Source organism: Sabethes cyaneus, chromosome 3 (genome assembly GCF_943734655.1).
Source record: "Sabethes cyaneus chromosome 3, idSabCyanKW18_F2, whole genome shotgun sequence".
NCBI lineage: Eukaryota > Metazoa > Arthropoda > Insecta > Diptera > Culicidae > Sabethes > Sabethes cyaneus.
Window position 1 is genome coordinate 146,588,650 of NC_071355.1, and position 121,896 is coordinate 146,710,545.

Sequence of the window (121,896 nt, forward strand, 5' to 3'; positions counted from 1 at the left end):
AATGCAATGGACGTTTTGAGCGAAGAAGATCGACAGCTGCCACAGGTGGGTTAAATACGTTACATAGTAAAATTTATTTCAATTCTTGTAAAGCAATTTTTTCATAAAAACACTAAGTAGCCCTTACTATATACCTCAGAGGGATAATTCGGACTTTTTTCTAGGTTGAAAATGTACTTCCTTTATTACGACGTGGCATTGGTATTCATCACGGTGGCCTGCTTCCTATTTTGAAGGAAACTATCGAGATATTGTTTGGCGAGGGACTAATTAAGGCGCTTTTTGCTACGGAAACTTTTGCGATGGGATTGAATATGCCAGCTAGAACGGTACTATTCACAGGACCACGAAAATTCGATGGTAAAGACTTTCGTTGGGTAACCTCCGGTGAGTATATCCAGATGTCTGGGCGAGCAGGTCGGAGAGGTTTGGACGATAAAGGTATCGTTATATTGATGATTGACGAAGCTGTTTCTCCAGCGGTTGGCAAAGAAATTGTCCAGGGCAAACCTGATCCAATAAATTCTGCGTTTCATTTAACGTATAATATGGTGCTGAATTTACTGCGCGTTGAGGAAATCAACCCAGAGTATATGTTGGAAAGATCGTTCTTCCAGTTCCAAAATCAGTCATCTATCCCGGAAATTTACAAAAAAGTTCAACAGAAACAGAAAGAGCTAGATAAAGTATACATAAAAGACGAGCAGTCGATTGTGTCCTATCATCACGTTCGTGAGCAGCTGGATACTCTAGGGAAACAGTTCAGGGAATATATCACTAGACCCACCTATCTGGTTCCATTTTTGCAGCCGGGAAGGATGATTAAAATTCAGTCAGATGCCGGGGAGTTCGAGTGGGGTATCATTGTAAACTTCAAGAAAGAAACAGCCGATGCTAAAGCAAATCCGCTTAAATCAGAAACAAAAGTAGTTATTGATGTATTGCTGCACGTTGACGATGGATTCGAAAAAGAGGGGGTCCCCAAACCTTGTTCGGAAGGAAAACGTGGTTCGGTGGAAGTCGTTCCAGTCTTGCATACGCTTGTTCATCGGATAAGTTCTCTTCGGGTTTATTACCCGAATGATTTGCGCCCATCGGACAATCGACGATCGGTTCTCAAAACAATTAACGAAGTCAAGAAACGATTTCCCCAAGGACCTCCCCTGTTACATCCAATCAATGACATGCACATCAAGGAGAAGGATTTCGAAACTATAGTAGATATGATAGACAAATTTGAAAAACGCCTTTATTCACATCCATTACACGAATCGCCCGAGTTGGATAAACTGTATTTAAAATACATGGATAAACTTGAGCTAGAACGTCAGCTGAAGCAGGAGAAAAATGCCTTTCGTGAAGCAAAAAGTCTGCTTCACATGGATGAACTGAAGCATCGAAAGCGGGTTTTGCGTCGTTTGGGCTACTGCACGGCCGCAGACGTCATCGAGTTCAAAGGTCGTGTTGCGTGCGAACTTAGCTGCGCCGATGAACTGTTGTTAACGGAAATGATATTTAATGGTACCTTTACAAATCTTACCACCGCACAGGCGTGCTCTTTGCTTTCTTGTTTTGTTTGCGATGAGAAAAGCTCGGAAGTTCCAGCCGCTACGGAGGAGCTTTCGGGCCCGTTACGACAGATGCAGGACCTTGCTCGGAGGATAGCAAAAGTTTCGAATGAATGTAAAGTAGAGCTGGATGAGGAACGGTACGTCGAGTCTTTTAAGCCATTCCTCATGGATGTGGTACTGGCGTGGTGCAAAGGATCTTCGTTCCTGCAGATTTGTAAAATGACAGAAATTTTCGAGGGATCTATTATTCGCTGTATGCGGCGTCTGGAAGAGCTGCTACGACAAATGGTGCAAGCATCGAAAACCATCGGCAACACCGACCTGGAAAACAAGTTCTCCGAAGCGATACGGTTGCTGAAACGAGACATCGTGTTTGCTGCTTCATTGTATCTATAAATATTTTACCTCGATAATTTAACTCTTTAGCAATAGTATGAAATACTGAAGATTTCAATAATTAAATCAGTTATTGTGGAATCGTATTTTTTGTACCAACATCTATGATATCCAAAAAGGCCCTTGATACTAGTATATAGACAGAACTAGGCAAACTTTGATGTTTCGTTTGTCGAAGCTTAAAGACGTTTGTTTATCGTTGCTCTGAGGTTTTGACTGTTTTGGCAAGATACTTAGTCATTTTGTACCAAGTTTGCTCATAACGTACCGTGTAACTTGCTTAGTGACTTTATTTTGTGAAGTATTCGAGATTCGTGATTGCTTTGGCTGATTATTTCGCTAATAACGCAACTGAAATTTTGCTTTATCTACGATAGCACCAAGCTATACGCTCCACAATATATACTGTTCGATAACAAAGCAAACCGATCAAACGAAATGGATAAAAAACAGTGTGGAGAATCTTGAGCCACTACGTTGTTGTTTTTGCGAGGCGTTTCTAGTGCTGTGGAATTAATGATCGTGGATTGAAAGAATCTTCTGCTGCTGGGAAAATATTACTAATTTGTTCAACATGCCGGGCTGAGCTTAAAGGTCGCAGTATTAGCTCTTATATAGTGCAAACAACACAATGCCAGCCGCAAGTCCCCGCTATGCCTAATCTTGCTGCACAATTTCAACAATTGTGCGGTGTTGTCGAAGCATTAAGCAATAAAATCGACGATTTTACTTCTAAACCTAAGCCACTTGCTCTTACTCCATCCTTGTGTGATGCTCCAATCTGGCCTACACGTAGTGCTAAACGTCGTCGAGATGAACGTGACCCACCCATTCATGTGGCTTCTGAGTGCGGAACAAAAGACATCAGTCTAAGTGATCTCTCTGTCCCTTCAATTCTGCCAGCTGCAGCACCGAACAAATTTTGGCTTTATTTGTCTTGCTTAAATCCGCTTGCAACGAACAGTGACGTACAAAAAATTGTCTCTCTTTGCTTGGATGTATCAGATGCTATAGAAGTTATACGGCTTGTACCGAAGGATAAAGATGTTAGCAGCTTGTAGTTTATTTCGTATAAAGTTGGTTTAAACCCTGCGCTGAAAGAGTTGGCACTGGATCCCTCTTCATGGCCTGCAGGATTGATGTTTCGCGAGTTTATTAACCAGCCAAAAAACTCACCCCGTCAGCCAAGGACGGACCAAATGTTTTAAATTCACTGCGTACTTCTGTGGACGGTGGAAACCTTCGGGTTTCCGCCAGAGGCGAGTATTTGTCTGACAGTTTTATTCTTCCTGCATTGAATGATACCGTATTGCAGCATGACGTCACCTATGAAAATGGAATCCGGATAGCCTATCAGAACGTGCGCGGCCTACGGACAAAAATCGACGAGCTCTTCTTGTCAACCTGTGAGTGCAATCTAGACATCATCATCTTAACGGAAACCGGCCTAAGCCGGTTCGGTCATCTAAATGACCGAATTAACTCGTTGCAACTTTTTGGTTCTTCATTCAACGTTTTTCGTTGCGATCGTAATCCCTGCAACAGCGGCAAATCCAGCTTTGGTGGAGTGTTGATTGCGGTTGCGCAGTGCCACCCTAGCGCAATTATCGAGACGGTGAATGGGAAAAATCTGGAGCAAATTTCTGTGAAGGCTACTGTTAGAGGAACGACTATTCTGCTGTGCGGCGTGTATATACCACCAAATCGGAGCCAAAATATCGATGTCGTTGAGATACATATGTCTACCGTTAGCGAGCTGCTTAGTAAATGTGCAGATAAGGACGTTTTGCTGATTTGTGGTGATTTAATTTAATTTTAATTTCGGTGGCTGCTTCTGCTCATCTCCCAGTAGCCGGTGCGGCGTTGAGAGACGGTATGGATTTTTTCAACTTAAATCAAATCAATTTCCAAACAAATCACTTAGGACGCACGCTGGATTTGGTGTTCTGTTCTCCCGACCACCGATCGTTGGTTGAAGGCAACATCACTCCGCTCCTCCCTGTCGATCCTCACCATCCGCCTCTTACCATAACAGTACCTACTGCCCGCAATAACAGCGCTGCTTTTACTCGTGTAGGTAACGATAACGAGAAAAGATCGTTAAATTATCGTAAGATTGATTTCGTTGCTTTGAGGGATTACATATCGAGCTATGATTGGGGAATCTTGCACGATTACTCTGATGTTAGCGACATGGCTGCGACCTTCTGCGACATCATCGAGCAGTGGTTAAATTTGAATCTGCCTTTTTTGAAGCGTCGCAATTCACCTGCGTGGAGTACCGTTCGTTTGCGTGAACTAAAGCGGCTAAAGAACAATTCTCAGCGCAAATATCGTCGGTTGAAAACCACTGCAACGAGGCAGAGCTTCAAACGTCATAGTGATGATAACCGTCGCCTGAATAGTGCACTGTATAAATCTTACGTTTCACGCGTACAGACCGACCTTCGTAAGAACCCAAAAATTTTTTGGAACTTCGTCAATTCCAAAAGGAAATGCTCTTCGGTACCTTTAAATGTCTGTTTGGATGGTACTGAGGCGATATCAGAATCGGATTCGTGCGAACTTTTTGCACAATTTTTTGCTTCTGTTTTTGCCGATCGAATTGCTTCCGACTCAGAAACCGAGATTGCAGCAGCGGATGTGCCAGCCAGTTTAGTTGACTTGACTGTTTTTGAAGTAACCACCGACATGTTTTTGGCAGCTGCAAAGAAACTAAAACGATCATACTCGGCGGGTCCCGATGGAATACCTGCTGTCGTTTTTAATAAATGTGCTAATGCGCTGGCAGACCCACTGTGTCTAATTTTCAACAAGTCATTTGCACAAGGAAAATTCCCCGAAATATGGAAGCAGTCTTTTATGTTTCCGGTGTTTAAATCTGGGGACCGGCAGAACGTCAGGAATTACCGTGGCATCACTAGCCTATCGGCTGGCTCTAAACTATTTGAGATTATAGTTAGCGGCGTCATTCTTTCCCGGACGAAGAAGTACATCTCTACTTCCCAACATGGATTCGTGCCGGGTCGCTCTGTATGTACCAATTTACTGGAGTTTACTTCATCGTGTATCTCGAAAATGGAACAGAAAGCACAAATTGATGTCATTTACACTGATCTAAAAGCCGCCTTCGATCGTATCGATCATGGTATACTTCTGCGTAAAATTTCGCGACTTGGAGCTTCTTGCCGATTCGCTGAATGGTTAAGTTCATACCTACGTGGAAGAATCTTACGCGTTAAAGTCGGTGAATGTATATCTTCGCAGTTTGCCAATAGTTCGGGAGTGCCGCAAGGAAGTAACATGGGCCCCTTGTTATTCATCCTGTACTTCAACGACGTCACGCTGTTACTACCTTCTGGCTGCAAATTGGTATACGCTGATGATCTAAAATTGTATTTAGGAGTTCGAAACATGGAAGATTGTCGTCGTCTGCAAACTTTGATAAATGATTTCGTTGGCTGGTGTCGGAGGAACCGGCTCGTGATCAGCATTGCCAAATGTGAAGTTATAACGTTTCACCGTATTTTAAACCCAATATTGTTTGACTATCATGTGGACGGACTGAAGCTAAAGAGAGTCGACTCTGTAACTGATCTCGGTGTTGTCCTTGACTCTAAGCTCACTTTTTACTTACACCATGCCACCCTGATATCGAAAGCCGCACGTCAACTTGGTTTTATCTCAAAAATTTCCCGTGACTTTAAGGATCCACACTGCCTGAAAGCTCTTTATTGCTCTTTGGTTCGCCCAATTCTGGAAAACTGCAATTTGGTTTGGTTCCCTCACCAGTTGTCTTGGAATTTGCGGATTGAACGTATCCAGAAAAGATTTGTCCAACTTGCGCTACGTGAGCTTCCTTGGCGCGATCCTGTTAATCTACCACCGTATCCAGACCGTTGCCGCCTACTGGGTATCGATACGCTCGAGCGCCGTCGGAAACTGCATCAGGCTATTTTTATTGCGAAACTGATGAATGGTGACATTGACTCGCCGATGCTTTTGTCTCGCATAAATTTCCGTGCTTCACAACGTGCCCTTCGCTCTACTGGCCTGTTACAAACCAATTATCATCGTACGTTGTTTGGTTATCAAGAACCCATTACCGCCTGCATTAGGACTTTTGAATTGACTGACGAAATTTTCGATTTTAATGAAACTACACAGCAATTTGTGACGAAACTTAAGAGATCTAGTATTATATGAATTTGACGCTAATCCATTTATTAAGAACATTGTTCAGATAAATTATTGTAATAATAAATTGTATGTTTGTCGACTGTTGGGATTTACTTGTTGGATTTTTTTCCTTCGGCTTGATCAGTCTCAAAAATGTCAAAAACGAGCTTGGTCTCTACATCCGACAGTTTCGATGATTTATTTCATCTTTTCTATTCCTCTGAAAAAGATGAAATAAATCATCGAAACTGTCGGATGTAGAGACCAAGCTCGTTTTTGACATTTTTGAGACTGATCAAGCCGAAGGAAAAAAAATCCAACATGTAATAATAAAAAAAAATAAATAAATCTTGGTTCATGTGATCGCGCCTTTTCTCAATATTTCCATAAAACGTTTTCATTCAGGGCTTTGATCTTTTTCTTTTCTGTTACTTACACTCCAAGTTAAACTGTCATACTGTAGAGAGTTACAGAAATATGTCTATCTACAGTAATAGCTATAACAGTTGTGTGTTTTATTTAAAAGAAAATTTACAGTCTAATAATCATGGCACATTACATTTTCTTCAGGCTTCCAACACTCCTCCAGAAACTGCAGTAATGCCCATCGAATTACGGAAATGTTCCAACTTAGGTTTTGGTAGCGTTTTGGTCAATCCATCGGCTACCTGTTCTTCTGTATTCACGTAAACTAAGGAAATAATGCCACGATCAAGAGCATCTCTGATGTAGTGATGTCTTATGTCAATGTGTTTCGTTCGTGGATTATATCCTCCATTCTTTGCGATTGCAATGCAACTTTGATTATCTCATCTAATCTCGATTGATTTTGCAGGTCCAAAAAGACAAGTGATATTGTGCAACCAAGAAGCTTCTTGTACAGCAGCTGACAATGTCATACAATTGCAATTGTTGGTTGTTTCTTACAAGACCACGAAATTGCTCCTCCAGAAGCCAAGAATACGTATCCGTCCGTAGACTTTCTATTATCAGCATCCGAACCCCAATCAGCATCACAATAACCGATAACATCCAAATTAGCATCTTGATCGTATTTCAACTTGTGTGTCGAAGTTCCTCTAAGATAACGGAAAACATGCTTCACGGCAATCCAACGCTTTTGTCCTGGATTGTTGTTGAATCGACTAAGTGTGTTAACTGCAAACAGTACATCGCGTCGGGTGCTTTGAGAAGTTTGAGCTAAATACATCAAACAACCTACTGCCTCCTAATAAGGAACACGCTTCATCACTTCAACTTCTTCGTCAGTTTTTGGTGACATGTCGTTTGTTAACATTTCACTATTATTAATCGGTATTTTCACAGGTTTACATTCGCTCATATTGAACCGCTTTAATACAGACTTGAGGTACGCCTCCTGGTCCAGAGTGTAACCGTCTTTCGTTTTTTCTATTCGGATCCCAACACAATTTTTGGCCATTCCAAAGTCTTTCATTTGAAAGTTGTCACAAAAATGCTTCTTTAGCTGTAGCTTTGTCGCCGAATTGTTGCTGAAGATCATTAGATCATCTAAGTAGATTGCCACAAGGATGATGTTTCCATCTCTGTTGTTCAGATACACGCAAGGGTCATATTGAGTAGAAGTCAATCCGAACTTTTTCAACGCAGAATTGAGCTTCTGATTCCAGATTCTGCTCGATTGTTTCAATCCGTACAGAATATATATTTAATGCTTATGTTACAGAATTTTCTTTCAAATTAATTGATTTATTTATTTAACCAAGTCTTCATGTCACACAAGTAACTTTTATAATGGTTTTCAAAAGTTTGCGTACAATACGATTTCTGCTAATTAGTTTGCTGTTGAAAAGAATGTTTTACAGGATTTTTAAAGACTGCATAGCTTCTGGCACTCTGGCATCGAGCCTACTTTTCCCTCTGCAAGACGCTTCGTTCAAGAAGCATACGCCGCAGAAAGCTGACGTTGTACAAAGCGTTAATCAGACCTATTCTTCAGCTGGCGAATTTCTCACCAGATCTCTTCGAGATCGGGAGCCGACACGCAGTTATCGTTTGCAGGCACTCCGAGGTTAACTTCCGTTGCGTCTCCTAATGCTATATCACCGTTGAGGTGCTCATCGAAATAATGCTTCCTGTCGACCACCTCTCACTCGTTTGTGATTAAATCCCCTCCCTCATCCCTACACCTGTCAGGTTTAGGTGTGTAGCCTTTATGAGTTTGGTTCACCTTCTCGTAAATCTTATGCGTGTCATTAGCCCGGATTAGTTGTTCCAGCTCCTCGCGATCTCTGTCCATCTTCTGGCGCTTTTTCCTCCTCAGGATCATGGTCAACTCATTTCGCGCTCGTCGATAGTTGGCCAAATTCTCTCTCGTGGGTATGCTTAGATAGTTTTTCCAAGCTCTGTTTTTCCTTTCTATCGCCTGTGCATTCCTCGTCAAACCAATCATTTCGTGCACTCGAGGTTTCCACTCCTAGCGCCGCGGTTGCGGCCTCGTTGACGGCCGAGCGTATCATACTCCATCATACTCAATTTTTGAGGGTCGAAGTATCTAGCTCTGCAGAAGAAGGCAGAGCTTCATCCAATACGCGCGCGTAGTTTTCAGCAGCTGGCGGATTGTTTAGCTGCCGAACGTTTAACCGAGAACGGCGGCTTTGTCGCGAGGTATAAACCGTCGATAGTTTTAAGCGCACCTGTACTGCTAGTAGGTAATGATCCGAGTCGATATCTGCACACAGTAGGGAGCGTACGTTAGTGATATTCGAGAAAAACCGGCCCTCGATGAGAATGTGGTCTATTTGATTCGAAGTTCGTCGGCCAGCCCAACAAGCACCAACTCGTATATCAATGTACGAAAATTATCGTTATTGACTTTTAATAAATTCAGGATCGTAAATATAGCCCAATAAAATGCACACAAGTTTATATTCTGTCATATTTAACGAAAGAAAGTTATTGACCTGCGATTTCAAGTACAGAATTGTATAGCATTGAGAAAACTAATCGCCTTGAGTCGGATCTTATCGCATACAAAGACTTATAAAGTTGAATTGTTATCGTATATTTTGTAGTACGTATATGGCCTCCAAATTAGTACGCATATGCTAGTTTTGTGGATCAGATACGATTTTTCAGGGTATATATAGGTACGTATAACTCATTTGTTGCTTTGATATGCATATGAAAATGTTTACTGGGAGGTGATCTCCAGGTGGCTTTGTGGATATCTTTGTGGGAAAAGAAAGTGCTTCTGATCACCAAGTCTCGGGAAGCTGCAAAGTTGATGCATTGCTGGTCGTTGTCGTTCGTGTCGATATGCAGGCTATGGGGCCCGATCACCGGTCTATGCATTGCTTCCCTGCCGACCTGGCCGTTCATATCCCCGATGGCGATCTTGATGTCATGAGCAGCTGTCGTACGTTCCCTCCAGCTGTGCATAGAACGCTTCCTTCTTGTCGTTGGGTCTACCTTCGTGTGGACAACATACGTTTATGATGATGTAGTTGAAGAAACAGACTTTTATCCTCAACACGCACATCCTCTCGCTGATCGCTTTCCAGTCCATCACGCGATCCTGCATTTTGCCCAACACTTCGGAGCCCGTTCCCATCAGCTCGTTGGTCGCTCCACCGCACTGGAAAAATTTGACTTTATCACCACGGATCCTCCACACCTTCTCGCCTTTGCGACAGATCTCCTGCAATGCTATGATGTCAAACTTTCGGGGTCAAACTTTAGCGATTTGCAGTTCCAGGTACCAAGTCTCCATCCCATGTCCTTATTTCGTCTCCTTTGTCCATGCCGAATGTTCCGAGTAACGGCGAGCTGCATAGTTGAGAATTTTCAAAGACTATGAGAGATACAAGACGATGTCGGTTATATTTATATTCAAAGGCGCACTCATCAAAAATATACTTGTGCTACAGTTTAGGCTTGGTGTATTGTTATTCTGCAATGATTTTTTTTAAATGTAAGCCAAAATAATTCTCGGTGGTGGGGGGTTGGTGGTCAAGGCCCCCAGGGCCACCCCCTGGCTACCTGGCGGTTGCGCATCCGTATGGAGCCCGTATTACCAGAATGGTGTCAGTCAAATAGAATCGGTGCAACGGAAATTCATCCGCCTTGCCCTCCGTAGGTGACCATGGAATGGTCCGCTCCGGTTACCAAGCTACGACCAGCGCTGCAGATTAATCAACTTGTACACCCTACAAACACGTCGAGACTTAACTAGAGCCGTCTTCGTATCAGATATTCTGACATCCCGGATTGACTGTCCTTGGATTCTAGAAAGACTTGACATCTTAACTCGGCCTCGCCTAACGCGAATAATTCTTTCTTGCATATACCGCACCGGCGAACTAATTACCGTACTTTCGGTACTATAACCGGCCTACATAGGAACTTCAACCGTTTTGTGTCCTACTTCGACTTTGACATCAGTCGCAACGTGCTGAAAAACTTATTTAGAGCTCTAGCCATTAGTTCTTAAGTAGTCAGTAGGATAGAAAAATCTGTTGACTTTTAATTAATAAACAATAAACAATAAAACTATGGTTTGAGGAAAATAAGCGAGTACTTCGCGACATGGCAGAACTTTACTCCAGTTGGCTGAACATAGTAGCAACAAACTAGCAACCACATGCGCTGGCAGTGGAAAAAATGAGGTGCATGGGATTACCAACCTGGGCGACACAGTGGCTCTAGTGATACCTTACGGAACGCTCCGTTTTTGTCAGCATCAATGGCATTAGTTTGGCTTGCTTCGAGGTGCCATCCGGCGTGCCATGGGGTAGCCATCTAGGGCCTTTCATATTTGTACTTTTTGTTAACGAGCTGTGTAGTCGTTTCTAAGCTTATGTACGTCGAAGACTTAAAGTTATTTCATGAAATTAAGACCGAACTTGACGGTTGCACTCCCCAGGGTAACATTGATCATCTTTCGCGATGGAGTACTCTAAATGGCATGCAAGTTAACGGCACGGTCTTTTTGTCATCTACGCGATCCCGATTACGAAACGATTGCACTATTCAGCAGTTCAATAAGCACTTGAGCGTATTCATAAGAACCTGAGAATAAGAACATCTCTACGATCAAGGTTAGTCAAGATAGGTTTTCTGATGTTCAAATTTGTTTATCACCCCCGCTGGGTTACCCTTGACGATCACCGAAATTTTCAAAGTGGAAACTGTTGAATGTGATAAACAACGTCTATGGTTACTAACCAATCGCTTCGCGCACTTCTGTTCTACAAACTGTGAAAACTAGATCACCTATTTTAACTCACTTTGTCTACGATAACAGTTAATAGATTACGTAAGTATGATGCTGTGCATAGAGGCCGTCCAAAAAATTTGCTGAGATATGCTGTACGTTTTCTACGCTGGAACGATGCAAAATGATTAACCTTCATTCGTTAGTTGCTAGAAAGAAATTACTGCAAAGACTTTTGTTTTTGGACTATTCAACGGAGATGTTGATTGCAGCTCTCGTTTAAGTCAGGTAAACATCTATGTCCCCCGAAGGTAACTCCGTACCATTTCCTTCTGTGGCAGCCTTCTCATCGCACCAACTACGGGTACAATAGACCTTTTGAACTATGTACTGCCGCGTTTTCAATGAAACCAGTGACGTCTACGATTTCGATATTAGCAAATTCGTTTATAGGCGTAGGATACAACCATGAGGAGGGCTCCGGTGTCCCAAGGTTACCGAGTCTGCTTTAACAAGCGAGTGGTCGTGGGTTCAAATATTAGTAGAATCAGGCCATTCGATGTTAAGTTACTTTAGTAGGGGACATAATGCATAATGTGGCACAGGTAGGCAATACGCCTCAGTTCGTTTATTCCTAAACTAGCACAAATTAAAATGCAAAACTAATGAGAAATCTTAAAATTCGATGAAAATAGCCTACTGTGCAAGTTTGACAGTTGTCACTGGCTGTCAGCCCAAAAGAAAAATAAATTTGTTTTTTAACAGCTTAATTAAATACAAATTTCCTCATAACTCGAGAACTAATCAAGCAAATGGAACAAAATATGACATGTGGGTGTTTTTGGAGACCAGAATGTTTTCTATGGTGAATTGAAACCTCTCCCCGCTTCAGGAGGGGGGGCTCCTATACAAATGAAATACAAATTTCCTCATAACTCGAGAACTAATTAATCAAATGGAACCATATTTGGCATGTGCGTGTTTTTGGAGGCATGAATTTCACAGATTCTCGGAATTCCTCGGATGGAGGCATCCGAGATTCACGATTTATGTACAACACAGTTTAACACACAGTTTAACACAGTTTGTCGTGTCAGCTAGTACTAAATAAATAAAATAAAAATAAAATAGTTTGCCAGAATCTACATTTTTCGCATTAAGCATTTATTCTTCCCCAACAGAAAAAGTAAGCCGACTGCTATACATCGTTAGAAAAAGGAAAAATAAAATAAATTTGTGAAGCCAATTTGTGAGCCATTCGTTTCTCTCAATATTCGTGAACATGCGGTTTGCCAATGTTCGGTTCAATTCCCCAACCTCTGGCTCTGGAACCAAAACGTTAAAGAAATATTAGTTTAGTGTGCCAAAATTTACGATTTTTAGATTTTATTGGATAAATAAAATTTCTTATTCAGGAATTCAATTATTGCGGATGACTCATAGTCATGATTTAATGAATTTATTTTCACTAACGTATGGATTATGTAACGAATAACTATTAATTATTGTTCAGGCTGTGTTTTTCAAACCAGGTTCTTGAAACTATGTTATTTTCTCAATATAACATTAAATTTGTTCTTTTACAGCCTCCCTATTTTGCGCCTGTATTTATTGCTATTTATAAACAGAACAAACCAAAAATGAAAACCATAATCTATAAGCTTTTCATTTCTTCAACAGTCAGATAGTCCCTCGAAGTTCGAACATCATTCCACAAGGCGCCGTTTTTACGCGACCTGTCAGCGTTGACTTTGCTCGTCCTGTCAGTTGCACTGATGCTCGATGTTTCGTTTCGGGCTTCGAACATGGTCATACATATATTCGAAAGTCGGGAAGGGCCGCCACTGGTGGACATGCGCCTTCGGTCATACCACTCTCTCGCGTGCTTTCTCGAAGGGGGTACCCGTACCCCCCGGGAGGACTAGCTCATGCACAGCGGCTGTGGCATCAATTCTCTCATGCTCTCTGTGTGTGTACACACTAGACAGTATAATAGTGCACATAGTATTTCCAAATTTCTCGTATCCTGATGTCACACTCCGTACTTCAAGCTATACAGTATCGGAGAGCCGCCGTCGTTGTCGCTGTCGTCAGGAAGCGGAGTCGGGAAATGGGCAAAGAGGACACAGGACTCGCCATACACTCTTCGAGGCGCGATAGACGGAAAGGTTGAATAATAGGATGGAACTCTGCGTTCGTAGTGCAACTTTTGTAGGAGAAAATTTTCTTCGTACTTAAGGATAAAGAAAACGGTATTGAAATTTGCTTTTTTCGAAGCTAAATTCATTGATAGGTAGGGTTATAGTTCAATCTACGGTTGGCGCAGTGCTTGAGACTGTCTATATCTCTATTTGCTGATGGACGAAAATTGAAAAAGTGCAGTATTGGCAGATGAATTCGGGCGCGGAGCTGAGTGAAAAAATTTCGTAAAAAGAAGTAAAAATTTTTTGGACGCGAGTGAAAAAAAAGGAATCAAGAAACAAACATCAGGAAGAGGAAGAAATTATCGTAGTAGTCTTTTGGTGATTCGCGGCGTGAGAGATCTTAGCCGTACACGAGTAAATGCAGTTTTGGCCTTGAAGTGTGACCTGTTCCAGAGTTTGGGACGTCGATCGGATGTACGAGCGTATGGCGAATATTCATCAACATGCAATGTACCTTTTCGTCTCTCGGCGACATACTAGAAATTAGTTCTTAAAGAACATTGAACGTCGATTCGCTGGAACAAAAAATAGTGGTTGGGTTAAAAAATATTCGGAACGAAATGTAGTGTGCAGTGTCAGTTGAAATAAAGACAAGTTGCTAAGGTCCGTCCTTAAAGTTACACAAAGTGGTCCATCTTTTTGGGAGGCTAGAACAAGTACCCACAGCGAACAGCTTTGTTATGTATAGTACATTTTTCGACTGCAGTGAGCTTTCTTAGGCGTGTAGCATTGGTTTTAAAAGGAATATCGTGCGGTTTAGTATAAGGTGTAAGCCATGTATAAGGGGAAAAATAAACGAAAAATGTAAGCATTTGGATCGCGGTTTAAATAAGACAACTAGAATAATTGATTCAAATATTAATTACAATTGATTTAACTCCTATGAAGAAGTTTGAGAAAGACGTGGTGTTAGAATAATTGAATTTTCTTTTTAACAAGAAAAGGGTAGTAAAAACCTCACCCCCTTGCTGGTGTGCAATTTTGGTGTAAAATTTTCGGTACGACACGCGTTGGTCCACTGTGTTGGTGTCTGTGTGTGCAGCAGCGCTCTCCAGGTCCCTAGTGTTGGTGTTCACAAAAAAGCTCTTCGTGTACCACCCAAAACCGCGCCATTGGATACCACCCTTGTTGCCGAAGCCGCCGTGTATAGGAAAAGCGGCAGTTGCAGCAGTGCTCGTACGCGCCTATCAAGGGAGGTGCAAAAATGTCAGTACTACTTTACCCGTTTCCACCGTGCTGGTTGGCATAATTTATATTTAAATCGAATATTTTATTGATATACAACCCGAAAAGAGCGCGAAAGGCAGTGAAAGCTTTGGCCAAGCTAGCCGGGCAGTGATTTTTCGCCCATTCCACCCACCAGTGACATCCAGTGGCCAGTGATACCTATTTTCATTTATTCTGAAGAATAGCAAACTGTGCAGCAAGTGCAGAAAGCGTGGAATATACACCCATAAAACAAGAAGATAAATAAATCATAAAACTCGAGCCAAGAAGACAAAATTTCATAGCTGCGGCGAAAAACAGCATATCGAATTTCCATCGTGAGAAAACAACAAAAATGATGGATCATCCAAGAAAACGACGCACAAGGCGTCGTTTATTGACCGGGATAATGGCGTTTGTCTTTCTCATAGCGATTCAGCTGGCGGCTGGCGATCCGGACGAGGATATTCCACACAACGAGTAAGTATCCATGCTAAGAGGCATTTGTTTGTTCCACTGGAAAATGTATTTCTTGCTTTGCGTTGTATTCAATAAAATCGATTTATCTATTATACGTGAGGTGAGTTATCCTCGGAAAGGTGATGGCAAATGTGTAGACGGATTGGCAAAACTGAAATTCTGGCAATGTAATTTTACGAAACTTTGCAGGAACAGTTTTCGTGGCTCATGGCATATACGAGAGGTGTATGTTATGTGTATATATGCCATCCTATTTTTGGGATTTTGATTCCTATAAAATTTATAAACCGTCACACTACTGAACAAAACCGCTTTACCTTATGTGAATACTACAGCTATCTGTATACAGGAGTTCATGGTCGACACTTATTCTAAAAATAATCTGCTTAGTTTAGTACCAGCTTTTCGACTGAGTTTTTAAAGGATTTAAGATATCTTGTATATGTATTTCAAAAAGGATGCCAATACAAGACGTTGGCTCTGCCCTTTGACTGCTGACTTTCACAGAAGGTGTGTTTCCAGTATGGTTCCATTTTAACCCAATTTTAAATTTATTTTGGATTAATATTGCGGAGTTTCCACCTATTTAGAGTCCCACGCGAAAATTATTAGCGTGGTTATTTTCTGCGTTTACCACGCATGTTTGCTATTTAGCAATTTGAACTACAGTGGTAACCCGATTTTGTCACTCCCCGATTTTATCACTCCCCGATTTTGTCACCCCCGATTTTGTCACGTTTTTGACCCGATTTTGTCACCCCCGATTTTGTCACGTTTTTTGCCCGATTTTGTCACGTTTTTGATTTATCAAAAGCTTAGTTTGAAAATCATTTTGAAACATGTCAAATGTGTTAAAACACTGTGAAAAGAACTGTGTTAATTATCGTGGAGTTTTCACAAAAGTTGTTTCTTATCTCCACAACTATAATAGCTAGAAGGTCACTTTCTTTGACAAAGTTCTTTATAATCATCTTCTCAAAAATTTTGTAGAACATTGTTTTGCTCTATCTCTTACTGCTTGAAAAATAAATTTTCTATCTTACTTTTAGGGGGGTTAATCAAAGAATCGTTCATACCAAAAGAAAGAGCTTTTTACGCTATGAAATTTCTATGAACATAGTTAACCACTATAATCAACCATTTCGGCGCAATTAAAAAACGCGTGTTTTCATACCTGAGGGACTGCTGTGAACAGGTGACAAATGTCCACAGAGAGGTAGATGGAAGTGCGAAATGTCCTAAAAGTGATCAGAATGAAATATATGTAGTTCGTTCTAAGTTATCTGCAAAAAAATAAAAATTGAAAAACTACCCGATTTTGTCACTGTTCCGTTTTTGTCACCCCTAAATTCATCATGGGGGTGACAAAATCGGGTCATTACTGTATCAGTTTTTCGTTATTGCCTCCCCACTGCACCCCTCCTTGCTTGACAAGCATATTTTCAATGTATTTAGTAAGTACAGGATAATTATTATTAAAAAAAGAATTTGCGTAGGACTCGTTAAATTGCTGCCAGGTGTAATATGCTGTCGGTTTTATGTGTATTTTGCATCAGTTTAGTAGTCAATGAAGTTCTAATTTTGTGTTAATCTTGTACTCTATGTTTACTTCAATTTAGTTTTTTTTTGCGTTTTTTCACCTTTATCGGCTTTGGTGTAACCTGTCTTTATAAGGGGTGAACACGAAATTATTGCAACACAGTAAATTTACTACCGCTTCGTTATGCTGGCCAAAATGCACCGAAATAGCCTCATACCATTCCAACACGCTTTAAGAAAAGTGGCACGAAACTAAATCCGACCAAAATAGTGGTTTTTCTAGTGCTGCTCCAAAAGTGGCAAAAGATGTTTTTAAAGACACGCAGTCTTGTGAATTTCACTACTGATGGTACGTTTCGTGACGAAAATTCCATTTCGCTTGCCAATGCTAAATGAGATATTCGATGCAAATTTTGACATTTTCTTCTTTGTGAAACGATCATTCACTTTGAAGTTAGCTTTTCGGGTGTAAAACTCAGGTGTTCAGGGATTTGTTGAACGTCAGCTTTGACCCGTGTTTCGTCATCCATTACACAGCAACTGTGTTTGGATAACATCTCCGTAAAAGAGCGTTTTAGCTCGGGTTTTGGTAACAGTTTGCTAGCGTTCATTGCGATTTGGAAAGTTTTGATCCTTTATGCATGTAACATGACATAAGGTGGGTTTTGTCTTGACTTTTTGGACGTAGCTTTGCGAAACGCCGTCCTACTTGGCAACATCACGGGTTGAAACATTGGGATTTAGCCAGACATTAGCGTCGACCTTTCCTTTTGCTTCCTGCATACTTCTCCTGATTTCAGCTATCAGCTTCCAGCTCTTGGTTTGTGATAAAATGTCAATCAACCCTGAAACTTTTTCAATATTCTTGAAATGATTGAATTACATATCTTCACCTCTCGTCACCTGGTTGGTAAATGGTTGGATAATGCGCAAAACAGACCCCATAGTGGTCCTTAGCCTCTTATCCAGCAACTTCTATCCCTACATTCACGTGGTACAGGCCGCAATACGAGCAACCTTAGCGGATATCGGTTAACCAACCCCGGTGGAAACTAAGGTCATATACCAACAGAGAAGGAGGCACAGTGTTGTCTCGACACTGTAAGATGGCAACCCCATCACGAGACTTGGTAGCGTAGGCCCTAGTAGGATATCTATCTAAATCCAAAATTCTAAAAGAAATCACGAAAATTCTACTCGGAACAAAATGGAAACTTGGCACTTGGAACTGCAGAAGCGAAGCCCAATTTTATCAAAGCGGTGGGGCGATCAACGAACGGGGAAAGGGTTTTGTAGTGATGGACAAAATGCAGGATCGCGTAATGAACTGGAAAGCAATCTGTACGTTTACACAACGTTAACATTCACGTATCGATATCGATCGATTGTTGGAAAACGGTTGGAAAACGGCACTATTATGTTGAGACAGAAGCTTTTTGAAGACACCAGTCAGTACGAGGCAACGCGTTCTATGCGTTGTTGGACGCAACGTACGATAGCTGCTCACCACGGAACATCAAGATCGTCATCGGGGATATGAACGCCCAGGTCGGCAGGTAAGCAATGTATAGACCGGTGATTGGGCTCCATAGCCTTCACAACGAACACGAACGGCAACGGCCAGCGATGCATCAACTTTGCAGCGTCTCGAGGCTTGGTGATCAGAAGCAGTTTCTTTCCCCGCAAAGATACCCACAACCGGGGGGCCCGGTAGCCGCAAGGTTACCGAGTCTGCTTTGACAAGTGAGTGGTCGTGGGTTCGAATCTTAGTAGAATCAAGCCATTCGATGTCAAAGTGACTTTAGCATGGGTTTATTCTCAGGCCCCTCCAATTTACCCTTCCTTCGTGCTGAATTCTATATTTACCCACTGAAGCCTCCTGACAGTGCAAATGTCCCTCCTATAGTTAAGTGTACTGGTCAGAGGTACGAATGAGTCCTCGCCAGGGACGGCTGTAATATGGGATAGTGCTGGCAGCGAGGAATAAGTGGGTAAAGTAGATCAAGCTTTGAAGGAAGGGTAAACCCCAATACACACAAGCACGCATAAATTTAATAAGCATATCGCTCACTCAATAGCGATTATAGCAAAAAGAAATGCAGTGCAGGTCATACAGCAAACACCCGGGCGATATTACAATAGATCAACTATACTGGTCGCAGTAATGAGTCCACACATGGAAAAAAAAGATACCCACAAAGCCACCTGCAGATCACCTGACCAACGAACCTTCAACCAAATCGACCATATTCTCATCGGGGTCCGGTTTTTCTCGAACATCACCAACGTATGCGCGCTCAAAACTATCGACGCTTGATACCTCGCAACAAAGCCCCCCTCCTCGGTTAAACATTCGGCAATTAGACAACCCGCAAGTTCCCAAAAACTACGCGCGCGTACTGGATGAATCTCTGCCTTCCTTGTGGTGCTAATTACTTCGACCCTCGAAAACGGACGGACTATGATACGCTCGGTCGTCAACCGCGGTGCTAGGTGAGAAAACCTCGAACGCAAGAACCTTGAACGGGAACGCCAACAAGCAATAAAGAGGAAAAAACAGCTTGGTAAAACTATCTAAGCATATCCACGAGAGAGTATTTGGTCAAGTATCGACGAGCGCGGAATGAGGTGACCACGATTCTGAGGATGAAAAAGCGCCAGAAGGAGGACAGACTTCGTTAGGAGCTGGAAAAACTATTCCGGGCTAACGACACGCGCAAGTTTTACGAGAAGGTGAATCAAACTCGTAAGGGCTACACACTTAAACCTAATATGCATAGAGATGGGGGAGGGGATTTAATCGCAAACGAGCGCGAAGTGGTTGACAGGTGGAAGCAGTTCTCTGAAGAGCATCTCAACAGCGATATAACAGAAGGAGACGCACCGGAAATTAACCTAGGAGTGCCTACAAACGACAATAGCGTGCCAGCTCTCAATCTCGAAGAGATCCGGTGAGAAATCGGTCAGCTGAACAATAATAGAGTCGCCGGAAAGGACCGACTCCTGGCAGAACCCTACAAAAATGGTCAAGCATCACTTGCAACGACACTTCACTGGATAATTTCAAGGAATTGGGAGGAGGAGAAACTACCGGAGGAGTGGATGGAAGGTGTAGTCTGTCCCATCTACAAGAAGGGCGATCGGCTAGGTTGCTGTAACTACCGCGGCATTACACTGATCAACGCCGCCTATAAGGGGCTCTCCCAGATTTTGATGCGTCGTCTATCCCTAATAGCAAGAGAATACGTAGGGCTTTATGAGTATCATGCGAGCTTTATGAGGGCCTGTGCTACTACGGATCAAATTTTTACTTTCCGACAAATCCTTCAGAAATGTCGAGAGGACAACGTGCCCAGGCACCATATTTTCGTGGATTTCAGAGCAGCATACGATACCGTTGAACGCGAACAGCTATGGCAGATACTGCACGAGTACGGTTTTCCGGACAAACTAACGCGTCTAATCAAAGCTGCCCTGGGGCGAGTGACATGCTACGTGCGCGTTTCGGGGATACTAGCGAGTTTTTTGGAATCGCGCAGTGGGTTGCGGCAAGGGGATGGACTGTCTTGTATGATATTCAATATCACTATTGAAGGTGTGATCCGGCGAGCGTGAATCGAAACGAGACAAATGATTTTGTGCAAGAGTAGCCAACTCCTACCCTTCACAGATGACCTCGACATCATTACTAGAAACCGAAAGCTAGACAGAGAAAATGATCTACGCCAGACTAAATCTATCAATCAATCAATTAATGCGTCGAGAACCAAAAATATGGTAGGAAGAGGCTCCAGAGAAAGCGACGTTTGCCTCCCACGGACGGTGACTGTTGACGGTGATTAACTGGAAGTGGACTTGAGACAGCAACTTTGCTTACGGAAGACATACGTGCACTTGCCGTATTTGAAGGAAAGGTGTTGCGGACAATTTTTGGCAGAGTACAAACGAATAGAGGGGAGTGGCGTAGGCGTATGAACCATGAGTTACAGGCACTGCTTGTAGAAATTCCCATAGTACACCTGGCGAAAGTTGGGAGACTGCGGTGAGCCGGCCACGTCGCAAGGATGCAGAGTGCAGAGAAATGCGTTCTCGGCAAGTTGACGAAGTCGAAGCTGATTTGCGTGTGTCGAGACGCGCATCGAATTGGCGACGAGTAGACCAGGACCGAGCACAATGGAGACGAATTTTTGATTCGGCAAGAGTCACTCCGGCTCTCGGCTGATTTGCTTGCTTCACCTTTGTGCCAAATTCGGTTAGTTCCTACCCAGTAAGGACTGCATCGAAAAGTCTTTAGCAACATCTATCCGTGAATAAAAATGAAATACGATTATCATTCCAATTTGTGCTTTCGGTTTATTTAAGATCAGTCTGACTTGAAACAATAGTATAGCTTCCATTAGTCAAAATATAAGGTTCTAAGGAATGAGTGCACTTTTGTTGAAATGCCTTCCAGCAAATTCTACACACTAGCTTGTGTGTATTTCCTTGGTGCTGCTGTCAAAGTTTTCTTGAATTCCTTCATGCTTTGGGAAACTGTTCCTTTCCTCCTGAGGATCCTCTTCACAATGGACCAGTAACGTTCAATTGGTCGAAGCTCTGGAAAATTTGGTGGATTGATGTTTTTTTCGACGAATTGGATATTATTGTCTAAAAGGTACTGTAGTACAGGCCTAGCGCAATGTGCAGATACCAAATTTGAGCCAAAAGAGAGAGAGAGACTGATACTGTTTGTAGAGGCGCCACAATCTTTTTTCCAAGTATTCATCTTTGTAAATTTGAGTATTTATTGCACCTTTTGTGGAAAAAATACCTGAACGCAGACCACAAGAACAAATAACTTGCCATATTCTAGTTCTGTCCAATTTTTTCCAGCGCAATCGTTCTGCCGGTATCGTTCACCTCGTCATCCGCCGATTTCATGTAGAATTTTGATCCTGGAAGCGCGTAAGTTTTGTCATCGATCAAGATGCACATGTTGCTGTTGAACAGTATCTGTTTATAGTTTCCGTGCCCTTGTTTTGGCTCGAGATTATTGCTCTCTGGATTTCTTAGGTGCCTTGCGCTTCTTGTGTGTCTTTAAAGAGTTTCTGATCTTGATTCTCTGAATCATCCCAATGTTTGTTTCGAGTAGTTTAGTCAAATCACGCGTTGATACCCATCGGTGTCATTTGATATGCGTTACTACTACAGAATCCACCAGGGGCTAACTGGAACTAGGTTTTCTTCCGGACCATTTTTGAGTAAAATCATTTTAAAAGTTGCTAATTGCTTTTCGATACAGTCCTTAGAAAAAAAAGTTATGGTCAGTTGTAAGTGTTGACCATAAATTTCATGATCGTGTTCGCAAGCCGTTCGTGAGCTTCGTCTGGCCTAAAATTGATTGTTTGCAATGTTGCAAATTCTCATCACGATGAAGACTCATCACCTGCTCGTCAGCGATTTGAATTTTATCAACTGGCAACTCTATCGTATCCTGATTGCTCGCGATAAATCGCCGACGCAAAAACTAGTGTGAGCAAAATATGAATTGATTACGCTCGCAAATACTCGCTCGGTATCTCTGTCTCACACTCATCGCTAATCATCGTTAATCGCAGTCATCCAACCAAGAATGTATTTTGCGATGAAACGTAAACAAGCATATTTTTTGGCAAATTACAAAAAAAAAATATTGCTCGTTCAAATATAAAACGTTATTCGTATCACATATAATAATTATGAACTTGTCAAACGTTAACATATACTTGCGACGCCATACACAACCAGTAACTTCAAGCGGCACACGGACAAACAAAATAGTTTCAAGATTTAGTTTCAATGAAATGCAAACCTGGTGCAATATTATTATTATCAATTGGTTCCTCGAAGGTTCGAAGCTATGAAAAATAATACATCTTCTTCTAGTGTGACTAACGATGAAGGCTGATAATAAAAATACCGTCGGCCACTGTTCAAAATTTGATCCTGTCAACATGTCTGATAAATCGCTTATATCTTGTAAACATGTGCAAATGTTGCTGGTGCTTGTCATTGTCACGAAAAAAAGATTTATGCTGCACTTAACGTGAATGTTGAAAATTTATGAATAACATTTTAAAATAATTTTATGAGATTAAAAGTCTTCTGGGTGTAGAAGAACGTTGGTGTTTTGAAGTGCATTTATGTATTATGTCGCAAAAATGTATATTCCAAGTACAGTGGACCCCCGTTCGTTTGAACGATTCCTCATGCAAACTAACGGGGTTAGTTTTTAATTTGAACAACCGGTAACCCTAAATATACTGGAGCTTGTGTGAACTGGCTGCCCTACATTTTGTTATTGTTTTGGTGGTTTGAATCAGTTGGCAGTTGCAAGCAGCGAATATTTCATTATCCGACCGGATTTCTATCATAATCGTTGGGAAAACGCAAAGTGAAACAGATTAAGCCTGCTAGATTAGTACAAACAAATCGTGTTTATGCATTGTCTGCATAAGCAAATGATGTCATATTGAGAATGACATTTGAACCATTTTTAATTTGCACGTCGTGCAAACCAACAGGGTTCAAATTAAAAAGTGTTCAGATTAAAAACGGTCAAACGAACGGGGGTCCACGGTATCTCAGGCAGGCTTGGCATGCACTTTGCGCTTCGATATTGCTCTTTTGATTACTGCATCTCAGTCAAGCAAAATTTGAAAAAGTGATGTATGGGGCGTTTGTAGAATTTGTTATTATCTACAATATTGATGAAGTAAGCGTTACTGTGCGTTTTGTATTTATGACGCTATAAGGCTGCTACCCTCTTGGTAGCAAAAACAGCGCTCTTTTTGCTACCAACGGCATTGCTGCGCTACAGCGCCGTAAATACTAAAAATAGAACTTCACTTTCTTCAGCAATATTATGGATAATTACTAGCTCTCCATATGCCCCATACACCACTTTTTCAAATTCTGCTTGGCTGAGGAGCAGTAATCAAAAGAGCAAAATCAAAGCGAAAAGTGTATGCCAAGCCTGATCTCAGGTGAAAAACCAACATAAGTGTTAGGTACACACTTAACAAAAAGCACCGAATTCGGTAAAATTTTACTGAATTCTAAACAGCTGAACGTTCGGTAAAAATTTCGATGGTGCCAATCGACGTTTACAGATCATTAGTAATGTTTGGTGCAATAAAAAATTTTACCGAACGTTCAGCTGTTTAGATTTCGGTAAATTTTACCGAATCGTTTAAGTGTGTACAAGTTTTTTTGACGGTATAATTCAATATCCGAAAGCGCTTTTGCCTGTTTTCCAAAATTGATAAATCATCGCGATGAGCCAAATACGAGCTATTCGTGTTTGATTGCACCACTAGCGATCAAATCATGCATGAAAAAGAGTGAGTGGTAATTCACTTTTCTCTCACTCTCATTAAATAATTCTCAGCTAGAAAATCATTGCCAGAGAATTTGACATTATGGAATCACCTTTGAGTGTGTTTCGAACCGAATCAGTACTTTTATCGATGAATAGCAACATTGATTGTTTGATTCGAAAATCCATGATTCTATACGAATTTTTTTTAAACGAACACGAACAATAACCGATGACGTCACCCGAATTTCCATTAGTAATTCTATTGAATTCTATTCTATTCTATTGAATTCATTACTTTTAACTTACATGGAAAGTTAAAACTAAGTTCATATTCGTTTGTTGGCCTATAAAAGTGTAAACAAACATAGATGGAGATTTTCCAGCACCTGAAAATGGGACGTGGGCTATGCACGAATTTCTACATTGGCCATATGATTTATTTAGGTGACCGGACGAGAGCCATCAATACCGTAGCCATATGGAGAATTGCCATACGTACGAATGCCATTATGTATGTTTACCATAATGGACGAGAGCCGTAATGTACGTAGAAAAATAGAAGAATAATAGAAATGCAGCGGTCCCATATTGCTGCCTTGCGGGACTCCAGAAGCGTTCGTACATAGTAAAAAAAGGCGTAATCCAGCTTCACACGTAGTATCCGGCTGTGTGCTTCGCCATTATATTTATTGTTGAAATGCACAGCCTTGGAAAAACCTGCGCAGTAGTATCGCATGGTCAATTTGATCGAAAACCGGTTTTAAGTCCTTGTAAACTACATCAACCATGGCAATGCACAATGGGAAAAAAACTAGTTCGTAATCCCAAGAATTAGAAGCCGCTGGTTTGGAATCTTACAAGATACCTATTCTTATGTAAAAAAATGCAGAAAATCGATTGGTGATGGTTTCATCCTGCGCAGACTTCGGAAAATGGCCCGTTTTGCCCTAATTTGGATTACGAGCTCGTTTTTGCCCATTGTGCAATGGCAAGGCAAATGGCAAGCTGTCAAATACTATGACAAAGAAAATTGGACTCTGAACATTAAACATGGACCCAGCCAACGAAATAAGGATTTGAAATGGAAGCTTGGTAATTGAAACTGCGAATCGCTGAACTTTGTGGATTGTGTTCGAGCACCAAATCCCTATAGGTTTTGGCAACGGATGGTCCAGATGCTCTAAAACGGTGGAAAATTCAACAAGCTGTGAACGGATTTTGAAGTGTTGGGCAGAATGCACGTTCGTCTGATGAATTGGAAGGCGATCAACAGAAAAATGTGTCTTTTGAGAATTGAACACCGTTTCTTTAATCACTGCATTATCGATGTATCTGGCCCATATGAAAGCGCACACACGGCGACAAGGAAGATGCATTCTGCGCACCGTTGGAGCTGCTTTTCTCGGACATTTATTTGCTTATTTCAAAAATTCCTAATAAGTTCAAGAGGAAAAACAGTCCAAGTTCAAAACTATCTAAGGTTTGTTATAAGTATCGATGAGTAGGAGACGATTTGAAGAATTCTTTGGGAGGGTGAACCAATCTCGTCAGCGCAATATGCCACACCGAAACCAGACCTTTGGAGTAAAGACGAAAAGGCCACCTGATCACAAGCGTAGAAAAGTAGAAAAAAGTTCGTTGATGAGCATCTCAATAATGACATAATGGGTCGAGCCGGAAAGAAAACTAACTTGAGTTGAGAGTGCTCACAAACGATAGTAGCCTTCGCAGACTCGCAGCAGAATTCTACAAAATTGGTAAGAAACTTTTAGTAACAGTGGATCATAATTTAGTGGATCATCTCTTCTACGATCGGTTTGGTATAGAAATACCAGAAATTTAGCTCTATTCAGGATCCCCAAGTTGTACAAACTCAGATCATATCCAAAAATTCGAGTATCTAAGGTACGTCGGGTATATTACAAATTTCTACTTTCAATTTACGCATGTCAATATTTTCATTCAAAACTACTTGATATCTAATTTTGTATACGTTAAGTGCACTTTTGAGTACTTTCAATCATGTTTGGGTTTATTGACTACGCAAAAGGACTCAGAAAGCTGTAAGTTAGAGAAAAGAATTGGCCATAATTCACAGTATATTTACTTTTTCTGTAAAAAATAATGACAGCAGAATGAAAAATATTTGCTGCAAATAATAATTTTTGTTTGCGGTATTTATTTTACAGTATTCTACTTAATTTTTTTGTAGCGGGCCCCGATTGCTGTAAACACAGTTTACGAAACCTAATTTTTTTTGTTAACTTTTATCTTAGTGTTATGGTTATTTTTTGTGCCAACTCATACAAAACTGATTGGTTGGGTTTCTATAGTCATTATGGTATAAATGAATAAAGTAAAAACCATTCATTGTAAGTGTAAGTGTAAGTGAAGTGAAATATGCTATACACTAAAGATAAAAAAATGCTTTAAGATTCGTTCTTGCAAGTAACACAATCATCCCCGCAAGTAATATGTAATTCAGTTTTTCCAAGAGTTGAGAAGGAAAACTACTGAAACCTGTGAGTGCTGATTTGATAAGAATCAACCAGAAGCAGCCAGAAAGGTCCGTGCACTTTCACCGCGTTCGGATGGCAAATGGAGGGCCTTTGGGAGAGGGTACTTGTCTGTCTAAAGGCTTGAGTACGAGAGGACTACTAACGCTAGTAGTGCAAGCAAACCGCAACCGAGAGCACTTCTGTTTGGGACACTCCTCGCCGCTTGAGATTGAGTGGTGTAAAAAGGGCCACCAATGCTGGTCTAAAGATAACGGGAAAGGGGGAGATTGGTCGGCCGCTAGTACACATGAAGCAGATGTGTCAGTCAGTGGTACGGCGATGGTAAAAGTGTGGAATAATGAGTTTGAAGTAGATGGATAATGAATTCGGTCTAGTCGTGGAAAGTGTTTTTGCAGTAAACGTTTTACACTACGCTTTTTGTGAGAAGGGCATCTTTGATGCTTATGTGAACTGTTAACTGTATAATTTATAGGACATTTGCTTAGGGTAAAATTGATGCTCTGAGAAAAAGTAATGGCTTGGTTAATTAGTTAAAATGCTAAAAAGTAAAGTAATGGTATTTGTACTCACAAAAGTTATCTTTTATCGCTAATTTTAATTTTTTTTTGTATTTTCCATTTGTATCAGTAGTGTTTGCGAATGAAGGTTTTAATCAATGCTTGTATGAAACTTGGAGGAAACTTAGTATTATGAAGTAGCATTATACAAAGTCAAATTGAAGGAAAAAATACTGAATTGTTTAACTGAAATATATATAAGTCGCATAGATCAGAGATACCCGACTCACAAAGAAAACTGGTGACCAGTTGGTCTACTACAATGAAATTAACTTTTTTAAGCGTTTTAAAACCTTCCTTCTTTTCTCACTATTTTTTTTCTTCGATCAAAATATAACAATAAGAACAAAACAAACGATCTTCGGTCAGATTAGCCAACTTCTAGCCTTCGCTGACAACCTCGACTTCGTTACCAGAAACCTTGGGACGGCGGAGGCAATCTTCGTCAGGCTAAAAACGGAGGCTAGATGGATAGGGTTACAAATCAATGCGTCGAAATCCAAATATATAGTAGGAAGAGGTTTCAGAGAAAGCAACCTTTGCCTCACACGGACAGTGACTATTGCGGGCGATGAACTGAAAGTGGTTGACGAGTTCGTATATTTTGGATCTCTGGTCACCACCGACAATAATACGAGTATGGAGATCCAACGACGCATTCAAGCTGGAAATCTAGCCTGCTTTTTTCTCCGCAAGACGCTTCGATGAAGGAGCATACGCCGCCGCACAAAGCTGACGATGTACAAAACGCTAATCAGACCGGTAGTCCTCTACGGACTTGAGACAGTAACTTTGCTTACGTAAGACATACGTGCACTTGCCGTATTTGAACGAAAGGTATTGCGGACTATTTTTGGCGGAGTACAAACGAATTGCGGAGAGTGGCGTAGGTGTATGAACCACGAGTTACTGGCACTACTTGGAGAGATTCCGATCGTGTCAGGTGTACGTTGGGAGACTACGGTGGGTCGGTCTTGTTACAAGGATGCCGGAAGACAGTGCAGTGTGCAGTGAAATATTTTCAAGAAACCTACCAGAACCTGGAATAAAAGGACTCAATGTGCTGAATGGCTCAACCCGGACTGAGTACAGTGGAGAGGAATGCTGCTAGAGGTAAGAAGTATCCGGCTCCCGGGCTCTATGCTGCTAGAAGTAAGAAGGTACGCCACTGGTTGGTCTAACAAACCAGCTGTTCCCCACTCTAATCTGAACTGGACGCAACTGTTATAGTCAATAGTGTAGTCGAGTAGTACTGAAATGTGAACACATTTCGGTTATTTCTTTCAATCCTTGTACGATCTTGAAATAATCGATGTCAGGAGGTCAACTCTTCTTTCTAATAATACCAATTTAATGTTGAAACAAGCACCAGTTCATTTCGCCCGCTGCTCCACTAACAGAGTCAGAAAGGGGGTGAATTTTTATTTCTTTTCCCAACCAGTTATTTATCGTCGAAATACCCTATCGAGTACGGTTCTTTAGATACACGCGTGCCATATATGTATACGACGGTTTTTGATAAATACGTAACACTTGCATTGCACATAATCGTGCGGGTTCGGATAGTGTTTTAGATAGGTATCATTTTTATCTGTCCTTGAAGGAAACCGGATGGGAAAAGCTTAGCGGTGATTTGTAATCTATAATGGAGCTGTCTATCTTCGGTTCACAACATTCTCTGCATGTACCGTTGATTTATAAGCATCGCTGGCGTAGGAAGCGAACATGAAATATAGAAAGGATTTTGTCAAAAATGTCCAAAAAAAATTGAGCGGTTGATTTTTTATTATGTCATTTTCATATATTTTTTTCTTTAATCAACGAAATAAGTACTAATTGAGATTTTTTGACTTTATTACAGAGTTCGTAACTGGGCTATACGTTTTGGTGTTGATCTATGGGAGTTTGGTCGACAATTCACCAAAGTCAACGACATCAAAAGTGTGAGTATATTGAGAAAATAATTGCATCCTGCTTATAGTAGTTTCTTTCGATAAATAAATTTACCATTTAACCCCACTGAGAAAAACACAACAATCGATAGGAACCAAATCTAATTTACCAACCTTTCTATTCCAAACGGGTGACATTCATTGTATCCGGTTTTCAGAAGAAGAAAGTACGGCCACTGTTATTTAAATAGGCCATCCCGTTTTCAAGGGTTCAATGCAGTCACGTTGGCCTGGCGAACGGGTTCCAATTTCGGAATTTGTTTGTATATCCTTATTAAAACAAGGCCGTGTGCGCTCACGGAACGGTCCAAGGAGCGCTTTTTGCCTAGAGCCGCAAAGGAGCGTTTTGTTGAATCTTACCTGTCGTCCTCTCGATTCCACCCACTGAAACCTATACTATTCAACGTCATTGGTTCGATGATACAGCCCTAGTACATGTTCATCAGATCGGCTTCCGCAGTTTTATGTGTGTCCTTCACAGGCCGCAAAGTTGTGGCGGAAAGGAACATAAAAGCGAAAAGTTTTCTTTTTCCTTACATCTGCACCTAAGCATGAGGCCCGTTATAGGCTGCAGCACATAAAGTCTGACTGCTACGAGCGAAACGAGTAAATGATGGGAAAGGATTTTCACGGCAAGCAATCGATTTTTTGTCTTGCGAAAGTTACCGCGGGGTATTGCTTCAGTTACTGTGTCTCTTGCTGTAACCTTCTATCGCTACTCCGTCGCTGGATAGCTTACCTTGGTTGATACGTGTAAGATTTTGCACTGGAAATGTAGCGCACATATGTTATCTTTCTTAGGTTGACCATTTTCTGGATTGTGCGAATTTTCACAGCATATTAACGGACTTTAAAAATAATTCGAAACAGCGCGCTTTCGCAGGAAGAATAATATAATTTGATAACCGAAGTTGATTTAATATTCAATGCCATACCAGCCTCGTGTTTTTGTCTTGATGTTTATAATAAGTGAAATTAAATTAAATTAATATAATAGTAAAGTAAGGCATTAAATTAATTTTTTATAACGGTAGTTTTTACAATCGACCGAGGTGACTGTAGAAAAGAGTAATGAAACGAAAGTGTTTATAGTATTCAAATCCGGCAGAACAAAGGGATGAAATCAGAGATCTCCACTGCTGACGGTTACCCGACATGGCTTTTACCTGTCGCCAGGACAGGTTCCCCTACTAGCACGGTTGTTACAAAGTAGTTGTGATAACCGAATTATGACTAATTTCAGTCGTAATCCGGTTGCTTCAACTAAATGGACCTAAAGTGTGCTACTTGGGTCTCGACTACAGCCCGGATGTCGTTGGCTAAGCTCCGTCGCCATGAGCCTCTGGGTCTACCTCTTTTACGCTGTTTTTGTGGATTCCAGTCGAGTGCTTCTCTGCAAACCTCGTTCGCTCCTTTCCTCAAGGTGTGTCCGATCCACTTCCACCTACGTTCACGAATTTCTGTGGCTATCGGCCGTTGATGACACCGACGATGAAGTTCCTCGTTGGATAACCAGTTATCAGGCCACTAGGCACGAATGATGTATCGCAGGCACCGGTTAATGAATACCAGCAGTTTTGGCGTTGTCTCTGCTGAGACGCACGACGCACCACGTTTCGCAGCATACAGCATTACGGATTTAACGCTTGAATTAAAGATTCAGGTTTTCGTACGTAGAGTGATCTGGTTTGAGCGCCAAATGTTTCGCAAACCTGCAAAGCCACCCCTGGCCTTCCTGATCCGTGTGGCTATATCAGTCTTGGTACCACCATCGAGCGTTGTCTAGCTACCAAGATATTGAAAGGCGTCTACCTGCTCAACTTGTTACCTGCTACTGTGAAGTTGGTGGAATTGTCAGTGTTCACTACTATAGACTTAGTTTTTGCTACATTGACTTTGAGACCTGCTGCCTGGGAGTTCTCGGAGAGGTCATCTAACTTGCCCTGCATATCGTTTCGGCGTTGTGTGAGCAAGACAATGTCGTCGGCTAGGTCGAGGTCATTTAGCTGCTCCATCGTTAAAGGATTCCAAGGCAATCTTCGATTTGGTCTACTGTCAATTGCTCCAACTAATATCTCATCCATAACGATGAGAAACAGAAGCGGTGATAAAATGCAGCCCTGTTTCACGCCAGCAGTAACCCTTATCGGGTCGGACAAGACGCCGTCGTGCGGCCGGTTAAGGCCCAAACTCAGCGAGGTTAAGGCGCCGAACAAAGTCGCATTCGACTTTGCGCGACTCCGAATAGCCATTACGATGGGAGCGGGAACTCTTATCCCTACCTCCACGCGGTACCGGCCGGGACGCAACTGGGCCTAGGGTCAACCAAATACCAGTCTTTGGTTGCACCCTCAGTTGTGTGCTAACAGGGAAAGGGGGGCACTTTGTGCCTGAGGGTAGCGTGGCGTAGTGGTGTAAAGAGGCGAGCGGGGCTCAACTCCTATAAGCCAGCTGCGGGCGCCGTAGTGTTTGCGGTTAGCGTGGCGCAGTGGTGTAAAGAGGCGAGCGGAGCTCAATTCCTATAAGCCAGCTGCGGACGTAGTAGCGTCCTGTTAGAGCTCAGGACTTTAAGCAAAAAAGCCAGGTCAGGAGTGCCATGGGCACATTAGGATCGGTTCCAGGAAGATCCTAATTACGGTGTACTGGACGGGCGGGAATAATCGTTTGGATTTGGCGCTACAGGGCTGACGGCTGTGCTATTCTACTACCTTATGTAAGGAAGGGTGATACCTTCCCGAAACGGCGAGTAGGCTAATGGTACAGCTGCCTTCCGTCCCGTTAAAACCGTGGCTGGTCTCTAGGTACGTTCAAAGCTCGTCACTCACGTCAAAGTGCGGTGGTGTAGGCTCAGATGATACATTCCTGACTAACGCCGATCGGATGCTGACATCCCTGCCCCCATGAAGGGTAGGGGGGAGTGTCCCTAGCCATGGCCTCCCTGCTTGCATAGATCACCATGGGATCGTTAAGGCGACTACACAATTACGAGTGGAGATAGCGGCCTAGAGTTGGGACCCTTTCGAATGGAAAAATTTTTAAATTTCAAAGAGGGATCGAATACGGGTGCTACTAGTGGCAAAGATGATATCTTTGCCAAAAGTAGTAAGTTGGCTAGGTCACCAACAGCAAAGACAGGTAGCCCCCCGTTATCGGGGGCGCGACCCAAGAAGGGAAGCCCGCCGAAGTCGGGGGCACAGCCCATACAGGGAAGCCCCCCGAAAACGGGAGCGATACCGAAGAGGAAGTTGACACCACCTAGGACTAACACCCCAGTTAGAACGCCGGTGGCCATCGCTGCCAGCTCAGCCAAGAAGGCGAGCGACAGCGGTAGGCAAATGTCAACGGAGGGCATGGTGCACCCTCCTGAGGGCGAAGACGGGCTTCCTCCAGCCAGTAGCAAGCTGGAGGAAGCCAAAAAGTTGGTGGACGAGTTGTACTCGTTCATCAACTCTAGGTCAAATGTCCACCTCGACATTAAAAAGCTGGCGGTGAGCCTCCGCTCTACCGTCATAGCTGCCGAGGTGGAGAGGCAAGAGCTTCTGCAGCGATGCGAAATCGCCGAAGCTCAGGTCATAGCCGCTAAGGCTGTGGCCATGCCTAGTCAGGCGCGTACGCCGCTTGCCAAGCGCAAGGCGGCTACGCCCGACCATGGACCAACGCTGGTGGCCAAGAGGCAGCGGACTTCGGCTCGCGCCTCTACCAGCGAACGTGCGGGGGCGCTTCCGGGACCGGGGAAGAGGATTGGCAGGTGGTTAGGCGTAAACCGCCTAAACCGCCGAGGCCGAAACCGAGCGAGGCTGCGGCTGCAAAGCCAAAGCCAAGGCGCGTCCATAAGGGCGACGCCTTAGTAGTGAAGCTGACAGGCAAGCTGTCGTATGCTGATCTACTGCGAAAGGTCCGTGTGGACCCCAAGTTGCAGGAGCTTGGGGCCAACGTTGTAAAGACCCGCCGAACCCAGGCAGGGGATATGCTTTTCGAACTTAGAAAGGACCCAACGGTCCAGAGTTCGAATTACCAGAAACTGGTTGAGCAGTCCCTGGGAGAAGCGGGCCAGGTCAAGGCGCTGTCGCAGCGTGTTCTGGTCGAGTGTAAAAACCTCGACGAGATTACGACGACAGTTGACCTGAGTGAGGCTATGCGGGATCAGCTTAAGGTTGATGTGGCACCCGCAGACATCCGCTTGCGGAAGGCATATGGAGATATGCAAACCGCGACCTTAAACGTGCCAGAGGCAATCGCCAACAAGATGTTGGCGTCTGGCAAGATTAAGGTAGGATGGTCAGTATGTACACTGACGGTGAAACGGCGCATAGAACGCTGTTTCAAGTGTATGGGCTTCGGCCATCGGGCGGCCAAGTGTAAGGCCCCCGATCGGTCCAAGCTGTGCAGGCGGTGCGGTGAAGAGGGCCACTTCGCCAGGGGATGTAGCAAACCCCCCAGGTGCTTGCTCTGCACAGCCGTAGAGGGAAATAAGCATGCCACAGGCGGCCCACTGTGTGCAGCTTATAGACGCGCCTTGCAACGATAATGGTGCAGGTTATACAGATTAATCTAAACCACTGTGAAACGGCACAGGAGTTGCTTTGGCAAACGGCAGCCGAAACGGGGTGCGATATTGCCATTATCGCGGATCCCTACCGGGTCCCCCGTGGAGGCACAAACTGGGTTATCGACAAGGGTCGGATGGCAGCGATCGCCGTGATGGGTAGATACCCGATCCAGGAGGTGGTGTCGTCCGACCAAGAGGGGTTCGTGATCGCGGTAGTCGATGGCGTCTGCATCTGTAGCTGCTACGCTCCACCTAGGTGGTCGCCGGAGCAGTTTGACCGGATGCTAGACGTGCTCACCGACGAACTCACGGGCCGCAAGCCCGTTGTCATTGGAGGAGACTTCAATGCTTGGGCTGTCGAATGGGGTAGCAGGTGCACTACTCCGAGGGGACAAAGCCTGTTGGAAGCTCTGTCCAAGCTAGATGTAAGTCTGGCTAACGTGGGATCCGTCAGTACCTTTTGTAGGGGGGTACAACAATCGATCATCGACATCACCTTCTGCAGCCCAACGTTGCTTGACAACATGGGCTGGAGGGTGTCAGATGAGTACACGCATAGTGACCACCAAGCTATACGGTACACGATTGAACGACGGGCGCTACGGCCACGCGGGGCGAAGTCGACAGGGAGGAGGTGGAAAGTGAAGGCCTTCGACAAAGACCTGTTCGTTGAAGCACTCAGTGCAGAGAGCACCCGCTCGAACCTGAGTGCTCGGGAGCTGACCAACGTCCTAGTACGGGCATGTGATACCACTATGCCTAGGACGGGGCAGCCAATGAACGGTCGTCGCTCGGTATACTGGTGGAGTGATACCATTGCCCAGCTCCGTTCCAGGTGCCACAGAGCGAGAAGGCTAGCGCAGAGGGCCCGGACCGATGCAGATGCTGAAGCTCGGGGAGTTGATCTTAGAGCGGCAAGGTCGGCGCTTAAGAAAGAGGTTAGGCGTAGCAAGAAATCCTGCTTCCAGGAGCTATGTCGCGATGCGGATTCAAACCCCTGGGGCGGTGCATACCAGGTGGTAATGAAAAAGATGAAGGGTACATCTGCGCCGCCGGAAACCTGCCCCCAAAAGCTGAAAGTCATCGTGGAAGGGCTCTTTCCGCAACACGATCCAGTTTGGTGGCCTCCGACCCCGTACGGTCAATCGAATGATGTCCTCACTCCGGTCACGAATGAGGAACTCATCGTAATTGCCAGAGGTTTGAAATCGAAGAAAGCGCCCGGTCCTGACGGGATTCCGAACGAGGCACTCAAAGCGGCGATCCAAGCGTATCCCGATATGTTTAGAGAGACGCTTCAGAGTTGCCTAGAGGTATGCGAATTTCCAGACAAATGGAAAGTCCAAAGATTGGTACTGCTGCCAAAGCCGGGGAAACCGCCTGGTGATCCCTCGTCGTACAGGCCAATTTGCCTATTGGACACGCTAGGCAAATTGCTAGAGCGGGTAATCCTAAACAGGCTGACGCCTGTAGTGGAAAGTGATGTCGGACTGGCAAACACGCAGTTTGGCTTCCGTAAGGGGAAGTCCACTGTAGATGCCATAAAGTCCGTAGTGGAGAGGGCCGAGAAGCCTATGAAACGGAAAAGGCGAGGCGACAGGTATTGTGCTATAGTCACAATCGATGTCAAAAACGCCTTTAACAGCGCTAACTGGGGTGCAATTGCGTTAGCGCTGCATAGGATGAGGGTACCGGATCATCTATGCAGGTTGCTTAAGAGTTACTTCGAGAACCGGACGCTAGTGTACGACACGGCGGATGGGGCGAAGAGGTACAAAGTGACAGCGGGTGTTCCACAGGGTTCGATTCTCGGCCCCACGCTTTGGAATGCCATGTACGATGGGGTGCTGAGGCTTGAACTACCCACTGGGGTCGATATTACTGGCTTCGCCGATGATATCGTCCTTACGGTGGTAGGCGAGTTTCTAGAAGAGGTGGAAATGCTGGCATCAGACCCCATAAGCATAATAGAGGGTTGGATGGCGGGCGTCAATCTACGATTGGCCCACCATAAGACGGAAGCTGTGATGGTCAGCAACCGAAAGTCGGCCATAGAGGCAAAAATAATCGTGGGGGGACAGGTGATTGTCTCCAAACGAAGTGTGAAGTACCTGGGTGTCATGACAGACAACAGGCTGAACTTCACCAGTCATGTGGATTATGCTTGTGGTAAAGCGTCAACGGCGGTCACTGCTCTGTCTAAGATCATGCCGAACGGCTACGGTCCTAGCAGCAGTAAGAGACGCCTGATGGCCAGCGTTGCCATGTCGGTGCTACGATACGGTGCACCGGCGTGGGCCCCGGCTTTGGAAAGTAAGCGCAATCAGGCATGCCTGAACAAGGTGTTCAGGCTGTTAGCATTGCGCGTTGCGTGCGGCTGCCGTACCATATCGTTGGATGCGATTGGGGTCATTGCAGCCATGATTCCAATATGCATACTCCTAGGTGAGGATATCGAGTGCCATAGGCAGAGGAACGTCAGGGGCGCTAGGGACAGAGTTAGGCTGGACTCTATTAGGCGTTGGCAGGCGGAATGGGATCGCACCGACCATGGTAGGTGGACCCATAGGCTGATCCAGAACATATCGTCCTGGATCGGCAGAGGTCATGGTGAGGTAAACTTTTTCCTTACCCAGTTTCTGTCGGGTCATGGATGCTTTAAAAAGTATCTACATACGCGCGGGCGGGCAGATTCACCCTTTTGCCCCGTTTGCACGGTAGCCGAGGAAACGGCGGAGCATGTGATTTTTCACTGCCCGCGGTTTACGTCCACTCGGCAGGTGATGCTTGCGGTCGTTGGAGAAGACACCAACGCCGACAACATCGTGCAGAGAATGTGCGCTGAGCAGCGTGCATGGGGTGCCGTCGATAGGGCGGTAACAGCGGTGATAACGGAGTTGCAACGGCTAGAACGTTTGCAACGACAGGGCCGACATAGCTTGCTAGGGTCAGTAACGGGCTGATTGGGCGGCCCAGGCCCTAGGTGAAGGGTAGTGGCGGTATGAAATGGCAAGGGTGTTGTGTGTACCCACACACGCAACGGACAAGTCGGAGTGCTTCGGCACGTCCTCCCTCCTGAAGTAAAACCTAACGGTAGTTCCGGGAGGGGTTCAGGAACGGGCAGCAGGAGAGTTTTTAGTAGGTAGGCGCATGTTGGCACCATGTGAATCCTATTCGGCACCGTGAAGGTGCTGTCTATGAAGATTTTCTCCCTGCATAAACAATACAAAAAAAAAAAAAGACGCCGTCGTGCAAAACCTTGCACGAGAACGCCTCGTACTGAGCCTCGATGAGATGGACTAGCTTATCTGGAACTCCTGAACGCCCAAGTGCGCCCCAGATATTTTCGTGGTTGAGTCGGTCGAAGGACTTTTGAAGTCAGCGAACACCACCAGAAGAGAGTCCTGGAATTCGTTGATCTGCTCCAATATAATGCGGTCTACACTTGATCGGTCAGCACGGAATCCAGCTTGCTGCCGCCGGAGAGTAGCGTCGATCTTCTCCTGGATCCGGTTGAGGATTACCTTACAGAGTACTTTGAGAGTAATACAGAGCAACGTGATGCCACGCCAGTTACCGCATTTAGTTAGGTCTCCTTTCTTAGGGACTTTGACCAATATGCCCTGCATCCAGTCCACTGGAAAAGTTGCGGTTTCCCATATATTGCTGAAAAGCTGATGCATCATCTGGGCTGACAAAGATGGGTCAGCTTTGAGCATTTCGGCTGAAATACGATCTATCCCTGGCGCTCTATTGGATTTCATACTCTTGATGGCTGCTACAATTTCATCCAGCGATGGCGCCTCCGAGTTCACGCGATTAATTCGACGAACTGTAGGCATCATACGCTGCTGGTTTTGTTGGTCTCTGACATTTGAAACTCGGAAGAGTTGTTCAAAATGTTCAGTCCATCGCTTAAGCTGTTCTGTACGGTCAGTCAGTAGCTGACCAGCTCTGTTCTTTAGGGGCATCTTTGCATTCATCCTGGCACCACTAAGGCGGCGACAAATATCGTACAACAAACGGATATCACCATTGGCGGCAGCGGTTTCCCCTTGTTCGACCAGGGAGTTATTCCAGGCTCTCTTGTCCCGCCTACAAGCACGTTTAACAGCCCTCTCCAGTTCGACGTATCGTTGACGGGCAGCTGTCTTAGCCGATCTGGTCCGCGCTCGCTCAATGCCGGCTTTCGCCTCTCTCCGCTCATCGATCTTCCTCCAAGTTTCACCGAAATCCACTCCGTTCCGCGCGCTTTGTCGAGGGTTTCATCACTGATTGTGATGAAGGCGTTCTTGATGCCGGTCTATTGCTCTTCGACGGTTCCACCAGGTGGCAGCTCCGAGGCTCGAGATTCAAGTTGTTCGACAAAGGCCCTTTTCACCTCAGGAATCTCCAATCGGCGGACGTCGTAGCGGCACCCAACGTCGTGGCAACACCCAACGATCCACCAATGACCATGTTGTTATTACCACAGAATTCTGTAAACAGCTCCCCGTTTTCGTTCATCTCTCCTAGGCCATGGCGTCCCATGACGCGTTCAAGGTCCGCGTTGGTTGAGCCAATCTTCGCGTTGTTTGAGCCAATCTTCGCGTTGAAGTCGCCCGTGTGGATTTGGATGTCCCCCTTCGGGATTTTCTCAACCACGCTGTTCAGCTGACTGTAAAAACTCTCTTTCTCCTGCAGGTCGGCAGCATCTGTTGGCGCATAGCACTGGATTGCTGTAAGGTTCCTAACCCGTGTTCTGAATCTGGCAACGATTATTGGCTCATTTACCGGTTCCCACTTCATCAGGGCCTCATCTGCCCCTGGGCTAAGTAGGTATCCAACTCCTCTTTCTCGAGTAGCATTTTCACCTCGTATGCCAGAGTAGAGCAAGACTTGCCCGGATGATGTCCTGTGTTCGCCAGTACCCGGCCAGCGGACCTCGCTCAGCCCCAGGATTTCAAGCTTCAGGCGGCTAGCTTCCCTTGCAAGTTGAGCCAGCTTGCCCTGCTGGGCAAGGGTCAGTACATTCCATGTTCCGATTCGTGTTCGTGTTTTCATGCTAAAGGTCGTTGCTATTAATCCAGAGAGATTTCTTCTTTCATTTTCGGTGACTTTTTTGTGTTCCGGTACAGTAGGCTGTTAACCTAAGGTCCTTATTCCACTCATGGGGCTGCCATCTTAATGTGGGCGGGAGCCACTGTGCCCCCTTTCCTGTTAGCATACGACAACCGAAGTTGCGTATCCCAGCCGATACCTCGTGGAGGTAAAAATAGGAGTTAATGAACAGAGGTTATGGAATGCACATGTTCACCCTTTGCCAGCCGTTTGACTGACACGGTACTGTCAAATGAATGTGAATTGAGTCAAAGTTATTGTGCCATCCCTGAGCTTGGAACAACGGAGGTAATAATTTTCATTTTCAGGTTCAATATGTCAATGGAAATGCTTTGAAAAGTTTATGACTTGTGTGAGTAAATATCTATTAAGGTAACCAATCTGGTATTGCGATTTTGAATAATTCATATATATTAAAAAACCCTAATGCATTTTTATTTTTTCGGTTTTCACACCATTGCACTATGGGCAAAAATGAGAGAAAAACGGATACAATCAAGATACGAACTGCAGGTTAATCAAATATACGTGTTCCTAAGTAAAATTTTTCGGAGAATCGCGTGGTGCCGACCCCTCTCATGTTTATCATCGGGAAGTGCCCCATTTTGGTCATTTTCCCCTATTTTTAATATTTTTCACCCTTATTAGACTGTTCCAAGCAAGGCTTTGAGAAAACAAAAGTTAAAAACCTAATAATTTTGAGTAAAAAAGTCCGCAGAATAGAATAGGGCTTATCTCATTTAGTTTAGAGCACATTATTTTTTTTGGTTGAGCTCCTGTTGTCAAACCGATTTTACCAAACGGGAATTCAAACCAAAAAAAATAATGTGCTCTAAACTAAATGAGATAAGCCCTATTCGATTCTGCGGACTTTTTTACTCAAAATTATTAGATTGTTGCGGTTTGTTTTCTCAAAACCTTGCTTGGAATAATCCAATAAGGGTGAAAAATGTTAAAAATAGGGGAATATGTGCAAAATGGGGCACTTCCCGATAACAAACAGGAAAGGGGTGGGCACCACGCGATCCTCAAGAAAATTTTACATAAGATCACCTTTATTTCATAAGACTGCAGGCTGTACCTTAATTGCCGTTTTTTCTCTCGTTTTTGCCCATGGTGCATTGTGATAAATAATGTTCAGAAAAATAACTTTCTTCAAACACCTACTGAATTTAACCTCTCAAATTTTACTACAACATGAATGTGGATGATTACACTAATTATCACCTGACACTGGCATTCAAAACAATAAAAAACAGGATTAACTGAACATTGCATACCACGGCAAGCATTTTTAAACTCTAATATTTTTTGCCAGAATCACGACAGTAGAATTGGATAATGACACCTGTCCGATAGGACAAGGCAAACCGGCAATAAAAAAACATATAAGAAAAATATTTCTTAGATCGGATCGTAACCCTTTGAGTAAATGAGACGATAATAAGAAAACTCAACTTTCCACTGTCAGTCTAATTAGACGGATGATGCCCTCGGTGGAAGGGTCCTTCTGACTGCGAAATGATTCGAGAAAGTAAGGCAATAAAGAATACCTTTGAACGCGTACTGCCAATAGGATATGGTGGCATGAAAACGTTCGCTGCGCTGCCTAATGGGTGGGAAAATATCTTTCGTTGGCCATTCCTTCAGCCACCGGCTGTGATCCTAACCCTTTTTCATCCATGGACAGATGCTGGGATACTCACAACTGCGTTCATGATTGTAATTAACAGAAATTTTCGCTTCGTCTTTCCACCCTACGGTAGGTAGACAGCAAAGGGAACGGAGACAGGAGTGGAATGGTAATTTCCTTAAACACAACGCCTGTTGAGGAAAAGTTAGTTTTGAAAATGTTAACCTGAACAGTTATTATTGTTCATGAAATAGAGAAATTTTATTGAAAACACCAAAGAATCAATTTCACATGCGGGCAGTAACTGCTTGATTTGTGTGGGAAAAGCTTCACTTGTACTCCAGTCCTTTTGTCAGTGCGGTAAAATGCTTTTGGAACGCAAATCACGTATTGCCTTCAGAACAATCGTTGTCGTCGCCATCTCTACTTTCGTTGGTTGAAACATTTTTTTTTCTGTGGTGAGGGACCAAATTTCCTTGAGACTCAAAGCACGCTGCCGCAAGCGAAAATGTTGAATTGTTTTAGGAGCCAACGACGGCAACGATGGCCGTATCATTAATCTACGGCTTGTGGGATAAAATATTCAATAAATATTCTTCTGTTGGGTGTTGTATCTGGAATATTTTATGCACTTTCGTAACCTGTTAGGCAGTAGTAATTGAGTTTGCTGGGTGGGTCTGTTTTTCGTGCTACTGTGGTCGGCACAATAGAGATGATTTTTTTTTCTGGTTGAAGGTAAGTTAATGTCATCGGATTTTCTGATCAATTAGTCTGAAATATGTGAGACGTGCTGCGGAGAAGCAATTGATTTTCCTGTATATACGTTTTCTTGATCGAGGCATTCCATGGCAAATAACTACGAAATATTGTATTTTCGAATCAACCCTTCTTGGCTGAAAATTGACATAGGGTAAATGATTTTGAAATGGACCTAGTCGAATTCTGATCTTGAATGGACCTATTTTTAAATACGAATTTTAGGATATAATTATCAAGTCTTTGTACTGTATTTAGCTTTTATGTTTATCTTTAATCATTTCTGAACGTAAATATACTAAAATTAAATTAAAATTATAGCCAAAACCACTTTATTGCCGCTTATTTAAAAGTAGCTGTTTTTCAGCGTTTTGGCAGTCACCATAGAGTATTTTCAAACTGTTACTACCCGGAACCCTTCTGGTTTAAAATAAAACAATACTCTTAAAATGATGCTAAAATATGTGTAATTTCAATTTAGGTATTTAAAAGTTCAGTAAAACCAGTAAAATCTTCAAATTCCTTAAAAATGTTAACCCCCTTTTTTGATCTTGAATGGACCTAGTATTGATTTTAGAATGGACCTAGTTTTGCGCTCCGAGACATCACTGGCGGTAGCTATCATTGCCTACCACTAACGAACACGCCGTTGTATATTCCATAAAACTGCTTGTTGTCACTATGGTATCTCCGTTTATAATTAATCTATAAGCACGGGATATTGAAAGTAGGCTTGATTTATAGCCTAAATGAAAACTTAATTATATTAATAAAACTAACTATCACTCATCCTTTTTCGTAGTTGCTTCATAGTATTTGTACATTGTAGCCTCTAGTTTTGAAACTAAAAAGTCTTCCTAATTAGCTAACATATGTCATTTTATGCTTAAAACAATATAAACTTAATTTATTCTCAGTATTGTACAAAAATTTTAACCATCATTGATTAAAAGATAAGATGGATCGAAAGATAAGAGGGATACTAACTGCCTTTTCTGTTAAGGGGGCATAGTACCTTTTTAATTTTTTAAAACCTAAATTTTTTTATTGATTATTTCGAAAGATTAACATTTTGACCATATGTGTTTGAAGTCGTTTGCATGAATTCCAAATATTGACAAAGTTACAGCTATTTGTATCGCGCACGTCTGGAGCGATTAAACAACGAGTAAAAACTTCAACGTCGTTTTTCTCGAAACCAGGTTTTGAAAGTCGGTACCATAAATATCTCAAGAACGGCTCAAGCAATTCTTATGATTCTTTTTTTGTTTGAAAGCCAACAAAATTATCTAGTGTTTGACCCATCCTTTTCTTGATATTGTAATTTTTGAATTTTTTAGAAATGTTTAAAGTCAATTTTTGCGCTTAAAAACCATACTTTTATGTTTCAATGTCCGCCATTTTGTTATGTGTTCGAGTTCTAAAAAAGGATGGATCAAACACGAGATAATTTAATGTTCTTTCATGTCGTTTAGGAAACTGTAATATTGGAACTTCGAATTGAGTTACGAAGCTAATATTCCAAACTCTATTTAAAGTGGTTATCCCTGCTTAACTATCTACAGGCAACATCGTAAAAATGGTTGGAATCAAAATTTTTTTCATGGACAAATAACGTCCTGTATTTTTCATATAAATACAGCAAAAAGTTTTGCTGTAAGTTTAAGTTTTGACAAAACTCAGATGAGAAATAGTTTAAACACGTTAATCAAGCATATACCAAAGCTTCAAAACACCTTTAGCGCGCTGACCGAAAACCCTAAGGCCAATAAAATTCAACCGGATCCTGTAGTCACAAAATCAGACTCGTCTGAGTAAAAAGAAGCAGCCACTTCTGATGGTTAAGAACGCCAACTTCCTCACCCTCGTGAAACTTTGTGATGCCCAACCGCCCTACAAAATTACCCGGTTTTGCAATAAAATCATCTGTGCGTCAATGGAGGATTTAGAAATTAGGTAAAGGCCTGGATAATGATATGGTGCAAAAAATATAAAATTTGGATCAATATCTGGACCATTTTCGAACTGGATATGCCTAAAAAAAATAATATTGTATTTGATAATTTTCTAGTTTAGTTAAAATAATTATGAGGCTCAGAATAAAGTAAAATTAGGCCATTACAAGTATTTTATAAAGTTTTTGTCCTTCCTGTATTGGGCCTCTAAAGGGGGGGGGACAAAGTGAATTTTTTAATCGAGCAAAAAACAAGGGTTTATTTAAAGTTTAAGCGTGAAAACCAAATCTGTTCTTGCTTCTAATATATACGTTATTATTTTCCATGCAAAAATGTACGAAAAGAAGACAAAAACGAGAGAATTTTTTTGGACGATTTTCGGAAACTCCGAATTTGAATTTCCATTTCTGTTTCGTGCTAGAAGTGTTAAGTACACTCATTTTTCGAGTTTTTCAGGCTGTAGAGCCCACGGACAATTGATTTTATACTCATATCCTCCAAATTTTTTTAGCCCCCCGATTTTTCAAGCCAATTTTCAAAGGGGGGGGTGACAAAAACTTAAAAAATATTTTGTAAAGGCCTTATATTCCGCCGATAAGCAAGCAGGTTGACTTCACATCACCTTTTGGTCGATTGACAGATAGATTAAAAATCAGTTTAGTAAAATATTCAAAATCATGCAACCCGACTAACGTTGTACTACGTCATCCGTGGTCGTATCTTATACACAACCCCTCTGATTTTTTTCTTGGGGGATGTAAAGTTTTCTTTAAGCACCTCTCCCCTCTGACTTGTGACAAAATTAATACCTCCTTGTCCACCGAAATTTAGTGACCCTGAGATCTAAAATATTCATTTTTGAAACTTCCTATTTTCTATCTGGTACAGTTCTTCATCGACTATCATTTAAAATTAAAACCTAGTATACCTTTAAACCTAGTAGAATTACCAAGTCTGATTTTTTCAAGCACCATTTACAGTATGATTTCGAATTTGACAACAAATGCGTGTCGCCTATGTTGCCAAAATTGAAACCGTGGCAAAATCTAGACCATTTTTCAACTGAAAAATTGCATATAAATGTGTCAAAAATTGAATAATTACCACTAATTAACTAATTTTTCACGATTGCAACGATTTTATATTCAAAATGTTCGACAGGGGCTGTCGCAAACCTTTGGATGCTTTGCAGTAAGACGTAGTCCTGCGTCAGTAAAAGTCTGACCTTTCGAAATATGTAGTCACTAAATAAAAACTCGAACCCCACTGTACTTGATAAACTACGTTTAATACAAGTTATATTACATATTTTTAGTGAATGGTTTAAATTTTTGAAACTAATAGGCGACATAATTTTTTTATGACGTGGAAATCGTTTCAACCATATCTGAACAACAGGTAATAATAAATTCCCAATATGCAAATGTCACACACAGATACATACACAACGCATATCAAGTCTCTGAAACATTGTTCAATTGTTGGGCTGACATAAAAACAAGACCCTCGGTGACTGTGACTGATTTCAAATTTTTCAACCGACTTTCATACCTTTCTAACAGAGTATAAGAAAGGTAAAAGCTGTTCAATCTTGTGTCCTATTAATAAATAACAATAGTATAGTTGTACTATTAAAACAAAATTCTTTGTTATTATTTTGTTCATTTACATGGAAGAAACTATGACAATCCTAATTTAGGTCCATTTCAAAATCAAAAATAGGTCCAATTCAAGATCATGTTGGGTCCATTCAAGATCAAAAAAAGGCTTTGGCAAAAAACGATATATTTAATAAAAATTTCATCAATTATACATTTTTAAAGTACTGATAATGTAGAAAAAAGGTGGCACTTTCCAACAAATAGTAACATCACCACATATTATTTATAAATGACGAGTAAATTGAGCAGGAGTGCGAGTGGTGGTGTTAAAAAGCGCTAAATAGGTCCATTCAAGATCAATTACCCTACTTATTTACTGTGACCAAATGGGTTATTTCACGCTATATCATGTCAAACGACCAAAATTTGCAAAAAAACAAAACAACTTTAGATTTCAAATTCTCATGTTGTCCAACTACTTGTCCAAATCAGCAAAGTTGTACACAATACTTCGCATTTTTTTAAAATTGTTTTTTCAATTTTTCTATGATATTCTACGATTTCTATGATAATCAGTCACATCTAAGTTGAATGGTCAGTTTTGTGATGGACTGCAATAGTGTGAGATGCATTAGTAAAGTCGCATGGAACACCTCGATTCTACAGTTCTTCAAGATACCGAAAAATGCGATGAAATTTAATTCGGCACTTTGTTTAACTTACTTACTTACTTAAGTGGCTTGCCGTTCTTAGACAAAGCCTGTTAAACAAGGTTTCTCCAGTTAACGCGGTTGTGGGCTACCGCTTTCCAATTCGTCGGACACCGAGTACTTTTCGCTAGATCTCGCTCCCTCAAGTCTAACCATCTTGCTTGCTGCGCTTCTGGTCGTCTTGTTCCTACCGGATTTGAGGTAAACACAATCTTTGCAGGGTAGTTGTCCGACATTTTTGCAACATGCCCTGCCTATCCGTCCAGCTTTAGCCACGTTTTGGATACTGGGTTCGCCATAGAGCTGTGCGAGTTCATGGTTCATCCTCCGCCTTCATACTCCGTTCTCCTGTACACCGCCGAAATTGGTCTTTTTGCTCGTCTTTCAAAAACTCCGAGCACTCGCAGGTCCTCCTCAAGCATTGTCCATGTTTCATGCCCGTAGAGAACAACCGGTCTAATTAGCGTCTTGTACTGTGTACACTTTATACGGGGGCTTGGTCTGCTGTCTGTGAAGCCCGTAGTAAGCACGACTTCCGCTGATAATACGCCTCCGAATCTCACGGCTGGTATCGTTGTCCTCCGTTACCAGTAGGCCAGGTAGACAAATTCGTCGACTACCTCAAACTTATTGCAGTCGATCTTTATGCTACTGCCCCCTCGGTTTCGCGGGCCAGCATGTACTTTGTTTTAGACTATTTACCTTTAACCCAATCTTTTCTGTTTCGCGCTTTAGTCTGGAGTACTGTTCAGCCACCGCCACAGATGTTCTGTCGATAATATCTATGCTATCGACAAAGCAGACAAATTGACTAGATTTGTTGAAGATCGTACCTCGTGTGTTGAAATCCACTCGGTTCATAACACGGTTCTTGTAGCGCAATGTTGAACAGCAGGCATGAGAGACCATCAGCTTGACGAAGCCTTCTGTGTGGTTCCCATGAACTTGACAATCCATGTGATATCCGAACACAGCACTGTGTACCATCCATCGTAAATTGAATCAATTTGATGAGCTTCCAGGGAAAGTTGTTCTCATCCATGATTTTCCGTAGCTCTTTCCGGTCGATGTTATCACATGCGAATTTGAAGTCAACGAACAAATGGTGTGTGGATATTCTGTATTCACGGCCCTTTTGGAGGATCTGCCGCAGTGTAAATATTTGATCCGTTGTAGACCGACCTTTGACGCAGCTGCCTTGATGAGTACCCACGAATCTGTTCGCAATTGGTGATGTTCGGCGGAAAATGATTTGGGACAGCACTTTGTAGGCGGCATTGAGAATGATGATCGCACGATAGTTCTCACAGTCCAACTTGTCGCCCTTTTTGTAGATCGGGCAGAAAAATCCAGCTTTCCACTCCTCCGGCAGCTGTTCTGTATCCCAAATTCTAACAATTAGCCGGTGCATTCAAACGGCTAGCTTTTCTGGTCCCATTTTAATAAGCTCCGCTCCGATTTCGTCTTTTCCAGCAGATTTATAGTTTCTTAGCTGCATGATGACCTCCTTAATTTGACCTATCGTTGGGTCTGGTATCGTCGAAATCGTTTTCCTCGCCGCCGTGCGTTGAACTTTCTTGTTCTGAACTTCAAAAGTGGCAAATGTCAGCAGAGACTATACAATTCAGTTCAGATACGTCCCAGCGTAAATCTGGCACAAAAGAGGTTGATGAACTTGGGCGTTATAATCTTGTCAGATTTTTGTAAGAAGATGGGTAGGATGCCGTCCGCACCTATAGACTTTATTAGTTTAATATGATGACTCATTTTGCTGCTGCCTGTCAACGTCGCGTCCAGCGGTCACAGTCGAACCACCCAAGCTGCAATGTGAGTGTTATTGTACTCTTTTGGTGGTCTCCAAGACCAATTTTGGTTCTTAATGCCATCATAAGAGCGTAATAAAACCCAAAATGTTACTTGGGCAGGGAAATGCGTATTCATAAGAACTTTCAAAGTTTGCCTAATAGTAACCTTGAGATTACTATTCTCGTTTTTCAATTGCCCTATACTAATGTTATGGTCCATGGCTAACGCTTTTGGGAGTCGCGCAGCTTCGGATGGATGCTCTCACAAAACTTGATCCTGCAATTCCTTTTGGCCTTGCGAGGCCCTGCGTTGTATTTGGTTAGTGATGCTCTGTAGACCTCCCAATTGGACGTGATTTCAACCCTTTGAATAAACACCTTGACCTTCTCAGCTATAGAAGTGCTGCACAGATTGAAGTCTAGGACCTCATCTCTGATAGCATTAACAAAAGTGAGGACGTTCCCTACATCGAATACATTGACATTGTTTGAAGTTAAGTATTCAAGTAGGTGCTCACCCCTATTCTTTACATTCGTACCGTGTGGTGGGTGTTTACATCGCAGCCGATCAAGAACGGTACCTTGATGGCCTTGCAGTACCGCACGAACACTGCAACCTCGGATGGCGGTATATAATTCTTGTCACTAATGTTCCAAAGCTCGTAAGCGAGCGAGTGCCAGAAACATATCATCCAACGCTTACTTCACTGACGCAAGCGTAAGCCCAGCGATTGTTCGGCTTACGCTGGGCATCCTTTCTGCTACAGACATACCCGCCAGCACTCAGCCTCGTAGCGTCGTTCTGCGCTGCTCGCTTACGAAACCAACAGCGCGAGCTTGAATAGGATGTATGGCTGCAGATTTTGTTTTACTTTTTTATTTGTTCTTCATCTTACCTGCCGCTACTCGCATAATAGTCCCATTTTCTATAGAATTTCTTATATAAATGGGACTGTTATGCGAGTAGCGTCAGTTACGTTCTCCGTTAACACGCGAGCAACAGTGTGGGCACTCGTGAGCTTTAGATATCAACTGCTCGGGTCGCAATGATGAGCGAGAGCGACGACCGTCGGCTGACAGCTAAATACACACTCGCAAAAACTCGTCGCTGGGCATAAAACAATTTGAAAGGTAGTCCGAGAGAGATGCTCTTGCTAGTATGTTCGCTTGAACGAGAACGCGTGTGTGAGATAATTATACCAAACGAGTGCGGGTTTGGCAAAACTCCGCTTGCCAGCCGGGAAACTTCGACCAGGTCCTGATACCCCGTAGTCATTGGCACTTCCAGTTTGCGGTGACGACAATGTGTTGTATGCATGCTGTAATGGAAGAAATTTTTATTTCTTTAAATAACAGAATTGCGGTCTTTGATATGAAGAGCTTTGAACTGCGTGTTACAGTAAATTAACTTAACGTAGTTACAAAGGCCGAGCATTCTCCTGAAGGAAGGCAGCTGCTAGCTGCTAGTTTACGAACTTCAGACCAAGGACACTGGAAGCGCCTTTGGCATAAAGACTGCCCGCTATGTTTGAGATTTGGCGTCCTCGGCAGAGTCGTTAGACTAAGAGGCTCGTCGATGGCGGCCAGTAGCGTAAACGCTTTGTTGATTAGCCTGCTTCCCAACATCTGAGGGCTTCAGTGGTTGCAGTCGACAGGAGACTGAAATACGACCGGCCCTTTTCGATGAATTCTGCGTTGTGTTATTAGTGGTTAGTGGTTGATGCAGAGCTCCTTTACAGAAAATCTTGCAAACAATCTTGCGACCTTTGCAACCATTACCGACTTGCCAGGAACAGGTGGTTGCGGAACTCTCTCGGGAGGTTGCTCCACGCGTACCTTTGCTGCTACAGGTGCAGACTCCCCTAATCGACAGTAGCCGCTCCTCTCGCTTGCGAGTATTGCCGAACATGTAATTCTGCAAGAAACTCTGTTTGACAATTTAATTGACGGATAGATGGGGGTCTTACTCCAACGCCAGTTTGACGATGTGTTCTGTCACGTTGCAAAGAAGTACACGACAGTATAGACAAGCCGTCGTTCTGATTTTGGGGCAGACGGAGGATCCTCTCGCTCTAGATATCCGCGCTACTTGGAAAATATCCCATAAACACCTCGGGAGGTCAGCACAAACGAGAAGCAGATAGCCGTGAGCCTTGAACTGGTAACTTCTGAAATTTGGTCCTATGGCTGGGGAATTCTGCTCCGAAATGCAGTTCTAGATTTCGTTGCGTATAGCGGTTAGCTAATGCGCGGTAAGTATTATAGTGGATGGGCATCTACCATCTCTCTATATGAAGCCCCTTTATGGGTTTTGGAACTAGGACCTTTTGCGCTTGTGTTTGGCGACACAGTTTCCAGTGACCATTGGCGCTTGCTCTGCTCGAAAACAAGCACAGTCGTTCTTGCTGGTGGACAGAACGTAGGCCCAGTATCCTGGCTTCTTCCCATATGTATCCCTTCCTTATTGAGATACAGCTTATGTCGTATTTTTTGTGCACTGGAGAGCCACTTGAGGGCAACACGAGACGACGTTGGTGTCCCATTGTCGTCTGGTAGCGTCATCGGATCAGGAAGATTGTTCGTACGGCACTCCACCTTCCCATTTGGTGAACTCAGGATCAGCGACGAGACGGAAGGTTCTCCATACAGCGAGTCGCTGTCGAGGTTTAAGCTATCCTTCAGCACCTGCTCCTTCGTTCGACTGATTGTCCTCTGACTCCAGTTTTTCTGACGTTGTAAGGCTGCCGGTGTTTCAAGTTTTTATTTTTTTTATACTAAGAGATTCATAAGAAGCCCCATGAGTGGCAGGGGATGATGCGGCAAGGGCAGATTACTGTTAAGGTAGCCCTAGTTACAACAGCTTACTTCTGACGCTAGTGTATAAGAACGATTTAATATACACTAGTGCGAGAACTACGCTACTATTACTAAATTATTAAAGCTACTATCTTTAATGATCCATTGGCTCCCACTGTAGCTTGGTTCAATACTCGGACCCCTAGCTTGGTCAAAAATAAGAACTACGAACCTAGTAAGTGCTGCTTCAATGACTCTAGTCTTATCTTATCGTATTATCTTCTCCTTCACGCATTATTCCGCCCTGTGGTACCATGAAAACCTTCATTTCATTATTTTCTTCTACCATTTCTTGCGCTTATTGGAAAGACTATCATTATAGTTTTTTTTTATATATCTGACTTCATAGCTAAGTGATTACACAAAAAACATGAGGTTGACATTTTGTGAAAAGTGATACAGGCCGGACTCGATTATCCGGGGATTCGATTAACCGGGGATTCCATTATCCGGGGATTCGATTATCCGGGTTTTTAGACTCGATTATCCGGGTGAAAAACAAATTTTTTTTTCGCTGATTTATTTTAAACCCAAATGTTATAGTCTTCTTGCTACATGATGATTCCAACTAGACAAGCATTGATTCACCTTCCTAAAGCTACAGAATTCCTTTCTTATATCCCTTTTATCGGCGAACAAAACAAAAATAAATCATGCCATGATGAAATCAATTTTTTTACTTAAAAATCATCACCATCATCATTATTATCATCATCATCATCATCATCATCATCATCGTAATCATCAGTAAAAAAAATGCAAAAAAGGTATTTTATGACTTTAGGGAAGATTGATCAATATTAAAAAAAACATTTATAATACCTAAATATTGAAAAACATAACATACAAAAAATAATATTGTACCAAAAAAAATCATCAGTGGACAAAATCGTAAGAAAGGATTTTTCTGTCTTTTGGGAAGATAGATCAATAATAAATAAAACATTTCTGATACCTAAAAGTCAAAAAACTTGACATACCAACAAAATTTTGTTCCAAAAATAATGATTCGATTATCCGGGTGTTTCGATTATCCGGGCTGAAAATAAAAATGAGCACCCGGATAATCGAGTCCGGGCTGTAACACAAAATATTTTAGCTTGCCATATTATTTTTTGCTATATTATGCTAGTACATATATATTCAGAGACCCGGCATTTATTATTGCATTCTGTCACTTTCGACTTTATAAGTGTGCGTTCTCCTTCTACCGGAGTTTTTAGAAAATCAACTACAAAAGTGTTGAAAGGAGAAAACCTCTACAACAACCATTCTTATAGCACAACAGCAAAGATTTACAAATAACTTTAAAAAGAACTAATTTGATTTACCCTTTATATATCTACAAAATGAAACAACTGTCACTCAATCTAATTTAAAAATCAATAACATCAGCTACAAGATATGTTCCTCATAGACTAACAAACTGAACCTTTTATCATTCTAGAGGATATAAAGGATATAATGCGTTCGACATATATGTACGTGCTTTGCTCGGCAGTCCCAAAGTACGAGGCAACTAAGTCCCGTCAAATGGGAAGTAAATGATTAATCGTTATTGTGGGTTGTGTGGAAAAGAACGTTTTAGGTAGGTAGAATGGCGTAATCGACGCGGCACCATTTCCTGAAAGCCCAGTCAAATGCCGTCCCCAGGCAGATCGTTCGTTTGTTCGGTCGGCCGTTCGTTAACAATGGTCAAAAAAGGAATTCAAGCCAGTTCGGTTGGCACAAGTCAGCCCCCAACGGGCGGGATGACCAATCGACACAATAACACAAATTCCAGATGGATGCCGGTCCGTCTCCTGGGCTGTCTCCCGTCCGAGAGGCGAGGCCAGCATTGCTGTTGCTGGCCTGATGTTGTCGAGAGTTCGTGCGTCCGCTCGATGCGATGGTGTGCAATTGTCACTGTTCTATCATCTTCTCCTCGAGGGAGAACATCAAGCCGGGGCTAAGGAGCAGCTTTGTGGTGACATATACACGCAGTTTTGTGCTGTGGAGTGCCCAAAATTCGTTCGTTTATTTGTGACTCCGCTTTGTTCAGTGTTTTAATATCATTTGATAGCAATTATGTTTTATTGGGAATGAATCAGAGAAATATTAAGTAGTGTCGCTGGTCACTTTGCTTAGGTTGTCGACAAAAACTACTATTTTGTTGTGTAACTTTATGTAAATGGAACATAGAAACATTACGAGAGATCCTGGAACATAACACGAATGGTATTTATTGTGTTTGCCTATAATATATGCGTTAGACATATAAAGCAAAACACTTTGAAAAACAATTAGGTCATTCTGAAACGGAATTTCACATAAGTTATTTTTTTTACTATTTTCAAAACTAAGTGTCATCCTGTAGCGATGCTCGACGTGAAACGACTGAGTGATGGTAAACGCGTCGTGTGATATCAGATATGGGCTAATTATCGAGAGAAATAGAACAACAGTTCTCATTGCATTGGTCGCTTGGGCCTCCTCCTGGTGAATGGCACTGACAACAATGGCCATAATGAGATGTATGTCCGATAATACCGACAACGTACGTATCTGATGGCACACGTTACAGCATTGGAGTGACTCGTTTCCTTCATTAGGATTGGTTTGGGTGTCTATGGGCATTTTATGCGCTTATTTTAAAGTTTTACACTAAATATTATATTGAAATAGTATGTGAATCGTAGTAAATACTTGTAATCAGTATAGCTAATTAATAAATATTACAACCAACTTAAAACCGTAATATTTATTGAACTCCATTTTAAGTTTTAAAGGTAACGATTTTATCGACAACACATTTCATCTACATTGCGCATATCACTTACCGAACTGATAGATATGAAATGATTCTGAATGAGTAATTAGATTAATCTGTCATTTGACACTAATTTGTTTCATAATTCTGTTCGCACGCACGAGTGAACGACCGTTCGTGCGATCGCTAAACCTCTGTCAGCTGAAATTTTCCGACTGGTGCGAATTGATATATAAAAGCGAGGATATGCTCGCACCATGTGGGTGCGGAAATTGGTCCACTGACTAGACCATCGGTACGCTTCGTCAAGTGATTGAAGCTTGGCCGTCAAATGTTTGATAGTAGCTGTCCTAGTCATGTTAAAGCATCGAATAATTGCTAGCGTTGTTGTTTTTCTTTCGTTCACAGAAATACAAGGAGTACGACGTGGACGTAAACCGGAAGGACGGAATCCTGCTGCTTCGTGAATTGGCAGCAGAGGTGAAGAATTTTATGGACTTTAAAATGAATGCCGTCATGGTAAGTACACGCATCGAAGTCGGTGCGATAATGATGATTGTGCTATTTTACTGAATTTAACCTTGCCGGTGTGTTTGGAGCGTGGAAAACCATTTGCAACTCGATACGGTCGGTGTCGGGCGGGAGTTGCCACGTTTTATGGCAGAAGGTGCGGTGTGTTTGGTTTGGCTTACTGTTTGGCTCGTTGGATCAGGCTTATTTGCGGGAGGATTTGTGAAGCAAACATTAGGGTGATTTCTTTATCGTCGGATTTCTTTATCGAGGTATTAAAATGCTGTACGTTGATGAGCGGCTTGTGTAAAACACTTCAATTGAATATATAAAGAACCAAAGATTACTTCTCGTTTATAGTTTACAGATTGTTTCGTCGAAATTTTACTTCAATGAGTGTAAAGTTCTATACCGGATTCGTTGTAGTTAGAATTAGATTATTGGAGTAATTTCTCTAAATGATGAAAAAATGTTTTGTCGGAAGATCACTGCGACCATTATTTTGATTTATTGTTGTAATGCTTTGCATACGGGGGAATTTTGTATTCAAAGCAAATGTAAAATTTTACAGAGGTAAGGAAAAAATATTGATAAGGTCGCTATAAATAAGTTCTGCAACAAGTATTTGTTGATGCAGAGTGGGTTTTTATTAATAATACAAGATTTGAAAGTTAGACCAACCATTTTCAAGTTGAATTCACATCCTAGGCCATTGAGCTACTTAGGTCACATTGGTTGTGACATTTTTCCAAACAGAAGGTTACCTTCTGTAAGCGGAAGGAGTGCTAAAATAATGTAATAATTATCCATCAAAACATATCCCATAATCAGAGTTTGTCATCTGTTTTCTATCTGTTTCACTTACTCACAATCTACGATTGTTTTTGATTCTTTGCGGTTCCCTATCAACAAGTTACATTGTACCTTGCGTCTCCATATTTGTCTTGCATATTGACGGGATTGGAGAATCTATAGTCATATCTCCATAATTTTTTGATTCATCGGAATATATCCAGAATAAATCATCGGTTAGATGATTGCATGTTTATGTGCGGATATTGTGAGATAATGCCATCAAAAAATTTGGTTTCTTGGATTCACACGATGCGCGTGTCCGGTGGCACCATCACCCGCTGAATGCAACAGATTTTATCCACGAATATGAATCACTCTTCCGACTGGGTAGAAGTTAACAACTGGAAATATATTCACTTACCTAATATTCCTGACTGCTGCATGGGAAGCCAAGCAAAGCAGAACCGACGTTGCTTGCTAGAGGTATGCCGTGAAGCATGCGAAAAAAAAACGTGTAACGTGGTAAGCATAAAAAACAGGATCCTCACTAGACACCTTGTTTCACTGGTTGACAATATATGCCGTGCTCCACCAACACTATTACGATACTATTTCCTGGTGGGGGAGCGAAGAATTTTCTTTCCAATAGCGTAAACCGGGACTGACATTAGGGCGCAGTTTAATAATGGAGACTTTTCTCCACACCTACTTTTATTGAGTATGCTTTTAATGTTTATTACATATTTAAATGATTCATGTTTTTTTTAATAAGTTCTGCCTTGTTGAGAAAAACCCTAAAACACAAAAGAGAACTTTTTTAGATACTTTTTACTACTCATCGTATTATCATCGTAAACTGAGAGTAACCAAACTAAAAATCTTTTGTATGCCCGAAAAAAATACACGTTAAATTTTGTAATTTGGGTGCAGCTTCTCCTGTACGGAAACCGACTTTTTCTTCATGTCTTCCTCAGATTTGACCTCGTCGGAATGCTTCCGTAGTGCTTGCTTCATAATACCACAGTATTTTTCGATGGGCCTTAGTTCCGGTGCGTGGGTGGAGGGCGGTGGGTGACTGGGTCCTTGACTTTGGGTATGAAAGTGACCTCGTTGACTTCGTACCATCCTTTAAATAGTGACACGAAGCTATATTCGGTCAGAAGATCATAGGGCACTCGTGTTGCTTTAACAGAGATAGCAGTCGCTTCTGTAGACACCCCTTGAGGTAAATCTACCGGTTTACAGTCCCGGTAGTCACAAACGGCGCACTCCGTTTGCCACATGAGCAAATCGCTTGCCAAATCATGTAAGGCTTTTTTCTAATTCCCGTCGTAATAAGTAAAGCCATTCTTCAGTTGTTGGATGGCTTTAATGAATACTCTAAAAGTTCTTGTGCTGATTTGACTAAAACACACTTACCTTCCGATCCGTGAACTTTGAAATCACTGAAAAGCGACTATTAAAGCATATTATTGAAATTACGCAACTGACTTTATTTCTAAAATTCGTCGTACCGTTTTAAAATCCGTCCATCAAAATTTTTCATCGTCCTAACTAAAAATCACAACAATGTTTACGAAGCTAACGCGCATGTATTTGTATAGGACGGCATGACAAATGTTATTCTACAAAATTTCTGCAGGTCAGGTAAGTTTTCCTGGCTGTAGAATAACGACAATGTCTTGCGTGAGTTATTTTCATTTATGGATGATGTTAAGTAAAACGATTAGTCGACATTGTCTTCTTCGTCGCACGAAAAAACGTAGGAAATTTGGCTGGTAGGACTTCTTTAATGAAAAAAGGCATTTAAGTAGATCTCAGCTCACTTTGATTGATCGCGTATGATTGACAACTAACTAAAATATTAGGGAATAACTAGTTTTACATTGTGTGTCATTAAAATGCTGATATTTTTAATAATTTATGTTGGATAGGACGGGAATAGGCAATTACGACGATGTAGCAACATACCCTATTTCTTGGCAAACTTTGAAAGTTTTTGCTTCCTTACTTCCTCCGAAACATCATACTTGTGCTGGGCGGCGAAGAACAGCAGCCCCGGAAGCTACCGGAAGTCCGCCTTGACCTAAGTTACATCATCCATGTTGAGACAATGAGGCTTTGTCAGCATCTGGGTGTACAGTTTCCAGGCCCGTGATTTTCTCACCGTATTTTGCCCTTTGACACGATTTGGAGCCTTCTGCACTTTGTACGTATGCAGTCCCTCCCGGTTCTTGGCTCTCTGTAGACTTGGACAAATTCAACTTTTTGGCCACATCCCTGACCGAAGCATTGGGATTCTCCTTAAACGATTTTACGACACGTTTATGACACTGATCATTAATAGAACATCCATTCTGTCCGAATTTTTCCTTCCGTTCGATGCTCAGAGCTTCGTAGTAACGGTTAACTTCACGACTCACCGTTGACTGCACGGTACCGAGTTTTTTTCCGATGTCCCGATAAGATAGTTAAGGATTTTCCAGGTGCTTGCTCAAAATTAATTCGCGACGTTGCTTTTCGGGTAACGCTATTTTTTTCAATTTTCGAAAAACCCACAGCGATAAAAATATAGTGAAACAATACGCTCTAAATTACTTCTACCCAAATTTTCAAGAGAAAATACTCAATGGGTAATTTTCTACAGCATTTTTTTTGTGATTCAATTTGATGTGGGACATCTTTTACTTAACCCTCTAACGGGTAAGACCGTCTGTAGACGGCCTTCGCTTTTGGAGTTCCAGAGCCCCATACGAAATTTATTTTTAATTGGCAATATACAAAATGTGTTCAGAACAGATTTCTTGACATTTTGCTACTAATATCATAACATTCTGACCATGCATTCAAAAGTTATCATATTTCAAAAACAAAAATTCCGAAAAATTCCGAAAATAATTAATGCGCGAATATTCCCTTTTTTACTTTTGAAGGAAAAGGACATCTAGAACAAAATGATTGACCTAAAAATGTTTTCTATGGGTAAATTTCATCCATTATTTTAATTTTGTAATATATCTGAATTGAAAAAATATCTGGTCAGAGCGTTAGACATGAAAAAAGAAAAAGAGAAATTGGACTTTTTCGAACCTGGCGCTCCTCCAGATAATTATTTTTGTATGAAAATCTGAACTTAAGGTTTTTTAGTGTGTACTTTCATTATAAAATAGTCATTAGCATGATCGCATCGGTTTTACGTTGTTGCCCGTTAGAGGGTTAAACTGTATTTCTAGTCTTACCTATTAAGAACTAATTTCATCATTTAAAAGCGTTCCAAAAATCTCGTGCCTCAGTTATGTGAACAATTCATGGTTGGTTTTAACAATTACGAATGTAATTCAGGATAAAATTGAAACCTATTATTGCACTCCTATATTTGGCTGGACCCCCATTCTTAGAGCCTTCAAACATTTTAATATAAAGAAAAGTAGCAAGGTTTGTATCTCGAATCATGTCCCGTCGAAAGAAAACTGCACCATCGGTAGAAATCGTTTGCAAAGCGCTGTATCGCTGTGCACAGTGGGCAGAATCGACCGAAAAAACCAAACTTTTTTTTTTGCTGCTGTTTTTAAGGGGTAAAAAGTAACTTTTCGTATGAAAAAATCACGAGAAATCGATTGGTGATAGTCTCAACGCGTGGAAATGACGGGAAGTAGCCCATTCTGACCCTTCACGCCTATTTTCTAATAGTTTTGAAAGAATCGCGTACAAACTCTCTCTAATTTGAGTTTCTATGTAGGGAAGAAGAAGAATGTTAGGAAAAAGGTATGCGAAAAACTTTATTTTAATACAACATAACCTAGAAGTCTGTTTTGCCCCATTTTACTCAAGGTTTTTGTACTACAGGAAAAATGACTATTCGCTACTTTTACCAGAAATTTTTAAAAAGTTCTGCCTGTCGGTCAGGTTGAAAAAGTCAGAAGATCGAACAACGATCAAGTTTTTCACTAAAGTGTCGTGTAAGGGAATGTTTTGCCTTGTTTTACCCTACTTTTCACTGAAATCTGAGAATATATTAATAGGAAATGTTAGCAACTGTGAAAGTGCTCCGATTTCGTTCAAATTTGGTGTGTTTGTTCCTTATATTTTTTATAATGGTCGGCGGAGGGAACGGCAGAAGAAAGCAATGAAACAAAGGAGTTGATAGTATTTCAGGGAAGACTAGGCCTAAAAGAGAAAGAGCGGAAAAATGAGGTAAAGGAGGGTCATTAAAGCAACACTTATCAAGTTTGTATGACGATCCTCTTTACCCAAGCTGTGTAATCTGCGGATCAATCCAAGCTGCAATGGGAGCCAGTTATATCGGATTCAAACCCAACTTTTTTCCCCGTGTGGATCGCAGATATTGGTGATCTTGTTTTCCAAAGAGAATTTTCAAAGAGAGATTATCCGAGAATTTGAATGTTCGGTCATCAGAAATTACGCACCGCCATTTGTAACAGTTTAGGCTGCTGTGACGGCTGATGGGTTCTCTTCGTTGGTGTTTTTGGCCGGTGGCGTCAACGCAAATGCAAATACATAACAGTATTAAAAGCTGCTCCGGAATCATGTGAACTAAACAAAGAAAGTGAACGTATCAACTAGACTTTGCACTCTTCACAAAGTAGGGTAGGGTGGTGCAGAATGCACCGCTTAAGCAAAACATCATTTTGCAGAGCAACGGCGTGTTTGTTCCACGTTTTTCAACTTCTAGAAGACTTTGGGTTTTTTTACACTTACTCCTAGTGAAATTTCCAGTATTTTTTGTTATTTTTGACGATTTTTGGCAATAGTCAAAATCATTATGTGAGGCAGAACGCCAAAGCCCGTGGACAAAACGCACCAAGTTTGCCAAGCTAGGCGTTAAATGCAACCAAAAAATTTACATTCAATCACGTGTTGTATAAACTCTTAAAACTAGGCTGCCGAAATGGCGGAAGCGTTCGTTATAGCGTTTGTTACATACGCTTGTTTGCTGGGATACAATGGGTTCATATCTCAACATAATTGGCAATAAAATTTAATCATCTACTTTTCTTCAACTGATGTGTGATGAAATATTGTAAGTTAACAATGTACAATTAAGTTTAAGGTAAATTCTAAGTCCTATACAATACATAATATTGCTATATTTTTAATAAATAATCCAAAACAAAAGATGTACTGCAAATTAAACATATTTTATTACTGTTCGATCCCGCTGTGATGCATTGTACCTCTGTTTTATATTTTGAAGGTTTTTGCAATATATGTGAAAAACATGCCTAGTTAATTCCGTTTTTGTGATGAATCATCGAGTATGACAGTATATCAATTAGATAGACTGTATTTATTATGAAATTTGCATACCGACTAGTGGTAAAAGCTTAAGAGAAAACCGTGATTTCTTACATGTGGAATGAGATCGCGGATAATCGCTTGATTTTATTGGATGTGGCTATGTTTGATGCTTGTTTTACACCAATATAAAATGCGCATTCATAATTTTACCAAATAGTTTCCGCGTTTTTGAGCAATTAATAGCATGGGCCATTCTACCCCCACAGTGCCCCCCGTCCCCATCAAGCATTGCCCATACCTTTTATACGTAGAGAACTAACGGTTTTGTAACCGTTTTGTACAGGACACGTTTAGTAAGCTGGTGAAGCATCCCGGATGATAACGTTGACGTTTGCGAACAAAATGCGTGAAGCAAACATTAGCTGGATCACTTTCATGTTAGTGTGCATGTAGAAGAACGTTTCACATGGTATAGTGCCAGTGCCAGACGTAATTTTTGCTGCGTTATTATCTGTTTCTCGTCCGAAAGGTAGCGTTTTCTGTTAGTCTTATTATTATCAATGGACTTTTATTGAGATTTTTAAACAAAAATGTCGACCAACATTATTTAGAAAAAGGCCAATAAGCCAAACGTCAAACAGACCGAGTTAGAGTTCATTTTCCTATGCTGCTCCAGCAAAAAATAACTCTCACTCGGTTTGTTTGACGGTTGGCTTATTGGCCTTTTCTAATGTTGACCGACAAATTATCTCTTCTAAATATAACACATATTTAACACAAGCTGTAAAAAGGGTATGTTTACCCATTAGTTCAGGAAAGTTGCCAGAAGTTGTTTATTTTACTTGTTTATGAGAATGTTCTGACTGATCAATGTTACCCCGTTTTACAGAACGTGATTAAGTAGTGTTGGCTTGGTTGCGTCACTTCCACTGCCGTGTGAATGCTGCTTAATAAAAGCAAAACGCTTGTAGCGCTACTTCATAACGTGGCGTTTTCCGCAAACATGGTAAATAGTCGGTGGTTGGGATGAAGCTTACTTTACCTTGTAGTTTCCATAGTAAGCCCGGCTTCTAAGGCGAATGTGAACTACATCGCGCTCTTCTTTAGCGCATTAACTATCAATCCCACCTTTTATGTTCCGACATCCACGCTCTGTCGGTAAAGTAGTTGAATCGACATGATTTATTGAAGAACGTACTTACTTACTTCTAGCAACATCAGAGGTTGGGAAACTCGCAAAATGAATAAATACGCCGAGCATCGGCAAACGGTTTTTATCATGATAAAACAGCTACGCGAGTGGTTCAATTCGCCTATAACAATGAGCAACATACACTCACACTTCGTAGCATCGCTGAATATACGAATATCGTGAGCAATGCAAAAGTGCGATGTACCGCTTTCTGCTGCTTGTAAAACCACTAACACTACTTTAAACTATTTCCTTTTCGTGGTAATATTATTTTGAATACTTTCCGACGTCCCCGGGTATTCTATATCCGAAAAATCGAACACACTCAATGTTCAATATTCAATTTTTGAACGAATTCTGATGTTCACATTGAGGTTCTGTTCGTGATAAAATTCAAAGCCGATGCGTGCATTATCGGCGAGGCAGGCGAATAGTGTATGTTCATGAGGGATGTTCATCGATTCAAATAATCACTTTTTCGCGAATTCTCCAACCACTGAGCAACATAGAGCGGTGGCTCTTGCTGTATCAGGAATTCCTCTCCAATGTACTCGGTCCTGGGCTCCTTGTTGCGAATTCGTCGAGCGTTCCGACACACGCAAGTCGGCTTCAACCTGGTCGCGCCATCTGGAATGTTTCGTAACATCTTCTGACGTGACGCTGAGCAAAAAGATCATCACCTGACATCCTTGCACAGCATTTTGTACCATCCGTCATTGATTATATCAGTTATCTCAGCTTCCTGAATAAGTCGTTCTCGTCCATTATTTTTCATAGCTCTTAAAGCGGCCTAGAAATTAATGGATAGGCACGTCGGTACTTGGTATTCGCGACACATTTAGAGGATCTACCGTAACACAAAGATTTAACTCATTGCCAATCGCTCACATAGAAAACTGGTTTGATGACTTCCCACAGTAATTACTCCGATGGAGCCTCTTGAGTTGATCTCCAAGCAACAATGTAAGTTTTATTGCACTCTTATGGCGGTCCTCATGACTAATTTTGGTCCTAAAAGCCATCATAGGAGTGTAATGAAACCCAAAATGTTACTCGGGACGTAATTGTGATGAGTGAATTGTGAACCTCTTGTGGAAATCGTCAATCGCCATTCTGATATAGTCGTTCAGCTATGCATCCGTCTTTCGATCACCTTACGTCCATCCAAGACTCATTCATCCCGATACGTTTCGGTTCGTGCCACAAAGCGCTTGAAAGCTAATTTAGCCTTTCTTCGAGAACTTATGCATTTCCTGAGAGCAATCTATGTCTTCGCACTTTTTTTCTTCCGGGCGGCAGCGCTTTCGATCCAGAAAGAGGTGGGTTTGCCATTTTCGTTTCCGTTTGTACCGCTCAATGTTTTGACGGGTCCCTTGCGGCAGCTTTAACGCCCGTGTCGGGTACTACTCGTTTACAATCGTCTGCCCTCGTTGGAATGCCCTCGTCAAATCAGTCATTACAGTGATTCCTTTCAAAAAACCGTATATGGCTGCTTCCGGCTGGATGGCCGCTGTAACGCTAATTCAGCAGTCCTCGAGCAGTCCTGCGGAAACGCAAACTGAAGGCTTTGCGCGTACTTACGGTAGCGAATTCTGGTAGCTTCATTACATCCGAGAAATGTCTTCCATAAATCAAAACGTGGTCGATGTGATTCGGTTTGTTGCGGTGATCTCTTAGTATCAGTACTGATACTGGAGGTTGTGCGGAAGCACGGTTTCTTTGCTTTCCCGTATATACATTACAGTCGAAGGAAATCAAACTCTTTTATTCAAAGAGCCTATTGTCACTTCCTAGATGTAGCCCCTAATCCTCCACTTACCCATATAGCTGACGGTTGACATGCTCCCACTCACACGCTTCTGTATGTCGCTCATATGGCTAATAAGTTATGCACAGCTCGCGAATATTACCGTCGTGGGGGCTTAAACCGTCATTAGATATTACCCTTCTTTATCGACAGACTTCGCAGCCGGCTGTTAGAGTGCAGGAAAATTACGGGGCCAGTGTAACGATCCTACTGACTCTATCTAACAAGCACCGCCTAGCCGAGATTCGAACATACGACGACTGGCTTATTAGACCAACATCGTACCTCAAAGCTAACTGGGCGGATAGCGAATATTCCCGTAGTTTTGGTAAATGGTGTAATCATTCCTAAACATATGTAACAAAGAACGTTTCCAGCATACCTTCTGCAGCGCTATAATGTCGAACTTGCGGACTCTCAAAAATGCGGCTACTTACCAGAAAATTCAGAGGCCTAAATTCCATGATCTAAGTGACTAATAGATAGTACTTTTTCTAGTCTGTTGCCGATTTTTCCGATCCGTATCCACATTCTTGGCTTCCTGTACTAATTTTTTTGCGGTTGATTCATAGGGCCATAAGTAAACGCCTGTCTTACTGGAGGACCGTCGTGACAGCTGTCACAACAGCGTTTGAACGCAGCAGCAGCGTTTGGACGATGATTCTGATATTTTTTTTTAAATTGTGTATAAGAACAAAGCTCAGTAGACTCATTTTAATTGGTTTTTGCATATTTCACTGTACCACCTCAATTAAGCAGAATTTCAACACCTTAAGCCATGATGAAGATCCAAATCTGGATCGAAACGTTGGCATATAAAGGCATATTTAGATTCTGCTTTAATTTAATGACTGAAAGGCCAGAATCCCAGTCGCTCAATAAAGAATAGCTCTACAAGACTTCTATACATCATTTTTGCTAATACTACTTGGATTACAGTTAAATGAACAAAATCGAATCAAAATAAGTGTACCAAGTCTAGTAAGTATCCATGAATCCACCCGAAAGCGATATTTTTATTTTTTAAATCTTGTTTTGAGAACTAACACCAGTGCATTCCAGTAAATAAACAATTATTTCTCATTACTTCGACTGTTAATAAATAATGCTAAGTTAAAGTTTTATCCTTGAGGTTAGCCTTCTGGTATAAGTACTGCATTGATACTATATGCAGCGATTAAAACGAGTCGCCAATTGTATAGTTTTTCAAACAGTGCGTTTTCTCATGCTGTGCGAATATTAAACTGAGTTCCGACCCACCGCGAAAAATACCTAAGATTTTGCAACTTTATTGGTTACATTTCTCCATACCAATTGTGATATAGTAGTATATCTCTGATATAAATTTCATATATGTAACTAAATGCACTGCAGCAATTCGATTGACGGGCCGCAATTTGCATGCCACTCTCGCTTATAATAGTACGTACAATACGTTGGTTTCGGATTGACTGCGAAAAGATCAGAAATTGCTAGCGTCTCTTCATTTCGTAGGCGAGCAACAAACATCTTGCCACGCCAATGGATTCCCACCACGATAGAAAATATGGCAGTCCTGAAAGATGTGTATGTAGTTATGCAAAACAGAAGAAAGTGTTTGCAGCAGGCAGCAATTGGCAGAGACGAGCGTAGAAAATCTCGAACGGGAATGAGATTGGAGTTTTGCATTATACCTACTGGCTGTTGGTATGCACAGTGTTGCATCGACAGGAAACGAGATACGAGGGGTAGAAAATGTGAGTCTATGGGTGCCGTCGTCCGTGTGTTGTATATAGAGGTTGATACCGAAGCCCATAGACGCGGGGGCTTGACTGGGATGCTACGAAAGTGTGAACAAAAAAGAAAACATTGCGCTTCCTGGTAGGAAAACATAATGGAAAACGGTAGAAGATAAAGTTTACGATTGTTTGGTTCGCCATCGCGGGAGGATGAGCAAGTACGGCTTTCGGCGGAGCAGAACTTGGTGTTAAGTTCGGGAGAAATGGAAGCAGTAGGAAACCGGAAGTGTGGGGCGAAAAACACTGCACAGGAATAATCGTCTTAGAGTGTTGCGTATTTTTTCTTATTTTGAGCATTGTTGCGATGACAAGGTTCGTATTGAAGATACTTCACTAGGAAATACTTGTGAGGATGAAAAAATGCCAGTTGACTGGTCTCATACATCACCGCTGACGGGCAATGTGTCAGACTCATACCGCATTGTTGCACCTCAAACATTTTGCCGAATGCGCTCTTTTTCGGTTGCTGCAGTCACAAGCTGCGAGTGTGAAGCTTAAAATGTTTGCGGAAATTCTATGTATTTCCGGTGGAACAATTTCACCGCCACGACAAATTGTATTATGTTCGGTATGATGAGCGAGGTCAGCATATTCAAGTCAATCATAATAAAAATAACAAGTTGCCTCCATGCGTCTTCCACTTTTTTGTACTTTTATGAGGTTAAAAGACGTTTGGCAACTTCTGGCGGCCAGTGCTACCGTGGGTAAAGCTTCATAGTATAAAGTATGGCAACGTTGCGAACGCAATGTTACGTTTACACGATTGCGAGGAACGTGCTGCTTGAGCCACAGACGCTGAAAGTTGTATAAATCGGACTGTCAAAGTGCGATTGATTGATAATCAAACAAATGGCATCTACAATTTTGAAAAGTTACCGAATATCATTGAATTATGCATAGATTTTTTCAGACTAGAAGTATTGCTGAAATTGTGGAATTTCATATTACCATACTTTATTTTATAGGGTCTTAGGCCGTGAGAAGTTTCATGTGTATCCTTACTTAGGCGTATCATTTTTTCTATATAATATGAATTACAACCTAACTTGCTTACTTAAGTGTCTTGCCGTCCTTAGACAAAGTCTGTTGAACAAGGTTTCTCCAGTTAACTCGGTTGTGGGCTACCGCTCTCCAATTCCTCAGACACCGAGTACTCTCCGTCAGATCTCACTTCACCTGGTCTAAACATTTTGCTCGCTATGCTCCTGGTCGTCTTGTTCCTACTGGATTTGAGGCCAATACCATCTTTGCAGTTGAAGTTGTCCGGCATTCTTGCAATATGCCTTGCTCATCGTATCCGTCCACCTTTAACCGCCTTTTGGAAACTGCCTTCACCAAGGAGCTGTGCTAGTTCATGATTCATCGCCTCTATGCTCCGTTCTTCTGTACGCCACCGAAAATCGTTCTTACTACTTGCCTTTCGAAAACTACGAGCACTCGCAAGGCATCATCGAGCATAGTCCTTATTTCATGTCTGTAGAGAACAACCGGTCCAATTAGCGTCTCATACAGGGTATACTTTGTACGGGGGTTTAGTCTGCTCGACCGGAATTGCATGTGATGCCCATAGTAAGAACGACTTCCGCTGATAACACGCGTCCGAATCTCATGGCTGGTATCATTGTCTGCCGTTACCAGCGAGCCAAGGTGGACAAATTCGTTGACTACCTCAATCTCATCGCTGTCGATCATTATACTACTGTCCAAGCGGCGTCTGTCGGCCTCGGTTCCGCTGGCCAACATTTACTTTGTTTTTGACGTATTTATTATTAACCCAATCTTTTCCGCTTTGCGCTTTAGTCTGGTGTACTGTTCAGCCACCGCCACAGATGTTTTCCCGATAATATCCATGTCATCGGCAAAGCAGACGAATTGACTAGATTTGTTGAAGATCAAGCCCGCGTGTTGATATCTGCTCGGTTCATGACACCTTGTAGTGCTATGTTAAACAGTAGGCATGAGAGACCATAAGCTTGACGAAGCCCTCTATGTGATACGAATGACTTGACAATCCACCTGAAATCCGAACATGGCACTTTTGGTTTGGTTCGGTTTGATGAACCGGTGACATCGTTCCAGGTGACCAGGTCACATCGGTTTGATGAGCTTCCTGGGGAAGCTGTTCTCGTCCATGATTTTCCATAGCTCTTTCTGGTCGATGGTATCATATGCGGCTTTGAAGTCAATAGACAAATGGGGTTCAAACCACATTAAAAAAAATAAACAAATGGTGCATGGGAACTATGTATTCGCGGCCCTTTTGGAGGATCTACCGTAGTGTAAATATTTGATCCATTGTAGACCGATTTTCGACGAAGCCGGCTTCATAAGTTTCCACGAATCTGTTCGCAATTGGTGATAGTCGTGATGAAATACAGTCTGTTCATGTTTTCTATGTTACAGTTTGTCGAAGCAAACGAAAAAGGTTGTAAAACCTTTTATGGTAGAATCTTTTTGAAGAGAGGTGTTCACCTGATGTTACTGAACTTGGACCGCACTTGTCCAGGCAACGGCAATCGCTCACTGGAGTGATTCTAGTGTCTGGTCGATCAGCTCCGGTCTATCCAGTGAATGCTCGGGATCGATGTTGGCGTCGACGATACGTTGAAACTCGATCCAGTTGGCACGATCGAAGTTCCGATGGGGCCGACTATCCACCGTATCCGTAGAGGCACCAAGCACCACCATCACAGGGTAGTGGTCGAAGGATAATTCTTCGAAGACATCTGATACTGCGGAGATAGCCACGTTCGTTATTAAGATGTCCAAAACAGAGTGGCCCCCGATCTGGAGATTCTAGTCGGACTGTCTGGCGCCAAGATGTAGCGACCGGCCTCAAATTCTCCACAAATTTCATACTGAGCGTTGAGGTCACCGACAAAGATGTAGTTCTCCCAGCGCCGAGCCAGTTTGCTCAAATCGTATCGTAAATGAGCGGCAGTACCTCCGGGTCCTGGTTTGTTTGGGACAGTAGGCCGCTATTATGTTGAATGGACCCATTGACGTGCTGACCTCGACTTTCAGGTTAAAGCTCAGCTGTAGGCGGAATTTTACGTTGCGGCTCACAGCAACCGGCCGACGAGACTGTATCCGTGATGGTCGGAGGTCGGCGATCAGTGCGTCTGCGACCAAGCTGGTTGTTTGCTGATGCTTGAGTCGAATGTCTTGAAAATCGTATGTTTGCCAGTTATTATCATTATATACGATTGAAAATCAATTTGTGTGCACTAAATTAAGCATTAGTTACGATTTCGAATTTGTTAGTACGCTGATATACGATTTGATGTTAGCTGGGTGATGGTAACCGAAGCTGATACAGATCTGATGTAGAACTGATACCGAATTGATTTAGAACTGATACAGAAATGAGATCAAGTTGATACGGAACTGATGCAAAACTGCCCAGGTAACCTACTTTACTTGACTACTATAATGGTCGTCAATCCACATTAGCGGATCCTAGCCGAATGTATTAGTGATTTCCAGGATTCTCAGTTTTGGGTTGCCTGTCTCCAGTCACCCTGTTCTACTACTGCGCGTGCATCTTCCTCCATCGCACACACCCAACGAGTGCGTGGTCTACCTCGAAGCCGACGACCTCGCCCAGGTTCTCTTCTGTACACTATTTTCACTGACCTTTTTTCTGGCATTCGGGCTACATGTCCAGCCCACTGTAATCGCCGGCGCCTGATCAGCTTAACAATGTCATCATATTTATACACCTCGTACAACTTGTGGTTAATGTGTTTACGCCATTCGCCGTTTTCCATTTTGCTGCCAAGTATTGACCGCAAAATTTTTCATTCAAATACACCAATTATACGCCAATCTGTTTCTTTCAACGTCCATGACTCATGACCGTAGAGCACCACCGGCAATATTAATGTTTTGTACATAGCTAATTTTGTTCGCGTCCGCAAACTTTGTGACTTTAGCTGACTACGGAGCGCGTAGAAAGCCTTATTTGCTGCAGCAATACGTCTCTTCACATCTCGAGTGACGACATTGTCGCATGTTACCAGAGTATCTGGGAACTCAGTGAATTCGTCGACAACCTCGTACCAAAAAAAAAACAAAGCCTGGGTGCTAATTCCGTTATTGAAATTTGACCTTCTGTTTTTATACGACAGATTTCGCAACCAGCTGTTAGAATACAGGACAGTGCGGGGCAGTGCTACGATTCTATTGACTCTAACAGCATCTCCCAGCGACGACAACCTCGTACCATTCCCCATCTATTTCCACCTCAGATCCAACATTATTCAGACTTTCACGCTCTTTGCAAGCAACCATGTACTTCTTTTTGGCGGTGTTTATGATCAGTCCGATTCATACAGATTTTCTTTTGAAAGGCACAAATACCTCTACAATAGCTCTACGATCAACACCAACGATGTCGATGTCATCCGCAAGGCCTAGGAGTATGTGCGATTTGGTGATGATGGTTTCTTTCCTTTGCACACCTGCTCTTCGTATCGCCCCTTCAAGTGCTTATTTAACTGTCGGTTAGAGAGTACATCGCCTTGTTTCAATACATCTAACGTCACGAATGATATTTCCCCAGCTATGCTGATGCTTGGTTTTGATTTGTCTGGCGTTTTACGACACAGTTTTATTTGCTTGGTCGGAAAGCCATATTCGAGCATTACCTGCCGTAATTAATTTCTTGTCACTGAATCGTCTGCTGCCTTAAAACCCATAAAGAGATGGTGAGTCCGCAAGTTATATTCCCAAACAGAACCTCATTGTGAACATCAGAATTCGTTCAAAAATTGAATGTTGAACATTGAGCGTGTTCGATTTAGCGGATATAGGATACTCGCAGACGCCGGAAAGTAGAAATGATATTACCACAAAAAGGTAATACTTTAAAGTAGTGTTAGTGACGTTAGCAGAAGGTGTTAATTCGCACTTTTGCGTTCCACACGATATTCGTATATTAAGCTATGCATGCTATGAAGCGTGAATGTATGTGACTCATTGTTATAGATCAACTAGCTGACCCGACAAACTTCGCATTGCCACAAATTAAACTGTGTTGTACATAAATCGTGAATCTCGGATGACCTTTGTCACAATCTCGAGTTTTGCAAGTTTCTGAGGAGTTCAACCTTAGATGACTCATTTTGGCAGTTACGTAACTATAAAAGCATCCCAGGTAACCAATAAGCATCACCTCATGCCATCATGCTATTCAAATATAGGCCGATAAGCATTTAAGTCGCCTTAAATGCTACTTAAATGCTATTTTGGCAAAATATACAGCTACTTTACTGATAACCTTCTTATAGTGCTGACAATGCTAATTTACAGCTAATTACCGACACGAAGAATTTGAATACAATTTTGGATGTCAATTTACAACACCTATGCAGTCAAAAAGCTAACATACAATAACGCGCAGTATAAAATGCCAGATATGCTGATTTGCTGCTTACGTTAGTTAAGGCTTATTAGTTACCTGGAAAGGGTAGTTTAATATACAAATTTGCAATTTTTCCTCACAGTAAAGTAGAAAACAACTCCCCTGTCCCCTCATTGCATAGCCAGAAAGCGGATAGTAATATTCGCCATGATTGTACAACATTACGCCGAATATTATTTTGCGAAAAACCTTAAGCGGAATGTACCATTTCACGGAAAACTTTTTTGTGGAAAATACCATTTCGCGATCCACTCCTTACTCGCTGTCGCTCGTTCCAGGAAACCCAGGTAGACCTAGGAAAACAAATGAACCTAGACAGTAGTGATTTCTGCGGAGAGTTGCCTACCCCCAGCGGGCGGCGCTTCCGACGGCGGGTCGCTGGCAACACTCGCGGCCGTCTCGTCCTGAATGATCTAGTGTTACTATAGATAGTTTTTGTGGTCTTGTTATTGACTAATTTTTTATGGAAGAGTCCCGAATTTCTCGAGTTCGATTAGTTTTTGAGTTTCGCAAAAATTTCTGTTTTATTTGTATGAGAGTCCATATCCCCCTACCACAGGGGTGAGAGATCTCTAACTATCATAAAATAAATTCAAGACTCAAAAATCTGCCAAATTTGGTTCCATTGGCTTGATTAGTACTCAAATTATAAGGAAATTTGTATTTCATTTGTATGGGAGCCCCCCCCCCCCCTCTTAAAAGGGGAAGGGGTTGTAATTCACCATAGAAAAAATTTCTGCCATCTAAAACTCCCACATGCCAAATTTGGTTCCATTTGCTTGATTAGTTCTCGAGATAAGAGGAAATTTGCATTTCATTTGTATGGAAGCCCACCCTCTTAAAGGGGTCATAACTCGCTCTCTCAAGAGGAGTGGGGTCTCAATTCACCATAGAAAAAAACTTGCCTCCAAAACCACTCACATGTTAAATTTGGTTCCATTTCCTTGTTTAGTTCTCGAGTTATGAGGAAAGTTGTTTTTCATTTGTATAGGAGCCCCCTCCTAAAGTGGGGAGGGGTCCTAATTCACCATAGAAAATATTCTTGCCTACAAAAACACCCACATGCTAAATTTGGCTCCATTTGCTTGATTAGTTCTAGAGTTATGAGGAAATTTGTATTTCGTTTGTATGGGAGCCCCCCCCCCTCCTAAAATGGTAAGAAGTCCTAATTCATCATGGAAAAAATGGTTGCCTCCAAAAACACCCACATGCCAAATATGGTTCGATTTGCTTGATTAGTTCTCGAGTTATGAGGAAATTTGTATTTCATTTGTACAGGAGCCCCCCTCTTAAAGTGGGGAGGGGTCCTAATTCACCATAGAAAATTTTTTGCCTTCGAAAACCTTCACATGCCAAATTTGGTTCCATTTGCTTGATTAGTTCTCGAGTTATGAGGAAATTTGTTTGGAAGCCCCCCCTCTTGACGGGGAGAGGAGTTATAATTCCCCTTATAAAGAGGGGAGGGGTCTCAATTTACCATAGAATAAATTCTTATCACCGAAAATCACCTACATGCCAAATTTTGTTCTATTTGCTTGATCAGTTCTCGAGTTATGCAGAAATTTGTGTTTTATTTGTATGGGAGCCCCCCCCTCTTAGTGGGGGGAGGGGTCTCTAACCATCACTAAAACCTTTCCTGGCCCCAAAAACCTCTACATACAAGTTTTCACGCCGATTGGTTCAGTAGTTTTCGATTCTATAAGGAACATACGGACAGACAGACAGAAATCCATTTTTATAGGTATAGAATAAACCACTCGCGTCGATGTTTTCTCATCACCTTTTTAACTTCAACTGGCGTGGATGGTTCCGCAGCATGACCATCTTCCTCAATTCCTATTTTATGTCTGACGCTTTCTCCATTACCTGTACCAGGGCCAGGTTTGCTGATAGTTTTTGCATAGTCTTCAATAGTTTGTTATTTCCGTATCATTTATGTCACAAAGGTGGCACGAAACATAAGAAAGACAACAGATGTGATAGTAGGTGCAGATTTGGTAACAAACATGTGATGATGGAATTGCCGGTGTTGGCAGCTTATTATCGAAACCGCAACGTTATCACAAAAATATTCTCTCTATTGGAATATGTTTTTTTCTGTTTCTTTATTTTTGCAATGCGTAGTTGAAATGATTTTTTTAAATTCAAGTTTCGTAACAAAGCTACTTCGTAGTCGTAGTTTCGTAGTATTAACCGTCATTCACGTAACGCTCGACTCCCTCTCAAAGAGTCCTTCGTAAAAAAGCAAACTTATCTGCCATTAATTTAGGAATTAACTAATGCCATACCTGTTTATTAAATTTGATACCGGAAGAAGAGAGCGAAAAAAACGAGGGTATGAAAACAACCGTACGGGCCAGCACAGACTGTTTCCTCTAAAAGGACAGTTCGGAACTGTGCAGGCAGGTGCCTAGTGTACGTGCCGCTTGCTAGCCGAAGAAAGCTGCAGAGTACGTGGCATGGGGGACATATTTTAAATTGTCTTGTTTTTCGGAGCTCCGGAATATTTTTGCTTTTCTGTTGACGAAGCTATTTTTTGTTAGTATGCGAATCGCCTTTGATGTTTGTTCTTCCGCCGAAAGGCTGCGAAAGACTAGAATTGGAAGCGCTTGAAATGACGAGAAAAGTATAAGAGTACAATCAGATAGGTACGGTCGGATCAGTCGTTTATTTACGATGGATGCTACATTTGTTCTACTTTGAATAGATTTTTTAAAAAGGTCTCGATTCTGCCATTCACCTGTAGTGTTTAAATAAGTTTATTTTGGTGTGACTATTGACTATTATAAAAATAAAAGTATATAAAATGAATGGTTTCTTCAGATGAAAAAGACCCATCGAATCAATATCATAACTTTAGCATCTTAATCAACCCATTTGAATTTCATATTAAAGGGTGCTCTAACCGTAAGATGAAAATCGATTATCGGTCATTAGTATGCGGTATGAGTGTGGAAAATAAACATTATTCCTCTCGAAGGTGTCCTATGTGATGAGGCAAACGATTGAAAATGAAAACCGGATGATTTTATGTCGTTTTGTGGATCACAGTTCGAATCAATGTTTTCATCCCTAATATCTAAAAATAAACTTAAGGTTCATAATATTTCATCTGACTGCTGTTTGAATCGTATAGAAACAACATGACGAACCAAAATGAAGCCTTACCTCGCACGGCACGGTCACATCCGAATTCGCAAATTTAGTGGCATGCAGACAGGATTTCTGCACAGATTAAAGGAGCTAACGGGTAAATTTCCTAGTGCGTGCAAAAATGGAGAAAGATGAGTGGAGTTTTAATTGAATTTTCAAATTCGTTCGACAAACTTTGAACCTTTCCGTATATTGAGCAACGCCGATGGCAGGGTAAAACCGACTGGCTGGTGGCTGCTGTGTTTCATATCCATATCTATCTATACATGCACAAAGCGGTGGTCTGCGAATCACAGATCGTTGGCAGGACGGCTGGGCCGGGCGCTGACGGACGTAAAACGATTTTATATTCTCATCATGACATTCGGTTGTTTCGGTCTATCGCTCCGCTGAGGAGGGAAGAGAAGGACTCAAGGCTGGGGTTGATGCCTTTCTACGCTCGAAACCGGAAGGACGACTGAAACGCTTATGCTAGGGTAAGGACGGGTGGGGTGGCGGTGAGCACCGGGAGCTTGGGAGAAATTTATGAATTCAGCGTAATAACATGATGATGATTGTTATCGTTGCGGATTGTTGGGGTTACCACGTGAAGATATCCGGCCGTCTCCCGGTGTTCGCTGGTGGAGCTGGTTTGGTGCATTTGACAATACAACGGTTATCGCAGGTTAAGGACGGGATAGTATAATGATTTATCTGACTGTTCGCTTTGTTAGCGCTAACAACGAGACGAGAAGCATCGTAATAAATGAGTGAAACTGGGATATTTCACGAGTGAGGATAGAATTTGCTGTAAGTTATCTGATAAGAATTTCGCAAATGTGACTTTGTAATAACGAAATTGTTTTACATTATTTATAACGAAAGGTTACGCATTTATTTTTAAGCTCAGCTTTATTCTTGACTTTTTCAGAGGCCACAGCTGCTATTAAAATTCTAAATGAATAGACAGAAGCGGTGCGGAAACAGGACTGAATCGTCTCTAACTGAACTGAACTGATGAAGAATTAGTCATTCGTATAGTGAAGTATATGAAAATCATTTTTATCGAAAAGCGAAGCGAAAAGAGTTGGCCAAGCCTGGCTGAAACTATAAGTTGATAACTTCGACTTCAGACATTGATCTGAGCTAGTGAAGTTGCACGAAGAAATACATAAATAGTTTTTAGAAATAATTTACCGTTTTTAATGTGCAACTATTCCGCACCTTCTACTTTAGTCGGTAGGAAAATCGTTAGTTTAACATTAGTTGTTATGTTGTCGATTTTTCCTCTGTACCTCCAAGATTGTTACGGGATGGATGTGTTAGCATGACAAACTATAGCCAGAACCGCATTTACTGTGGTAAGTGATGCCATCAACCAATCTAGAGATTGGTAGAGCTACGAAAAAGTCTCTATCGGAACGAGCTCTGCGGTAATCTCGCAAGGGTAAAAGTACAAGTAGTGATGATCCCGCCAGTAATTTACTAATGAAAGCAAGACTGAACCGAAGAAAATAGTAATTGTGTTTTTACATTTAATTCTGTACCCGCTGGTATTGTATAAACTACCCAATTTTTGTTATTCAGGTAGTTTATTACTGGTTACTTATTTCAGAAGTCTGCTCGTTGTGATATTCAAAGAGGGATTCTTTCTAGATTCACTATTTTATCAGAAAAGGATATATTTCTGCGTAGATGATTTCAATTTCCTTGTTTCCATTGCTCGCTGAAAGTACTGACGGACACCACAATCTTACACAAATAGTCATTTGTGTGGTACCAAGACCTCTTTTTCCTGTTGCTTGTGAGGTAATCTATTTATACCCATTTGTTTCGCAGTGATATTATCAAGAAAAAATATTCACTACGGTCTTTTTTTTCGGGATACTTACTTTCTTTACTTTAGTGGCAACGGTCCGTTACCGATCCTGCGCCGAACGAATTATGGTCCTCCAGTACCGTCGGTCCTGGGCTGCCGTCCTCCAATCCCCACGAACACCAGCTGAACGTGCATCGTCTTCGACAGCACATACCCACCGGGTGCGGGGTCTACCTCGGAGTCTACGGCCTCTTCCTGGTTCTCTGCTGAAAATAGTTTTGGCTACTCTTTCATCGGGCATTCTGGCCACGTGTCCAGCCCACCGCAGCCTGCAACATTGCACTACCTTCACTATATCAGCATATTTGTATACTTGGTACAGCTCGTGATTCATGCGTCTGCGCCACACTCCATTTTCCATTTTGCAACCAAGTATAGATCGCAGAATTTTACGCTCAAAACCCCCAAGCACTCGCCGATCAGCTTCCTTTAGTGTCCATGATTCGTGTCCGTAAAGGGCCACCGGGAGGATTAGTGTTCTGTAGAGCGCCAGTTTTGAGCGAATTTGCAAACTACGGGACTTCAGCTGGTTTTTTTTTCAGGATACAGGAATGTTATTGTGGCATCCTGGTATTTATGCCATATTAGACGATTTTCCTGGAATGTGTGATGTGTGTTGTTTACATAATATTTGGGTAGCTGCCGGTAGCAAGTAATTGACACAGAGAGAAAGTGTCGGAGTTGGTTGACAGCTTCCCGGGTAAATGAAGTCGAGAGTCAGTCGTGTAGATAGCGAAGCACAAGATATCACATTGGCGATCCTTTGCCAAATTAAACCTTCGGATGGCTTTAGAGGTGAAATATAAGATAAAAAAAATCGAATATGTCTTATAGCGTAATATATTGGTTATTCGGGTGGAACTCCGACCGCAAATGATGATTGCTTTAGCTGACGTTTGTTTTGTAATGCTGTTTGCACTATGATTTTTGACGTATGATTACATCTTACGGCAAGGTTTGGGATATGGTGTCATTCATTTGCATTTTGTCAGCAATACATCGTTGAGGACCTGGAGATCAGTTGCCATGGACCGAAACAGATGGAGAAATTATTCTGCGCAGGCCTTGTCGTAAGACGTTAGGCCAATTAACTAAGTAAGTAAGTACATCGTTGAGGACCAGCACAGATTTATGCCAAAGCGCTGTACTGTGACCAATTTTTTATCGTTACTTGTTATATAACAGATAGCTATAATCATTTTGAGCAAACTGATGCAGTTTATTTTGACCTAATAGCAGCATTCGATAGCATTAACCACGCGATTGCTATTGCTAAATTAGAAAAGCTAGGATTCGGATTATTCTGATGAATTTTCTGCTCCATCTGGAATTCCCCAAGGCAGCACCCTAGGACCGTTGATATTCCTTCTACACATCAATGATTAACTCAAAGTTCCCCGTTTATCCTTCGCCGACGATTTGAATATCTTCTATCGAATCAGCTCTTTCACCGACGCCCATCTGCTTCAGTAACAGTTACGCAGTTTTGCAGTCTGGTGTTGCACAAACCGTATGAAAATTAATCTGGGTAAATGTGCCGTCATCACTTTCTCAAGAAAAAGATACTTATCTCTTTCGACTACAAGCTCTTGGGTACTAACATTGGAAGAACTAACTGCATCAAAGATCTAGGCGTGCTATTAGATAACAAACTATCGTTCCAGCAGCTTATTTCATATGTAATCGGGAGAGCCTCTAGAAATCTAGGTTTCCGGATCGCTTAGGATTTCAGTAACATATATTGTCTAAAGTCTTTATACTGTTCTCTGGTGCGTTCAACTCTCGAGTATTGTTGCCAAATTTGGAATCCACATTACCAAAACGGAGTAGATCGTATCGAGGCAGTACTACGGAGGTTTGAGCGGTTTGCTCTTCGACGCCTTCCATGGAGGGATCCATTCTCAAAGTACTCTATAAGGTAATCTTCAACCGGATCCAGGAGAAGATCGACGCTACTCTCCGGCGGCAGCAAGCTGGATTCCGTGCTGGCCGATCATGTGTAGACCATATCACAACGCTCTGCATTATATTGGAGCAGATCAACGAATTCCAGGACTCTCCTCTGCTGGTGTTCGTTGACTTCGAAAAGGCGTTCGACCGACTCAACCACTGGGCTGCACTTAGGCGTAGAGGAGTTCTAGATAAGCTAGTCCATCTCATCGAGGCTCAGTACGAGGCGTTCTCGTGCAAGGTTTTGCCTTGCCCCATAAGGGTTACTGCTGGCGTGAGACAGGGCTGCATTTTATCACCGCTTCTGTTTCTCATCGTTATGGATGAGATATTAGTTGGAGCAATTGACAGTAGACCAAATCGAGGATTGCCTTGAAATCCTCTAACGATGGAGCAGCTAAATGACCTCGACCTATCCGACGACGTTGTCTTGCTCGCACAACGCCGAAACGACATGCAGAGCAAGTTAGATGACCTCTCCGAGAGCTCCCAAGCGGCAGGTCTCACAGTCAATGTAGCAAAACTAAGTCTATGGTAGTGAACACTGACAATGCCACCAACTTCACAGTAGCGGGACAACAAGTTGAGCAGGTAGCCGCCTTTCAATATCTTGGTAGCCAAACAACGCCCGATGGTGGTACCAAGACTGATATAGCCACACGGATCAGGAAGGCCAGGGGTACCTTTGCAGGTCTGCGAAACATTTGGCGCTCAAACCAGATCACTCTACGTACGAAAACCCGAATCTTTAATTCAAACGTTAAATCCGTAATGCTGTATGCCTGCGAAACGTGGTGCGTCTCAGCGGAGACAACGCAAAAACTGCAGGTATTCATTAACCGGTACCTGCGAAACATCATTCGTGTCTGGTGGCCTGATAACTGGATATCAAATGAGGAACTCCATCGTCGGTGTCATCAACGGCTGATAGCCACAGAAATGCGGTAGCCAAAGTTCTCAGTTATCGCCTTGTGCTGATCTAATTCTTTCACCTAATATTGTCTTCGGTGTTTTTTTCGTTTCTTACAAAACAGTAACGAATGATAATTTTAAAGTGGCTGCTTTAATGAAACCAATCGAAGAATACATGAATGAAAACCCGTTTTAAGAGCGTTTTTCGGATTCAACATCCAATTACAAAAAATCGTTCATTATTGTGTATTATTACAAACTGGCTCTCTGAACTAAACAAATTGGTAGCAACGCAGGTTCCTAAACCATCTCGCTTTCAAGTAGTACATAAATCCATCCCAAAATCATTTGTTAAGCTGACCGGCGGCGCGGCGACCGTAACATTCGTCAGATCAAAGATAAGGTCTTCTTTAACAAGCACGGAGAACACCCTTGCCGAACCTGCCTGGCCCGGTCGATGGCGAAGTGGCATCATCTGAGGCGTGTTTTAGGTTAGCCTGTGGGAGAAAGCTAGCTACAGGGTTGCCAAATTGTTTGCTTCATCATTTGCTCGTATGATGTTTCTTAGCTATGTAGACTAGCAGCACCGGCACCTCCTCGCTGCGGGGTAAAAATAGCTATAAAATACCGCAGGCTTCTAATCCGATTTAGCTGCTTCATAGAGGGCAGCTGTTTTTCCTCCGTTCGCTTGGTTCTTCTTTTGTGCCCATATATGTGTTTATTTTCCTTTTTATTTTATGGTTGGCCCCATTCGATCTTCCGCCACCGCCAACCACGGCACCGGAGGAAAACTTGTCGGGCGGCGAAAGAATGTACACCATAAAAGAAAATAACATAATGCTACAGGCATTGTTTGATCAGTAAGAACAGCAGGAGGAGAAAATGATCTATAACGTGTAGATAAATAGTTGCAGTTTTCTGGGTTGGGAGCTGGGAATGCTGGTTCACAGCTGACGTATCCATGTTTCAGACCACATATTAGTAACGTTAAAAGTTCAAGTCGAGCGATTCATTTCCGTTAGTTTTCCAATTTTCGATATCGCGTTACTTACTACCAACAGTTTTAGAAAACTTATTTGACTTTTTTCGTTAATGGAAGGGAAGAATTATTCGTATACTGATGAAAATTGCAAGTATTGTGATTTATTTGCGAAAGAGTCAGAATAATCCAAAAAATAATTATAATTTGTATTTGCAGTTTAAAATTTGATTAGTCTGAGTACTGAGCATAGTCCACTCTTCCGGTCACTTTATTTGCCCGACAGACCCTTGACTCTAGTACACTTGCACCGTTTTTCTGCTAGAACAAAAGAAATGAAAGGGAAACAAAAAAGAACTACTTAGCGCGTTTATTCCGCCAATTTCCTCCACTGGATTGCTGGCGATCCGGTCGATGGTGGTTTCGGTGAGAAGGCCACTCCACGGCAATCGCCTCATTTCGTTTGCTTGTTGGCTGCTTCCGCAGCGATTCTTTGTAATTAACCAAGAAGGTGAACAAGGTCCTTTTGTTGGAATATTCCTAGCGATGGACTGTAAATAGGCCTAGCCTAGCTTATTACGCCAATGTGTCAGATAAATATAAATATTCAGATAAATAAATACTAGAGAAATTTAGCATATTTTACGGTTAGTGATAAATTGCACTTGGCTCAAATTTTAATAATAGTTAATTTACTGCAGCTGCAAAAATGAAATACAATAGTAAGATAGCAGTAATGGTGTAATACGTTGTTATGGTGGCACACAAACTTAAAACTGATCTGGTGGTAAACAAAAATCCACATCAAAACCACTTAATATTCAGTCTCTTAAATTGATTATTTTGTCAGATGATATAAAATAAATCAAGAAATTAAATGGGGATGTAAAAATATCAAAATCGAAAGCATATTCGACAGATGAAAAATGGCGAATCATCGTAGAAATAGACTGGTTGTAATCATTGCGTGTACGGTTAAATCTTGCTGCATTGAGTGGATAGGATGATTTATGTATTTTGGACAGGTTAAGGAATCATTTCGATAGAATAGGAAATATCTCTTACAAATAATCATAAAAATGGAATGTTTGACAGTAGGTATCTAGACTGCAGCCCTCTCTGTCCAATGACACAAATACAGAGTAATTTCCGAAAAACATGATTATTTGAACCTTTGCCTTCCATTATTTTGGACATTCTAGATATATTTTGGACATTGTTCAAAATATAATTTGGACATCATACATGGCCATACATATATTTTGGACATCTGATAAAATGGCCAAAATGAAAATTTGTTATGCTTTCAAATAGGAAGGATTCGACTCTTACCCGATCAGGAGGAGCGAATATAATTATAACAAGTTATGTTACCAATGGACTAACAACGGTTGTTATAAATTAGATAAATAATAACAACCGTTGTTATAAATGGGAGACGGTTAGTGGCTAAAATAACAAAAAATCTAACTAAATTTATTCTAGTCAATGTTTGATTCTGAACAGGCCTTGATATGGTTTTATCGAAATTGTAACGTATTTTGTTAAGAATTATTTTATAAAATTTCCAGATATTTCAAAAATATAACAGTAAATAAATAATGTGTTATAAAACTGGTATATCCTTGTTATGCCTCCTGATCGAGTATTCACACTATTTGAATTATTCGACTTATTCAATACCGTAATGACATGATTTTATTATCTTCGCCCCCATTCATAACCAAATTTTTTTAATTTTTATTTTTTGTTGATAATTTCTAATGCAAGGCATATATTCTACGTTCATCGTTTTTAGAATATTTCACATTCTCTTCTACCTCACCATGGACATTTGTTACCTTTATGTCAAAGAATATGCATTAGAATACAATTCATGCAATAATATTTCGCAAAATATGGTATCTTCGGCAAAGATTTCCAGTATATCAAGATCTTCCGGATGGAGATTAGAATTTTCTCGCCGCGCACAGACGGTCGAAAGCCTTTTCCCGTTTTTCCTGAAGTTTTTGACCTTAGGTGTCTTCGGAGAAGTTCCTTAAAAAAGTATTCTGCATCTGTTGACATTTTTATACAATTAGATTATTAAGGGGATAATACATTTGAAAAAATGAACTTTTTATAGGAACTACGTAGCATGCTCATGTGTTCGGCACAGTTGTAGAACTTTGAATTTCATTAAACTTTGCCGTAGATACTAAGTATCTGCATCATATGGTTTGCGAGATATAATTGTCTTTCTGTCGTGACCCCCTTAAAATCAGTTTATTAAACTTTTTGTATATAAAACTTTATCTAACGGGTTTGACATGTTCTACAAACTTTTTGATACTATCAAAATACGTTACTTTCTAGAAGGTGTAAATATCGTATGTTGCTTTATTTGCTTTAAAAATTGATTTGAAGCATAAATTTTACCGTTTTTACAAGTATTTTTTCCGTAAACAGGCACCTACTGGCAGCTAAAGTTAGAATCGCTTGAACCGCCATAGAATATAGTATAAGTGGGCCATAAATCACGGCCGGGTCTGCTCGGGCATTTTGGTTATTTCAATTATGAATTATATACATATATGCTAGAAAGTTTAGAAAGTTATCAGGGGTTTATTATTCCTATATGTTCATAATAATTTCACAGGACCTCGTCCACGTCTGTTTCACTGTCTGTTGCAGAATTACTTTCGTTTTATTCTTCCCCAACAGAAAAGTAAGCTGACTGCTATATGTCGTTAATAAAAAGAGAAAAGAAATATATTCATACTTTTCTAACAATTGGTTTTCCAAAATTGTAAATGTCCGATGGCGCGGTGATTTTCGCCACTTACTATTCCAATATGCACGATGAAATGTAATGCGCATATGTTGCACAACTACAGAAACCGCTGATTTTTTTTATTCTTTCGGATATTTTATTATGGTCGCTTTGCACCGAATAGAGCAGGATAACATGTCAGTAGAACTTTAGCTTTTCTTGTCACGGCTATATATCGTCAAACTAACAAACTGACTGCCTGATTGATTTAGCTTTTTTTAGTTTTATGCTTAATAACTTTCTAGAATAAAGCAAAAAGCTTCATAAACTTATGGCCACTGCTTAGAAATCTCATTCAATTTGTGCAGTACCTCTGAACTGATGCAATATACTACTTATTATCTGCTGTTTCTAGTATAACAGCACTGCAATTCATGGATGAGTTGTTTTGAAGGGTAGTAAACTGAGAAACAGAAGCACTATCAGCAGTTCAGTAGTAATGTCCATGAACTGACAAATAAAATAATACTACCAGGCGTAAAACTGAATGCGTTTTAAAGTCGCCTTCATGCGGGGCTGTCAAGTTTTTCGAGCACTGACTTGTGGTGGTTGCCATCAAACAGCGAAAAATATTATCGGTTTTATTGCTATGTTCAGCAGAGCATGATAAAACTACTTGAGCTTACAACCTGTCTCTTGAAGGGATTATAAAACCTCCTAAAGAGTGTGCCACTTCGTCGGCAGGCAGCTTTATAGCTGTCGCCAGAAGGTCCTAGCGGAGCTTATAGTTTTGTTAGCGGTTTTATGAAGTTGGTCACGTAAACCATTAGCGGAACGTAATAAAACTTAAATTGCTGCTTAGCCATCCTCTCCTCTAAAAAGAAGTAGTCGCAGACAGTTGCTTCGCACCATTATGACAAGATCATTAGCAAGCCCACAATTTTGAAGCCTTTGGCCACCACTCATAAGGTCATCAGTCACTAGTGACCAAAATAGAGGTAGTAGTGCCACACCTTATGGGAAACCTTTAGTTCTCCGTGGTTGACGACCGTTTCATTTCTGAGGAATTGTCTCTCTGTTAACATAGCGTGGATCCATTCAATTTGGCAATCATCGAATTCAGTTTTTTATTTAGCTTGAATCATGGAATTGTATGACGAATTGTCAAAGGCTCCGTTAATATCAAGAAAAACACATAATGCTATTTATTTCAATGAGAGAGCGTTTTCACGTATTTATTTGCTATTATTTTTTTAATATCTGAAAATTTTTACAGTCATCAACTCATTAATACAATATTTTACAGTTATAGCCATTACAAGGGTTGTTATGAAACAGATATTGATAAGTTTTTAACTAGAAGTTTGTATATTTTATTAACATTTCTTTAACAATTTTTTATTAGCTTATTAGCTGAAGAATAGATTTGTAGTATTATACGACTGGCAGGAATTTGGATTTCCAGAAAGAGGCATTGAACGCCAACTCCTTGTTTTCAATCTCGTATTGGCGTTTTTTTTGACAAACGAGATTAAATATATTTTATAGCTGGCATTGCTCATTGTGAATAATTAATTCAATTAAGTAGAAACGCCAGCAAAGTTTGCCAGAGTTCAATAAAAACCTTGTATTCTAGATTATTCAAATCAGTAGAGTTGAAGATGCTGTTTTGCGCCATACAAGTCGTACCTAGGAGCCCTAGGACCTAGGATAATCTTTATTGTTCAAGTCTTTGATTAACAAAATATATAACAATGTTTTCATAGCATCGAAAACAACACACTATCATTTTATTTCATTTCGGTGAATAATTGAAAAAAAATGAACCAAAAATTTTAGCTCATAAATTTTGTACCGGTGGCGAGAGAAAACCATTCCATGCGTTTGTGTCCCGAAGCAATTTGAATATTTATGATCAATAAAATCGTGGGTCGCTTTCAAATTATTGGAGAAAGAGTGATCCTTCTGAAACGCTCTAGTGATATGTTTGTTCTGGAATTTTTAATTTATTCTTCGATAGAACCTTTCACAAATCACATCAATTCTAATTAAAGAAAAGATTGTGTAAATAGTATATGGACAGCATAGCTAGTTCCACCCAACATCCTTTTATAATGATAACAAATTAAGTTTGGCCTACTCACCCAGTTCCACCGCACCGAAAGTAAGAAAGGTTTTATTTTTCTTCGCTGAAACAAAAAATAAATGAAAATTATATTACTACAGAGCTATCGTCTTGGTGTTGCGTTACAACCGAGCAGAAGCTATACGACTTGCTCGTAGGAAAGCCAGTCGCTGCCGGAACGCGCTGGGAACACATAGAACTTTCCTACGGCACTATTGGTTCCTCTATCCGTTACGCGTCCCTGAGTTTTCCCCGGCTGAAGCGGATAGGGTAAAAGTTGCATTCCTCTAAACTGAACCTCTATCCGGTGGGCACACAAAGAAAGCGAAAGATGTGGCCGGAGTGAGGAGCGTACCCCACCACACCGTTCTGCTGCTGTTCTGTCGAGGACCGCGATGATGGTTGGGGCGGAGAGTGAGCCTCGCCTAGTTAGCGATGATGACGGCGGCTACGAATCGAGTTTATTGCGTTCAGGATGTTCGCCGAAACGGTGAGCTCGATAATGGATTTCAAACAAATAGAGTATATATCGGGCAGGATTGGAGCAAAAATGGTTCTGCGTTTACTTGAAATTGTTATCATCTGTAAGTTAATTCTGGTTGCAAATCTAGCAACATGATTGCTTCCCACTTTTCTCTTTACAATCATTTATGAGAACGCATAGTTACATCGAAAACATGCAAGGCGCGTCCATTGAGTTGTCTAACTGGATGATGGATCCAATTAGATAAATGGAAACGCATGGCTATTTGTATTACTGCAAGTTTGCGAAAGGTTAACAATCAAGTTTGTGAAAAGGATAATACGAACATTAGTTGTATAAATGGAATGCAATGTAAAAGTTAAGCGCTTTTCGATGAAATGGCTTGGGTAAAATCCGGTTAAGTTTGCGATTTGTGCTTTTCCAGCTGATTGAAGTATTTCAATACGCAGTTAAATAGCGAAGAACTAATTTCATGCTTATTTGTCAACTTTTCACGCTTTTACTCAAGTCGAAAAAATGAAACCCATAGAAAAATATGCTTTAATTATAAATTTGTTTTTTTTTATAAATTCAAAATTAAGCAGTAGCAGCTTCCAACTGATGCACCGTAGCTTCGAGGTACCCGCAAGAAAGTGCACTCTTCCACTAACTATCGCGAGCTGGTGGCAGAAGAAAAAAATCGAACGCTAACGGAAGCGGAAGACGGCGTATACACGAGAGGGAAATTACGCTCCGATGCTGGTGCAGCCAATTCTCCTATTATGGAATGAGTTTTCGCTCATATTTTCGATGTAATCTTCTGATTTCAATTTGCTTTTTTATATATCATTGTGGGTGTGTGTGTATGTGTAAGCGTATGATTTTCTGTTCGGGTTTTTCGCAGACGAATCTGGGCGCCTTTTGCGGCTTGAACTCGAAGGACGTTCTACAACTTTGCCAGTAGCAGCTATTGATGGTAGGATTTAAGGCAACTGCACTGCAAGGTACCGTGAATGTGGCTGATATGCTACCACATAGCTTATATTTCATAATTAGGTCTCACAAAGGTATAGTTTCTATTTAGGTCATTGATTCGGAAAAAAGTTTTAGCAATACTCTACTTGCATTTTCGTAACGTGGTTGGATGGAGTACGCCTTAAATTTGTGGAATTGAACATATTTTGGAAGACATTTAAAAGAAAATTCATAGTTTGTATAAAAGGGTAAGAGCACCATTATTCGCATGTTTAATTTCATATCTTATTACATAACTATTGTTGCAATGAGTGGATTGCCGCAATTCAAATTGTTTGCATCTGGTGATCGGCAGTTTTCGGCGAAAATAATTGTAAATCCAAGTGCCAGTTTACCCGTAAGTTTCGAGTTACTTACTGACTTTCACTTATCATCTGCACACAAAATTTTGCGTGATGAGCAAACGCCAGTAAGTAATTAGAAACCAGTAAGTAACTGTCACTTGAATTCAAAGAGTGTCCCACATCAAATTGCACCATGGAAGAAACGCTGTGGAAAATTATTCATTGGGTATTTTCTCTTGAAAATTGGGTTGTTTAGAGTGTATTGTTTACACTGTATTTTTATCGCAGTAAGTTTTTCGAACATTGGAAAAAATGGCGTCACCCTTAAAGGAACGTCGAGAATTGATATTACCCAAGCAACATCGGTAAACCAGCCGGATTCGAGCAATCAACGGTGAGTCGTGTGATTAAACGTTACTGCGAAACTCTGAGCATCGAACGGAAGGAGCAATGCAGTCATAATGAATGTTCTATTAGTGATCAGAATCACAAGCGTGTCGTAAAAACGCTTAAGCGGAATCACAATGCGTCGATTAAATCTGTCCAAGTCTTTCATTCAGGGACTGGAAGAGACTGCATACTTACAAAGTGCAGAAGGCTCCAAATCGCGACGAACGGCAAAATACGGTGGGAAAGTTACTGGTCCGGAAACAGTATATTCAGATGCTGACGAAGCCTGATTGTCTCACCATGGATGATGAGACTTACGTCAAGGCGGACTTCCGGCAGCTTCCGGCGCTACTGTTCTTCACCGCCCAGCACAAGTTTGATGTTCCGGTGGAAAGCGCAAGCGGCAAATTTGGCAAGCGATCTGCAAATGTCGATCATGTGGCAAACTGTGTGCGCCGTTCTTGACTACCGGGACTGTAAACGGGCAGATCTACCTTAAGGAGTGTCTACAGAAGCGTCTACTTCCTCTGTTGAAGCAACACGAGAGCCCTATGATCTTCTGGTGCCACTATCCAAAGGATGTCTTGAAGTGGTACGAAGCCAACGGGGTTACTTTCGTACCCAAGAACAAGAACCCTCCCAACGCACCGGAACTAAGATCCATCGAAAAATACTAGGCTATTATGAAGCAAGCACTACGGAAGTCCCATCCCAAGGAGGTCTAATCTGAGGAAGATATAAAGAAAAAGTGGGTTTCCTTAGAAGCTGTAGCCAGATGTTGCACAGAACCTTATGAGTGGAGGTAAGCGTAAGGTGCGAGTATCCAGTTATGGTTTTGAAGTTCAATAAAATGGATATGCCAAAAGCTTACTAATGGTTATATTTTATTGCCTGAAAGTTTGAAAAGAATCGGTCAATTAGATAATTTTCTATAGCGTTTCTTCCGTGGTGCAATCTGATGTGGGACACCCTTTATATTCATTTTCGCCGAAAACCGGCGATCACAAGAAACAAACTTATTACATAACGCAAACATTCAGTTATTTCCTAATCGGAATTTATCGTCAATACGAGTAAGTCTATGGTTGGTAACAGAAAGAGTTTTTGGTTCGAGTCGGGGTATGGACCCTGCCTTATCAGAAACTGATAGAAGATTGAGCACCACGTGTTTGCTATACTAATCATGGCAATGAATGAATTGCATTGTTGCAACTCGTTTTCTTTTAGCAGTATAGAGCCAAGGTGATTTTTGTCGTACCAGGAATTTCACTTCATGCACTTGGTCCTGGGCAACTCATCGCCAATCCGTTGAACGTTTCGGCACACGTAGGTCGGCTTCAGGATGGCCAGGGCATGTTGCAAGAATGCCGGACAACAACCCTGCAAAGATGTTGTACGCCTCAAATCCGGTAGGAACAAGACGACCAGGAGCGCAGCGAGTAAGATGGTTAGATCAGGTGGAGCGAGATCTGACGGAGAGTACTCGGTGTCCGAGGAATTGGAGAGCGGTAACCCTCAACCGAGTTACATGGAGAAACTTTATTCAACAGACTTTGACTTAGGACGGCGAGCCACCTAAGTAAGTAAGTAAGGTCGGCTTCAGCCTGGTCGAGCAATCTAGCACGCGAGACCCCTCTATTTCTGGTGCAGGTGGGGGTACTAGAAGAAATCGGATTTCACTGCACAGACGTCCGGTATCCTTGCGACATGGCCGGCCTACCATAGCCTGCCAACTTTCGTCAGGTGTACAATGGTAAACTCTCCAAGTACTGTCTGTAGCTCGAGAGTCATAAGCCTGCGCCACTCTTCGCTTTCCGTTTGTACTCCGCCAAACATAGTCCGCAACACCTTTCGTTCAAATATGCCAAGTGAACGTATATCTTCCGTAAGTTACTGTCTCAATTCCGTAGAGGACTACCGGCCCGACTAGCGTTTTGTACATCTTCAGCTTTGTGCAACGGCGTATGTTCTTTGAACGTCTTGCGGAGGGAAAAGTAGGCTCGACTTCCAGCTTGAATGCGTCTCCTTACACGTATTATTGCCGGCGGTGACCAGAGATCCCAAATATACGAATTCATCAACCATTTCCACTTCATCGCCATCAATAGTCACTGTCCGTGAGAGGCGAACGTTGTTTTCTTCGGAGCCTCTTTTTACCATCTATTTGAGTTGCAACGCATTGGTTTCAAACCCAATTCTCCTAGCCGTCGGTTTTAGTTTGGTGTAGATTGACTCCATCGTCCAAAAGTTTCCAATAATATTAACATGCAGGACATCCCATCCTTTTCCCGCAACTCTTTTTGCGATTTGAAGGGACACGTTGGACTCCCAACATTTCTGGAGAATTTACCGCCTGATACTGCCCTACAAGTTCTGCAGATATCGTGGATAAAGTATGTAACAAAATCTGGGAGAGCACATGATCATGGATGAGACAATAATTGTTACAATGTAACACTTATTTGGATAGAATTCTAATGCACTTAATCGAAAAATAGTAACATAGCGGTCCTCAGAAAGTTCTAGTTGAGCTCATAGTCTTACAAGCGATTTTATGAAATTGGTCATGAAACCCACTAGAGGAACACAATAAAACTTAAATTTCTACTTGGGTGCTGCGGTAACTACAGCAACCAAGTCGATCGTCCCTTTTGTAGATGGGAATAATCACTTCTCTTATCCATTCCTCCGTTAGTGTCTCCTCTAAAATCCTAAAAATTTATTCAATAAACAAAGGACCCTTACTACTGGTCCCTCATGATTGTTAGTAGAGTTTAGCCTGATGTTGGGCCATTCCAGCCTTTCCCTTAGTTATCAGTACTACATATGCGCCAACAAATGCGGCCGACCTGCAGGAGAAAGAGGAGCAGGAGTTTCTACAGCCAGCTGAATAGCGTGGTTGAATCCCGAAGGGGGACATCCAAATCCACTTGGGCGATTTCAACGCGAAGATTGGCTCAAAAACGTGGACCATGAGCGCGTCATGTGATGCCATGGCCTGGGAGAGATGAGCGAAAATGGGCAGTAGTTTACAGAATTCTATGGTAATAACTACATGGTCACTGGTGGATCGCTCTTTCCCCATAGACTAACATATAAAGTCACGTGGGTTTCCTGTGACGAGCGAACTGAAAACCAATTCGCTCACATTTGCTTACTTTTGTGTCCATGTCAAAGGCACCAAATCAGGGATCTCCTGTGCCGACGTTTACTCGCCATGGCTTTTATCTGTTGCTAGGACAGGTACTCATCAACAGCCCGGATATCGTTGACGAAACTGCGTCGCTATGAACCTCTGGGTCTACCTTTCTACGCTGTCCTTGCGGATTCCAGTCGAGTACTTCTCTGCAGATCTCGTTTGCTCTTTTCCACAAGGTGTGTCCGATCCACTTCCACCTACGTCCACGAATTTCTGTTGCTATCGGCCGTGGATGACATCGACGATGGAGTTCCTCATTGGATACTCGGTTATCAGGCACGAATGATATATCGCAGGCGCCGGCTAATAAATACCTGCAATCTTTGCGTTGTCTCTGCTGAGACGCGCCACGTATCGCAGGCATAGAGCAGTATGGATTTAACGTTAGAATTGCAAATTCGGGTTTCCTTATGTAGAGTGATCTGGTTTGAGCGCCAAATGTTTCGTAGACCAGGGTGCCCCTGGAATTCCTGATCCGTGTGGCTATGGCTATATCAATCTTGGTGCCACCATCGGGCGTTTTTTAGTTACCAAGATAATGAAAGGTGCCCACCTGCTCAACTTGTTGCCCCGCTACGGTGATGTTGGTGGGATTGTCAGCGTTCACTACCATAGACTTAGTTTGTGCTACATTGACTGTTAGACCTGCTGCCTGGGAGCTCTTGGAGAGGACATCTAATTTGCTTTGCATTTCAGCCTTAAGGCCCAAGTAACAATGTAAGTTTTATTGCGCTCTTATCGCGGTTTTCATGGCCAGTTTTGGTCATAAAAGCCATCATAAGAGTGTAATAAAACCTAAATTGTTTCTTAGGTTTTATCTTGAACAAATACATCCACATCTTGTAAGAGTTAGAAGTGTCTTATCCGCGATTGTGTCTAGTGAAATACTTTCGCTGGTCGGCCTTTAGTTTATCTGCATCCTTTCTAATACTAAAAGATCGTTCTCACCTAGAGCTTTCGCTCTGCTTAATTCGATTCATGGATCTTCCAGATCTGCAGTGTAGTGCCACGATGCTGAATTTTTGGGGTTCCAGCTGCTAGAGCAGCATCATCTTGCCTCTCTATGACATTAAACGATCGACAGTTCCAACTACCCAGCGTAAATTCTACACCCTTATTTCTTTAACTGGGACAATGCGGAATGTTCCTAGTAGAATTCTCTCGGTTATTTGTGGTTGTTGTATTTGAGAAAGGTTGCCTTACTAGAGCCTTGGTGTAGAATCTCGTAGTGGAGCTGCCATCTTAGCTTTAATGCTTGATATAACACGTTTCTTCAGCCGGTCGTTCCTAGTTAGACGCTATCGTGAGCCGCTCATAACATGGAGTGCAGACGCTCACTAAGTTTTGAAAACGTTGTCTCGCCTTGCAGTGGAATTCTCGTCAAGAGCCGCATTGATATTGGCGTACTGTAACCTCGAAAACATTTACGGAACAGAGGTTAAAGTCTAATAAGGCTAATCCACGTACCAACACTCAGCATTAGCACCAGTCACTGTCAAAATTGGATTTCACAGGGGTTGATTGCTACTGGGATTCCATAGAGGTTGAATCAGAAAGAAACAAAATTGAAATACTCAAAATACGTTATCATCGATTTTTTGAAACTTTTTTTAGAATAAATTGAAGTAATTTGCAACCTTTCAAACCTTTTTATGGGTTGGAGTAATACTTACCCAAGTAACAATGTGGGTTTTATTACACTCTTATGATGGTATTTGAGACGAAAATTTGTCATGAAAACCATCATAAGAGTACAATAAAACTCTCATTGTTGCTTGGGTATTAACGAATTTCGTTGGATATCGAGTTTTTTTAAGCAAAGAATTTGTCACTTACCTACATAATTGTTTTAAATACTTCTTTTTTTGGTAGACAATAAATCAATTAACTTTTTTCTTTTACGGAAAGAGTAAATGTTTAATGTGATAAATCAAAAATAAGATGAACTGAAAATCTTGATCTTAGACTAAAAATATCGACTAAGCGAGGATGAGAGTCGAACTCACAGCTCTCAAACTCTAGTTGAGCGTGTTGTTTGACCAATTACACCACCAGGCCGTCTGATATCTTACAGTCTAACATCAAGTTTTGAATATATATATAACAATTCCTTATGTGATTTACACTGCTCATAGTAATCACCTTCTAAATGATTCTAAAGGATTTCCGGTTTTTCCATTTCCATTAGACACCCTGTTCCATCTCATTCAATCATTTTCATTTTCCAGTGCGATCAAAAGATACTAAAGTATAGGAAGGTCTGGCCGCAATAACTTAGCACAACCTCATTATAATTTAAATCCGTTTGTCACATCTGATGATTGCATTGACCCATGCATGATGTAATTAGTGGACTCGTTACTAGCACAGTAATAGATATCATACTGTTGATGACGCACGTATTCCACATTAGACGTGTTCTATAACTTTACAATTGATACTTCCTTCCTACAGATAACCGTCGTCGGTCGTACAAACACACGTTTAGCTCTTCTGCGACTGTCAATCATCACTCCGTATTCGTTGCCATCGGATAAATATGCGTACACATAAAAACCGCTGACGCGGCATAATATTTCATCCGCGAGGAACCTCTTCCTACATATCGGGGTTTATAGCCACTCCGCGGAGCTGACGCGGTGCCTGACGGGACTGGAAGAACGGGACAATCGTGGCGGCATATGTGTCGATACAGCCACGCTGACGATGACGGCTAGCCTTGTTGATCCGATCCCTGACAGGATAAGATAGATTGTTACTCTAAAGCAGTTACAGATATAACATTATCCAATCAAACACCCGCTCGTTGCTCGTATATTTCCAACCTTCACATTTCCTTCTATGAAAAGCTTAACAACACGTATAATACTCCACAAATTAAATTGCAGCATTTGTCAAGAGATGGCAATTTAACTAAGGAAAGTATCATACAATTTGCATTTCGTGCAATTGCACGAAAATTATTTAATAAGGAACCTTTAATCCTTACGTTATCTAAGCAAAAACTAAGCCACAGGTCTTCGTCTAGGGTATAAATAAAATGATTTTTCATCATAAGCAGACAGTTTTGGATTCTGGATTGTGATTAGGCTGCGGCTAGTCGAATACGGATGTCTGGATCAGCATTTCTTTTATGATTGGCGTATATGATTAGAGCTTTCTTTTGTATTTTGTACATATCCTGTATAGCCAATTTCTTCACGTGTCTACTAACCATTTCGAAAGTTTGTTACGTCGATGAGGAATGCCAGTTTACATGGGCAATATGTTTGCTATGCACATTATACTCATTCGTATGTGGTTATACCCGAAATAACTACACTTATGTTTATTGCCATTTTATTTAGTGGATACATTTGGTTCTTCAGGCAGTAAAAAATTCTTAAAAGATTTCGTTTTTTTTTCCATAGACTATTGTTGCTCGCTCATCTATTCTTGGCAACTATTAAAATACTCTAGCATGTTTTTAAAATAACCTACCTAATTGGATACATTTTTGCATCTAAACATTAATGAAGCACAATTCGGTATTCCTGTTGCCTTTTTCAAGTAGCTTTCCATGAAATATAATTATATGTATAATTATACACTCACATTTGTGAAGCACGAACCACCCACCGAATGGAAAATAAAATCTCTTCGGCAGGCATAATCGACCGGCAGCGCCAAAAATCGATACCACTAAGGCAGCTGCTAAGAAGCGTTAGAACTGTCTGCCATGCTATTCCAACTAAATGTAATCTTCGAAATTACGATTTCATACATATCCTGTGCTCGCGGAACGCAGAAAGCAAAACGTAGAAACATTTCTTTTGACGTATTTCGTTCGACGGAAAAAGGCTGGAAAAGGTTGTCTGCATCGCTAATCAGCTTAATTGTGTTTATAAACCTCATTATTCTTAGCTGGTACTAACAATTAATTCCAATCACTTTATCATTGAGAGATAGACAAACGAAAAACGTTGTACGTTAAAGTGACACAAACAATTGACACTTCTTTAATTTTTTCCGGGCTTTTAAAAAGACTAATTGTATCAAATAAATTATACACTGCGGTCGCATTTTACGCTGTTTTTCGACGCGATTTTTGCAAATTTTAGAAATACAATAATGTTCCGATTTTGTCAGCCCCATGTTGAACTTTGGGCTGACAAAATGGGGAAACTGACAAAATCGGGCAATTTTTTTTCGAATTTTTTTTTCAAAATTCAAGACCTTGCAACATCGAAGACTTCTACTAAAAATTAAATTTTAACCTTCAATTGGTCAACCGAAAGCTCAATGAACCGGGCACTGCAAACTGCCAGAGCCTTTTTGGTGTGCATTAGCTTTGAGCGGGAAAACTTGGTTTTAGGTTTATGGAACCTTTGGAAGAGCTTCTTAAAATTAAAAGTTTTATCGTTCAGTGGAATTCAAATTTTGATTAATCCCCCTAAAAGTGCAATAAAAAATTATTTTTCTTCAGTTTCAATATAACACATTAATGTGTTCTGCAAAGTTTTACAGCATATTATTACAATAAATTTTACTGAAGACAGCAACCTTCTATCTCTTCAGCAAAGATAGAAAAATCCTATTTCTCATAAATGAAAAGTCGTTAAAATCAGTTTTTCTATTTTAGCTGTTTTTGTTGTTGTTGTATGACTTTTTCTAGTTTTACAAAGTTGTACAAATAGTAAAAATACACAACATTGCTGAATATAGTATACTTCCATCATTGCTTGTTTAGGAACTTTTACTATAAAATACTCTAATTTTGACCCCGAATCACTCGCAAGAAGGCATCATTTTATTCAAAAACTCTCCCCAGAGAATCAGAATAGTTTCAAGCAGGCTGAAAAGTTTAATAAATCATGTTTAAAAGCACAAAAGTTAAACAAAATTTATAGGCTGACAAAATCGGAATAAAAAGCTGATAAACTCAGGGGTAGATAAAATCGGAACATTACTGTAATGTAAATCTTCGGATTTTCGCAAATTTTCGAGCTTAAGTCAAATTCGGAATTTACATCTTTTTTTAACGCGGAGCACATTCCCCGTGGAGGATGTACCCCATTAGGCATACAGACGCTAGGCACAATGGACGTTAGACATAATGGACGATAAATATAATGGATGATAGGCATAACGGACGATAGGAAATCTGCCGCTAGCTTGCAAGAGGCATTGGCATTTCATATACCGTGAGTTGAATTACCTACGAATATCCGAAACACAATTGGCCGAATAACGAAGGGTTGAAACATAATTGGACGAAATAACAAATGGCATAGTAGGTCGAATGACCGCATCACAAATGGCCGAATGTCAGAGAAAATATTCGCGGCCTTTGATTTACTCAGATAGATAGAGTCAGTAGGATTGTTGCAGTAGCCCCGTAATTGTCATGTACTCTAATAGCCGGCTGTGAAATCTGTCGATAAAGAAGGGTCAAGTCCTAGAAAGGACGTTTGAGTCCAAGGCTTTGATCTGCTCTAATGTTGGGAGTTTGTACTCAACCCAGGGATAACCCCTTCTAATCAATAATCCTAAGAAAATATATGCACCTAAACAGAGGTGATTGGGGTCAGTCCGGCGTAGTGGTCAGCATTCACGCCTCTCACGCCGAGGACCCGGGTTCAAATCCCAAACCCAGAGAAGTCAGGAATGACATAAGCTGTTAAAATGACTATAATCTAACAAAAAAACAGGGCGGGAAGACTCACATACACTCACGGTATGCGGTTGTCTGTTTCTGAATCATAGATAAATTCATAAAATATTTTTTACGGAATTATGCCAAATGGTCGTTATGTCTAATGTACTTATACCAAATAGTCGTTTATGATTAAACCAATGTTTTATGGTAAACGACGTTATTCCAAATATCCTTATGCCAAATGACTTTATGTTAAATAGCGGCTTCTGTTCTCTTTGTATTATGACGGAGGAATGATTGGCTCAAATGCGTATTCACAGGAAAGCGAAGTTTTGTAAATTATGCCTAACGTCCATTACGTATTTACTTAGGTGGCTTGCCGTCCTAAGACAAAGCCTGTTGAACAAAGTTTCTCCATGTAACTCGGTTGAGGGCTACCGCTCTCTAATTCTTCCGACACCGAGTACTCTCCGCCAGATCTCGCTCCACCTGGTCTAACCATCTTACTCGCTGCGCTCCTGGTCGTCTTGCTCCTACCGTATTTGAGACTAACACCATCTTTGCAGGGTAGTTGTCCGGCATTCTTGCAACATGCCCTGCCCATCGTATCCGTCCAGCTTTAGCCACCTTCTGGATACTGGGTTCGCCATAGAGCTGTGCGAGTTCATAGTTCATCCTCCGCCTCCATACTCCGTTCTCCTGTACGCCACTGAAGATTGTTCTTAGCACTCGTCGTTCGAAAACTCCGAGCACCCGCAGGTCCTCCTCGAGCATTGTCCATGTTTCATGCCCGTAGAGAACAACCGGTCTAACAAACGTCTTGTACAGGGTACACTTTGTACGGGGGCTTAGTCTGCTCGATCGCAAATGCTTGTGGAGCCCATAGTAAGCACGACTTCCGCTGATAATACGCCTCCGAATCTCACGGCTGGTATCATTGTCCGCCGTGGTAGACAAATTCATCGACTACCTCAAACTCATCGCCGTCGATCAATATACTACTGCCCAAGCGGTGTCGTTCGGCCTCGGTTCCGCTGGCCAGCATGTACTTTGTTTTAGACGTATTTACCTTTAACCCAATCTTTTCTACTTCGCGCTTTAGTCTGGTGTACTGTTCAGCCACCGCCACAGATGTTCTGCCGATAATATCCATGTCATCGGCAAAGCAGACGAATTGACTAGATTTGTTGAATATCGTGCCCCGCGTGTTGATATCCGCTCGGTTCATAACACCTTGTAGCGCTATGTTGAACAGCAGGCATGAAAGACCATCACCTTGACGAAGCCCTCCGTGTGATTCGAATGAACTTGACAATCCACCCGAAATCCGAACACAGCACTGTGTACCATCCATCGTAGATTTAATCAGATTGATGAGCTTCCTGGGGAAGCTGTTCTCGTACGTGATTTTCTATAGCTCTTTCCGGTCGATGGTATCATATGCGTCTTTGAAGTCAACGAATAAATGATGCGTGGGAACTCTGTATTCACTGCCCTTTTGGAGGATTTGCCACAGTGTAAATATTTGATCCGTTGTAGATCGACCTTCGACAAAGCCGGCTTGATAAGTTCCCACAAATTGGGCAGATAACCCCATCTTTCCACTCCTCCGGTAGCTGTCCCGTATCCCAAATTCTAGCAATTAGTCGGTGCAGACAAACGGCCAGCTTTTCTGGTCCCATTTTAATAAGCTCCGCTCCGATACCATCTTTTCCAGCTGACTTGTTGTTCTTTAGCTGCATGATGGCCTCCTTAACTTCGCCTATCGAAGCCTCCTCAACTTCGCCTAACGTCCATTATGTCACTCTTCATGTACGCCTACCGGCCATTGTGTCCATTATATATAGCACCCATTATGCGTACCGTCCATTATGTCCATTATGGTTAGCCGCCCAGTTAGCCTCGAGGTACGATGCTGGTCTAACAAGCTAGTCGTCGTATGTTCGAATCTCGGCTAGGCGGTGCTTGCTAGTTAGAGTCAATAGGATCGTTGCACTGGCCCCGTAATTTTCCTGTACTCTAACAGCCGGCTGCGAAGTCTGTCGATAAAGAAGGGAAATGTCTAAAGACGGTATAAACCCATGGCTTTGCTTTTTGCATTATGTCTAACGTCATTTATGCCTAAAGTCCGTATGCTTAACGTCCGTATGCCTAACGTCGCGCACACCTTCGTGTAAAAGGGGACTTGAATCTAAAGCATTTTCAGGACATTTTGGCGATATTAAAGTAACAATTGGAAGTACTGTAATTACTATAAATTCAACCATGTATAACACATTGGACTCCTTTTTCCAGCACTTTTTAAACAATAAATGATTAAAACAATAAAATATTTATTATGATGTACGTCTTTTTCTAGCTTTAGAATTATCCAAATCAAGATTTCAAAAGCTAAACAAAAGTTTCTACACGTTACTTATAATATTTGTAGATGTACCGATACTGACAAATGTTTGCATAGCTTTCTAGGTTGTTGTTTCGTTTATTATTTCCCTCTTTTTTATTGTCTAAGAAATTTGTTGAAAAATAGATCAAAACCCAGCATCTGGACGTAGCAACAAACATCTTAGTTTAGGTCGTTGTACATTTGTACTAAATATTCGAGGTATCCAGTGTTTTCTTCATAGTATTATCTACCAGCCTACCTTTATTGAAAACACACCTAATTTTATGCATAAATTTTGAGTCGAGTTTTTCGTTGCTAAAATCGACTAAAACTTCCATCCTACCGGACTTGTCCCAGTTTCTTTGCAGATTGCTTCAACCATGGGACAACTATTGGTAAAATAGCAGTGTAGATGGTCTCGGTTAAGCGATTTCTTCAACATTCTCACTGCAACCCTCCATCTATCGGTGTGGTAGAAAATTGTATCAGATTAAAGTCGGTACAGTGTCTACAGAGTGAAGATCGGGGGTGAGGTTGATGTGATGATGATGGCACAATCGGAGAGACGGAAGCAGTAGCAGGTCTTTAAGTTTACTGACATACCGCAGAAGGATAAAATGGTGTCAGAGTGATTTCAGCTCGGAGATAAGTTATAGGAAAAGTTTTCGGTGCGCGCTAATGGGATGCAATTTGAGTCGGAATGAAAAAAGACGGGAAGAGAAAAGAAAAGACTTTTATACGAATGATGCCCGATATGTTTCAGGAAAAATGAAATTGCGGTACTTTTATCACTGTATATCTTAGAACAAATTAGCAGCAACCTGGTGACAAAGGTTGAGGAATATGATGAAATTTGTGAGATTGGTGGAGTACGGTGTTAGACAAATACTTGTTACTTAATAATAATAGCGTTAAGAAGTCTAATTAATTTCTCATGGAAATTTTCGAAATATTTTTTTTGTTTATAAATTTCATGGCAACATATTTTCTTGTTCTTGAGTTCTGATTGTAAACCTCGGTTGTCCTGTAGGTATAGTTACCCAATTCAAAAAATCTTATGAATCAAGCAGCGCAGAGCAAACAATTTGTTATAAAAATGTTAGTAAATTTTATTTCACAGCATATTTACTGATGGATTTCCGATGGAATTAGAATTTATTCATCTTCTACTGCTCTCCAGAAAAAGACGCAAAATGAGACTACAGGAGAAAAAAACGGAAAAGAGCATGAAGGAAAACGTGACAAAAACTGGACGAAAACTGTATAGAAAACAGAGTGACGTGAAAGTGAAAATGAATAAACACTGATATTAAAAAAAGAAAACCAAAAGAAACGTGTCAGAATAGGTGGGAAAACGGGATATAAAAAGATATAAAAATGTGGAAAAAAGAAAACTGGAGAGAAAAAGAGGGAAGACTAGGTAAAAATCGTAGTAGACTGGACAGATAAAGGCGAAGAACGGGAGAACAAGAGAAAAATATTAGGTAAATGAGAAAGAAAATGAAGCCCAAGTTGGACAAAAATGGAGTAAAAATAACAGAGGAAAAAAAGCACGCCGACAAAGATGATTCTTACTACCCGCCGTTCGAAAACTCCGAGTGTTCGCAGGTCCTCTTCTAGCAGTGTCCACGTTTCATACCCGTACAGGATAACCGGTCTAATTAGTATTTTGTACAATGTACGGAAGCTTAGATTGTTGTGTTTGTGGAGTCTGTAGTTGATACGACTTCCGCTGATAATATGCCTTACGCCTGATAATACGCCTGGTATTGTTGTCCTCTGTTCCCAAGGTACTCGTTGACCACCTCGAACTCATCCCCGTCGATTACTACGGTACTGTCTAAGCGGGCCGTGTCACACTCGGTCCCGCCAGCCACCATATACTTCGCTTAAGACGTATTTATCTTCAACCCAATCTCCTTTACTTCGCGTTTTAGTCTGGTGTACTGATTTTCCACAGTGTAAAATGTTCTGCCGACAGCATCCACGTCGTTGGCAAAGCAGATAATTTGACTGGATTTATTGAAAGTTCCTCGCATTTCGATCGCCGGTCGTCTTAAAACATTTTCAAACGCAATTCGAATTGCAGACAGGAAAGATCATCTCCTTGTTGAAGTCCCCTGTGAGGTTCGAATAGGTCCGACGATCAACCCGAAGTTGTAGCTATGATAAGTCCATTGTAGCTATGATAAGTCTAGTCAGCTTACCCTGAGAGCCGTTTTCGTCCAGAATTTTCCATAGCTATTGCCGATTTACACTATCCTATGAGGTTTTAAAGTCAATAAACAGGTGATGCGTTGGGACTCGAAATTCGCGACGCTTCTGAAGGATTTGCCGTAGGGTGAAGATTTGGTCCGTTGTAGACCGACCCTCCATGAAGCCGGCCAGATAATTTCCCATAAATTTGTTGGCTATTGGCGACAGTCGATGGAAGATGACTTGGAAAATCACTTTGTACGCGGCATTCAGCGATTACTATACTTTGTAGTTCTCGCAATCCAGCTTAACGCATTTCTTGTATATAAGGCAAATAACCCCGTGTGTAGCTCTTTCCCGAGGGTACACTGTTCTTTCGTATCTAAATGGAAAACCTTTTTTCACCCACCGACCAGACGGGTCCACGAGCCAAAACCGAATCAATTAATCATTTTATTCAAACTTAATCTACAAGGTTATTTCCTAGTCGCTAAAAGTGTTCCTCTTCCTAAGGAAACTCCTCCTTCTCGAGGTAGTTCCGTCCTATTCTGCCTAGCGGCAGACCTCACGCTGTCCGTCGAGCCTCCCTCTTGCGCATACAATTTTGGCCCTCGCGTGGGGACTTTGTTTGTCAACAAATGACATTTTCTTATGAGAGAGTCTGGCACGCTCCGAGCATATAGCCTCGCTGAGTGGTCAACCCTTTCATGTCAATTCGCCACTGCTAAGTCCCGTGGCTTTGGCACCTCGAACAGTCCCGCGCCTTATTGTTTACCTTAGTCGGCAAAATGCAACAGCGCACTTATTTCGGAAATTATTCGTTGGCGCAGGTTAAGCATCATGCGCGTTCGTTCACCTAGAATGTGGTGCGAATGCGACATTTTAATGTAGGTAATTCGCCCTACCAGCGCCGTCGCTCGATCGAGCCACTGACCGGCGCGGGTTATCAAACTGAATGTTAAATTTAAGTTCTGAGCTGACCGGGGTTGATACCTCCGGGTTCAACCAGATAAAAATGCGTGCATGTAACACAGGGAACGAGGGTCGCTTCACCCGTATTTCCACTCCTCCGGCCGTTCCGTATGCCAAATCTTGACAATCAATTGAAGTAAATAGCTGGCCAACTCATCGGGCCTTTTTTTATAAGTTCCGCTCCAATGCCATCCTTTCCCGCTGCTTTGTAGTTCTTCAGCCGCTGCATGGCTTCTTTAACTTCGCTTATCAATGTGGGTAGCACATTTCCGTTGCTTGCTTCACTAATGAAGTTACCTTCTCCACTATCATGGTAGTGCTGCGTCTATCTTTCTATTACAGCCCGGTCGTTAGTCAAGATATCTTAATCTCTATCTCTGCCCATTTCGGCCGGCATCACAAAGCTTTTGCGAGATTCGTTGAGTCTCTGATAGAACTTCCGTGTGTCGTGAAAGCGGTACAGCTGCTCGAATTTTTCGCACTCCATCTCCTCCTAGTGGCGCTTCTTCTCCTGGTAGAGTCGGATTTGCTGCCTCCGCTTCTGTTTGTGTTGCTCCACATTTTGACGGTGGCTCTACATAGCATTTGTATCCACGCTGCTTACTTCTCTTCCAATATCTGCTGGCCTTCCTCGTCAAACCATTCTTTATGTGGATTCGGTGCCACACGGCATAAGTCGTTCTCCGCTACACACTGTTGTTGTTTGTTTTCACGGCGCTTCAACAATCCTCAATAGTGGTTTCATCTAGCTCGCCCTCTTCCGGCAGCGCGGCTTCAAGAGACAACGCGTACCTTTCAGCGACATCCGGTTGCTTCAGCCGCATTTGATTATACCGTGACGGGTGCTCCGGTATCGTATGTTGTTTACAACAGATAGTTTTTTACGTATCTTAGTATCTTACGTATCTTACCATCACTAGGTAATGGTTCGAATCAATGATAGCGCTCCGATAGGTTCTAATGTCGAAAATATCTGAAAAGAGCCGACCATCCGTTGTCCGACCGACCGACCGTGGTTGACTTGTGGTTCCGTCTGGTTGGGTGATCTCCAGGTATACCGATGATGGAGGTTATGCCAGAAAAAGGGACTACGTATAGTCATGTTCTTGGATGCGGCAAAGTCGACAAGTCTTAGGCCGTTTTCGTTCGTTTGCGGGTAAGCGCTGAATCCAATCAAAGCTCCAATCACCGGTTTAAATTCCTCGTCCTGACCAACCTGATCGTTATAGTCTCCGATGACGATTTTGCAATCATGTCTTGGGCAGCGGTCGTATTGGCGCTTCAGCTGAGCGTAAAGTCCGTGTTTGACATCATCGGTACTTCCGAGGTGAGGGTTGCACTTATATCGGCCCTTAATTCTGAATTAGCGTATTCGAGAGGCGATAGGCCATCACCCAATCGCCCGCTTCTGCATCTCGCACATCATTCAAAAGCTGTGCTACGCTCGTGTGTATTGCCGCAGCTCTGGTAGATGGTGTGACCATCCTTATACGTACGTACCATCGAGTATACCTCCTTGCGGCTCTATTCAAAAACCACTTGGGTACTTCCGAGGAAATTTAGAGACCACCAGTTCCATGTTCCTAATTTCCAATCATTACTCCGTTTTCACCGCCTGGATCTTGGCCGATTGTTCCGAAGCGAGTTATTACTTTCGTCAATCGTTGTTGTGGTTTTTCAGTGATTCAGGCTTGCAAGGTCCGGAACCAACCCCACAGTATCCCCAGCTAGCACCAACTCGTATAATCAATGTACGAAAATTATCGTAAATATCTCTTAACGAATTCGAAATCGTAATTAAAGCTTGATAAAGTGGGACCAAGTTGATTTTCTATCGTATATAATGATAATAACTGACACACATATGATTTTCAGCAAAAAATCGTATAGCATTACGAAGCGAGTCGCACTTAATCGGGCATTATCGTATATAAATACTTATACAGTCGTAACGCTTATAAATATACCTAATCACGCATATCGCCCCAAAATAGTACGGATATGCCAATTTTGCGCATCAAATACGATTTATTAGCATGTATATCTGTACGTAATGCTGATTTTTATCTTTTATCTTGTCTTTTTGTATATAAAAATGGATTTCTGTCTGTCTGTCTGTATGTCGGGATGTTCCTTATAGAATCAAAAACTACTGAACCAATCTGCGTGAAAATTTGCATGTAGGGGTTTTTGGGGCCAGGAAAGGTTTTAGTGATGGTTAGAGACCCCTCCTCCCACTAAGAGGGGGGGGGGGGCTCCCGTACAAATGAAATACAAATTTCCTCATAATTCGAGAACTAATCAAGCAAATGGAACCAAATTTGGCATGTGGGTGCTTTGGAGATAAACATTTTTTCTATGACGAATTGGGACCCTTCCCCACTTTAGGAAGGGGGGCTCCTATACAAATGAAATACAAATTTCCTCATAACTCGAGAATTAATCAAGCAAATGGAACCAAATTTGGCATGTGGGGGGTTTTGGTGGCAGGAATTTTTTTAATGATGGTTTGAGACCCCTCACCCCTGTGGTAGGGGGATCAGGACTCTCATACAAATAAAACAGCAATTTTTGCGTAACTCAAAAACTAATCGAACTCGAGAAATTTTAGACTCTTTCATAAAACATTAATCAATAACAAGACCACCAAAAACTATCAATAGCAACATTAGACAGCCAGCGACCTGCCGTCGAAAGCGCCGGCCACTGCGGGGAGCAGGCCCCCGTAGAGATCACCTCTGACTAGGTTTATTTATTTTCCTAGATCTACTGACCCCTATTACTTTCCTTCAGTTGGGTCACCCCTGCAAAATGGTACTTTCTACGAAAAGATTTTTCGTGAAATGGTACATCCCGCGTAAGGTTTTTCGCGAAATGGTATTCTGCGAAACTCTATATTCCGCGTTATGGCCAACTGAGAATTGGTGTTCCGCAAAATGGAATTCGGCGAAATGGTTTGTAATGATGGCGAATATTTAAATGCTATCCGCTTTATTTTATCAGGCTAAGCAATGGGGGGAGTTGTTTTCGACTTTACTGTGAGGAAAATTCGTATATTGAAACACCCATGAACTCCCCAGAAACTTGCAAAACTCAAGATTGTGGCAAAGGTCATCGAGATTCACGATTTATGTACAACACAGTTTAATTTGTGGCAATACGAAGTTTGCCGGGTGCTAGTTTAAAAAAAAATTCAATTTTTGTTTAAAGTCCGATTTCATGTCTAATTCCAAGTAAAACTTCAAGTTCAGATTACTCTAAATTCAAGTTTAATTGCAAATTCAATTTCCAGTTTAATATGAGGTAAAGCTTCTAGCCCAAATTAGTCCAAATTTAAGTCAAATTTGTCCAATTTCAACTTTAATCCAACTCTAGTCCAAAGCTTTCAATCTAATCGCCCGGTATCTTTACGATAAGTAATCATAAATTTATTCTAAAACATTCTTCTGAAAGATCGAGTGTCGCACTTCCTGTTTATGTCTGGCACGCTAGTGGTTATGATTATTGGTTTGGATTGGATATGATATAAAATAATATTTGGTTAATGCAAAACATTTTATTGTTGTGCCGCCGTGTTTTTCAAGGTTTGCATAATCACAAAACTTGTATATATACGCTGAATAGAAAACAATTGGTAAAGTTTTTCTTAGCTTATTGGTTTAGCACGTATTCTGAAACTTTGTCATTCCATTTGCAACATAAATATATACCAGAAAATGGTTATTTCGAATGCATCACCCAGCCATTTGAAATTCTTCCTTTCTAGCTCGATACATGTTGTCCCGCACATATACCTCCTACACATGGATTTGTGAAGGAAACTGTGAACAACGGCTCGTGGCAAAGATTTTCTGGTACCTACACTTTTATGTCGCACCGGAAAGCCAAAGCAAAAATACGATAATAGCAATTCCGCTCACGTTATCTGGTTGGAAGGAAAAGTTAAAGTGGAGTTTATAAGCGATTATTGAATTTGTTGAGAATTATGTTAAATCTGAAGCAATATAACAATCTATGGACGGTACAATGCAGTGATAATATAGACTCCGGGAAAATGCATGTAAAACTAACTTGAATTTAATTATCTATGAGAGCTGTTTCAAGAAGAATTTGAGTTGTGCTAACTGATTCTCAAGCATTTGCTCAGCACTTTGCACTTTATTTAATTATGTTTTCACAGTATTTTGCAATTTGAAAATACCATCAAAATACTAAATAGATGGGTCATAAATTATTGTACTTGAGATACTTGAAAAGAATCTTCACATAAGTTTACTACACCGTTTCGAGAAATCTGGTTGAATAAAGTGAAAAGCTAGGAACATCCCATGTCACATTGAGTGAGACAAACTGGGTTCGCCAATTCTGAAACTGCAAAGCTACACAGTAAACCGACGAACTAGCGATAGCTCAGTCGAGTTATTCTTGAGTGGTCTGCTATTATATCCAGCATGATTTTTTTCCTCCGCACAGAAAACTCTGATACTGCCACCGGTCATAGTTGCAAATGGTTTTCCTTTCAACGCCATGATATGTTTGCCTGTTGAAATATATAAATCATCGGAAGGAAATACAAAAGCGACGGCACGAGGCCGAAGAAAAGAATCTCCACTAGGCTGCTTTGAAGCTGCAAATGGATTAGCCAAACTAACTGCGATTTTTCTCGTTCTCTTCGTTTTTCTCTGCTTTTCTATATTGATTTTCACATTGCATTTCACGCCGGCAATGACACATCCACCATTGAATCCTCACAGCGAATAATGGATTCTGCTGAACAGGCGGCTCTTTCCGAGTCGGACCCGGAGTCTGGTGCAGCCAAAAGCCATGGAGGAGCTTTTTACGATGCCAGGCGAATCAACGAGTACCAATCGGACGGACGGCTGGCGGAAGGCTCCCGACAGATGTTGCTAAGGCACATGCGACGCTTTGAGGGCTATCCGGTCAATATCAGTCTCAGTTCGGTGCTGGTACCGGGGGGAGTGGAGCTGGAAGGTATTTGCGTGATGGCTTTGAATGGATGAGTTAAACTTTTGTTACACAGACGCTTTTTTATTTATGTTTTTCAGACTCCGAAACAAGGGCGGCAATAAAGTGGTCTTCACATTTGGATCCACTGTTTGCGAATAACATCGAACGAGATTCGGCTCTTTCTTGGCAATATTTTGGATCAAGTACTGGATTTTTACGAAGGTTTCCAGGAACGGCATGGCCACCGGAAACTTCCTACGGAAGTAAGGAGATCAGTGACTTTCGGACGGAAGATTGGTTTATTCAGGCTGCCTCTTCGCCAAAGGATGTGGTATGTGCAAGGGTGTTGGAAATAATAACAATGTGTTGTCTAAATGTTTTTAATTTTTAAACAGATTATTCTTCTGGATTCTTCCGGCTCAATGAGCGGTAAGGAATATCAGTTGGCGATGGCAACGGCAGCCGCTATCATGGATACCTTGGGAGATGATGATTTCTTCAATTTAATATCATTTTCCGAACAAGCAAAGGTTATTGTACCGTGTTTTCAAGACAAAATGGTAAGTTTGTTGAAGCGTACAATTATTTTGCTTGCACAATTTCGAATTCACCGTTTTCTATAGGTTCGTGCAACTCCGGACAATGTTAAAGAAGTTAAAACGGCCATTCAGACAGTGGAATGTGAGAATACCGCAAATTTTTCTGCTGCTTTGGAAAGTGCGTTTGAATTACTTCGAAGGGTAAGTGTGAGTGGTGCGCGTTTCTTATTATTGATTCTAAGTAAGCTGTCTTTCCATAGTATAATCAAAGCTCCCAGGGAAGCCAGTGCAATCAGGCTATTATGCTGATCACTGATGGGCCTAGCGATACCTTCTCGGATATCATCAAACATTACAACCACCCACATATGCCGGTTAGAATTTTTACGTACTTGATTGGTACTGACAAGAGCAGCGGACAAAACCTGTATCAAATGGCCTGTGATAACAAAGGTGAGAGCTTTGAGTATTGCTTTGTAACTGCACTAAACTACAGTTTGTCATCGCTTTACAGGATTCTACGTCCAAATAAACAGTGTTGAGGAAGCAAAACGCAAAGTGGTTGAGTACGCTCTGGTGATGGCTCGTCCAATGGTTCTTTACCAGGCGGATCACCCGATCCACTGGAGCCCGGTATTTACCGGAGGTCGCAGCGGTATCCTAGGCCGTGAGAGTGAGAATCGTCGTAAGCTTGTGACTACGGTGTCGACGCCGGTGTTCGACCGTCGCAACCATACTACCCGGGCGGCGAATTTGTTGGGAGTGGTTGGTACTGACGTTCCTATCGAAGAAATCCAGAAAATGATTCCGCAACATAAACTTGGTGTCAACGGATATTCCTTCATAGTGGATAATAACGGCCGTGTTTTGTATCATCCGGATTTGCGACCGTTGAGTGATAACGGACAGTATAGTACCAGCTTGAAGCATAAATATAACTCAGTTGATCTGACGGAAGTAGAGCTGCCAGAAATAGACAACCCAAATAATGGGCTTAGTGATCGGCATGAGCATAGGTATACGAATATGCTTCAAGAAGTAAGTAGGTTCAATATTAAGGGGTTTTCAAAGCTTAGTAACCGATATTTTTCTTTAGCTTCGCAATGAGATGGTTCTTCAGAAGGAAGGGGAGAATGAACTGACCGTTTTAACTCACATGGACGGCATGCGACGGGTTACTTTGAGGCCTCAGAAGTAAGTTCAACCCAGTATGACCACAGAACATTTGCTGAGCTTGTATGATTTTTCCAGATATTTTTACGGGCCGATAGAGGGAACTCCGTTCTCTTTGGGAATTGCCTTACCAGATAACTATGGTATTCATGAGCTTAACGCTCAACAGGAGATTCGGCATTCCCATACCAATGGTGCGATTAGTTGTTTTATTAGACTACATTAACCTCAACATACCATTTTGCTTGCAGTTACCGAACACTTACAGGGTAACAATTGGAAAGTCCATCCAGACTGGGTATATTGTGAGTACAACAGTCTGAAGGACGTTGAAAGCAATGGCGAGAGTACGATGGAATCCACCTATCGGGATAAGGACGAAAATTTCGATACTCCCGAGGAACAAGTGTTGCACTTCTTGGCCCGTGTTGGAAGGCCCGGCTGGAAGTGGATGTCGGTAAGCCGTTTTAACCTATGTTCAATTTAATCTGTATAATAAGAGTGAAATTACATGTTACTTTCTGTAATGATAGGTTCGTCCCCGATCACCTCAGCCGCATCATGGACACGGTGGTATTCCGGTTGGGCATTTTGCCCAACACCATTTCAATTCACAGGGTTCACGAAAAGCCGAACCGTACTACTGTGATCGTACTCTCGTCCAAAGCTTAGTTCGTGATGCTATTGTGACGGATGGTTTGGACCGAGCGCCAACTCATCCGGCTAGGAAGGAGGATCGCAGGTAGGTTCTTCTAGCTTTGATTTTATTTAGTTTTTGTTTTGGTATGAAGCTCTCGGTCGGCCAGCGGACGAGACCATCGTCAAAGTCTAAGCCAAAAATATATTTGCTTAATTCTAACATTAAATACTTATAATTTTAAGGAAGTTGAGCAATACCAAAGACCAACAGGCCATTACCATTCACACCTCTCACGCAGAGGACTCGGGGTCAAATTCCAACCCCACAAAATTCACAAATAACCCACTTTGTCAAGGTGTCTTCAATGGTCTGGTCCATTGGTACATATCCAACGAGGCTTACTATGAAGTTGATTTCTTTCGGATTTTCTGCTAGACTCTATCAGTGTCACGCGTCATGGCTTCCAATTGTTTCTATCGTTCTGAAATCTATGTTACCATATGCATTAAATATGTATTTAATACGGTATATTACTCCCATTAATCAAAGGTCAGGTAATTATTGGTTTATCGTCGTCGTCGTTACCAGTATAGTGGCTCGTGGGCCACTCGTCGACAATATCCCAGCCATCTTAGAAGTCGCAACTCACTTTCTACCGGTCGAAACTGGCCCAAGCAGCACACTTTTCGCAATTATGGTTGCAGAAACTTATTGATGGCTGAAATTAGTCATAAATCGGTTGTTATAACTGGCTTATAACAGCTGTGCTTGTAGGGGGTCGAGCTGTCTTGCACGTTGAGTCCCTCTGTGCCTGGTGCCCGAAGGGTTGTTCAAAATAATCGTTTTCGTCGCATTGTCGTCCGGCATCCTTACGAAGCGCCGGCCCAACCAAAGCCTTCCAACTTTCGTCCGGTAAAGGTCGTCCGAGGCACTTTTCGCTCGAACGCGGCAGGGGCGCGTATGTTCTCCGTGAGCAGCGTCACAGCTTCAAGTCTGTAAAAAACTGCCGGTCTAATGAGGGTTTTGTACATTATCAGCTTCGTCAGTTTGATCGTAATGTTTTGCAAAGAGTAAAGCAGGCCTGATTTCTCGCTTGAATGGTCTCGAACAACTGTATCGCATGCTGCTTTGAAATCAATAGAGATGTGGTCCGTGAGCACATTGTACTTCTGATGTTTTATACGATATATCGAACCGTAAAAATTTGATTCGCAGTGATGCGAGACCTCACGAAACCAACCTGATAATTTCTTCCGAATCTCTGCGGTACCGATGACAGCCGGCGTAACAGGATCTGGGAAAAGAGAGTAACTGCTTCTCCTTCCAAATCTTGGAAATGCCAGCGTTTCTCGGGCATGTTTGTAGGGCTCCACCAATAGGTGTTCCTTACTGGCGGCTTTGTTAGTATTCAGTAACTCGATTTCTCGTTTGACATGCTGGAGATCCGGTGACATTACTATCTTTCATTGGCATTCCTTGGCGAACTCTGTTCCCCTTTTAACGCTTTTCATTCCTTAGACTCGTGTCAACTAGGTCCTTGCTCGTCGGTATTTGGTTGAGTTCTCCCTACCCAAGTAGCCCACTTTAGGTCCATTTAGTTAAAGCAACCGAATTACGACTGACATTAGTCATAATTCGGTTGCCACAACTACTTTGTAACAACCGTGCTAGTAGGGTAGTGGTAGTGCTCTAATAATACTTCCATGCCATTTTTTCACTCTCCACCGCTTGTTGGTATTCCCCGTCAAACAACCAATCATTTCGTATACTCTGGCACTTATCATTTAGTACCGCGGCGGGGCCTCTCTGATGAAACACCTAACTCATCGGAAGAAGGCAGTACCTCATTCAGTATTCGCGCGTAGTTCTTGGTAGATTGCGGGTTATCTTGCTGCCTAAAGGCCCCGATCACTCCTCTATACATTGCTTCTCTAATGACCTGAGCGTTCATATCTTTGATAAAATTCTTGATGTCTCGTTGCGAATAGCTATCGTATGTTATCTCCAGTTGCGAGTTGAATGCTTCCTTCTCATCGTCGCCGGGTTTACAGCCAGACGTGCTAGACGTTCGGCCCCTCTGTTAATGGTACGGTGGGGTTCTTGAAGAAAACAGATTCCACTGTAGGATCGTTTCTCTCGTTTCGATGCCCGTTCGCCAGATCACACTTTTAATAACGATATTGAATAACATACAGGACAGTCCATCTCCTTGCCGCAATGTTCTACGCGATTCGAAGGGACTCGAGCGATCACTGATTCCAGGGTAGCTTTAATCAGCCGCGTCAATTTGTCTGGAAATCCGTTCTCGTGCATTATCTGCCGAACAGCTGTTCGCCCTCGACTGTATTGTACGCTGCCCTGAACGCCACAGGAATAGGATATAAGGGCCGCGCAGTTGGCTTCAAGGTACGATGCTGGCTTAACAAACCAGCCGTTGTATGTTCAAATCTCAAATCAATATCAAATATTTTAATGCAGTTCTGAGTAAGTCTTCATAGACAACAACTTCACGGTACCGAGTAGGATTTGCAAAGTGCCAACTTGCGCCTACCTACTAAAAACTCTCTTGCTCCCCGTTTCCTGAACCCCTCTCGGAACTACCGCTAGGTTTTATTTCAGGAGGGAGCACGTGCATAAGCACTCCCTCGTACCGTAGTTAAGCTATGTCAGGCCCTTCGTTGCAAACGTTCTAGCCGTAGCAACTTCGTCGTCACGTCTGTCACCACCCTGTCGGCGGCGCCCCATGCGCGCTGCTCCGCGCACATTCTCTGCACGATGTTGTCGGCGTTGGTGTTTTCTCCAATGACCGCCAGCATCTCACGCCGGGTGGTTCCGAAACACAGATAGTGAAAAATCACATGCTTCGCCGTTTCTTCGGCTACCGTACATACGGGGCAAAAAGGCGACACAACCCGCCCACGCGTATGTAGATACTTCTTAAAGGATCTATCCCATGATAAAAATTGAGTGTGGTAGAAGTTTACCTCACCGTATCTTCTACCGATCCAGCACGAGATGTTCTGAATCAGCCAATGGGTCCACCTGCCGTGTTCAGCATGGACCCATTCGGCTTGCCACTACCTAATAGAGTCCAGCCTAACCCTGTCCTGGGCACCCCAGACGTTCCTCTGCGTTTGCCTATGATACTCGATGTCCTCACCTAGAAGTATGCATATGGGAATCATGACTGCAATGATCCCGATCGCATCCAACGATATGGTATGATGCCCGCACGCCACTCGTAGCGCCATCCGCCTGAACACTTTGTTCAGACATGCCTGATTGCGCTTACTACTCAAAGCCGGGCCCATGCCGGTGCACAATACCGTAGCAACGATATGGCAACGTTGGCCTTAGGCGTTTCTTATTGCTGCTAAGTCCAACCGCTACTGACGATAAGTCATGACCGCTGTTGACGCCTTAACACAAGCATAATTCACGCTTCTGGTGAAGTTCTGTCGATAAAGACGGGTCAAGTTCTTAAGGACGTTTATGCCCATGGCTCTACTTTGTTAGGATGCATGAGAACATTACGTTGTACTCTCGAAATTTCTGCTCCCATAAAGCCTGCCAAGTACTGCCCTACGCACTCTCTTGCTATTAGGGATAGGCGACAAAATCTGGGAGAGAACCGTGTAGGCAGCGTAACCAGTTGACCAGCGTGATGCCGCACTAATTAAAGCAATCGAGTCGAACGTCATTGTTATAGATGGGACAAACCACCCTTCCATCCATTCCTCCGGTAGTTTTCCATTATCCAGTACCGTTGGTGGTGGTTCTTTGCCATTTTTGAAGAGTTCTGTCGGCAGTCGTTCCTTTCCGTAGTGCCGGATCCTTTTCGGCGTTTCTGCACATACTCGGCTTTGGTGCATATCCTTTACGAGATTGGTTAACCTAACCGTCTCACTAGCCCGGAATAGTAGTTCCAACTCTTCACGATCTCCGTCCTCTATCAGGCGCTTTTTCTTCCGCTGGATCGTGATCAACTCATTCCGCGCTCATCGATATTTGTATACATTCTCCCTCGTGGCAGTGCATTGATAGTTTTTCCGTTTGTTTTCCTTCTTCTTCTTCAGCAGCATAAAGCCGGGGTGGCTCATGCTGTTTCAAGCACTCGTCTCTATTCAACTCGGTCTTGGGCCACTCGTCACCAATTTCCTAGTCGTCTCAGAAGTCGCAAATCGCTTTCGACCTGGTCGAGCCATCGTGCACGTTGGGCTCCCCTGATCCTGGTGCCGGTGGGGTTGTTGAAGAGGACTATTTTCGTCGCATTGTCGTCCTGCATACTTACGACGTGTCCAGCCCACCGTAGCCTGCTAACTTTCGCTAGATGCACGATGGGAGTCTCCCCAAGCAGTGCCTGTAGCTCGTGATTTATACGCCTCCGCCACGCTCCGGTTTCAGTTTGCACTCCGCCAAACATCGTCCTCAGCACTTTCCGCTCGAACACGGTAAGGGCGCGTATGTCCTCCGTGAGCAGCGTCACGGATTTAAGTCCATAAAGAACTACCGGTCTAATAAGAGTTTTGTACATTGTTAGCTTCGTGCGGCGGCGTACGCTTCCTGATCGTATCGTTTTACGAAGGTCAAAGTAGGCCCGATTTCCTGCTTGCGCAGCTGGATCTCCTTACTAGTGTTGTTGTTCGCGGTCACTAGCGATCCAAAATACATGAACTCCTCTACCACTTCTAGTTCGTCGCCGTCAACGGTTACCGTCCGTGGGAGGCGCGCGTTTGTTTTTGAGCGTTGAGCCTCTTCCTTTCATGTATTTGGTCTTCGATGCATTTATTTTTAGCCCAATTCTCCTAGATTCCGCTTTCAGTCTGGCGTAGATTGCCTCCGCCGTCGCAAAGTTCCTGGATATGATATCGAAGTCATCTGCAAAGCCTAGAAGTTGGCTACCCTTGGTAAAAATCGTGCCTTTCGTTACGATGCCCGCTCGTCGGATCACCTCAAGAGCGATGTTGAACAGCATGCATGATAAACCGTCACCTTGTCTTCACCCTCGCCGCGTCTCGTGAGGACTCGAGGGTGTCCCAGAGATACGTACGAAACACATCACTCGATCCAATGTAGCTCTGATCAGTCGCGTCAGTTTGTCCGGAAAACCGTGTCTGTGCATTATCTGCCATAGCTTGTCTCGATCGACTGTATCGTATGCTGCTTTGAAATCAATAAAGATGTGATGCGTGGGCACGTTGTACTCCCGACATTTATGCAAGATCTGTCGGATAGTAAAAATTTGGTCCGTAGTTGCGCGAGCCCCCATGAAACCCGCCAGAAACTTTGCGCTATCAGTGACAACCGGCGTAACAGGATCTGTGAGAGTACCTGGGAGGCGGCGTTTACCACCGTAATACCACAATAGTTGCAGCAGTCTAGCCGATCACCCTTTTTGTAGATGGGACAAACCACTCCTTCCATCCATTCCTCTGGTAGCTTTTCCTCCGCCATGTTTATAAAGCTCTGCCGGTAGGCGGTCCTACTCAGCGGCTTTACTGGTCTTCAGCAGCCCGATTTCTCGTTTGACTTCTTGGAGATCAGGTGCTAGGACATTACTATCTTCCATGGGCGCTCCTAGGTTAATTTCCGTTCCGCCTCCTTCTGCGACTTCGCCATTGAGATGTTCATCGAAGAACTCCTTCCATCTGTCGACCACCTCGCGCTCGTTTGTAATTAGATTCCCTCCCTCGTCCCTACACATGTCAGGTTTCGGTGTGTAGCCCTTCCGAGTTTGGTTCACCTTCTCATAAAACTTGCGCATGTCATTAGCTTGGAATAGTTGCTCTAATTCTTCACGATCTCTGTCCTCCTTTTGGCGCTTTTTTCTCCTCAGGATCGTGGTCAACTGATTCCTAGCTCGTCGGTATTTGGCCAGGTTCTCTCTAGTGGCAATACTTAGATAATTTTTCCAAGCAGTTTTTCCCCTTCCACCGCTTGTTGGCATTCCCCATCAAACCAACCATTTTGTGTACACCGAGGCTCAATACCTAGTGCGGTAGTGGACTCTCCGATGGCCGAGCGTATTCTGCCCCAACCGTCTTCGAGGTTTGAAATATCTTACTCCTCGGAAGAAGGCAGTGCCTCATTCAGTACTCGCGCGTAGTTCTCGGTATCTTATGGGTTATCTACCTGCCTGATGTTCAGCCGAGGAGGGCGGCTTTGACGTGTCCGGTATACGGTGGACAGCATTGAGCGCACATGTACTGCTACTAGGTAATGGTCAGAATCAATATCCGCACCCCAACGGGAGCGTACGTTCGTTAGAGAAAAACCGGCCCTCTATGAGAACGTGGTCAATTTGGTTCATTGTACATTGGTCAGGTGATCTCCAGGTGGCTTTGTGGATATCGTTCCGCAGAAAAAAGGTGCTTCGGATCTTTTGTTTTCCTCTCTACTGCTTGTTGACATTCTCTGTTAAACCAATCATTTCATCCACTCAAGGTTTCTTCACCTAGCACCACGGCCGAGCGTACCCTGCTCCATCCGTATTCGAGAATTGAATCACCTAGTTCCAGAGAGAAGGTAGAGTTTCATTCAGTACGCGCGCGTGGTCTTGTCGGGGTTGTCTCATTGCCGAATGTTAAGAGATGGAGGAGGGCTTCATTGCGAGGCATAAACCGTCGATAGTTTTGAGCGCACATGTACTGTTACTAGATGATCCGTATCCTGCAGGCTCGCGTACGTTGGTGACGTTCGATAAAAACCAGCCATCGATGAAAATATGGCCGATGTGGCTCAATGTTCTTTAGTCAGGTGATCTCCACGTGGCTTTGTGGAGATCTTTGCGGGAAAAGAAAGTGTTTCTGATCATCAGGCCTCGAGAAGCTGCAAAGGTAATGCATCGCTGGATCTTATCGTTCATGTTGGTGTGCAGGCTATTGGGTCCGGTCACCGGTCTATGCATTGCTACCCTGTCGATCTGGGCGTTCATATACCCGATGACGATCTTCATGTCTCGTGGCGAGCATCTGTTGTACGCTTCCTCCAATTGCGCACAGAACCTTTCCTTTTCGTCGTTTCCAGCTCGTTGGTCGCTCCATCGCTCTGGTAAAATTGGGTCTTACTATCATGGATCCTGCACACATTCTCGTCTTTGCGACAGGTCTCCTGCAGTGCCACGATGCCGAGAAAACTTGCTCACACTTATTCGGCACACGACTGAGAGCTTCATTTATTGTTTAAAATTTGTTTTCAAATATTCTGCCATACTTTTTTCACACATTCCGCTGAGATTTATTCTTCCTAGCAGCACACCAATAAATCTAAAACCACTAATTATGCACCTCTTCATCGTTGCACCATTTGTCTGTATCTATTTTTTATTCCTTTACTATTAAATTTAACCGTTCCTAATTACTAGTCCAATCGCCACACTGATGGCATTATTGCACAGGTAAAACAATAAAATGGGTATAATCCTTTTTTCCCTGCGTTGGTTTTTTTTTGCGTTAAAAATGCACATTTAAATAACAGTAAGTATTTCTGCTTGACGTGTTCGAAGTGAACACAAATTCTTAAAGAAAGTGATTTTGGAAGTTCAAAATGATATTATAAAATTTCAGCAGGTTTTGGTTAAGTCCATCGATACGATTCTTATTTAACCTATTGCCATAATTTTCTATCATATTGTAGACAAGGATTTTCCATGTTCGAAGTGAAGACCACTTTTGTTGCTACTCGTTCTGGACTTCTGCGTTGGTTTGATCACATTCCACATCCTGAAAATGCACCAGAAGCGTAAGAGAAATTTTAAATCCGTAGAGTAATAATCTACTCACACTAAAAATTGTTTTCCTGCAGGCATTTCAGTGAATCTAATTCTCGATCAATGGATATGAGTTGGTACAAGAGAGCAGTTGATCATCACTCGATCGAACCGGATGGGTTTGTTTTCAGCGTTCCGTTTGATTCCGGGTATGATTGAAGTGTAAAAATGTTTAATCGTAAATGGTAATTTTTCTGTATTAAACAGCTACTCCGGAAAAAACAGTTCGACTTTAGTCACCGCTACGCATGCTCTTTTCATAGACCATCGAGGCCACAAGGCTCCAGCGGCTGTAGTCGGTCTTCAGTTCCAACATGAATCTTTAGCGAAACACTTCATCAATATTACTTCTGCTGTAAGTTGTTACTTCTGCTGTATAATATTTGAAACTGTTCTATAGCTAACTTTAACTCATTTTTAGTGCACTGGATCTACATCCTGTAAGAAGACCTGTGCTTCAGATGAACTGGATTGTTACCTACTTGACGATAATGGTTTTGTTATTTTGTCCGAACGTAATGAGCACACCGGAAAATTCTTCGGTCAAATCGACGGTACTATCATGGATTCACTAGTTCAGGATAGAATCTACCGACGGATTGGGTTGATGGATTATCAGGGCATTTGCTCCGATCGGGACAACCCCTACACCGCCGCAGGTGAAGTTCCGAAACCGGTACGGCCTATGTCTTGGTTGTTGAAATACATTGTTACTTTTGCCACATACTGGTTGTCGGTTTTACCGATCCCGGTGGCTTCCTGGCATCAGAGCAATAGTTACTATGACACCGAAAATGATTTCGAAGAGGATGCGTACGAGTATGAGAGCAACTACGAAATGCCACCGGAACATACGGCTCACGATTTCACTACACCGGATTACGAAATACATTCAACAACCGCTCCTCAAAGATCGCTGACCACATCCGGACCGCGTGTGATTCCAGATCCAGCACATGCACGACCGTGTGATCTGAAGACCGATCTGTATGTATTGCAACCGGATCGGTTGAACTCCAGCGGGCAGAACAATCCACTGAAGGTAATTTAAGTTCTTCTCTAAGCAGGATAATGTTAAAGATTGTGAACTTGCAGGGAAAGCTTACCAATTGCCATTCTTCTGGATGTGAACGGCCATTCAGTGTACAGAAGATTCCACACAGTAATCTAATCTTGCTGGTTGTAGATGTGCTATGTCCATGCGGGTCAAAACAGTTGGACATCGAGCCTCAAGAAGTGCACGGCGGAGCAGGTGAGTTTTCAATGGTATCTGCGAAGAAGTTTTTTTTGTATCCCAGAAAAGCATTGGCTTTCAAGGCGACAGTCTTGATTATCGTCTTTTGTGGCAGGCCTCGACTGCTGTCACAGTTTACGAACTGCTCATATCCATTGATGGAGTTGAGCTAGATAGTTGTAATCCTGTGCCCCTACATGGTTAATAATACCAACGACCTTTTTGGGTATTAGGTTCCATACTTAATATAGAGTAAGAAGAAAATTGCCTTGCAATTACAGAGCAGATGCGTGGATCTTTCAAAGTCAGAGTTACAAAACCCTGTGTTTACAACCCTGTGTTTGATTCCAGCGGGATACTATTTCTAGCTTTACTCATGTCAGTAATTTGCCTTTCGCGGCACATGTGGAGGTTCCCAGAAACGGTTCAGGGTCAATAAATTGCTAAGCCGATCCTTATCTTGCTGAGTTTGCAGCTAATTCATTGGCCCCGATTCTGCAGAGACTGGGCACCCAAGGTAATTAGACTTTGATTGGTGGGAGGCTTCTCAATGCTCCACTGACTCCCAAACTAATTTGCACACGCAGTGCAGGTTGGCTCTCCGTGAAGATATCGTATACTTCTGCTTGAAAACCGGTAGACCATTTTCCTAATGAGATAGTTTTCCTGATACCGTTTCGTAGACTCCGGAGCCTGTGCAGATGAAGATCGGGCCTTCTATTATTCCACATTGACCGATCTATTTTAATTATTTATATGAAACATTTATATTGGGCCTTGCCTCCATATAGTCAGAAACTGAAATTACTAGAGGTGTCAGATTTGTTGAACCCCTCGGTTCTTAAATCAACGCTTCATTTCTAACTGTCCATCTGGCAACAATTCTTTTTAGACATTATTACTTCCGCTGTAACGAATCACTGAATATATTTTCATTCTTTCTTGTACTAAGCTAGTAATCACACGTGTTTATCTTTACTACGTCACTGAGCCACCGTTTCCAGTCCTTTTAGGTTAACCTTCAACAGGTTATGTGCTCAGCATTTGGGGACAGTGAAATCTAGAAAGTTTTAAAGTGCGCGACGCCGATCGATAAAGTGAAGTTTTTCGGAACCCGGTTTGGGAGGCGAAAATAAAAAAGGGATTTTTCGAAGATAGGTGTCGCCCGGCTGAATAATCGGAACTACCGTTCGTGGGCGTTCAAAGTCCAAATGTTCATGATGAAGGAAGGAACGTGGAAGTACATTTCTCCTGGTACAGCTCCTGATCCGGTCACCACGGAATGGACTGAAGGTTACGAGAAGGCCAGAGCAACGATTGCGTTACTGGTAGAAGGTGGCCAGCACAGTCTCATCATGATGAAAACCACGTGGGAAGCGCTGAAAACGCACCATCACATAGCAACCCTGACGGGAAAAGTTGCGTTGCTAAAGGATATATGTAACACTAACTTCCGGGAAGGCCAAAACATGGAGGAATTCATTTACGGGATGGAGGAGCTCTATTCTCGTCTTAAAAATGCGGCGGAAAACTCTCGGAATACATGCAAGTCGCCATGATTCTACGCAGTCTCCCTAAGGCCTTCGACGCCCTCACCACCGCGCTGGAGAGTCGGTGCTGCTGTGTGTTTCTTTTGCCAAAAACCAGGACACAAAAAGCGTTACTGCAAGGAGTTTCTGGCGCAAAAGAACGGCGGAGGAAGTGGCGAGAAAAAGAGAATAAGTCGAAACAGGAACAAAAAGTGAAACAAGTGCGCGAAAACGACTCAATGTCGTTCACGTTTGTGGTGCGGCAAAATATGAATGCAAATCGATCTCGAACGTGGCTGATCGACTCTGGGGCGACGTCACATATGTGCAATGACAGTAGTGCGTTTCTCCGAATGGAGTCTGGTTCTCGTGCAAGTGTAATTGTTGCAGACGGTACCGAAAATCGCGTTGACGGCGCCGGAGACTGTTTGATCGATTGTGTTGCTGACAATGGTAAAACCGTTCAGTTAACATTGAATGGTGTACTGTACGTCCCTTCCCTGGACGGAAATATGATTTCGGTCAATAAGCTTGCATCGAAAGGTGTGCGGGCAGAATTCTGTGAATCCGGCTGTAAACTGGTGAACGGGAAAACAGTGCTCGCCGTTGGTGACAGGAAAAACGATATGTACTTTGTGCGATACGCAAACGACCGTTTGTTGCAGGTGAAAACGCGAGAGCATACGAAGGATTGTCAACACACATGGCATCGCCGCCTCGGCCACAGGAGTGCTGGACGAGATAAAGCGCAAGGGTTTGGCTACAGGTATGAAGGTGACGGATTGTGGCATTCGCTGGACCTGCGAGTATTGCATCCAGAGCAAAATGGCTCGTCCTTCATTTTTGAAAGTTGCCGAAAAGACCTCATCGAAAGTCCTGCACACACGGATGTTTGCGGACCTATGGATGTGACTCCAGGGGGTTGCCGCTATTACATGTCTATGATTGACGACCATAGCCGATACACTTTTATCTATTTTCTGAAGGAAAAGTCGGATGTGGAACAACGTATCCGGGAGTACGTCAGAATGGTGGAGAACCAATTTGCCCGAAAACCGCGGGTTATCCGCTCCGATCGAGGAGGCGAGTATTCCAGCAATGCACTTCGACGTTTCTATGCGGAAGAGGGCATCAAGGCGGAATACACAGCAGCCTACTCTCCACAACAAAATGGCATTTCTGAACGAAAAAATCGGTCCCTGGGCGACATGGGCCGATGCATGCTGTTGGATGCTGCTATGCCGAATCGATTTTGGGCCGAAGCAATCAATACTGCCTGTTACTTACAAAACCGCTTGCCTTCAACAGCAGTAGGATGCACACCTTTCGAGATCTGCTTCGGGAGGCAGCCCGATCGAAATCATCTTCGACTATTCGGGTGCAGTGCATATGTTTTGGTTCCAGCATTGAGGCGCAAGAAGCTGGGCAAAAAACCCATAAAAATGACATTTGTTGGCTATTCAGGAGAGCATCGTGATAAGCCGAGATGTTAGGTTCTTGGAGATCGAAAACGGGTCGATCGGTGACGAGACGCACTGGCAGGATGCAGCTGAACATTCAACGTCAGCCGAAAGTGAAATGGAATTGACACTAACCGAGCCTCCGAAAGCGACTATTGAACAAAATGTATTGGAAAATGATTCCGAGGACGAGGAATTCCATGGCTGGGACGACGACGACGTTGCTTGGTTATAAAGATTTCGACTCGACGGTGACGATGCTCATAGCGCTTCGGAACATTATAGCCAACTGGATCCAGTGGTAGAAGAAGAAACAGAAATACCACAGCATCTGCGACGTTCTCAGAGAACCACAGCTGGAGTGCCACCGGTGAGATACATAGAAGAAGCCAACATGGTTCTCCGAACCCAAAACTTTTCATGAAGCTATTTCCAGTCCACAGTCCGCCAAGTGTAAATTAGCAATGGATGACGAGATGCTGTCGCACCAGGAAAACTGCACTTGGGAGCTAGTAGAGTTGCCTCCGAACAAGAAATTAATTGGAAGCAAATGGGTTTACAAATGCAAAAGCGACCAGAACGGCAACCTCGTGCGTTATAAGGTCCAGTTTGTGGCGCAAGGGTTTTGCCAAAGATTTGGGACAGAATACGACCAGGTCTTCGCTCTCGTAGTGCAACAGGTAACATTTCGAACGATGTTGACTATTGCAAGTAGGAGAAAGATGATGGCCAAGCAAATCGACATCAAAACCGCTTACCTTCACGGGCGACTTGAGGAGGAGCTTTATATGCGGCAACCGCCGGGCTATGAGAGCAAAGATCGGAAATTAGTTTGCCAGTTGAAGCGCAGCTTGTACGGGCTGAAACAGGCTGCTCACGTTTGGAACAAGCGATTTGACGAGGTCCTGAAGCTGATGGGATATTGTCAATCGAAGGCGGATCCTTGCCTCTACATCAAGGAGGAAACGGAAAGATATATTTTTATACTCACCTACGTCGATGACGTCATTTTTATCTGTGCTACGGAGAACGAATTCGATTAGGTTGTTCGAATCCTGAGCAGTAAATTCAAGATCACTGTTACGGGTGACTTATCCTTCTTTCTCGGCATCCAAATTCGAGCAGTAAATGGACAGTACCGCATCAATCAGAAGGCTTACCTGAATAGTGTCCTGGAGCGTTTCGGAATGCAGGATGCGAAAGAGTCAAAAATCCCGATGGATCCCGGCTTTCTCAAGGCCAAGCGGGTACTGCGTTACCTAAAAGATACCATCGACACGGAGTTCTGTCTGGGCTACGATGACGGGAAACTCGAATGCTACGTAGACGCCGACTGGGCCGGCGAAATCAGTGACCGGAAGTCTAATTCGGGTTATCTCTTCAAGTTCAAGTTCAAGTTCAAGTTCAAGCAAAAGTGTGTAGCGCTCTTCAGTACCGTGGCCGAGTACGTCGCACTAGCGGAGTGCCTACAGCAGGTACAATGGCTCAGGAAGTTGATGCTAGACGTCGGTGAAGCACTGGATTTTCCGATCGTAGTTCAGGACGATAACCAAAGCTGCATCGCGTTGATCATGGGTGCCGTGCGGAGAAGCGAACCAAACACATCGATACGAAGCACAGCTATATTAGGAGATGGTTCGAGAAGGTATTGTCCGTCTCCAGTACTGTCCGACGGAGCATATGCAAGCTGACCTGCACACCAAACCCCTACAAGTAATCAAGCTTCGACAACACCGGGAAGCGATTGGCCTTCGACAATCCAGCGTTGAGGAGGAGTGTTGAACCCCTCGGTTCTTAAAGCAACGCTTCATTTCTAACTGCCCAACTGGCAACAATTCTCTTTAGACATTATTACTTCCGCTGTAACGAATCACTGAATATATTTTTATTCTTTCTTGTACTAAGCTAGTAATCACACGTGTTTATCTTTACTACGTCACTGAGCCCCGTTTCCAGTCCTTTTAGGTTAACCTTCAACAGATTGAACTCTCGAAGTATGCGAAGTTAACCAATTTGGTAACCTTCGAGTATAGATTTATTCCGTTGCAAACGTAGTACGTAAACTGCCTCATCAGCCATATCAGCCATAATCAGCCATAGATAATCAGCCATAGTTATAACTTTTTAGTGGGTAGTTATCTACGAAGCATAGTCGATAAAGGATTAGATTTTTTGGGGATTTCTTGACACATTTTTAGTGCGACCTTATAACCTTCCTTCGTTTTTTTCGCTCCTTTTTATTGGTTCTAACCATTTTTAATCTCTCATTCAGGGGCTTGCGGCATCCGGCGGATGGCCAAGGAGAAAATGCTGAGGAAGCGACCGAATCGTTGCATCAGCTACCATCCGGAGGAGATCGAAATAAAGCAGTGCGGCAAGGCTACCGGTCTGTTCCGAGCATCGATCTACTCGACGATAGCAAGCTTCGTCCTTATATGGATCCTGACCAGTGCGTGATAAAGTTTCCCAGAAGTAATGCTGCTCGGCAACAACTATCGATGCTACTAAAAACCACACACACAGACAACTGCTTACCGCATTCAACTAATAATATTACGATTGGACTAAGCCACAGGTGATTCTAGAACAAGTGTGAATAGCTGTTTGCAGAAAAGGTGATTTTTTACACGGACTATTAATTTAGATATTATAAGTCGCGAGTGGTGAATGATTTGTG

At 42.3% G+C, this 121,896-nt stretch overlaps 2 protein-coding genes across 2 annotated transcripts in view; both read left to right on the plus strand.

Moving 5' to 3' along the window:
- The window catches only part of LOC128742007 (exosome RNA helicase MTR4), a 3,442-nt gene extending 1,415 nt beyond the window's left edge, over window positions 1-2,027 (plus strand). The window contains exons 3-4 of the mRNA XM_053838179.1: window positions 1-45; window positions 165-2,027. The exon at window positions 1-45 is cut by the window's left edge and continues 1,015 nt beyond it. Coding sequence (XP_053694154.1) covers window positions 1-45; window positions 165-1,967 — 1,848 coding nt within the window. The 3' untranslated portion in view covers window positions 1,968-2,027. The remainder of the gene's footprint in view (window positions 46-164) is intronic.
- A 13,132-nt stretch (window positions 2,028-15,159) lies between these two features.
- On the plus strand, window positions 15,160-121,676 carry LOC128740234 (voltage-dependent calcium channel subunit alpha-2/delta-4). The gene is made up of 20 exons (XM_053835767.1): window positions 15,160-15,230; window positions 29,046-29,127; window positions 53,259-53,369; window positions 104,663-104,900; window positions 104,975-105,207; window positions 105,272-105,436; window positions 105,500-105,616; window positions 105,676-105,868; window positions 105,930-106,453; window positions 106,512-106,609; window positions 106,667-106,782; window positions 106,840-107,045; window positions 107,122-107,330; window positions 114,794-114,796; window positions 114,864-114,968; window positions 115,032-115,145; window positions 115,204-115,351; window positions 115,418-116,038; window positions 116,092-116,248; window positions 121,492-121,676. The coding sequence occupies exons 1-20, from the start codon at window positions 15,160-15,162 to the stop codon at window positions 121,674-121,676; spliced, it is 3,696 nt and encodes a 1,231-aa protein (XP_053691742.1).
- Window positions 121,677-121,896: the final 220 nt, after the last annotated feature.

Excerpts from the sequence above, each read along its gene's own strand:
- LOC128740234 (XM_053835767.1), top strand. The coding sequence starts at position 15,160 with ATGGCGTTTGTCTTTCTCATAGCGATTCAGCTGGCGGCTGGCGATCCG. Across the intron at positions 15,231-29,045 it reads GAGGATATTCCACACAACGA|AGTTCGTAACTGGGCTATAC; the intron begins GTAAGTATCCAT and ends ACTTTATTACAG. Across the intron at positions 116,039-116,091 it reads GGCAGAACAATCCACTGAAG|GGAAAGCTTACCAATTGCCA; the intron begins GTAATTTAAGTT and ends GTGAACTTGCAG.